Below are 138,954 nucleotides of genomic sequence, written 5' to 3'. Positions count from 1 at the left end.
CGGGCCCCATGCTTGGTTGAATGCTTGCTGTCACCATCCTGAAATCCTTAATGATTTTGAACAGGGGATCTCACGCTGTCATTTTGCACTGGGCCCTGAAAATTCTGTCCTGATCCTAGACGGATATGTCTAGATGATGCTGTTCGGCCCTGGCTAATGTGGTGACCCAAGGGAGGGACAGGTTGAATAGATAAGACCTTGATTCTGCTCACCTTCTGGGGGCCACATGTCCTTGCACACTTAGGGGGCCCCTAGGAAATGTCGGAGGATCAAACCCCATCAGGGCTTTCTGCATAGCTCCTTGGTGCTGAACCCCCCTGTTGAAAGGAAACCCATCTTCCCTGGGCTTCCCAACCCAGAGCCCCATCCTTCGCCAAATGCTTCAACTCACCCCCGCTCCCAGTTTACTGATGGCTCCTCAAATGCCACCCTCCTTGGGTAGCTGTGAAATGTCTGCCAGTCTTTAACTGAGGTGGGGGGAAGGAACGCCTGATGCATTTAAAATGCCAAGGGGGCCTCAGCTATAATAAATAGATCAGGGCTCTTGGATCCTGATGCACACAAACCAACTGATAAAAAGACACTTTAGAATCAACTGGAGTATTTTGCATATGAACTAGGTGTTAGATAATACCCAGAAATCTGTGTTGATTGTGTTAGACGTGATAGTGGCATATTATGTAAGAAAACGTTCACATGTTTTAGAGCTGCATGGTGAAGTATGTAGGGGTAAAATGACATGATGTTTGAAATTTGTTTTAAAATACTTTAGCACAAAAAGGAAGGGAGGAAATGAAATAAGTATGACAAAATCTTGATAATGATTGATGCTGGGTGATGGGTATATAGTCGTTTACTCTACAATTCTACTTTTGTGTATGTTTGAAACTTCTCGTTAAAATCAAGGGGGGGTAGGAGGACGTCAGGAGAATGTGAAAAGTTCCCTAGAACGTTCCCGAAGATGTCCCTACTTCACCTCTTTAAGTACTTTCTCTCACAGCGGACTCAGGCTAACTCCCCAATTGTATGCAGACTCGTGTATGTGCATATGTGCATTTTCCCCGGGGAAAAACATCCACAGCTTTCATCGGAGACTTAGAGGGTCGTGACCCCTCCCACCAAAAGATGAAGGACCCGCTACCTTACGCATGGAACCCTGTTTGAAGTCCGGTTGCCCCCTCACCAGAAGCTGGTCACTGCGGAGTGTCCCACAGGCCGGTGTGGCTGTCCTGGGGTCCGCCCGCTGCCCCTCGGATCCTTTTTCTCCACCTGGGGTCGCGGGGCTGTCCACGCGGCCGCGGGGAGGACGAGGCGTGCGGGCCGCTAGGCCGCAGGTCTCGCCGGGGACTCGCGCACCTGGCGATGCCCCGACGCTCGCCCAGCCGCGCCCTCGGCACCCACCCCGCCGGTCCCGGCCCGTCCGCCTCCCGCTTGGGGCGGCAATTTGTCTCCTTTTGAACCCCCCGCCCCCGACGGGTTTCCCCCTTTGATTCGCGGCCCGGAGTCTCCCCCCGCTTTGAAATGCAAACCCGCCTCGGCGGGGGCCGCGGGCGGCCGGAGCTATAAAACGCCTGGGTGGGGCGGCCGGCGGCCGGGCCTGCGAGTTCAGGTGAGCTGCGGCTCGTCGGGGCGGCCGGCACGGCGGCTCCAGGGCCCAGCATGCGCGGGGCGCCCCGCGGCCACCATGTACGTGGGCTATGTGCTGGACAAGGATTCCCCCGTGTACCCCGGCCCCGCCCGGCCCGCGGGTCTCGGCCTGGGCCCGCAAGCCTACGGCCCCCCGCCCCCACCCCCTGGGCCCCCGCAGTACCCCGACTTCGCCGGCTACTCCCACGTGGAGCCGGCCCCCGCGCCCCCTGCGGCCTGGAGCGCGCCTTTCTCCGCGCCCAAGGACGACTGGGCCGCAGCCTACGGCCCGGGCCCCGCGGCCCCCGCCGCCAGCCCAGCCCCGCTGGCATTCGGGCCCCCCCCAGACTTTAGCCCGGTGCCCGCGCCCCCTGGGCCTGGCCCGGGCCTCCTGGCGCAGCCCCTCGGCGGCCCGGGCGCCCCGTCCTCGCCCGGAGCGCAAAGGCGGACGCCCTACGAGTGGATGCGGCGCAGCGTGGCGGCCGGAGGCGGCGGTGGCAGCGGTAAGGACCCCTCTCTCGCCCTGCGCCTCCGGACGGCTCCCCCGGGCACCGGCAGGTGCTAGCGCGAGGCCCCAGCCGCCCCCTGTCTGACCTCTGCCCTGGCCCTGCCTGGGTTCCGGGAGCGTGGCCTCCCTGGCCGCTGTCGCTCTGGGGGGCTGTTCTCTCAGCTTCCCGCTCCTGAATCCCAGCCCGCCGCAGCCTTAGTAACCACAACCCGTCTGTCCGTATAGACAGGGCAACTGACCCGGAGAAGTGAAGAAACGCACCTTGTTGTGCGGCAAGGCCCGAACTAGAACGCAGATCGCTGACTTTTATCCCAGGACTCTTGTAGCAACACTGGCCTGGTCGCCATCCGTTTCTTCCAGCCCTATCCCAGCCCCAAGCAGAGGCTGCAAACCCACCCCACCAGGGACAACGCGTGATCGTGTGAACATGGGCAGGTCACTTTCCTTTCCAGGTCTCAGTCTCCCCATCCGGACAGTGAAGAGGTTGGCGGGTCACATCCCGTGGACTGAAAAAGAGTCCTCTTTGGTTAGATGAGTGGGGGGGGGGGGGGGTTCCCTACCTTACGGTCCTAGGGCCCTTCCTGAACTCTTGACCCTGGGGGAGGGGAGAGCAGGAACAGTTGGGAAGGTGGCTGCTGTTTGGCTCCGGAGCCTGCGAACCTCCTGCCCCCAGGCAGGCCTCTCTGATCCACCCTCTTCAAAGGCAGGGGAGGGGGCAGGACAAAAGCCCAGCTTTAATGAGGGGCGGCCTGACCTCCTTTATAGGCCCCCCTTTGTCATGTAACAGGCTGCGCCCTGGCTCGCTAGTGACTCCTGTTGGCCGGAAAGTGAACAGGATACCCCGTGGTTCCGACTGTGTCGGGCCTGTCCTGACAAAGGCCACCTGGCCTTGGGGGCGGGAAGGTGGCCTGCCCACCCTTTGATGTCCGGCCCCTCCTCCCCTTCCCCCAGCTGGGAGCCAGCCTGAGACTTCCCCCACCTCCTCTCTCTCTTCACCCCCATGTCCCCACACATGCCCGGCTCACCCTGGGGACAGATGCTGGGGAGGGTTGATCAGTAGTTACAGGTCTGGCTGTAACCGGACCACCGTCTTGGGAGTGAGTCCCAGGAACACAGGACCTCCTCTCTGCCTCCAGAGGCCTCAGAGGACTGGGGTTTATGCCCGCGCTCTGCCACTTGTTTCTGTGACCTTAGCTAAATGATAACAGCTAACATTTATGGAACACTTACTAATGGACCAGGCACTGACCTAAGGTCTTGCATGTATTAACTCATTTAATTCTCATAAGACTGGCGTAGGTACTATTATCACCCCCATGTTTAAGATGCAGAAACTATGGCATAGAGGTGAAATACTTGCGCAAGACCACATAACCAGTAAAAGGTGTGGCGGGAACTGGAGCCCTGGGACATTGACCCCCAAGCCTGTGCGCTAACCCTCTACAGCTTCCCTGAAATCAGGCGTCTTTTCCGGGTCTCAGTTTTACCATCTGTGACGTGAGAGGGAAGGGTCTTGTGCCTTTTGTTTGAGTTACAAAAGGACCCCTTTGAAAAATCTGGTGGAAAGAACAAATCTTCTCCCTAGAAAAAAGTGGTGCCTATGTGGCAGACGTTTTCAGGTTTCTAGAGGCCCCCAGAAGCTTCATCCATAAACCCTGCCTGAGATGGTATGAGAGGAGATGTCTGGGGCCTGTGGCTCTGTGTCTGTTCCCTGGAGAAGGAAGTCGGCTTTTCCTGCTCCTCTGTTCCACGTGTTGTTGCTTCCAGCTTGTTGGGGATTTTGGAGATGGAGGGGGAGATTCCCCAGGGGTGGGGAGTGGCAGAGAGGCCATCACTGTGTGAGGGGGAGAGTGTGGTCCAGGGGGGTCAGAGGACTGGTGGGAGTGCTGGAGGAGCTTCCAGGCTGTGTGATGTCGGGCAAATGCCTCTCCTCTCTGGGCACAGGAGCTGCGAGCCCAGCTCAGCCTCTAGTCTAAAGAATCATTCGGAAACTATTGTCCTCAGGCAGATAGGGGGACTAGGAGTAACTGCCCAAAGGCAAAAAACCTTTCCCCCTTTACTCCCAGAAAGTAAAAGGAAGGGCCAAGGTGGGTCTGCAGGCTCTGGAGGAGAGTGACTGCCCCAGGAGGCAGGTTAGACCATTCTGCCAGGATGCAGGAGCCTTGGCCTTCTTGGAGCCAGAAGCTGCTGCCTGTCTGCCTTGGGGACCTCTGACTCTGACCAGTGCTTCTGGGATGGTACAGACCCTCCCTGAGAGGCCAAGCCCCTCCCCACTTTAGCCCCAGTTTCTCCTTCTGGGCAATGAAGATCCAGGGTCTGCAGGGGTGTTTTCGTGTAATGCTGTTGCCTGGGATGGCAGAGGGAAGGTCGGTGCATGCCATCCATGCCCCAGAAATGTCACTGGCCACCAGGTCTTATGGTACCCTTCTTGGCCAGCCCCTTCGTCCTCCCTCTGAGCCTCTAGCATTCTAGAACATCTGAACTGGACAGTTAGAGACCAGACATACGAGTAGGGAACTGAAGCCCAGAGCCTGTAAGAAATGTTCTAGTTTCACACAAGTGGAGGCTGGGCTGGGATGGATGCTGGATGAGTCAGTTAAAAATTTTGCCATGGTTTCCCACCATATTTAGGGCAAAATCTACATTCCTTCCTGAGGTTTGCAAGAGCATAGAGCATCAGCCCCTGGCCCTTGCCTACCTCCCTGACCTCACCCCAGACTACTCCCCTTGGCCACCAAGCTCTAGCCACTCCAGCCTTCGTTTAGTTTCTCAGACGTGTCATGTCCTACTGCAGGTCTGTGTGTATGCTGTTCTCTCTTCCCAGAAACCTCTTTCCCCTGACTCTTTGCAAGCCTAACTTCTTCTCACCCTTCAGGTCTCAGCTTAAGGGTCACCTCCTGAGAGAAGTCCTCCATGATTTCCCAAGGAAGGCTCCTCTTATACCCACTGATAATCGTTGCCGTGTTTCTTTCAAAACCCTAACCTTGGTTTCAATTTACTCACTTATTTGTGTGTTTGTATGTTGTCTATTCCACCGCCCACCCACCAAAGCAAACTTACACCCGTGAGGTCCAGAGTCATGTCTATTTGACCCGCCACTAAATTCCAGGCACCCAGCCCAGTGCATGGCGTTTAGTAGGTACTCAGTACCTTTGAGGAATGAATGAACAGGGCAAGCGTGAGGAGTAGTAAGACCCCTCTGGGAGAAGAGGGGAGAGACGAGATCTCACCTTTGACATAGGTTCCTGAGGTCCCAATCCTGGAGTTGGAACCCACGACTGTCCAGTAGAGCAGTTCATGCCGATGGTGGAAGCCTGGTTGCCCCTGTCTCCCCACTGGGAGTGTCCTCCATCCTCCCCTGGGGGACGGTGTAGCTGAGGCTGGGACGAAGACACCAGCCTTTTCCTAAGGAGGGGGCAGTGAAAATGGGGAAGATGAGAGAGAGGCTGTTATGTTGTCCATAAACAAAATATTAACCAGTTCTGAGTGATTACCGTTGCTGGCCTGATGCCATGATAGGAACTGACTACGAGGGGTTCTATTTTTTTGTCTTCCCACTTTGCCTCTATAAATATCGGCATTTTCATTGGAAGAGTTATAAATGATCCTTCTGTGGAAGGCTCAGCCTCCAATTCCTCGTGAATAAACAGTCCTTCAGAGGGTAATGGCCCACACGAGTAGAGAGATGTTCACTCAGATGCTGAGGCTCCTGCAGCAGGATTTAGATCTTGGTCCAACCACTTCAGCTTTCAGATGGAGAAACTGAGGCCCATGGAGGGGATGAACCCTCCTCTCCCCACCACATTTCAGACTCTGTCCCTTGGCCCAGTGCCACAGCCGCCAACCTGGCCCCTCAACTCCAGCCTCTCTCTGATGCCCCAGCTGTCATCTAAACCATTACCAAATGTACCTTCTCAAGGCATATCCCCTGCTCAAGAGCCTTCCATGGCTCCCCACTGCCATGGAATTGCTGTTTCATTTCATGCCGTTTCGTTGCTATAAAATCCGGCCCTGTTTCTGTGGCCTTCAGAGAAGCCCTCCTGAAAACTGGCCTCAACCCACTTTTGTAGCCACTCTCCCACTAGTTTGCCTGGATACAGAGATGCTGACCGGGGACAGTGAAGAGCAGGGTTTGACAGCCTCAGGCCTGGGGTTGAATTTCTGTTAGAAGCTGCATTAGCATCAGGCAAGTTTACCTCAGCGTCTTCCACTGAGCGTTAGGATAGTAATAGGATTGTCCTTTGAATCAGGAACGCCTATAAAACACAGCCCTGAGCCTAGCACAGAGTAGGTGCACACAGTAGGTGCTCAGTGCACGGGTGCCTGTGACCATCTCTGCCAGTCCTTAGCAGGTGCGTGGAAGCACACACCCACACTCCCTGCCTCTCCAGTCTGGGCCCCTCAGCCTGAACTACCCGCCCTTCCTTCTCATATATCTTCACCAGTTCAGATGCTGCTCCTTTCCAAGGCCACCTCCTCTAGGAAGCCCTCTTCGGTTCCCTTCCCTCCGAGCACTGTATCAGGCCCTTGTTTTAACAACATTTACCATTGACTGTCTTATTTATCCTTGCCGTCTACCATGTTATCCCCTCAAAGACCAGTCCTAATCAGTCCCATTCTTCTCAGGCCTGGCTCATAGTAGGAGCTCACAATAAAGCTGCTAACTGTGGCATTGGCTAAGTCCTTACCCTGTGCCAGGCACTGTGCCAAGAGCTTTGCATGGGTGAGCTCACCTCAGCCTCAGAACTACTCTAAGAGGTGTGAGGATCTATTATTAGCCTCATTTCACAGATAAAATTCATGAGGCTCCGAGAGGGTCAGGTGGCTTGCCCAAGCTCACACAGCTGGGATGCAGCAGCACAGGGTTCAAGTACAAACTCTGCAGCCTAAGAGCATTTATCAAATAAAACAACACCCTGGGCATGGGAGACCCCCTCCCCCTGTGCGTCCCAGTCCAGGTGAGGAAAAAGGAGGCCAGTCCGGGAAGAGCTCTAAGAGGCTGGAGGCGGGATGGGCACAGCAGGGGCTGGGCTGTTTAAAACTGGTTCTCCATGCAGAAGCTCCGTTTGACACCTCGTCTCTCAGATGTAGCTGGGAAGGGGAATGACCCAGTTAGAAGGTGGCAGAAGGCTTTTTTTGGTTGGGTGTTCTTTTCCCCCGCTTTGCCGGATGCTGCTGTTGTGAGCTTGGGGAATCGTGAAGGTCGAAAACAGCTTTGTTAGTGGCAGGCTCTGGCTTGTCAGTAGGAAGATATCTTGATGGGCTGGCCCCTCCGGCTTCTGTCCTGGAGCTCCTGGGATCTGGAAACAACATTTTTGTCTGGAGTCAGGTCCATCATCGTGTTAACTGGTGTTAACTCAAGCCACACTCACCCTTCAAGCTTGTAGGAGGCGCATAGATCCCTCTGCAGCAACAGAGAGATGGAGCGGGCGTTAGTAAGAGCCAAGATTGATGCTCCAGGCTCAGCACCCTCCAGTGATTTCCTGTTGCTCTTGAAATCAAATCCGAACCCCTCACCCAGGGCTCAGAGCTCTGCTAGTCTCTCCAGCCTCGTCGTGTGCCTTTCTTGTTCATTCATTCAGGCAGCAGGCACACAGTTATAGTCTCTAAGTGTCTCTTCTAGGTGCTGGGGATTCCGGCCAGAACAAGGCAGACAGGGTACCCTCAAGGAGCTGGGTCTGTCTGCCCCTTACTCTGCTACTCTCTGCCTTAGGGCCTTTGCACATGCTCTTCTCCCTTCCTGGAATATTCTTCCTCATTGGTGACAAGGAAACCTCCTTCTCAACTTTCAGGTCTTGGTTTAAATGTCACCTCTTCCAGGAGACCTCCCCAAGCCAAATAAAGCGGGTCCCTCTACCCCATCCCTGACACTTAATCTAGCGCTCAGCTCTGTGCTTGCTTTCCTTCATAGTAATCCCAGTTTGCAATTATTTCATTCGTTTGTTTAGAGTCTGCCCCCCACCCCATGAAGAGGGGAATGAACTGTTTAACTGAGCGTCTAGCACAGTAACAACAATGTGAACTGGCATCTACTGGTTGCTCAGCGTGTGCTCGGCAGATTTCAGATGCAGGTATTTCTGCACATTTCTGTGTTAGACTAGTGCCTTTGACTCAGGCTGTGGGAGCGGTGGAGCTGGACGGAAGGATGTCCTTTGGAGGCTGAGCCGAGCAGCTGATGGATTGGATGTGGGGAGCGGGGCAAGTACACATCGGCTTTTATCTGAGTGGCTGGAGGATGGGGGCCATTTCTGAGATGAGGAAGACCAGGAGGCACACCTTCAACAAGGATTCATCAAGAACTCTCTGTGTGTCAGGTGCTGTTACAGGACTGGGTGAGCAAGATGGCATGGTCCCTACCATCGCGGGGCATACCGGGAACGAGGCTCTGTGTGTGTGTGTGTTGGGGGGGGGGTTTGCCAAGGTCCCACAGTGAGCTAGAAATGGGCTGGAGTCCAGAGCCTCTCCCTGAGCCTCCACCCGGAATGTGAGACTTTGGGACCCACGCCTGCAGACGGTCAGGCAGGGACTTCACTTCCAGACTAGAGGAGGCTGGCCAGGGTAGGGCAGAGGCCTGGGAACTCCACCAGGAAACAGCTCAGCAAGGCCTCGAGCCCAGGAGAAGACTTGAAGGGACGCAGTTGCTGTTTGCAGGTCTTAGGAGGGCTGATCTGGACCCCATTATTTTTGGTGCCCCTGTGGAAAAACCTAGGGAGAATATAAATGGGTGGTGGATACAAGAACAGGCCACTTTGCAGACAGTACAAGCACAGTCTGGTAGGTATGCTCTGCAGGGGTGGGCATCTGGTCCTTGAGGGGAGTTTGGTCCAGCAGGGTTGTCCAGTAGAAGTTTCTGTGATGTTGGAAATGCTCTCTGTCTGGCTGTCCAGTGTGTTAGCCACTACTGCGTGTGTCCATCAAGCACCTGAAATATGGCTAGTGTGACTAAAGAACCGAGTTTTTAAATCTACTTAATTAATTTAAATTTAAATAGCCACGTGTGGCCAGTAGCTATGCTATGGGACAGCACAGGAAAATCCCTCTCAAGAGTTCCTAGAATGATAATCCTTTTCGGATGGGCTCCATATTCCCTATCGATGAATCTCTCCTGTCTCTTTTGTCTTGGCTGTCATCTTCATCTTTACCTTCTTCTCTAGCATCATCATCATCATCGCAGCTAGCTTTGATTAATAATTACCTTGTTAGATAGATGAGCACATCTGATCTGCACAGCTGCCGTATATAAAGGAGGCGTTCACGTCCTCATTTTACGGATGAGTCTACTGGCATTCGAAGAGCTTCAGTGACTTGCTCGGGTTCACACGGCTGGCACATGGCCAGGCTGGGTTAGAGCCATGGGGTCTGTCTGACACTGAAGTTTCTTTCCTCTTCACTGCCTCCCGTGACCAAGTCAGTTGTGGACCTTCAGGAAGGGGGCAGGGCAGGAGGTGATGCAAAGGAGGCCTGGGGGGGAGGAGAGTGCAGTGATGACTGAAGGCTGAGACTTGGAGGGAGGTGACGGTGGGCAAGAGAAGCTTGCCTAAGGTTGCAGGGCTCCTGCCTGTGGCTGCCCAGGCTGTCCTCCCCAGACCCCCACCCCAGGTCAGCTTCACCCCTGCTCCAGGGCTTGAGTGAGGACCCGTGACAGAGCAGCCTGGGACTGGCAAATCACCCAGCACAGGGATCCAATCGTGGTCCAACAGAAAGCCTCATGGCCCAGGAGGGACATCCACCTGTCATCCAACTGGCGAGGTCAGGGCTGCCGCAGCAGAGGTCCCACCTCCCAGAGGCACAGATGGGGAAACAGGCCCAAACTGAACATCACATGTCCATCTGGTGGCCTGGCCACGTCTCCTCACACCCGGGCCAGTGTGTTCTTTGCCTTGCGGCTCCCCGTCAGGTGGCATTCCTCCCTCTCCCACGGGATCCCTCCAACATCTGCTTCTGCAGATAACTCCATTCTCCTTGACATCTCCATAGCCCTTTGCCCTTTACAAACTGCTTTCACCTCCAAAGCCCAAAGAAGCTCAGTCACTTCAAGTCCTTCAGCTAAAGATGGTCAGACCTGGGCCCGGGTCCTTAAGGGGCTCAGAGCTGCACAGAACTTCAGACTCTACGGGGCCCTTGGAGCTGACGCCCTAACCCTTTCTAATACACAAGAGAAACTGAGATCCAGAGAGGACAAGGGACTTATTCAAGACTGCACAGTTGGCACAGAGCTGCGACCAGGACTTACTGACTCTAGCTGATGGTTCAGAATCTCCCAGTGGGCTTGTGAAAGATGGCTTGAAGGTCAGGATGCAGGAAATCTACGCTAGAGCTTGGGAATATGTATTTTTAACAAGCTTCGGTGCACGCACGTGTGCATACGTGTGTGCACACGCACATATGTGTGTGTATATTGGGGAGGGGATTTTAATGCACAGCCAGTTGGGGCTGGACCACACAGGGAGGGGTCATGGAGAGTTCGGGGCTGGATTTGTGTTCCAGGCACTGAGGGCCAGAGCTGGCCATGTCATCCCCCAGGGCCACAAACCCAGCAGGAAGAGGGCAAAGGAAGTGCTGACCCAGAGGCCGCTTGATTTTCCCGGAGCCACCCACCCCACCCTGGGGGCAGAGGCTGAACTCTGTCCTTGCCTGGCCCAGGCTGGATGGGGAGGCCCCACTGCAGGCCGCCATGGTTCCTGTTCCTTTCTTCCATCTGGACAGGGGACGCTCAGACAGAAATCGCTCTTAGAATTCTTTCAGCAACAATAACAAACACAATCAGAGAATCAACAAACACTGGGAGCGTCATGTCTCCACGTTGGAAGGGACCTTATAAATAAACAGTCTCGTCCAACACACCAGCAGTGCCCAGATCCACTTCCCAGCCTGCCTGCCATATGGCTATCCCCTCACGATTGGAAATGAATAAGATCTACCCTTCCCCACACACCTACTACGTGCTACGTACTGTGGTAGGCCATCCCTCTCAAGGGCTCCCCTGTATACCCAAGGTTTGGAGATAATCATGGGAGACCTCACACTGTGCGATAGGTTCTAGTGCTGTTACTGAGGCTGGACGGTCCTGGGTTTGAATCCCACCTGCCGAATGTGTGCATCCCTCTGAGCCTCAGTTTTCCCCTCTGTAAAATAGGGAAAACAGGTTGCACAACTTCATAGGTTGTTGAGAGATGCATGCAAAGTGCCTGACACATGGACAGGTTGGCCATTGTTAGAATAATAATTATCTCCCTTTTATAGAGACAGAGAATGAGGCTCAGAGAGGTGAGGTGACTGTCCTACATCACCCAGCCAGTGAGAATACGCATGACACAGCCCCGGAGGTCTGCTGGCCCAAACCACCATATGTCAGGGGCACCTGGAAAGCTATTCGAGTATCAAATCCCTGAGCCCCATTTCAGCCCCACTGAATCCAGATTTCTGGGCTAGAGTCTGTGCTTTTATAAAGCTCCCCAGGCAGCTCTGAGGCTGTTGGCCGGGCGTTTGGAACCATTGGCCTGTAGTTTCCCAGGGCCTCCACTGAGCCCACTTTCAGGGATGGGGAATTTGCTACCTCCATGGCAGCCTCGTGCACATGGATGAGCTGGTCCTCACGTCCCAAAGCCAGAGCAGAGGGAAAGCCTCTCATCTGGATGAGTTATCCAAGGCTGTCCCCTGCCGTGCTCACCCCTGAAGAGCCTGGGGACTCCCCACCCTCTCGCACTGGCGTCTGGCCCAGAGGGTTATTCATTAGGTGGCTGGGAGCGGCCGGACCCCATCAGACACCTGTTGCAGGAGCCCGGACTTCCCCCTTCGCCCCAGCGTCCCGGGGGCCTGTAAATCATTCACCCCGGGCCCTCCCCGCCCCACCGCTCTCACACACGCCCTGCCCCCTCCCTCCTGGGCTCCCGTTGGCACAGGTGCTCACAGGAGGGGGAAGGGAGGGCAGTCGGGGCGTCGGGAGTTCTGGCCCAGAGCTGGGACGGGAGCCCAGGGCTCCCGACTGTCATTAAAAATACACATTCACATCTGCACGTGGTAAAAATTTAAACTTCCTGGAGACTCCTACCCGCTGCCCCTCAGCCTCCAGTTCCCTGTCCAGAGGCAGCCCCTGTTATCGGCTCCTTGTATATTCTTTCAGAAAGAACTCTATGGTGCACAAACATGTATGAGTGTGAGTGTGTTTATATCCGCCCCCCCGTTTATATACAAAAATAGCAACATACATTCTATTCACAGCAGTCTATGTCTTGCTTGTTTTTTTACTTAACAATGTATCTTAAAAATTGCTCCGTATTGGTGCATGTGAAGCTTTACAGTTTCTTTTTCTTTTTTTTTGAGGAAGATTAGCCCTGAGCTAACTACTGCCAGTCCTCCTCTTTTTTGCTGGGGAAGCCTGGCCCTGAGCTAACATCCGTGCCCATCTTCCTCTGCTTTATATGTGGAACACCTACCACAGCATGGCTTGCCAAGCGCTGCCATGTCTGCACCTGGGATTCGAACCGGTGAACCCCGGGCCGCCAAGAAGCAAACTTGACCACTGCGCCACCGGGCCAGCCCCTATGGCTTCTTTTTAATGACGGTGTAATGCTTCCTACATGGATTACCATCTCTTATTTAACCAGGTCCCCACCTGTAGGCATGTACCTTGTTTTCAGTCTTGTGTTGTGTGAAACAGCTACAGCTTTGGCATTTATCTCTGAGATCAGTTCCTGGAAGTGGGATTAACTGGTCCAAGGGGATGTGCATGTGAAGTGCGTCTAGATGTCACCAAGTTTGGCTGCAAGGAGGATGTGCCAGTTATCACTCCCCGGACAGCAGATGGGATTCCCTGGTTCCTGGACCGCACGGCGTGATCTCACACGCCTTGTTCCTCGGCAGAGACATTTTCTTAGCAGTGAAATTGTGTGCTTTGAGTAGCTCCACAGATAGAAGTTGGCCTGTGGGTTCCACCCACCCGGAGAGGGGGTGACAGGGCCTGTGGGCTGGGTCTTCATTACAGCCTTGCTAATATGCAGCCACAGCGCTATCTCCCATCTAGTCTCTCCCTCCGCCTCCCACCCCCCAGCCCCTGGGAACAGCCAGGCTGCAGGTGGAGACACCCGAGGCCAGGTTCACACCACTACTAAGCAGGATGGCCCTCAGCAAGGGCCCTTCCTGAGCCTCCACTTCCCCATTATGAAACGGGCCTGATGGATCCCCGCCTGCTCACCAGAAAGGATGGGAGTGAGACCCGGCTGCCTGAGGGGAAGGGGGTCTTCCAATCACTGCTTGTAATATCGTAGACTGAGGCGGAGGCAGGCAGCGAGCCTCAGGCCCTGACCTCAGGCTATGAGTCTTCTGGGCATTTTCTTTCTTTCTTTCTTTTTTTTAAAGTTGGCCCTGAGCTAACATCTGTTGCCAGTCTTCCTCTTTTTTTTTTCTCTCCAAAGCCCCCAAGTTCATAGTTGTATATTTTAGTTGTCAGTGCCTCTGGTTGTGGCATGTGGGATGCTGCCTCAGCATGGCCTGACGAGCGGTGCCATGTCTGCACCCAGGATCCAAACCAGCACAACCCTGTGCTGATGAAGCAGAGTGCACGAACTTAACCACTCAGCCACCGGGCCGGGCCCTTCTGGGCATTTTCAAGGGCCCCGAGCCTACGGAGCTCTCAGGGGTCTGCCCTCACCATGGTCTGGCCCCTCCCTTCCCAGAAGTACAAGTAGATGGGTGGTCTCCTGTTTGCGCTTCTGCTGCCAACACTTAGGGGGCTCCATGGTGGGCTCCATGGACCCCAAACCTGACGGGGTGAGGAGCTGTGCACGAGAGCAGGGAGCGAGAGCTCTAGAGCAGGTGACAGGGCCTTGGGCAAGTCCATCTTGCCTGGTGCTTCAGTAACCCTGACAATACAGGGAGTCTGGACCAGAAAGACTCGCAAGGCCTCTCTTGTCTGGACCTCCAGCAGCTGTGTAACCACTCTGAACCTCAGTCTCTTCATCTATAAAATGGGAAGAGACTAAACTTCCTTGACTCCTTCTGGCTTAAGCCCAGCAAACCCAGTAGGGCTGTGGATTCAGAGCTCTGCTGGCTCTGGTAGTGTTTTTGAATTTTCTAGGCCAAGGAGGGACGCCATCTGGAGCCAAGGCCTCAGCAACCACTCCCTTGTCCCTTTCCTGGGCCAGGCCTGGCTGAGGACTGAGGTTGTCCCGTGCTGCGTGGGGCAGCAGGCTGAGGTCAGCGGCTGTGGAAGCGTCCAGTGCGGTTCTGCCGCTCTGGCAGGAAACCCGAGGAAAGGAGCCCAGGAACGTCTGTTGTCTCCTGTTCTCCACACAGCCATTTGGCTCCTGGGGAGCCGGGTGGCTGTCCTGCCAAGCTGCGTGGGCTTGGTGGAGGGAGCGGGGCTGGAACAGGATAGGGGGGTGGGTAGCGCAGGGCCCGAGCTGCAGCCCAGGGAGGTGAAGGCCAGCGATCGAGGGGGACACTCGGGTGAAGTGGGAGGGGCCGATGGTCACTCGGAGACCCGCCGTGCCCCCATGGGATGCGTGTGTGGGTCCCAAAGTGCTTGCGTGTGCCTCCTATTTATAGCTTCGTGCTCAGCTTCTTACGAAAGGAAACTGCTGTTTAGTCAGGCCCCCACACTAGCCCAGGCCAAGCATGACTCTTAATACTCTCTCCAGACAGCCCTGTGATCCTGGTCCCCAAAAGAGCGCTGACATTAACCCCAGAAGATCCTCTCGTCCAGTTCCTGGCCCCAGGCTGAGCCCTGTGCAGAAGCCAAGCCCCTGCCTTCTCTCTCCTGGGTTACTGCAGGTCTCTGCGCTTCCCCCGTCCTCCCGCCAATCTGTTCTCCATGCAGCAGCCAGAGTAATATTAAAACCTACGTCAGACCTCCTGTCTCCTCTGCTCAGGCTCCCATCCCGGACTGTGAACCCACAGTCCTTTCCATGGCTTGTAAGGCCCTGTACAACCTGCCCCCTCCCCTGGCTCACTGGGCCCTAGCTGTCCCAGCCTCCTCACTGCTCCTCACCCACATCAGACCTCAGGCATGCTCCTGCCTCAGGGCCTTTGCACATGCTGTTCCTCTTCTCTGGAGCCCCCTCCCCAGATATCTGCATGGCTCTCCCCTCACCTCCTTTAGATCTTTGTTTAAATTCCCCTTCTCAGTAAGGCCTTCATAGACCACTCTATTTAAAATCGCAGCCCCTCTCCTCCCTAAATTCCCCATCCTCCTTCCCTGCCTTCTTTTCTCTGAAATACTTATCATCAATTAACATATCAAATACTTTCCATATTTACTTTATTTTCGCCTATCTCCCTCCACTAGAACCCAAGCCTCACGAGGACACGGAGTTTTTGTTTGGCTCACTGCTGTGCCCTAGCGCTTGGCTCACGGCAGGGGCAGAGGAAACATCTGTGGCCCAGCCCAGTCGCTGCGGCTCTGTGCCTCGGTTCAGGCGAGAGTGTGGGCGACTCCGGGCAGCCCAGCCCCAGCCCCTGGCGCAGCCCCAGCTCAGGGCTTGGTGTCCAGGGCCAGGGCCTTGTGCGTACTGGCAGGTTCTAGGGGGCCGCCCGTGGTCTTGGTGCTTTTTGTCTGACTTTGGGGCCGGCAGCTGCCAGACATTCGACAAGAATTGAGGAGCATACCCCCCAGGACAGATCCGGCAAGCTCCCTGCGTCCGCCTCTGCCTGTGGTGGCTCTTCCTGCTCTCTTCTCATGCCTCATGCCTCTCAAGCTACCCTTGCCCGCCAGGTTCCCTCCCTCTCTCTGCTGTTCATCCCTGTGGTCTGAGGATCCCTGAATTAGAACCATCTGGGAGCTAGCTGAAAATGCAGATTCTAGGGGCCGGCCCATGGCCAAGTGGTTAAAGTTATGCATGGTCCGCTTTGGCAGCCCGGGTTCGTAGGTTCGACTCTTGGGCCTGGTCCTATCGAGAGCCATGCTGTGGCAGTGACCCATATACAAATTAGAGGAATATGGTCACAGATGTTTGCTCAGGGCTAATCTTCCTCAAGCAAAAAAAGAGGAGGCTTGCCAAGGGATGTTTGCTCAGGGCAAATCTTCCTCACCAAAAAAAAAAAAAAAAAAAGCAGATTCCACCCCCACGCTTTCTGATTCACACTGTCAGGGATGCCCTAGAAGCTGTGTTTTTCACAAGCTCCCCAAGTGTCTGTTGTGCAGCCACGTCCTGGAGCTGCTGGGTTAGAGTTGCTGGAGCTGGCGATCAGAGTAGGTCAGAACTTCTGGATTGAAACTCCCAACTCCATCAGCAGTTTGCTGTGTAACCCTGAGCAAGTTGCTTCCCCTCTCTGAGCCCCAGCACCTCCCCAAATGAGCATGAGAGCATTATTTGCCTCCTAAGCTGGGAGTCTCCGAGCCTGAGCCTGGGGGAATGATTGTCACCCTGGGGCTGGAGTGTACGTCCCTCCCAACTCAGGGTCCTCCTTCAGGGGCCTGGATTGCTCTTCCTCCCCGGGGCCCCTCCTGGGCCTTTTGCAAGGTCCCCGTCCCCATTCATCTCCCCTCTTGGCCCCTCTACTTCTCAGGTAAGACCCGGACCAAGGACAAGTACCGCGTGGTCTACACTGACCACCAGCGCCTGGAGCTGGAGAAGGAGTTTCACTACAGCCGCTACATCACCATCCGGCGGAAATCAGAGCTGGCGGCCAATCTGGGGCTCACTGAACGGCAGGTGTGTGGGCCCCTGACCTCAGCCACAGGAGCAGTGCTGGGATCCTGGCCTCTAGGCTGCCAGGCAGATTACAGAGCTCAGTTGAGGGAGTAGAACAGAGAGGTTGAGTCTCCTGGCCTTGGTCACACAGCACAGCAGAAACTGAGCTGCTGCCAAATCTCCCCCCACAACAAAACCCATTATCCCTGACCCTCACTGGGGGATAGGGAGATTTGATTGGCTATGGGCTACAGTAGGGCACGGTCAGTGCTGTGAGAGGTCTGAGTGCTATTTAATCCAGAGAAGGGAGCAATCTCCAGAGGAGGGAGAATAGGGAAGGCTTCCTGGAGGAAGGGTGTTAGAGCCTGGCCTCGGAAGATGGAGAAGAAGGTTGTAGAGAAAATTGTCGTGAGGGTAGGGGCGCAAGTTCCAGAGCAGGGGAATGTATCCAGGGCCCGTGACTGGTCTCGGTGGCCGGAGCAGGAGGGAGGCCACAAACGCCATATCGAGAAACGGGCTCCACTGTCCTCCCTCCCTTCATCTCGCTCTGTGTCATGTGGTCTCCTCATCTCCGTTCTCCGATCCCACAGGTGAAGATCTGGTTCCAAAACCGGCGGGCAAAGGAGCGCAAAGTGAACAAGAAGAAGCAGCAGCAGGAGCAGCAGCCCCCACCGCCCCCACCGCCAGCCCCCGAAGTCACCCCTGCCCCAGCTGGGCCGCCCCTGGGGACCCTGTGCCCCAGCTCTGCCGGCCTCCTGGGCGCCTCCTCCCCGATGCCCGTGAAGGAGGAGTACCTGCCGTAGCCCCAGCCTACCCCTGGGCAGGGACTCAGGTGCTGGGAATGTGGCTCCTGTGGGGGCCCAGGAGGCCTGCGCTGATTCCCGGCCCTGCCACTGACCTTCTGGGTCACCTCGGCCCAGTCACGCACCCAGCCCCTGCATCCCCGTGGCCCATCTAAGCAGCGAGCCTGTTGGATAAGGACCTTTGCCAGCTCCTGTGTTCTGGGCCTCAGGGGGATGAGGGAGCCCAGAGGGGAGGTTGCAGTCCTCAGAGGGCTGGGTGAGGGGGCCCCACCTCCTCCTCTGTGGGTTCAAGGGTGGGAGCCCACTGTAGGGACCAGACTGACCCTGGAGAAAGGAGACGGAGCTGAGCGAAGATGGAATGCCTGCAGACCGTGACCTGAGGGGGAGGAAAGCGGTCAGCTTCCACCTGCCTCTTCCTGAAGGCTCGCCTCTCGCTGCCCCATCACAGCACGCCCTGGACCCTCTCCAGGCTGGACGCAGAGCACAAAGCCCACCCGATGGGCCTGAGGGAGGGGCTCTGACGACTGGCCCCTCTGGGCTGCAGCCATCTCCCCTCACTGTCTTCTCAGCGGGGCTTCCAGATTGGGGGGAGGTCCCGGGAGGGGGAGCGAGGGGTGGCGTCCACCCTGCTGAATTTCTGCCACCCCAGCAGGTGTCCCTCAGGGCCCGGGGAGCCCCGGAGGACTTTCTCAGGACCAAGCAGAGCTCACAGCGGGCCAGTGTTGTACATAAAGTGGGATCTGTTGGATGCAGCTTTGAGAATAAATTTTTTTTCTCTTTTTAAAAATGTATAAAAATGATTGTATGTAGCATTAGTGAAAAACGTTGAAGCATAAATCAGCTCACCTGTCCCTCGCTCATGGTCCCATCCATCTCTGTAGGCCTGCAACGAGGTCACCTTTAAAATGCATTTGAAAGATCAAAACAGGACATCGTTAGAGTGAGTCTATGAGGCTGCAAAATCGCAAATCCATTTTGTAAGCAGAATCATCAGACTCAATATATCAGGCTTTTGAATTTTTTGAACACTTTCAGCTCAAGTTTTTCTTTTTTTTCCATTTTATTTACTTACTTATTTATTTCTTTATTTATTTATTGAGGAAGACTGGCCCTGAGCTAACATCTGTGCCCGTCTTCCTCTACTTTATATGTGGGACGCCTGCCTCAGCATGGCTTGCCAAGCGGTGCCATGTCCGCACCCGGGATCCAAACCGGTGAACCCCGGGCCGCCAAAGCAGAACGCACGCACTTAAGCGCTGCGCCACCGGGCTGACCCCTCAAGTTTTTCTTTTAACAGGTGACATTCGTTGGGCACCCCCATGCGCTAGGCATGGCCGGGCCTAGGGAATGCACAGTCCTTGTCCCCCAAAAGTTCTCAGTCTGAGCTGTGCTCTGGGCATCGGGGAAAGACAGCATCCCAGGAGTCCAGAGCGGGCTCCCAGCTGATCTCGGAGGGTCCCGAAGGCTTCCTGGAGGAGGTGATGTTTGAACTGAGGCCTAAAGAACTAGTAGGTGCTGTCATGCCAATAAGGGAGGAATGGTAAAAAAGAAGATGAACAATAGGAACTTAAAGTAGGATTTTTTTAAACTCCTGAGAAAAGTTGCTGTTCTCAACTGCCTTCCAGAGGTGGGCAGGCATCTGCTACCTGGGGCCTTCTCTCCCTAGAGGACTCCGGTGCCAGCTGCCTGCCCCTCTGTTTACTGTTCTGGGAGGTGGCCCAGCCATAAAAAGTGTGCACAGCCCGCCTGTCTGCCCTTTGCTCCTGGGGCACATGACAGCAATGCCCGAGGTGGATCCGGTCCCCACACAAGCCCCTGAGGGCACCTCTCTCTCTCCTCCTACTGGTGGCCTGGGAGGCACCCTGGCTTCACCGAGGACACTGGACATCTAAGGCATGGGAACCAGATGGTACCAGGGGAAAGGACTAAGCTTCCAGGAGCAGAGGAAGTGGGTTGGTGGAAGGGTGGCCAGCAGAGAGTGAATATTCTGATCTTCAAAGACATTTGCTGTGTGACCCTGGGGTAACTGCATCCCCTCTCTGAGCCTCGTTTTCCCATCTGTAAAACTGGGCAGTTCATTTACCAAAAAGAAACTGCTCTGGGCAAGTAAGTTTGGGAAATCCTGCAGACTCCCCTTCAGGGAGTCACAGTGGTGCGTTAGCACATCAAAGCCTCTGACAAGTGTCACAGCAAAGAAACCCCTTGAGTTTCCTTTAATCCAGCATTCCCCATGCTTTGCTACCCAGGCGCCCCCTGCCAGCACTTACCAGCGCCCCACTGAACACCGCACAGTCTGGAGTGTGGGGATGCTGTGGGCTGGAGGGCCACGCTTCAGCTGTGACACAAGTTCGGCAGCAGATCTTGTTGTCAGATGCCCTGAGCTCCAGCCTGACGACTTCCAAGCTGTGAGACTTCGGGCAAGTTACTTAGCTTCTCTGAGCCTCTCCTCCTCATTTGTCAAGTGGAAATAAAGTACTCTAACCTATCTTAGAATTGCGTTTAGCAGAGGGCCTGGCACATGGTAAGTACTGTGTTTCAGTCACCTGCTCATGGAGCTCTTGCATCCTAGTGTGAGGTGCTGGCAGACCTGACTGATGTTTTAACCACCCCACCCCCAATCCTGAGGACAGACGGAGACTGGGAGGATCTGAGGCAGGACAAGCCTGTCCCCAGCCACAGGAAGACCTCTGCCTGGCAGGAGGTCAGTGGCCAGGCCTGGCGGGCTGGGTGAGCTGCAGCTGCTGTCCACACGGGCGGTCAGGGGGTTGGGTGGGGCCCACAGGTTGCGTTGGCGATCACCTGTCAGTTGGCGTTTGAGCTCCATGAAATAGGAACTTTTTATCTAAGACAACTTCCAAACAGTGCCACGGGCTGCCTTGTGAAGGAGTGAGTTCCCTGTCACCCGGAGAGTTCCACCAGAGACTGGGGTGTTGTAATGGCTCAGGAAAGGGATCCCTGCACCCTCCCCAATGCTAGGAGGTGTTCCAGCTTTCCCACTGGGAATGGCGATGCTGCTTCTGCTTTGCATCCAGCAATTTTATGTTCCTCCTCTGCGTGGTGGCAGGCCCTGCGCTGATGCTGGAGACCGGGGCTCCAGACAAAAGTCAGACTGGACTGGCCCGGCCCCCAAAGGCCCATGGCCTGGTCATGGCCTCTAGCCAATCAGAAACATGCACATCAGCATTATGTTTGGCGTACAATTTCCCCAATAAACCCCTAACGCCGTGTTGAGAGCCTGTCTTGTGGAGGCACCGGTCCCATCATGACTGCTGAGAGATTGGGCGGGCCAAGCAGAGAGCACACAGCTCAGCTCCGGGGAAGGGCTCAGGCGCAGGGCTGGCAGTGGAGTGTTCTCATGGAGGAGGTCTCCAGCAGCCCGGGGTGTGTGTGTGTGTGTGTGTGTAATAGGTTATGCTGCGGGGACCGGAGGATTGTGGCGCTCCGGAAACCAGCCTGGCTCTGCGGGGATGAGATGCCCAGCCAGTGGGAGGCAGAAGCAGGCAGCACAGCAGGCGAGGAGAGGGTGGCCTGCAGGGCAGTCCTGCCCCAGCACGGCTGCTCTGGAATCACTGTCTCTGAATCACACCAGATGGACTAGTGGTCTGGACCCTCATTTTTCACAGTCGCCACTCGCCGGTGAAACAAAACACATGTTCTGCAGCGATCAAGTCTGAACGTTCAAGCGAATTAAAAATGTTTATTTATATGCATTTAAAAATATCTCCATATAACAAAAGGAAGTACATTTTCATCTAACACTTTCCTTAAATCAGCACACATCTCACGTCTGGTTTGATGTGAGACCTGGAGAAACAGACAGAGAGAGAGGCTGAGAGAGGAGGGGAAGGTGGAAAGGGAGACAGATTGACTGACATGGATGCCTAAGTAGTTATCTTGCTAAGTTGTACCCAACTTCCTCTGGGAGGGCGTTAGGGGACAGTGGTGGCAGCAATTGTCAAAGATGTTTGATAGCTGAACTCATGGCCAGTTGTATAATCATAAAACTAGGGCTTCAGTGGGTAGATCGACTAATGTGGACAATGTCTTCTAGAAGAGGTTGGGGTTTGGTTTGGTCTATGAAGTACAGACTATTCCGACAAGGGCCGTGGTGATGGGAGAGGGTGGCAGACAGCTGTGATCTGGAGGGCAGGGCCCGGGTGGGGTCAGACTCCTGGATTCCGGGACTGACCCTACCTCGGCTGCACAGGGTGATTTTGCAAGACCTGCCTCTCCTGAGCCTCAGTTTCCCCATCTGGAAGGCGTGGGCCTAGAACCCATTTGTACTGACAGCCCCAGTGACTGCCGCTGCTGTTCAGTGGTCATGCCCTGAGGCGTTTGCTTGAGGAAAGATAAAGTCTCAGCCCTGTTCCCTCCCCTACCCCAGGGCTGGCTCCCCCCAGGGCTGGATCTGGGGGAGCAGGTGCTGCTGGGAAGGGGCCATCAAGAGGCCAGTCTTCCAGGGCTCCTGGGCCAATGCCCACCCCGACTCCCCGTTCCTGTGGTTCTCTGTGCCTTCCATAGTGTCTGCGAACCCATGTGCCAACAGGAAGGGGTGGCTCAGCAAAGCTGTGCTGCCTGTCCTGTAAGAGATGTGGTGGCAGGCCCTGGGGCCGGGGACGGGGTCCTACCTGGGCCTCCTTGGGTTCAGGATCCGCTGGCTGTTGCCCTCCTGGCTTTGTCTGCAGAGTCCAGAGATTCAGTGCTCTGTGTGACCTTGGGCACGCAGCTTCACTCCTCTTAGACAGTGTCCTCAGGTGCAAAATGGGGACGCACAAACCTGTCTTCCCAGACTGTTGGGAAGAATTAAAAATTAGATATTGGATATGAGCTCATCTAATGCCCACAGTTGAGCTCAATGAACGCTCCTTCCTTCCACATTCATGGCCAAGGAGCTCCTTCCTCCTGGCTCTGGAGAGCCCCTGGCACGCCCTGTGAGGCCAGGCTTAAAGCAAGGAGCAGCTGGGTGGGCCCTGGAAGGAAGTGGTGGGTGGGACGCAGCCAGGCCCTTCATCCCAGCCTGTGCTTTGACTTAAACTCTTCCCACCTTCTTCCAGGCTCCTGGGGTGTGAGAGGCAGCACATTATCCACATCATCCTCGCTTTCCCCAAAGGCCTCCCCATGTTGGCTGATGGTCGGGCAGTCCTGTGATTTAGTGTCTGAACTGGGGCACTGTTGAGCGTGAAAGGGGCACGGTTTGTAATGTATATGTCGTGTCCACTAGCACGCACGCACGCACTGGCGCCCTCCCACAAACCAATGCCTATGATCACTCCGGCTAACTTCCCATCCTAGCCACGGGCTCACTGGATCCCAGCCACACTCTGAGAGGTCAGCTAAGAAGGTGCTGGCCGATGGCCCATTTTACAGATGTGAGACTGTCACATTCCTAAGGTCACACTGCTGGCAGACAGGAACCCAGGTGCTCATGATCTGAGTCACAAACCATCATAGCAACACAGTGGCCTTTGCCCTGCCACTTCTCCTCTCCCAAACCTCCCTGTTGGGCTTTCATCCCTAGGAAAGGAGGAGTGTTCAGGACCACCGCTAGCTCAGAAGGTCCCCAAGGCCTGACTTTGTCACTGGTGTCACTCACTAGCTCTGTGACCTTGGGTGAGCAACTTAACCTCTCTGTGCTTCAGTTTCCTTGTCTGTAAAATAGGGATATTACCATTTGCCTTTCCAGGTCACTGTGTTGAGAAAATAAGACCTCGACTGGGACCTGGCACCCTTTAGGTGCTCAATAAATATTGGTGGATTGGATAATTGGACAAACATCTGACTAACGGCTGTTGTTCTTTTGTTGCCAGGAGTGGGCAATCCACGATCAGTCAACAAATGCTAACTGAGCCCCTACCACGTGCCAGGCCCTGTGCTAAATGTTTTCTAAGCACACTCTCCCGAATTCCTCACAACCTGATAAAGAAAGCAAGATTCTTATGCCCATTTTCCAGATGAAGAAGCGGCAGCGCAGGGAGCTTAAGTGATGGGGGCAAGGTCACACAGCAAAGAAGAGGAGGAGCGGCTGATGCCCGTGCGCATGGCCTGCCTCCCTCACTGCCCAGCTGGAGACCGGGAGGCCCAGAGAGGGCAGGTTATTTGCCCAAGGTCACGCAGAAGACGGTGGCCGAGGCCTCCACACCTCCGAGAGTTTCCGTCGCGGATCCCCCCCCTACCCCACCCTTTCACGCGCTCGGGCCCCTCCAATCCGCAGCTCTGCGTGCGGGGGCGCGCGCATCCCCCCGCCGTCCATCCGTCAGACCGTCTGTCTGGGTGTCTACGCGGGCGCAGCCGTGTACTGGTCCCCAGCCTCGGGCGCTGCGCAGCGAGAGGCAGGGCGTTCGCAGCGGCCGGCCCTCGCCCCACGCCCGCAGCCGGCAGACGGCAGCGCCTGCGTCCGCGCCCCCCCAGCCGGTGCGCGGGAGCCGCCGGGGCAAAGGCGCGGCGGCCGGCCGGCGGCGCATCTCTTACTCGCTCGCTCGCTCGCGCTCTGCGCTCAGGGGAAGCCAAGCCCAGAAGCCCCAGTAACCCGCCCTCCAAGATGAAGAAGCTCCAGGGAGCTCACCTCCGCAAGGTAGGGCGCGAGGGCGGGGGCGCACCTGAGGGAGGGGTGCGGAGGCCCGCCCCCATCGAGGCCCCGGGAGGGTGGAGAGGGCACCTGGACCCGACTCAGGGCTCTTGGGGAGGCCAGGCTGAGCTGGACTGCGGGGAGAGCCGAGGTCACGGTCTGGCGATGAGAGGGGGAAGGTGTTCCTCCAACTGCTTGGGGGTCTGGATGTAGTGTGATGGGGGCCCGGGTTCACTGGGCCAGGTCCTGCGAACAGGTGTCTGCAGCCCCAGGAGGCGCGGGGTAGGGGTGGCTGGGGTCAGGCCCCCGCCCATTTCCCCCAGGAGCTGACTGGGGGCTGGGGACTAGAACAGCTGAGCGCCAGCCTTGAGCTTTCGGGGGTGAGGGATGGGGGCGTCGACCTGGCCCTCATCCATGCGCTCTACACTGAAGCAGACTCCGAGAGCTAGCAGGGGGACCTCCTCTTTCCTGCCGCGCTCCTGCCCTGCTGGGCCCACCACCTGCTTCCCCATCCTTCTACCGGCAGCTTTAGCTTCCCTGCTAGGACCCCAGGGTGCCCCTCAGCAGGGCTGAAGGGAAGCAAAGGCACAAGGGAGGAAATGGGAAAGGGATCTGGGAGTGGAGTGGAAGCTGGCATGAGAGAGGGGGCCCAAATCTATACGTTCCTGGGGCCCTGGGCCCAGACCTCTGCCCCTCCCCACCTTGTCATGTGGGGTTGGACCTCCCAGCCAAGGTGCCTGTGTGCATGGGGAGGGAGAGTATTGGAGGAAGTTTTCTGGCTTTTGGCTTAAAAGTACCAGGACTAGCCAAGGAGTCAGAACTCCTGGACCCTATTTCTGCAGATGCCACTTCCCCTGTGACTTTGGGCAAGTCCGTTCTCTAACCTGGACCATCACTGGTCCATCCCCACTGTCCAGGCACCAAAAGCAGGCCCACAGTCCTGGGGTAGGGGATGCTGTGAACTCACAGGGGCTGGTAGATGTGAGAGAACTGCTCACAGGGCTGCTGTTATTGACCACTTCCCTCCCCCAACCCCCCCACCCCACACACACACACTCATTCAAGCTCTCTGCCCTTGGGCAGCTGGGCATGGAACCACTGTGATACGTGGGTTCTTTTGATTTGCTGACATGAGTGACTTCTTTGGGCCATTTGTGGGTCTCTTGGGTCTTCTTGATTCCTCCCCCTGTTCTTTTGCACCCTCTTACTCTCTCCCCTTTCCTCTCCCTCCCCACAAGAGTCCCCGCCCCTCACTGTCACAAGGCCACACATCATGGTAGTAGCCACATTGTGTGAAGCTTTGTCTCATGTAATCTTCCAACAGTTCTGGGGGCTAGGTCTTGTTAGCCCCACTTTATAGACCAGGAATACGAGGCACAGAGGGGTGCAGTTACTGCTTTCCTGAAGGTGGGCTGAGTAACCTAGGACCAACAGGGCGAGGGTGGGGCCGCCTGGCCTCAGGGTCCCCCTCCCTTGGTCTCAGGGAGAAGGGGGCAGGGAGTGAGGAAATGCCAGGTGTCAGCAAAGAAGCACCGTTGTTCAGAGAAGAGCGCTGGGCTGTGAGTCAGGGGGCTGGGTCCTGGTCTTGCTCTGTCCTTAACTTGCTGTTTGACCTTGGGCTCATCCCTTCTCCCTGAATCCCAATTTCCTCAGCTGCACAATGACGAGGTTGGACTCCAGATTCCTATTGTCTCTCATCCTGAGGAAGGTGTGAGAGCCTTGGCTTGGGCAGTCCGACCTCTCCCAGCCCCTGCCGCTGCTGGTGACCTACATCTGCTGGTTCCTAAAAGAGGGCATGCAGGTCTGGCAAAGCCATTCATTCAGCTTCCAAGCCTGCCCCATTGATTTGGCTGCTTTCCTCTCTCTTCCAACCAGTTCCATCCTCTCTGTGCCAGCCTCCTGGGATTCACCCCATGGTGGGAGTGGGGGCTCCAGGTGGGCTTCGGATTGGCTCAGCTCTGGAGGACCCCATCCCCTGCCCGTGGAGCAGAAGCGGGCTTTCCTCTGATTGGGGGAGGGGGGGACGGAAGAGCTGGCAGCATCCTGCTCTTGGAACTCTTATCACCATGGAAACAGAGAGCCAGGACCGCTCTGTGAACATAGAAAGGGCAGCAGCTTCTCAGGAGGCATCAGAGGAGCCTCATTACCAGGCCCTCCTGCCAGCTGGGGCATAGGGTGACAGGCCCTCCTCGCCACCCAATACCAGGGGCCAGTGTCCACTGGCTGCTATCATGTCCCTTTTGGAGCTCACCTGGGAGAGCGCGGTTCCAGAGGGCTGGTGCTCACCAGCTAGAGAGGAAGCCTTGGGGAAAAGGGCATCAGAGGGAAGGGTGGGTGTCAGAGAGGTCTGGGGGCTCTGCTCCCTGCACCCCAGCTTGTCTGAGACCGCAGCTCAGGAACCGCCAGGCACGTGTTTGTTTCCACCCTTGGAGCCAGGTTATTGAAAAGCAGCTTGTTTTTGCTCTTCATCTTTGTCACCATCACCCATAATCATGCCATGCTGTCCCCGTCACCACGGCCCCTCTGGCCCATAGCCAGCGTCTGGCGGGGTCACACCCATGGTTGCTGCTACCGTTGAAAGTCAACCCAGCGCTGTTACCCATTTCTGCCACCTGCACCTATTGCCCCCATCCTGGCCCTGCAGCCGGACACCTCCAGTCCTGTGACACTCGTACTTCACCCCAGCAGTGCTCATATGACAAATCCCCAGCAAAGCCTCCTCTGTCACCACCTGATTTGTGTGAAGACACCTACCCGGGCTGGTGCCAGGAAGGGCAATTTTAGGGGAGAAACCCAAATCTGGTCAGTTGCTACTTACTGAGTCCCTGTGCGTGGGTCTTCTCTGGTCCTCAAGCACTGCAAGTGTCTCCAGGGAAGGCTCTTTGGGGAAGCTGGCCTCAGAGCATCAGAGCCAGAAGACTATTAGATAGAGATCCTCTAGACTTGCATTTCCCCTAGTATATCCCAGCATGCTAGCTCCTTGAAACCCTTTTCTTAAATAGAACTGGAGAATACCATCTGTTCTAGTCGCTATTTGGAGAGTCACGGTGCATATTGGTCCATTAAAGGATCTGACAAGTCCTGCAGCAAAGGAGCCTGTTTTACCTTGTGTTAACCCAGCTTTCCCCAAACTTCTTTGATTCAAGAATCCTTTGTTCCACCGAACACCTATGAACATCCCAAGGGATGTGTTTTTGGAAACACTGATCTATCCAATCCCCTTGGTGTCCAGATGGGGAAACTGAGGCTCAGAAGACTCTTTCCTAAAGTTGCACAGTGAATTGGCCCAGACCTGGGACTAGAATTATGGTCTCCTGACTCCCAGTCACTGCATTCCCACCACCGTTTCTCAGCAGGACCCTTTCTCCTCTCTGAAAACCACGGACGTTTTTTGATAATTGGCCTTCTTTGCAGTTCCATTCTTCCCTACTGTAGGGTGTGACTTTCAGAGGCAAGCAGGAAAGATGTGGCTGCCCCCTTCTCCTGACCCATTCCTGGGGTCACTTCTGGGAACTACTCTCTGAATTTTCTTTTTTGAGGAAGATTAGCTCTGAGCTAACATCTGTCTCCAATCCTCCTCTTTTTTGCTGAGGAAGACTGGTGCTGAGTTAACATCTGTGCCCATCTTCCTCTACTTTATATATGGGACGCCTGCCACAGCATGGCTTGACAAGTCGTGCGTAGGTCCACAGCTGGGATCTGAACCTGCTTTGGGCCGCCAAAGCAGAACGTGCAAACTTAACTACTGCACCATCGGGCCAGGCCCTACTCTCTGAATTTTAGGTAGTCATCCTCTTCCAGGCCCTAAACCCAGGTAGCTCACAGACATGCTAACTCACATCCCTCGGGACCAGATTCCAAGCACCTGGAGGAGGGCCTCCATCTCTCAGCCCCAGCTTGAAGGGACAATGCCCAGTAGACTTCCCCACACTCCTGGAATTACGGGCTTGTGGGGGTTGCTGCGAGATGGACCCTCAGGGAGAGCTGCCCTCAGTTCCCTGTGCATGCATCTCTCCTCCGGTGACAGGAAGATTACGTTCTGAGACAAGTCAGGGCTTAAGCGACTTCTTCTTGTCCTCCTGTAACCGCTTTTCCTGAACACCCTCCAGTCTGGCCACCTGCCCTTTGGACGTGCTCCAAACTGTCTGTGTCTTTCTTAAAATACGATGTCCTGGATGGAGTAGCCAAACTGCAGCCCTGGTGGTTGAAGACGTGCACTTCAGCATCAGGAATCTCTGGGCTCGAGACCTGGTTCTCCCTCTAGCCAGTGCTGTAAAAACCTTGGGTATGCCATGATGCCTCTTGGAGCCTCAGTTTCCCCCATAATTACGATGGAGCTTGGACGAATGCTTAGCTCACAGGGTTGTTTTGAGAATGAAATCAGGTAATGTGAGTGAAATGTTCAGTGCCGTGAGCACACAGAAGGCTCAGCGCATGGTCACTGTTACTAAGATCATCATTGTTGTCATCATCACTGAAATAGGGCCCTCCTTTGATTCAACCTCTGCGTTAGCCAAGATCAAGGTGGCTTACTTAATGCCTGAGCCACCCTGCAGATCTCATAAGTTTCTAGTCACCTAAGACCCGGAGGAGCTCCTGCGTATGACCACGGATGCCCAGAAGCGCGCGGTTGAGTATCTGAAGCAGTAGAGTGTCTTTGCATGGAGTCCTATCAAGTCCGTATTCTTGTGTCAGGGTCAGAGTTTCAACCTGGCCTCACTTTTTTCTCTCACCCCTTGGTTCTCTCTTACTGGTAGCCTGTCACCCCAGACCTGCTGATGACCCCCAGTGACCAGGGAGATGTGGACCTGGACGTGGACTTTGCTGCAGACCGGGGGAACTGGACAGGCAAGCTGGACTTCCTGCTGTCCTGCATTGGCTACTGTGTGGGCCTGGGCAACGTCTGGCGCTTCCCCTATCGAGCTTACACCAACGGAGGAGGTATGGGCCTGAGGTGCTGCTTGAGGGGCATCCAGGGGGATGGGCCAAGAGCGATGGGCCAAGGCTCAGGTTGGAGTGAGGTTTTAAGTGGCCTCGGCCGCTGTCTCCTGTGTGACCTTGGGCAGAATTCATTGAAAGTGGTTTGTAGTGACTTGGGGCTGGAAGGAGGGAGCTCACCTTGCCCCTTTTGTCCCTTTTCATCACCCAGGCCCCTCCCCACTCTCTCTCATCCCCAGCATGGGTACCCACTTGCTTCTCTCTCTAAGCTTTGGCACCTCCTGGGCCCTGAGTGATGGGCAGAGGGGGCTGCCTCTGCTTCGTGATAAAGGGCTGTATCTGCCTGTCAGTGACCAATCACTGTGCTCTTAATAGTTCCCCCTTTGCCCCCCACCTCACCCCTTCCTCCAGAACCTCACTCCATCACTCATTCCTGCTCTTGAATCTCCAAGCCATCCTCCTCCCCTGGTTCCTTCCATTCAGACTGCAAACAAAAGTCTCTCCCATCTTAAACAAATTCTCTGTTGTCCCTGCTTCTCCATCAAGTGACTGTTCTAAGCCTCATTATCTATAGTGGGGTGGAGCACTCACCATCTGCCAGGCCCCAGGCTTGGTGCTCCCCATGCCTGTCTCATTTAGCCCTGAAGACGACCTTCCTGGGTGGGCACCGAGGTCCTGACGGGGCAGCCAGGGCTTGGAGAGGCCAGCTTCCCTGCCCAAGCTCACGTGATGGCCAAGCCAGCCTTCCACCCAGGACTATCTTTCTCCAGAGCCGACGCGTTCCCACCAGCAAGCACTGTATATCTCCTCCCATCTCTGCCGAACTCGTTAGAGAAGCGCCTATCGACAGAAGACAGAAAGCCAAACAAAACTAGATGAAGCCAGGACAAGATGGATTGATAGGACTGGGAAGTGTGGGACTGGAGCTGGCCTCTGAACCTCCAGGAACTCCATCTCCCTCGTCCCCGACTCTTTTTCCCTTTGTATGCTGACCTCACTTTCTCCTGGGACAGGCTTCCTCCTGGCAGTAGGGGTGGGGTGTGGCCAGAGACAGCTCGGGATGACCTCATCCTCAGAGCTGCCCTCTCTGAATGCATCTGTACGGAATTGCAGGGAAGGTCTATCATGGGCCTGCTTGAGATACCTGCCCACGCCGGGGCGGGTGTGGGCCAGGGGCGGGCCGGGGGCTGGCAGCCCTTGCAGAGCCATATGGCGGTGGGCTGTTCTCTAAAGGATCTGGCTGCCTTTATGAGAAGAAAAGGGGACGAGATGTTGGACACACGAGACCGCGGGTGGCAGCCACCAGCATCTGAGGCGACGGGGGAGGGAGAGAGGCAGGAGGATGGAAGCCGGGTGCTGAAGGGTGTTGATTTTCCTACTGGGGAGTTTGCACTTTCTTCAGCAGGAATTCACTCATTCATTGACTCATTTATTCATTCGCTTGCTCACTGTCTGCTCTGAGCCCTGCCCTGGTCTGGGCACTGGGGCCTCAGAGGTGAGTTAATCCCCCTCACCCCGCCCCTTGGTCCTCAGTGGTCTCCTGGTGTAAAAGCAGACAGTCCCACTCCACCACGTGAGAAGTGCTCCGTGGGGTCACAGGTCGTGTCGGGGAGGGGCGGGGCTGGAGCTGGGCTCCAGGGGGAGCTGACCCAGCCGGACCCCCCCACCCTCCCTCCTGCCCACAGGCGCCTTCCTCGTGCCCTATTTCCTCATGCTAGCCATCTGCGGCATCCCCCTCTTCTTCCTCGAGCTCTCTCTCGGCCAGTTCTCCAGCCTGGGGCCCCTGGCCGTCTGGAAGATCAGCCCCCTCTTCAAAGGTGAGGCCTCCGTGGTCCCCGGGGTGGCCTGGGCTTGGGGAAGGCAGGGAGGCTGCCCCCCATCCCCTGACCTCCCTGCGCCCACGCCCAGGTGCCGGCGCGGCCATGCTGCTCATCGTGGGCCTGGTGGCCATCTACTACAACATGATCATCGCCTACGTCCTCTTCTACCTCTTCGCCTCCCTCACCAGCACCCTGCCCTGGGAGCACTGTGGCAACTGGTGGAACACGGACCTCTGCCTCGAGCACAGAGGCTCCAAGAACGGCAACGGGGCCCTGCCCCTCAACCTCACCAGCACCGTCAGCCCCAGCGAGGAGTACTGGAGGTCAGGTGGCTGTCTGAGCCGGCAGCCATCTGGGAGGGCCCCCATTGCCACTGCAGGGGGCCCGGGGGCAGGGGTGTGCCGGCGTCCCCAAGGGGCTCAGCGTGCACCTCGAAGGCCGAGTTCAGGTGCTAGCGTTAGGTGGACTCTGGGTTCTGATCCCAGCTCTTCACCTGAGCAGCTGGGTGATGTTGAAAAATTTATGTGGCTTCTGATGCTTTCTCTTTGAAGGGGCTATGATAAGAGTATTTCAGAGGGCTGCTGTGAGGGTTAAAGGAGAGAAGACGTATAAATTGTGCCAAACAGCCTGGTGGGTAGTACGTGCTCCATAAATGCTAACTGATAATAGTGATGCTGGTGATGATGGTAAGAGTAACCTTTTAGAGCCTCAGCTTCCTCCTCTGTACTAGGGGGTGGTACCAGTCCCTGCTTCCTAGGATGTTATCCAGTCAGTCACTCCCTCCTTCTTTCAGTAGGTATTTATTGAGCCCCTCCTGCGTCAGTAGGTGAAGTGCTGAGTGTGGGCCAGCACCATCCATAGGAGGGACTGTCTCAGATTCGTCTAATGGGAGAGAGAAGACTAGAGTAGAGTAAGGGGCTGTTGTGGGAATTAGACCAGGTAATGCACGTAAAACCTTTATCACAGCGCCAGGCATTGAGCGCCCCAGGATTGGTGGGTGTCAGGATAGCGCCGCTCATCAGCCTGTCCCGAAGCCCTACTTTATAGCTGAGAAAACAAGGCGCAGAGGCTTGCTCCATAGTTGGTGGCAGAGGCAGTACTGGAACCAAGGACTCCTGATTCCTGGTCCTCTTCTGGAACATTCCAGAGTAGCCTGGTCCCTAGGTAGGGACCACTGGTTGACAAGAGGACACAGACCAGATATCCCCATCCCTTCACCTTCAAAGGGCTGCTCTTAGGAATTGTTCCCCAGATGGATCCCCTGTCTTGAAATGTTTTGGTCTCCAACCTGCATTTATTACCTGGTTCATTCATTTGTCTATTTAAAGTCCATCCGTGTGTCTGCACCTGCTGAGAAGTATGTCAGACCAGTGGGAAAGGGCGGGCTTGGGCCTGCAGCTTGAAGCTGAAGAACGTGAGGTGGTCACTGGCAGCTTCCAGGGGTGTCCGTGGAAACACCATGCCGCCTCATGGGTTGGGGTGCAGGCGGGAAGCACGCAGCCCTCTCTGAGGGCTTCACTGAAGGGAGTTTGGTGAAGGGACTTTACAGAGGTCGGGGAATCCACAAGGAAAGGGGAGGCACCAGGGACTAGCAAGAGGGACAGCCGTACCATCCCTGAGCCAAGGAGGCGAGAGGGACCGGTGTTACTGGAACCAGGGCGATTTGTGGCCTGGATGGAGGGGCTGCATAACGAGAGCTGTGCGGCAGAAGGCAGTCATAGCCAGACCCTCTGATGGCATGTGTGATTCACGTGTGCACGCATGCATGCATGTGTACACGTGTGTGTGCAAGCACCCCAACCCCTCACTCCTCCCACCCTCCAGTCTCCTGCCGTTGCCTCCCACTAGCCAAACCCAAATGGAAACGAGGAGGAAGGCAGCTTGGGTGGTGGGGTCTGGAGAGGACAGCCTCCTGGGTGCAGAGCTGGTCAGAGAAGGATGGGGAGGAATCAGATGGAGAATAGCCAGGATCGCCTAGTAGACTGGCCGCAGCTTCACTCCATGTCTGTGGAGTGTGGCAGGGTGACTCAGACCTTCACCTCCCACAGCCGCTACGTTCTCCACATCCAAGGGAGCCGGGGCATCGGCAGCCCCGGGGGGATCCGCTGGAACCTCTGCCTCTGCCTGCTGCTCGCCTGGGTCATCGTGTTTCTCTGTATCCTCAAGGGTGTGAAGTCCTCCGGCAAGGTGAACCCTGGGAGGCCCTGGAGGCCTGAGGGGCTGGGTAGGGTGAAGGCTTCCCGGAGGAGGCAGGGCATGAACTAAGCTTGAGAGGATAAATAGACTTCAACTGGGAAGATAGGAAGGGAGAGGGCATGGAGGCATTTGAAGAAAGAGGTAGAGGTAAAGATGGACAGCAGCTCGGCTGGTTCACTAGACTAGAAACTTGCCGAGGGCAGGACCTATCTGTTATTCAAGTTTGTATCCTCACCTAGTGCTTGGCACTTTGAAGAGCTCAGCAAACGTTTGTTGAATACTTGGAGGGTGGGTATATGAGTCAGGGCTCCTTGAGATGCAAGTGCCACACTCAATTGGAAAGTCCAAAGGGTGTGCTTCAGGCACGGCTGGATCTAGGGTTTCGATAGATGTTATAGGAATGTAGTTCTCCCCATCTCTCGGCAATGCTTTCCTCCAGACTGGCTTCCTTCTCAAGCTTCATTCTCCAGGAGCTTGCCACCAGCAGCTCCAGGCTTACATCTTACCCACTTAGTGAAGGGTTCTCCCAGTTTTCAAAAATCCTAGAGTTGAGTCTTACCAGATAAGCTGGATCCTGTTTCCATCCCTGAACCAGTCACTGTGGCCAGGAGGGCCAGAGTGCTCTGCTTGGCTGGGCCTGGGTCACTTGCCCACCCCTGGAGCTGAGAATGGAATCAGCCCCAGCTAGGGAAAGTCAGGGGACTGTTATCTGAAGAAGGCCGGCGAGATGCTGAGAAGACAAAACCACAGATGCCCACTTTAGGTTAGGAAGGGCGAGGAGGGTCGTAAAGCTGTTTCAGAAGGGCTTGGAAACCTTCTGCATGGTTTACTCAACCACTTATAGATTAGAACTTGTGCCTCTGCAAAGTGCTGAGAAGTGTTGTCCACGAGGAACAGAATCATTCAAAGAAAGGCTAGAAAGACAGGGTAGAAACCATGCAGCAGGAGAGGAGAGTCGTCGGCGTGGAGCTCGAGAGCTGGAGGGGTTTGCTGAGGGACTGGCTAGAGGTTTGGGCACGGTGGAGACGGGGCAGAGGGGATTTTTGGAGTGTGCACTGTCTGGTGACCGTGCAGGGTGGGTGTGCAGGGCTGGGGGAGTGGACATGGCGGGGAGGAGAGTGTTATAACCTCCAGGCAAGGGGCGGTGGTGGCCCGGACCCAGGCACGGCAGAGCTGGAGAGAGTGGCTGGATGTGGGACGGCCATGGGGAGCAGTGGCAGGACTTTGCTGATGGGATCCGTGTGTGGAGGGAGGGAGCGAGGGAAAGAGAAGCATCAGGGATGACAGCTGTTCCCAACCGGGGCTGTCCATAGGGTGGGGAGGCGAGTTAGTAAGATGGGGACTTCTGGCGGAGGGGCAGGGTGGAAGGAGGGCCATGCGTGCCTTTCATCTCCACTTGTCATCGCCCAGGTGGTGTATTTCACGGCCACGTTCCCCTACCTCATCCTGCTCATGCTGCTGGTCCGCGGAGTCACCTTGCCGGGGGCCTGGAAGGGCGTCCAGTTCTATCTCACCCCCCAGTTCCACCACCTGTTGTCTTCTAAGGTGAGGCCCTTGGGGCTGGGATGTGGAGGGAGGGGTCTGGCCTGAGCCGGGGAGTTGAAAGAGGGCCCCTTGGGGAAAAAGGGAGGCCAGGACTGGGACTCTCATGTGGTGAGCCCCCAGTATCAGGTACTGTGTTCGGCACTGTGTGTCCTTTTCATTTGTTTTTCTTCACAACCCTATGAAGTAGACGTTATTCTCCCACTTTACGGATGAAAAAACTGAGGCCCAAATGAGGTGGTGATCAGCTGAAGGTCACACGGCTAGGGAGTGGCAGAGCTGGGATTCCAACCCAGATCTGTCTGACTCTAAACCCCAGGCAGAGCATTAGTAATAATAACAGTAACAACCACGGTACCAACAGCCAACATGCCTTGCTTACTGACGGATGACTGTGCCTGACCTGCCCTAGCACTTCATGTATATGTAGTCACTTAATCCTTACACCACCCCGCGAGGGAGGCATTATTCTTATCCCCTCGTCACAGGTGAGGGACCGAGGCTCAGAGAGGTGATGTGGCTTGCCCAGGCTACACAGCTAGAAAGCAGTGGAGCTGGGATCCAAATCCGGGTCTCCCCGGCTCCAGGGAGCGAGTAAAGGGGTTACAGGGGCTTATCGCCAGGCTGAGCCTCCTAAAAATTTACGCGAGGCACTACTTCCTTCAGAACTGGACCAGTCTTAGAGATCATCTTCTAGATCCTGGTTGGGGAAACTGAGGCCCAGAAAGGGGAAGGGACTTGCCCGAGTTCCAGTGTAAGTGTTGCAGCCAAGTTTGCTCCTGGCCCACGTCACCTGTGAGCCAGACGCTTCACCAAGCCACCCCTGGAGCTGCCGCCCGCCTCTCGCCCCCCCTCCTTCCTCCTCTTTCCTTGGCCCTCCGGACACCATCGTGGGCAGCCCCTTCTCTTTGCGCTCCATCTTCCTCCTTCCCTGCCACAGGTGTGGATCGAAGCTGCTCTTCAGATCTTCTACTCCCTGGGTGTGGGCTTCGGGGGTCTCCTCACCTTTGCCTCCTACAACACGTTTCACCAGAACATCTATAGGTCAGTGTCCTGCAGCCTCCCACACCCTGGGGGCTGGAGTTGGGGGGGAGGGTGGCTGGCCGAGGAGGGCCTCGTGGGGTGAGGGTGGAGCCAGCTCATCCAGCCTGTGCCTGGACGTCTCCCGGTAGAGACACCTTCATCGTCACTCTGGGCAACGCCGTCACCAGCATCCTGGCTGGCTTCGCCATCTTCTCCGTGCTGGGCTACATGTCTCAAGAGCTGGGTGTGCCTGTGGACCAAGTAGCCAAAGCAGGTGGGCAGGCTGCCCGGCGCTGAGGGGTGAGGGTGTGTGTCGGGCACAGCTGGGCCCGGGCAAGTGAGCACATGTGTGGACCAGCAAGGTTGTGGATGTGTATGTCAAGTGTGTGTGTGTACACGTGAGTGCATGAACACACAAATTAACATGTCTTAGCTGGTCTCTGGGTGTCCCTGTGCAAAGGGGGATGGGTGTGCAAATTAGTGTGTGTTAACCTGTGTTTAGAGAGAGACAGATTTCTGTCTGAGATTGTCTTATGTTTTATCACATCTTAGTAACTCTCCTTACTTGTCCAGATGAGTCATGTCCTGTGTCGTGATGTCTGTGTTCAGGTGAATGGAGGGTACAAACGGTCTTGTGCATCAGTGTCTTGTGCTAATGGATGTGTCTAAGTATGTGCCTTAGTGGGATTGTTTGTGCAAAAGGTTGTGTACATAAGGGTATTGGAAGGAGGTGTTATGTTTGGGTCTTGTGTTTATTCGTGTGCTCATTAATCCATCTGTTTTATCAGCCTGTGCTCACTGAGTGCTGACAGTGTGCGGCCTGTGCCCTAGGCGTGAGAAAGTGTTGGAAGTGTGCAGTTAATGTACGCCTCTGGGTTTGCCGAGTGGGTATAAGCGCCCGTGTGTGTCAGAGTCTGTATGTGGGGCCCACCGCATGCCCCAGGCTGCTGACCCCGTGTGCCCTGGGCCCAGGCCCCGGCCTGGCCTTTGTTGTCTACCCACAGGCCATGACCATGCTGCCTCTGTCGCCCTTCTGGTCCTTCCTTTTCTTCTTCATGCTGCTGACTCTCGGCCTGGACAGCCAGGTGAGCCTGGTCCGTGCCAGCGGGTATGTGGTGTGTGTGTATGCATGTGCGTGTGAGATATGTGACTTTGTAGCTGTGTGTGTCTATGTATGTGATGTGTGTATTTCTGTGTGATATGTGAGTGTATCTGTGTGTGCCTGTGTGAGTGTGTATCTGCGTGTGTGTGATGTGTGTGTATGTGTATCTCTGTGAGTGTGTGTATCTGTGTGTATGTGTGTCGTGGGGGTAGAATGCTGACGCCCCCCTTCCTCCCCCCAAGTTTGCCTTTCTGGAGACCATTGTGACAGCTGTGACGGACGAGTTCCCATACTACCTGCGGCCCAAGAAGGCCGTGTTCTCGGGGCTCATCTGCGTGGCCATGTACCTGATGGGGCTGGTCCTCACCACCGACGTGAGTGGCTTTGCAGGGTGGGTGGCTGGTGGCGAGGCTGGGGAGGCACCTGCAGCAGTGTCTGTGGCCAGGCTGAGCACTCCCTGAGCCACCTGCTTCTTCCTCTTTGGGAGGAACCTAGCCCGCCCAGTGCCCTCTCCCCCAACAGGCAGCTTTGCCTATGACCCCGAGTCCTGGCTTTGGAGTCTGAAAGACCTGGGTTTCCTGCAGTTGCTTTATGACACCAGGACAAGTGGCTTCCCCTCCCTGAGCCTGCTTTCCCATCAATAAAATGGGGGTCTTCATCTAGGGCTGTTGTGAGCCTACGATAAGATGATGTATATAAAGGGCTTGGCAGGGAGACAGCAGTCACACTGTCATCGTCCTGTCCTCCCCACTGGCCTGGCTGCTTCCTGCTCGCTGCCTGCCTGGAGAGGGGCTGTAGCAGGGAGCGAGGCCGGGGTGAGGGGCTCCCAGAGCTGTGACTTGTATTGCAGGGGGGCATGTACTGGCTGGTCCTTCTGGATGACTACAGCGCCAGCTTCGGGCTAATGGTGGTGGTGATCACCACGTGCCTCGCCGTCACCCGGGTGTATGGTGAGAGGGGGCTTGGGAGGTGGGGTCGAGGCTCCCCACAGTGGGAGGGTGGGAGTCTACCCTGGAGCCCCCTGCAGCTGGGTCCCTGGTCCCGAGGCTGGGGTTTGCGGTGGGGGCAGCTGGGGTGGAGGAGGGGCCGCTGGCACTGTGGGCCTGCAGGTGGGCCATCCTCCTCCCGCCCCTCCCCTGTGCAGGCATCCAGAGGTTCTGCCGGGACATCCACATGATGCTGGGCTTCAAACCGGGTCTCTACTTCAGGGCCTGCTGGCTGTTCCTGTCCCCAGCCACGCTCCTGGTAACCCTGATGGGAGGCAGGGCTGCTGGATGGGGCCCGGGACTGAGGGCAGGGCCCCTCTGGGTGTCCAGTCTGGTAGGGCTGCCCTGGTCCAGGGTAGACCTCTGTCAGGGCTGAGGGGTGGGCCGGGCGTGAGGATTCTGGTCTACCCCCATCCCCCTGGATGCCCCCACTTTTGTAGCTGTGCTGGGCCTAGTCCTAGAATTGGTCGACACAATGAGGGGGACTATCTCAGGCTTCTGGGCCTTAGGGCTGGGGCCTTGAGGTTGGAGCAGCTCAGGGATAGGCCATCTCAGGAATTAGGGTGCTTCAGAGCTGGGCTGTCTCAGGACTTGCCAAGGCTCCAGAGACGGACCATCTCAGGTTCTCGTACAGATTAGGACTGGGCTGTCTCAGACACTGAGTGGCTCTGGGTTGGGCTGTCTCAGGCCTTGAGGTAGTTCAGACCTGGGCTACCCCAAGCCCTGGGACCTGGCTGAGGCCCACTGTGATGCTTGGATCCCCCGCCCGCAGGCCCTGCTGGTGTATAGCATCGTCAAGTACCAGCCATCGGAGTATGGCAGCTACCGCTTCCCAGCCTGGGCGGAGCTGCTCGGCATCCTGATGGGCCTGCTGTCCTGCCTCATGATCCCCGCCGGCATGCTGGTGGCCGTGCTGCGAGAGGAGGGCTCACTCTGGGAGGTAAGTCCGCCCCACCCTGCCTGCCCCCCACCCTCCCGCCCTGTGGCCCTGCCCTGGGCCCACCTGCTGGCAAAGAAACCTTCTGCACCCTCACCTTCTCCAGGGCTGTGCAGATCTCTGTTAGCCCCAAGAGCAGTTTTTCTAACCAGTAGCCTGAGCTGGGAAGCAGGCTTGGGGGCTGAGGCCTGCCCTGTGGCCCCTCACACCACATAAGGCCTCTGCGGGGGGCACAGTCCAAAGATCACCAGTGTCGGCCAGTGCTCACATGTCTCGAGGGGAGGACAAGGGACTTACCAAGGTCCCACAGTGAGTCAGGCAAGGTCAGGACTTGAATGCAGGTCACCAGCCCAGAGCTTCCCTATGGAACTCAGGGTCCGAAGGCAACACGGAGGGACCCCAGAGAGTGGGCTTGTCACCCTCCTCCTGTGGCCCACAGGTGACCTGGGAATGGGATGATGGTGTGAGCCCTGGCCCTGGCCAGGGCTGTGTGGAGAGACCCAGAAAGCATAGAGCTGTTTGGCACGGGAATCTACAGGCCTTGGAAGATATGAGTAGTGACCCCTTGTGGGCCAGTGGACATGCTGTGTGACCACTCTGAGGTCCTGCCCCTCTCTGAGCCTCAGGGCGCCCTCTGTACACTGAGCCATCCACTTTTGAGTCCGTGGGTGTGGAGTCCTCTGGTGGCAAGGGGCTGTCATAGTGAGCGGAGCTCAGTAAGTCTGTTAGGGCCTGAGAAAGCCTGGGGATCCACCCCTGACACACCCCCAAACCCCCACACCCCCACACCCATCAGAGGTGTGCTGGAACCAGCTAGTACTGCTTCGTGACAGCCGATTGTTCAATACTCAGGAATGTTGTGAGCCAGCTGTTAAACCATCGATAGCTTGAAATGGACATTGGTAGGGATTTTTTTTTTCAATTATTTGCTTTTATTTTTTTTCTGCTTTTTCTCCCCAACCCCCCCACCCCCCCCAGTACATAGTTGTATATTTTAGTTGTGGGTCCTTCTAGTTGTGGCATGTGGAATGCCACCTCAACGTGGCCTGACGAGTGGTACCATGTCTGCGCTCAGGATCTGAAACAGCGAAACCCTGGGCTGCCGCAGCGGAGTGCACGAACTTAACCACTCGGCCACGGGGCCGGCCCCATGGTGGGGATATCTATACCACTGAAGTGGCTACAGATGCGCCCTCCACCCCCATCCCCAGCCTGCTCACCAGCACACTACTGCCCCCACTTCCCATACAGTCCCTCAGCTGTCCCTCACCCTGCCTCCCTGTCTCCACCTGGAGAGAGGCTCAGAGCCCTTCCCTGGCAGAAGTGGGTTGTGGCCACACCGCCCAGACCACGGGGGAGTCCTAGAGTCCAGTCACTGCTCTGCCTCCAACTGCTGTGTGACCGGGGCAAACCCTTTGCCTTCTCTGAACCTCAGGAGCCCCACCTGTGCTACAAAAGGAAACTTGTCTCCTTGCTTGAAAGCCAGGGTGTCTGCAAAGTGTAGGAGGTGGGGGGTTGCTCAGGGTCGGGGGTTACAGCCCCCCAGAAGCTCATGGTCCCCAAGCCTTGCTCTGCCTCCCTGCTGCCCTGCTGCTGCAACTGCCCCCAGCTGGGTGGAGGGGACACGTGGGGGGACACTCCAAGGAGTCACTGCCGAGTTCAGGAGTGCCACCTTCAGAGACCAGGGCTTCCAGCACTGATGCACTAGGATTGGAATCCTGAGTCTGCCATTTACCAGCTGCGTGACCCTGAGCAAGTTAATGCACCTCTCTGAACCTTGCTTTGTCTGTCCTTAAAATGAGGACAGTGATACCTACCCATAGGGTTGCTGTGACTGTCCGCACAGTTGGTACTATGAGAGGCAGAGAAGCAGAGTATTTTAAAAGTTTAGGATGGAGTCAGACGGCCTGGGTTCAAACCCCACTTCCCACCTGTGTGACCTTGGCCAACTTAACTAACCACACTGAACTTTACTTTCAGAGAAGATCTGTAGGGGTGGAGGCTAGAAACAATAAGGTCCCCTTGCAGGGCTACTGTGAGGATTAAATCAGCCGCACTTAGCACAGAGCTGGCAGGCGGCGAGTGCTCCATTCCAGGCCAGCAGTTCTCTCAGGGGTGCTTCTGCCCTCCGAGGACATCTGGCCATGCCTGGAGACAGCTGTGATTGCCCTGGGAGGACAGGGTGCAGGGGGCGTGCTCCTGGCATCCAGTGGGTAGAGGGTGGGATGCTGCTAAGCCCCCTTCGGGGTGCAGAACAGCTCCCACACCCGGAATTCTCCAGACCACAGTGTCAACGTGCTCGGGCTGAGAAGCCTGGTCCAGGCACCAGTGTTCAGCCGGAGACAAATCTAAGTCCTTGCTCTCAGGGAGCTTGTGTTCTAATGTGGGAGACAGACAATAAACAAATAAACATAGACAGCGGTACTTGGTGTACGTAACAAGAACAAAATCAAAACCAGAATCAGATAACAGCATAGAGCACGATGGAGGATGGTGTTTCAGCCAGCGTGGCCGGGGAAGGCCTCTCTGATGAGGTGACAGAAGCCTGACCAAAGGGACGAGGTGATCCATTTAGATAGCTAAGGGGAGAGCATTCTGGGCAGGAGGAGAATCAGTGCAAAGGCCCTGAGGCAGGGGGGTTGACATGTTTGAGAACAGCAGGGCTGGATCCGAGTGTTTGGAAGAGAGTGGCAGGAACTGAGGTCAGAAAGGTAAACCAGAGGCCAGGCCATGGAGGCCGTTGTGAGCACTGGGATTTCTCTCCACTGAGATGATAAGTGTTGGCAGGTTTCTGAACAGTGAGGTAACTGCTCTTACTACAGTTCAGTAAGCGTCACTGTGGGGCCCAGCCCGGTGGTGCAGTGGTTAAGTTCGCACATTCCACTTCTTGGCGGCCCGGGGTTCGCCGGTTCGGATCCCGGGTGCAGACATGGCACTGTTTGGTACACCATGCTGTGGTAGGCATCCGACATATAAAGTAGAGGAAGATGGGCACGGATGTTAGCTCAGGGCCGGGCTTCCTCAGGGAAAAAAAAGAGGAGGACTGGCAGTAGTTAGCTCAGGGCTAATCTTCCTCAAAAAAAAAAAAAAAAGCATCACTGTGCTTTGAGCACGGAGCCGTGCTAGGCCCTGGGCTAAGGGCCTCCAGTGGGCCCCACCTCATGCTTGTTGTCTTGCCTCTTTGAAGGGTCAGGGGCTTTTCTCCCTGGTGGGGGCAGGCAGAGGGCTTGGGGAATGAGGTCTGAGGAAGAAGGAACCCAGGATGTACAGGCTTAGTCATCATCTTAGTCAGCTCCCACCTTCCATGGAAGCTGGTGCCCCGAGAGGGGAGGATCAAGGCTGCCACTGAGTCAGAACGAGGCAGTGTCAGGCACTTGGAAGGTCAGCGACAATCCCCGCCTCAATTCTCCCGTCATGGCTCTTCCCAGAAACTCCCAGCTCCTTAGGCCTCAGCATTTAGGGGGAGGGACCCAGAATGGGCCCCTGGACTGGCCTGCTGAGTAATCAGAACAGCAGCCACCGTTCACGGGCCCTCCCCTGTTCCAGGCGCCCTGCTAGGTGCTTCATCTCAGGGCGCTCACATCCCAGGAGGCCTCATGATCCCCAGGTTACAGGGGAGGAAGCAGGCCACAGAGAGCTGATTCCATGCCACCTTCCAAGCGGCAGAGCAGGGTTCTCATCCGGGCATGTGACCGACTCCCTCTGGGGAGTTAGTGCCCCCGTCCCGGGGTTGTTGCGTGGGTCAATCCAGGTGATGTGGTGAGGTCTTTGCCGGGTGCCTGCCTCTGGCAATCTCCATGAGCGCCAGCTGTTTACCGCTGTCCTTGCTCTGCCGCAGCGGCTCCAGCAGGCCAGCCGGCCGGCCATGGACTGGGGCCCGTCGCTGGAGGAGAATCGGACGGGCATGTATGTGGCCACACTGGCCGGGAGCCAGTCGCCCAAGCCGCTGATGGTGCACATGCGCAAGTACGGGGGCATCACCAGCTTCGAGAACACCGCCATGGAGGTGGACCGGGAGATCGCCGAGGAGGAGGAGTCTATGATGTGAAGGAGGAAGCAGGCGGACGGCTGGGAGCCCTGCCTGGGCCGCCGTGGGCAGCCCGCCCTCTGGGGGTCTGAGAGGCCCGAGGTTGCTGGAGGTTGCCATGGTGATGCTGGTCCCCCGTACAAGTCCCTCCTTGTGGCCTCTGCCTCTCTGGAAACCTCTGTCTACCCCCTACACACACACACACACACACACACCACGACCCATTTGAAGCTGAGAATGATTCTGCTCAGCCCTCACTTTGCAGATGGACAAACTGAAGCCAGGGAGGAGGGACTTACCCAAGGTCACTTGGCAGAGGGGACTGGACCCCAGGCCTCCTGACCAGCCAGCTCCCTTTCTCATGTGGCAGCTAGCACCACCCTCTCAATTCTGTTCAGGGCCCAGAGCCCTCCCTTTCCCCAGGGAGCCTGAGCCACACAAGTCAGCCGGAATCTTAAGCTGGGCGGCGGGAGACTCGGCACCCTGAGGCCCGTGTGGCCCTGGGCGTCAAGAGTTAGCAGGTCAGGTGGGAGTGAGATCCCTGTGGCTTCATGTGCACAGGCCGTGTTCTCTGAAGGAGGTGGGACCTGAGGGCCTGGAGGATGGGCAAGTTTGGAGAAAGAGAAGAAGAGGTCAGAGTGGGGAGGAGCTGGCCCAGCCAAGGTGCGAAGGCCAGAAGGGAGGCCCCTCCTCCTCCCGTGGGGCGAGGAGGAGGCCGGGGGCAGAGACCAAGGGCTCAGGAACAGGGAGGGTGGTGGGAGAAGCAGGTGTTAGCAGGTGACAACAGGGTTCAGGTGGGAATGGAGAATGCTGGGGAGCGGGGAGCCAGGGATGTGGGGTGGGCAGGGGTTTGCATGATCTGGTCGATAGAACATTCTTCTGGGTGCAGGCTGGATTGGAGGGAACAGGGTGGAGGTGGGTGGCTTGTGGAGGATGGTCAAGAGGGTCTGGTGGCCTGAGCTAGGGTTTTGGGGGTGAGGAGAGAAAGGAAGACCCCATACTTCCAAGAATGCCCCACAACTTTCCTTGCTGGGCCCCGTACCCTCCAGCATAGGGAGCCCTGGGCCTGATTAGGACAGAGGGGAGGGAGGCCTGAGCTGTACGCGCTGCAGAGGTGGGAACGAGGGGTCATAGTCAGGACCCAGGGCCTGTCTCTTCCCTTCTCCCTTGTCCTGGCCGCCCTCACTGTCTCCTCCAGCTCCAGGAGTTGCTGGGAGATTGGCCGTGGCTGTGGAAGACCAGGGCAACTAAGAGACACATATCTGTCTGGTCCTGATGCTGCCCACTCTGCCCAGACATGAGGGTGAAGGCAGAGACAGTGGGCAGCCGACACCCCAGGCCTGTGGCTAGAGGCCTTGGCACCTTCAATCCCCAGGCACAAGAGGGGCCCTGGGGTCCCTCCTTCCCTGAGAGATGAGGGCAGGGTGTGAAAATGCCCGAGCAGGTCTCCTGCACACGGCGTTCTCCAATGGGGCAGGGCACCCCTGTGCAACTGTGACAGCCTCTGTGCCCTGTCTCTCTCCTGGTGTCTCCCCAAGCCATCCGTGTTCTATTGGTTTATTGTTAATAAACGCCAATGAGGTCATCTTCCTTACGCTGTCTCCTTACTGCTGAGAGCTGTGAGGTGGGCAGCACGGGGCTTTCCGGCTCCCCCTGGACAGACGAGGAAACTGAGGTTCAGCTGCCTCCTTTCCTGGCCCCCGTGGCTTCTGACACTTGCTCTGCCATTTCTCTGTGGCCAGTGGTGGGTGGGTAGGGCTGAGGAAGGGTGATGAAGATGAGGAAGGCCCTTAAAAACCACTTAGTCCCCCATTAGACACCTGGACAAACCAAGGCCTTTGAAGGGGAAGAAACTTGCTCCAGTTTGCCCAGCTGAGGCAGGCAGAGCCAGGACAAAGCGCGGCCACCAGCGTTCTCCGTTCTCGGCCCGCTGCCGACCCGCTGCCGCCTGCTTTCCCTCTCCAGCGGTTCCCCAGCCTCACCTGCAGGAGAAGCCGGAGCTGGAAGACCAGGGCTGGGAGGAGCCAAGGGTTTCCCAGGCTGGAAGAACTTCCTGGTTCTGCCCACCCCCTCCTGGCAGGGCCTTGCCATATAAAAGAGCCCCAGGGCCTTTCAAATGCGAGGCCAGGTGTTTGCAAAGGCTTTGACTGGGGGTGGAGAGGAAGGGCCACTGCATATTTCGGATATTAATAAATTTCCCCTAACAAAGGGCCGGGCCCCCTCCCGCCCCTCTTTGTTTGGGGCTCTAGGTGGGGGAAGAGAAATGGGTTTGCTAATTTGCAGAGGATGCAAGAATGGCCTTCACAATTCAGGGTGCTTCTTCCCACACCCCGGGGGCAGGCTCCAGCCTTGCTAACAGAGCCTCTGGCGCCAGCCCTTGCAGAGTGGCCCTGTCCCCGGGCCTCTGTCCGGGAGGAGGCGCTGCCCGCTCTCCCCGCTGCTCTGGGACAGACCCCAGGCCCGGGCTATGGACTTGAGAGTACTCCTCACCCAGCCTCTTGGCTGCAGCCTGGCCTCCTGGGAGTCACATGTGGAATTTAGGTTTCTCCCTAGATTCCGAGACTGTGACTGGAGGATTCTGGGAGTCTATGGACCCCACCAGCCTCACCTCCCCTGCCTTGCTTCCTCCTTCCTTCCCTTCCCCTGCGGCTGGGCCTGTGGTTTCTGCACTAGCCCTCCGTAGCCCGGTCCTCCACGCTGTCCTGCTTTTCCCGTTCCCACTGCTCCCAGACGCGCTCTCCTGCCACACCACCCTCTCCTCCCTCTGCTGCCCGCGCCATCTCCCAGCTCCTCCCATCCTGATCCTTCTACTGACTTCAGGACTCCCTGGCTCAGAACAACCCCAGCCGGGCCCCTACTGCAGTAGGAACTGACCGGGGACCAGGGACCCCGATGACAGCAGAACAGGCACCTGAGGAGAAGCATGTGCCCTGCCTGGAGTGGGACCCCAGCCTGGAATCCTAGACTGTCCTAGCAGATGCCAAACCCAAGAGCCTCCAAGGCCAGGCAGGGGACCCAGTGACAGAGCTGTAGGAATGAGCGGGAGAATACATGGCAGCTGCCTCTTGGTCAGTGTTGGAGGGACAAGACAGAAGGGAGGCTGCGACGAAGCAGAAAGAAAGCAGGCCTGTCTTCAGAGGGAGACTACCCCTAGAAGTGTGGGCCCGGGTAGCCAGGTAGCCTAGCTTTGTAAGAGAAGTTAGAAATCCGGATTTTTATGAGAAGTTTCCCATTTTTAAATATGAGCAATTGATTCAAAAAGACATAAAACAGCATGGCTCACTTAGGGCCTCCCATGGGCCTCTCCATGCAGGGTCATAGCTGCGGACTTGGGGGGCTGCAGCCAGAGGGGCAGGGCTTGCCCCAGGCCCACGTGAGCGTGCGCTAGAGCTGAGGCCAGGCCCAGGGCTCCCCAGCCCCACTCAGTGCTCTGCTCCCTGCCTCAGCTGATCTTGTGTCCATGACCCCTGACTCCAGAGGCTGGTGGGGGGCCCTGGGGGACAGCATATATGCCTGGCTGGGGTGTGATGGAGGGTGCCCTGGGGCCCTTCATTCCTGTTCTGGCACTCAGTGTTCTCTTGAGCAGTGCTGTGAAGCCCTGAGATGGGGCACTGGACCATCTGCAGTCACTTCCAGCCTGGGATCTGTGAGAGCAAACCTGGGGGGCGGGGGGAGCGGGAGTGGGGGTGAGGGCGGATAGGGAGTTGGGGAGGAGGAGCAGAAGGGGGAGGGGCTCCTCATACACTGTTGGGGCCAGCCGCCAGGTCAAGTGAGGGTCAACAGACAACCCCAGGGGCCACACCGGTTCCCCTGATGTTGGTCCTCAGTAGGCCCTACCTCCTGTGTTCCCCTGCACTGCCACAGCTGAGTTCATCCCTGCGTGGTACCCTGAGCAGGCCCAGGCAACCTGATCCTGCATCTTCCCCATCCGCCCATGGGAATCCTGTCTGTCCTTTAAGTTCTGTCCTCCACAAGCCTTGCCCCCTGCCCACCAGGTGCGGACTCCCAGAGTCTTCAGGGAGCCTGGTTCAGCCCCACGTCTGGCGAGCCCCGACAGCCCAGCACAGCCTGCACGGGGCGCTCACGGTCTTCTGAGACAATCCATTTCATTTCTGTGCTGTTGAGTTGCTTCTATCATGCTCCCTGGACACCAGAGCACTTGGGGCGGCAAGGCAGCAGGCATAATGAGGGAGGCGGGGCATGCTCAGCCACGCAGACCCCGGTTCACTCCCAGCTCTGCCCCTCCCTGGCTATGGGGCCGTGACGACCCACAGTGTCAGTTCACAGCTTTATACGATGCAGCATCAAACTGAAAGCTGTTTGTCTGCGGCTCTGGGGACAGACATGGAAGAGTTAAGACAGTCGCGGCCCCTCCGAATTCCATGTGACCCTGGGTTGCTGAGTCTCTGGGGTCTGTGGTGGACCCTCTCCTCCAGACTCATTTTTTGCTGGTGGCTCATGGAAAGTTTGGCTCCTTGAGCACTAGGCCACTCCCTCTGGGGCCTGAGGCATCGCTGACGCTGGTCCTGCCCTGGAAGGGCGTCCAGGGCCGCCTGCCCGCCCCGCAGATCCTTGGCCCACACCCCCCGGCTCCGTCTCAGCCTGACTTCCTGCTGCCTGACCTTCTCCCTCAGGACAGAGCAGCAGCCTGCCCCGCTGCAAGCTTCCCTCAATCCCCCCTCCCCCCGCCACACGGAGGCCCCCTCCCAGCACCCTCATCCAGGATCACTTTTTGTTTTGGGGAAAGAAAGCCTTTTCCTGCTAAAGTCCACAGCATCTGTGAGCCGCGTCCTTTCGAGAATTGTAGCTGGTAGGAGCCAAGGCAGACTTGGACCTCCACTGGTCAGAGCCCAGTCCCGGCCCCACCCTTCACTGGTTGTGCAACCCGGCTGAATCTCCTACTTCAGCTCTCTGAACCCCAGTGTCCTCAGATGTAAAATGGGGAGAACAGTTTTCCCCTGGAAGGGGATTAAATGAGATAATATAGATGCTCCATGCACATTTAAAAAAAAATGACCCGAGTGCTTAGTGCAAAACGTAGCAGGTAGAAACTCTGGAGGTGGGATGGTTCTCATGAGCCTGCTGTCCCTTGTACAGATAAAGAAACTGAGGCCCAGCTCCTGCCTCCAACCAGCCCAGGGAGAAGGAGGGTGGGGTCAGTGTGCTTGGAGCCAAAGACCAGCTAAGACGGAGGCCCAGGGCTTGCTGGCACCTTCCTGTTCCATGGCAAGGTGCCGTGGAGGCTGGGGCCTCAGTGTCCCCGTCTGTAAAATGAATAGGTTGGACAGGAACAGTGCACCCCACAGAGGTGCTTCAGGGGAGAGCTGTGGGCAGAGGGGGGCTCTGTGCCCCCACCAGCCCAGTTCAACCATTTGCTAGGGACCATGCCGAGGAGAGCTACAGGGGGGAGCAGCATCTCCTTTGGAGCTGGATTCAGGGATTGGCCCCTCTTGCAGGATGGAGACAATGATTAGGAGCCTTGCTTTGACCTTGACTCTGCTGCCTCAGGGTCAGGGTCTCAGAGAGCTTCGGGGCTTGGGGTGGCAGGAGTCAGAGGCAGGGGAGGGGCCGATGGTAAATATTGATCTAGCTGAGTCAGGGGAGCGGGATGGGGAAGCGGGAAGCCTGGGGTGGGGCTTGCCAATAACTGGATCTTCCAGCTCCCAGTGTGACTGTGAGAACTGGAGAAGGGGGTGCAGGATTCCCAGACTGGGTGCTTACTAAAACTACAGCTGCCTGGAGCCCTGCCCAGGAGGCCTAACATATCCTGTCCTCTGCGGGTGGGGCTTGAAACATCTGTATTTTTAGCAGACTCCCTGGGTGATTCTGCAGCAGCCAGCCCTGTTCTCATATTTGGGGACCACAGGTTCAACCCCATCGCTGTAATAGGAAACTGAGGTCCATAGAGGGAAAGCAACTCATCCAAGGTCACACTGAGAGGCAGTGATGATAACCCCTACCTTTTTCTCGGGAGAAGGGATAGTTCACTGCTAGCTAGCTCCATCCACCCCCAGGTGTGGCCTGGCGCCCAGGAAGGGATGGCAGAGCCAGGCTTCCCAGAGGGAAGTGGCTTCTGAGACCTTGGCAGGCCCAGGTGGAGAAGGAAGGGTGGGGCTCACCTCGGGAGGAAGGACAGGAAAGGGGGCCATTCCCACAGGACTGGATCTGCCCTGCCTTGCCCTGTGCAAATACTCCTAGCACCTGCTGGAGGATGTTTCCTAAAAGATTTACTACAACCCTAGTCTGGGGAAGGCCATTCCATTGCTGGGGGCCCGCCCATGTCCTGGAAGGCACACCCACAGCATGGTAGATTCGAGGCACAGTCGGCCCTCTGACACTTCTGGTCCCCCACAGCCCCCTCCCTAGACCCTTCTCCCCAACCCCTACCTGACCCACTGTTCTAGGCCCCCAGCCTCTGCTCATGCCTGCACTCTTTCCCCGCATCTCAGCCTGTGAGCACCTGCTGGGGCCTCCGCAGAGGCCCCAGCCACTGCCACGCTCCTGCTCGTTCTCTGGCTCCCACCAGTCTGTACCTCCAGGTCCAGCCCCCGTCCCAGACTGTCCTGAGTTCCAGTTCTCTGCATGCCTCTCACTCTCTGGGGTGGCATAGGGCATTCCTGGGGACGGGAGACAAGTCTGGCTCATCTCTGGACCCTCCTCAGAGCCCAGCCTGCCGCAGCTCGCCCCAGCCGATGTTCAGAGCGGCTAAAATTCTGAATCTCACCTCCCTCCCGCCCGCCCCAGGCCATCTTGGGCAGGTTCCTTCACTCTTCCGCACTGCAGTCTCCTTGTTCGGGGAAGGAAGGGAGGAGCAGTGCCCAGTAGACAGGGGAACTGAGGATCAGAGAGCATGTGTAAGGGAGGTCGGAGTGCCTGGCACTTGGTGTCTAGTGTTAGCCGTGGTTATTGCAGAGGGGGTGGAATGCTCAAGCCCCTGCAGCGTCCACTCCTCCTGCGTTCCAGCAGCACATTGGCCGGGGTCTACTCTCTGCAAGAATGGTGATTCTTGCTGTGTGCACGGTGAGCGTAGCGAGACGCTGGTCCCCCTTCCAGGAGGGCACAGTTTTGCAGACGCTTGCTTGGGTGACTTCAACCCAGAGAGCTATGGCGAGGTGGGTGGAGGGGGTTGTAGAGACTCCTAGAGGACCCACCCCAGTGTGTGCTGGGAGAGAGGGGAGGCTTCTCGAAGGAGGAGATACCGGAGCTGCGTCTTGAAGGGTGAGAAGGCATTGCTATGTGCTGAGCAAGAGAATGAGGGGGAGCCAGCCCTCTGCCGCAGGTTTTGGGTTAAATGGGCAGTTAGGAGGTGGAGACTGCAGGTGTAGACAACTGGGGCAGTAGCTGGAAGGGACAGAGGGTCAAAGAAAGGGGGTGTTCCTGAGAATCCCAGTCACTCTTTGCTGGCTGTCAGAGATGGGGAGACACAGACCAGGGCACATGAGGCCCCGGAAGGAGCAGAGCTCTGCAGTCCTGGCTCGGGCTTGCAAGAAGCCTCTTTGCCTCTGAGTCTCATCGCCTTCATCTTCAAAATAGGGCTGCTGTAACTGGGACAAGTGGTGTTGTGAAAGCACTTGGCGAACTATAAAGGGTCCTGCTCTTGGGACATAATAGTGTTTTGGGTGGAGTTGGTATTTTCCGAGAGTTAAAGGATACCGCTTGAGGTCAACAGGGAGCTGCCGGAGCCTAGTTGCTGCTCACGGCCCAGGACCTCCTGTAACCTGCTCCTGTGCTGCCACCTGCTGGCGAGTGTCTGAAATGGCAACCCAAACCCGCAAATCCTCCAACTCCTCAGGTGGGAGATCCCAGGGCGCCGCGTGAATGCGGAGCTGGGAGAAGTCGTGGTGCTCACGTCGGCAGGCTCCAGGGCAAGAGCGCAAATGGAAGTCCCCAGGTCCCTCTGCAACCCACCTCCTGGCTCTTTTCAGCCTTGGCCTCTGCTCTCACCGTGATGGTCCTCATGTGTGTGCAAGGGGTGCATCCCTCCTGGTCACCATGCACACCAACAGCGAGCATAGACTCAGGGAGTGGCTGGTGCAGGAATTCTGGAGTCCTGGACGCCCTGAGCATGGTCTAGAGGAGACTGTGGGCCCCAGAAGGCACAGCCCCTTGGCCTTGTGGAATCCAGGCTGCTTACGTGGGGGCGTGGCTTAGAGTTACCGACTTGTCTGGTTTGCCCAGGCCTGTCCTGGGTCTAGCAATGAAAGACCTATGCTGGCAGACAGTTGGGCACTGTGTTGTGGCCCAAGGAAGACCAAAGCCTCTACCTCACCACCCTGGCTCAGCCTGAGCAGCTTGGGCTCAGAGAACCAAACTGGCCTCTAATGCCCTGGAGGCCTCCCTTGGGCCAGTGGAGCCTCTCCTGCCATCCCTCTGTATAGCCCCAAGGCCACCGCCCCAGGCACTAGGTCCACAGATAGTCTGGGGGTGAAGAGACCCTGCCTCCCCTTGCCCCGTTCTCCAAACCAGATTCCTGGGGCTCTGAGGCCTGGGGGCTCGTCTGTGAGGTTGGGTGTAGAGAAGAGAATGGGTGGGGAGGGACTTCTTCTGGAACAGCCTCCTCATTATACAAGGAAACCTGGAGAAGAGCTTTGCCCCAGGCCCCTGACCGAGACTTTGCTGTTGGCTATTTGTGGCAACCCATGTCCACCCCTCGCTCTTGTTAAGGGCACCCATATGCCTGAGAGGAAGCCAGCCCCATCCCTGGCTCCACAGCTGGGGCACATGGTCCAGGCCTAATCCCACAGTGACTGGCTCAGCCTTGAGCATGTGACCAACTTGGTCCAATCCGAGTGAAGACCTGGGCTTTTCTGTTGCACTGTGGGGAGCTCTGGAACAGGAAAGAAACCAGCCTAACCTCCCAGCGTGCGCACTTGACCGAGACAGGCACACAGCGAGTGCACAGAAGTTTGTAGCTATTTATTGCACTGAAAACACCAAGAATAAAACAGACACCCCTTCTTCCCTCCCTCCCCGCCCCATAGCAGAAAATTTGAGCAGTGGTCATTCAAGTTCACAGCCATATGTTAAAAAAAAAAAAAAAAAAAAAGAACTGAAACAAACCCCCAAACAGTTAGTAACAAAGAAACCAGCACGGGGAGTCTGGCAAACACATCCCCCCAAAGGGTCTCCCCTTGACGGAAGACAGGAGGCCGTGGGTGAGGACTAGTGCCACGGTGGGCACAACTCCGGGAGCAGACTTTCCTGTAAACGCATTTGCATGCTGGAGCTGAGGTCTTGTCTTAGGTGGGGATTTTTTGCATCTACGGGATGTTTTGGAGGAGCACAGAGTCTGGCTGTCTGGTGGGGCGGGCTCTGGGTGGTGGTTTCTGCCAGTCTCCCCGGCCTGCTGTCTCAGAATCACGCCGGTGCCCTGGGGTCCACACCAGCTGGCTGCCCACCCACAAGCGTGGCCTTCACAGTGGGGCCATCTCAGCTTGGGGTAGGGACCTACCTCCCCTTCTCTGGCACTTAGAGAGGGACACAGTGGACGGGAGGTGTGTCAGCCCATGAAAAGCAGGACCTTGGTGTCCCTCACCTCAGTTTCCTCTGGCGGAGAAACCAAGGGCCAGAGTGGGGAAGAGACTTCCCCGAGGTCACACAGCAAGTCTGGTTAGAGCTGGGAATGCAATCCTAATAACCCCCAAACCAGGCTCTTTCCCCTGCAGCCCACTGCTGATAAGCAGTTGACAGGCACCAAAGAGAGGAATAAGGGGCAGGCGGGGCCGGGGTGGGGGTGGGGACTGGCCAGGCCCAGAATGGAACAGGAGTCCAGCCGGTGACTAACTCTGTCAGTTCTCACAGGTGCATATGGCTTCACCTCAACATCCTGCTTGATTCCCCATCGGTCCTGCAACATAGGCTGGGCAGGAAAGTTTAACCCCTTTAACTGATGGGGAAACTGAGGCTAAAGATGGGACGGACTTTGCCTTGGTATTTGCAGCATCCCCTGGTGAAGGACACACTTTCACCTTTGGCTCAGGGGTGGTTAGGGGACCTGGCAGCTCACAAGGGAGGCAGGTGGTTTTGCTGCTGGGATGCTGGGATCACTGGGCCTTACTGGGAAGCCCTCTGGGCCTGGGCCAGACCAAGTGTCCCCGCCCAGGGCCTCGGCAGCAGGGTCTCTGCCAAGGATAGAGGCCAGTGATCGACCAGTTTGGAGACCAGGAGGCCTGGGCAGCCTCGTTCCTGGCCTGCAGCCCCCGCCCGGCCTGCCTCACCTGTTCCGGGGGCAGCAGCAGCTGAGAAAAGGGCCCAGCAGACAGCTCATGATCAGGGAAAACTCAGAAAGTCCTGGATCAAACATCCCCATCAGCCCTGCTCCACCCAACACCCAGGACTCGCAGAGGTTCGGGGGAACCAGAGGCTCCTCCAAATCCCTGGGGATGTGGCTTTTCCTCCCCTAAAATCCTCCAGAGGGGACAGTATCTCATGCTGGCAAAACACGGCCACACAGAGGCCAAAAGCACAGAGAGGCAGCAACATAATTCCGAGTCGGACACTGAGAATACAACCTCTATTGGTTTTTTTTTTGTCCAAAACATGTAGATTGGTTTTGCTGAGTGTTTTTTCTTCTTTTCTTTTTTTTTTTTCAACATACTTACTGCATATAAAGTCATGCAAAGAAAACAGTGCAGACAGTAGGTCCTGGTGGATGTGCTGAGGCATTCCACATCTGAGTCAATCCCAGGAGAAGAGGGACAGAGAAAGGAAAAGAAAGAGAGAGAGAGATGCGAACCCAGGATGCAGGACGAGGTGTGGAGAGCAGGAATTCCAGTGCTCTGCTTGGACCAGCAGATGCCGAGGGGCGAGGCAATGAAGACAAACGCTGTGAACCCCCCAGAGATGGGTGGGGGACACTGCGGTGGCACACAGATGGGGTCAGATGAAATCCTGGGAAGCATGGTCGTAAGGACCCCAGTTTGGGAGGCAAGCAAAGAGAAGTCCACATATTTCCATCCCAACAACCTCCCCACTCTCTCTGCCCTGATTTGCTGTTTCTTATCAGCACTAACATCTGATGCGTCTACAGTCCTGAAAGGATCCTTGGGACCAAAATGTCAGAGAGGCCCTTCCCCCGGGGCTGAGTCCACCTCGGCCCCAGATAACCACAGGTGACAAAGTCCATCTCAGAGATGACATGAAAAAAAGAAGAAAAAAAAAAGACCTAGAACAGAAAAAAACTACCCTTCATCCCTCTTCCCACCTCTCTTCCCAGTCCAACCCAATCCTCCTCACAATAATTGGAGAGGTGGAGTTATTACAGAAATATCCATTAATGCGAAATCCATTTACGAAACACACAGAAGTTTGGCTATAAAAAGGCATGCGGTCCAAGTAGAAGTGATACCTAAATGTTGCTTTCTTTTGCCCCCAAAAAGCAATCAGATTCTCTCCCTTAGATCTGACGAAGCTGGAATTCTCCGGGCCTGATGGAAGGGCGGAATGGGCGGTTAATGTTGGAGGTAAACATCAGCAGAAGGCAGAAGGAAGGAAGTGGGGGCACCCTGAGAGGACCCCGCTCCCCACGCCGAGGGAGAAGGGGGAGTCAGGGACCAGGAGGGCAGGACGGGCCCGGGAGAAGAGTCAGGGAGGCAGTTCGAGGCAGGGGGCTCCTCGCATCTGCTCCTCTCTCACCCTCTCCTGCAGGGGAGGCTGGCTCAGGGGATTGGGGATCCACTTGCCCTTCCCCAGGGGGCCCCCGAAGAGGAGCGAGAGGGACAGGCGATGCCACATTCCTCCTGACTCTGCCCCTCCTTCTCCCCAGCCCCTGGGTGAACGCACTGCTGGGCATTCTGGCTTACGGCCAAGGCAGGACCAGGCCAATGATAGCCGGGTGGGGGTGTCCTCGGGGCCAGCACCCAGGGCACCCAGGCCTGAGGAAGCCCCGCCCTGGCAGGGGACAGAGAGCCAGAGTGGCACGTGGGGGCAGGGAGAGGCGGCCGTTTGCTCTGAAGTCGTGATGGCTTTTGCCAACAGACAGGTTTTCTCGACGTAGGTATGAAAGAAGGTGACAATGACGGGGTGACGTGATGGGGGGAATTCCAGCAAAATCCAAGTGAGAGAACCAGCAGCCACATTCCATGGATGAAGAGTGGATCTCTCTAGCCTGCTCCTTCAACTGTAAGACACAGTACATGCAGTGGGTAACACGGGTGCTTCCGAGGGTGCCATAGTGCCCCCCGCCCCCGCCCCACAATCACCTGCCCCACCTCCTTAGCCGGATTCAAGCTGCCTCCTGCGGGTCCTGCCCAGCTATTCCCCTGCGACCTGCAGGCCAGGTCCCCTCCCTACGGTCCTGCCCCCAACCCCACTCCCTTCCAGCATCCAGGTTCCCAAACATGCACCCTCTCCAGACCGACACCACGCCATTCCTTTAGATTGTCCTGAACAGAGGACGGCAGGAAGGAGGGGCGCTTACTGGGGCAAGACGGAGGGTGCCCCAGATCTGTGGAAGTGGACGATCTGCCATTTGCCGTCCCTGCGGTGCCAGACGCGGGTCTCCTCTGACTGGGCCGTGCGGGGGATGCCGCCCGCGTCCAGGTACTGCGTGATGCGGATGTAGGCGATGCAGGCTGACTCGTCGCCCATCAGGTGGATGTGGGGATTCAGGATGGTGGTGTGCACAGGCTTGCTGTTCCGGGACCACACTGGAGGTGGGGACGGGAGGGAGCAGAGGAGATGCACCTGGGGGACTTCCTGCCTCACTTCCTTTACTTCCCCAACTCCCAGCGACCCTCTCGGAAGAGGCATCTCTGCCTGCCTCATTTCCAGAGGAGGGGTCTCTGTGACAGGGCTCAGCTACCTGGGAGTCAAGGCAGAATTTCCAGATGACTAGATGGTATCACAGCTTGGACACAATGGATTTTAGGCATGCCTAATTCTTCAAATGCAGAGGAATGGAATTTGAGAATCATAGTATCTCAGACACAGAAATATAGGGCTAAGATGATTATAGAATCAAATGAGCTTAGACCAGAGTCTCAAACTCAGATCCCTACAGAGGCCAGACAAGTACATAAACGAGGAGGCTGAGCTGGGTATAGATGCTAAATGACCCTTGCTTCTGGGTCAGGGAGACAATAGGGAGTGGTGGAGACTGTGGTAATAGCATACCTTGTCCCATCTACAGAGGGCTCCCTAAACACAGCTTTCCTGGTGGTTGCTGTATGAGTAAGTGGGACTCGTTGCCACACCTTCTGATTTTTCAAGAGAATCTAGAAATCTGCATTTTTATGTGAAAATGCCTCATTTTTAATTATTGGCATCTAATTCAAATGTAAAACATCATGCAGGCCGCATGAAACATGTGAAGTCCAGATATGGCCTCATATTTGCCACTTGTACTCTTAACACATAGAATTACAGAAACTGGGGGAATCTTAAAATTGTTGAATCTTAGAACCTTGGAATTGTAAGGATGGTATTGAGGTCATGGAATATTCCAGAGTTAGGGTGAAATGCATAGTCTTGTAATCATGACAGAACTGACAGAAGTACCTGAAACCAGCTCTCCCTATGTGAAATGTGAGCCACCATTATTATTAATATTATTATCATTAATTATTTTGGTTCTAGGAACTCTCATTTTTTCAGCAAGATAGAAAACAAAAGCACAGAAAGACAATGACCCAGGGAGGGGCTGGACAGGGGTCACTAGGATCTTGGGCTTCAGAGGAATCCTCACGGCTCCCCTTAGAGTAGACCAAATGCAGGTCTGAATCCCGTAGCGAGCTGACTTAAAATACAGACTGCCCATCCCCACCCTTGGAGAGGCCAGTTCAGGAATTTGTAATATTAATAAGCCCCCTTTCCCCACCCTGCCCTCTGATTCTGATGCCCAGCCAGGTTTGTGAGCCACGGATTTCCTGAAAAATGTAAAATGCCTTTTTTTCAGGACTGCAGAAAGCATCCAGTAGTACCCATGCCTTAATATAATCACATTAGACCCAGGCTTTGGGTAAAGGGCCAAAATCTCTGAGTCTGATTTATGTAGACTAAGACTTCTACACTCTGGGCTCTCAGACAGAGAGAATGTAGACCTTTTTGTGTCATAGGCTTGGGAGTGACCTCAGGGGTCAGAGATCATCCAATGGCCCTCCTACAAAATGCAAGGAGGCCACCGCGAGCATCCTCAGCAGCATCCAGAGTCTGAGGCACTCAAGACCGTCTAGTTCAATGCATCCATTTAGCAGATCTGGAAACTGAGGCCCAGAGAAGCAATCTGACTTGTCCCAAGCTGAGCTAGTTTCTGAAAGAAACACAGTAGAACCCAAATGAAGTCAGTCTCCAGGGGGGACTGAATTAGGACAATCTAGAACAATCCTGGAAGGGACAAACAGAGCTTGGCATTGTTAGGGCCCTGGGCCTTGCTGCTGTTGGGGAGGGCTGGAGTCCTGAGGGGCATTTGTAAAGAAATGACCACCCTAATGTGGGGTCTCTTGAGTGGACTCTATGTTTCCAACATCCACCCTCGTGGATTGCTTGGGAGAAATGGCCGGGTCCTCCAGCAGGAGAAAGCAGGCAGGAGGGTGGGACTTGGCCAGACTAGGCAGTTACCCTGGGTCTTGTTCTCGTGGGTCCTTTGATGTGACCAGATGTTCAAGCTCAGAGTCCAGGGGGCCGGTGTCATGATGGGGCCACTGCCTGGACGCAGGCCAAGGGCTGGCTTGGCTTTTCTCTCTGTCTCCCTTTTGCCATCCCCGAGCCTTTAGAGCCAGCCCTCCTGGTCTCTGCTCTGCTCTGTGGGGACTGAGGGGTCCACTCTGGGGAACCAGTGCCCCCAGAGGACAGACCAGTTTAGAGGGGGCCGCAGCGATCAGCCAGGGAGCTCCAGGGGGATGGGGACCCTTGGGTCCATCCATCTCTCTTCACATGAGAATTCAACCTCCATTGCTAGCCATGGAGAATCAGAGTTTGATTTGTCAATGGAAAAAGCAACTTCCTTCTTCACAGCTTTTTGGGCTGCTCTTGAGCCCCTGTGCTCTCTAAGATTCGGTCAGATTGGGTGCAGGCAGGAGAGGAGTACCCAGCTGGGGGCCACGAATGTGCAGATGGGGAACGGCACAGGGAAGGGAAGGGGCGCTGGAGTGAGTCAGGACCAGGCTCTGCCACCGACTTCCTGGGTTCCTTTGAACAAGTCACTTCCCCTCTCTGGGCCTCAGTTTCCCCTTCTGTGTAATGAAGACTTTGACTAGATCCCACTTCAGTCACTTAAAAACCGCCTTTATTTTTACCATCTACAAGTGCCACCTGTACCTACTTCATTAAAATATTCCCTTAAATTGATGCAGTTTATTAATTTATCCAAATTTATTTTAAAAGAAAACTTTCTAGCACCATGATTAATGAACAACCAGTGTCACAGAATACAGTTTTAATAATGAGTCCAGTGAAACTGAAATAAAGCTACGTAATCCTAGCTCCATGCTCTTGTCTGCGAGGGGTCTGAGCCTGAGACTGCCCATTCTCTGACCAAGAGGGGACTTCGAAAGTGCTCAAGAGGTGTTAAGGACAGGCTAGCACCCAACTGAGCCTTCCCTTTGACGGAGCCAGACCTAGTGAAAGAGAATTCAGAAAGGGACCAACTTGCTCCCTGTGTGAACCAACGCTGTTTCAAGTGGTGCCCACAAGCACCAGAAATCATCTTGTGCAGCCTCAGTGGCACATGCCTTCCCTTTGGGGGACCCTGGACATGCCACCCCTCGGGGCCTTCCTCCGGGTCCTGAGCTGCATGATTCTAACCCGTGTGTGCTTTGGTTGGTCCCTGTTTGACCCCCGGCCAAGATGAGACACAGACACAGGCCGAAAGCACCCCAGGTCAGGCCCAGCCTCGGCCCCCTGACAGCCCCTGCTTGCAAAGCTGCCAGGGTCTCTCCTGCAGAGGAGAGACCCAAAGGACAGACACACAGACAGGACCTAGACAAACAGACAGGGGCACAGCAGTGTGAGCTCGGGTCCTCTCCTCTTCCCCAGACTGCCCGCCCGCAGGGGGCACTTGCATAACGACTCACGAGCCAGCTTGTGACCAGCTGGGCAACTGGGGTGGCCCCAGGCATTAAGATGACTGTGACTTGGGTGTGTGGCCCCGTAGGAAGGCCCTCTTATTTGTAAAATGGTAATAAAGGCCCTCCCACGGTCATGGGCAGGAGAGGGCTGGGAGGACTTGTCACATTCATCCCAGGTCCCCATGCCCAGTGACAGGAGACAGCTGGCAGTCGGAGGGGCCAGGGTTAGGAGAGGGAACTAAGATGGTACCCACCCCTGTCCACATGGGATCTTCCTCTTCTCTGGCTCCTGAGCCACCCCGGGGGCCCTGCCCGTCACCCTGCTGTGCCATCTGGCAGGACATGGAACCAGAGCAGACAACAGGCACCCCAGAGAGAAGGGATTGCTCACGGTTTTCAAAATAGAATCGATGGAAGTCCAGGCCCTCGACCAGGTTCCCCAGAGCCTCGGGTTCAAAGGCCGTCATCCCAGGGTCACACATCTTCCTAGGGGGAGGAAGTCAGAGGAAAGAGGGGCTGGGGTGGCCTCTCGGGACTACTCTCTAATTCCGGGGGCCTGGGCCCCGGGAGGGGGAGCCTGTGAAATCGGAGCAATTGCACCCACCTCACGGGATCAGTGAGGTTGGCGGATGGGAAGGGCTTGCAGCTGAACAGTATGGGGCATTGCTGATGGGTTGGTGCCACTGAGAACTGGGAAACCTGAGTGGGAGTCTGACTCTGCCACCTACTGGTTATGAGACCGCAGCAAGGGGCTTAACCTCCCTAAGCAAGAGCACCATGAACAGTGGTGCAGAGCTGTGCACTGCGCTAAGGCGCCAGAGGGAATAATCCAGCCTGGACGCTACTCTCCAAATCACACCCCCTGCCCAGCACAGCAGATCCAGAGGGGCTTTTCCTAATTTGTCTTCTTGTGGGGGTGACTTCTGCTTGCCAAGCAGCTATGTCCCTGGAGGGGAGCATTTTGCTACTTTAAACAAAGGTGCCCTATGGTCAGCAGCAACCCTCACGGTGAGCCTCAGTTTCTTCTTCTGTAAGACGAAATTCCTTGAAGTAATGCCTGGGAGGAAGGGACACAGAGCGTGTCGAGGAGGCCCTCAGCTGTATCTTTTCAGCTCCGTGCTCCCTTCCAGGTCTCAGTCTTCTGAGACCCTGACAGCCAGGTGGGAGAAGGAAAAAATTGTCGCCCCCATCCCCAGGTCTCTGGGATCTTCTGTGGCACAGCATGGACCCCTGTGGACAATGACAATGAAGCCAGGGACAGGAGATGCCCCAGGACAAGCAAAGATCCCAACCTGAGGAAGAACTGGAGACACCGGGCATCAGGCCCAGCATCATCCAAGCCGGATACCATGGGATGTGCTGGGCGCTCCACCCCTGCTCTGCCCTGACTTCCTGTCTGTGTGACCCCAGACGACTCACTTCTCCATTCAGGACCTCAGATTCTCCAGATGGACTAGGCAGAGTCTGGGGGGCTGTGCTCAGACCATACAGGATGCTCAGGACCCTTCTAGCCCCAGAATCCCTCAAGGCTGGGGGTCTGAGCTCTGAGTGTCCAGGAGAGGGAGCACCCCCACTGGAGAAGCCCCTCTCCAGGAGGTCTCTGGGTGTCCCTGCCTACGAAGGGACTCAGAAACCATCTGTTCCAACGCCATTGTACATGTGGGGAAACCGAGGCTCAGTGAGACAAAGGGGCTTATCCAGGGGAGGGTCAGACTCAGGGCACCACGGGCCCCAGAGGTCATGGCAAGGAGTCAGAACATATAGCAGGCTGCAGATGCTAGAGGAGGTAACATCCCAGAGGTGGGAGGGGGTCCCCAGGAAGGGCACTGTGGGGTGTGGAGTCCACAGGAGCCACCTCCCTTTCTCTCCCTCCCTGTGTCCTTCCAAAGCCAGTCTCGGGCTCTCCCATGGCTGACGTGACTCCTTCTAGGACCAGCTGCAAGACCTGTTCAATAGCGCATTCCCATGCTTTTATGCAACACCCAGGTGCACATATGCACACACACCTGGGCACACCCCTTGTGCACACAGTCACAAATGTGCACGCGTGGACAAGTGTATGCACACATGCATATGCATGCAGCCTCGGTCTCACACTTGCACCTCCCAAGGTCCTTGTTCCTCCAGAGACACCAGTAGATTGCTGGAGCATTGCCACCCCTGCAGAAACCCTCCCACAAGTAGAATGCACCTGGCCTGCCAAGTCCTAGGAGACACCCTGCAGCTCCTGGGCACAGCGGAAACCGGGAACAGGCTGCCCAAGGGGCAAACTCCGGCCAGGTTGTTCCCACCTCACCTAAACCCAACAGGCAAGGCTCATTCAGCCTTAGTCGGCAGCTTTTGTCCACCAAAAGGCATTGTGGGGTCTCGAGGCCCAGCCTTGTCAGCCCTGGCCAAGACGTTGAGGCCTCAGCCCAGAATTGGCACTCTCCCTGGGGCCAACTGAGGGTGGGCTGAGGGCCTGCTTCCCGGCCAGACCGCGAAGGGATGGGTGGCCACCAGGGGGCGCTCCAGCTCAGCCTGCGCACACCCAGTCGCCCCCAACGGCTGGTCCAGGGATGTGGGGACGGCTCACACCGCTGTTTCATTTTATGTTCTTTTGTGCAGCTGCCTTATTCCCCAGAGGAGTCGAATTTCCGCCTTGAGGTTCTTTTGTTCAACCCCGCTCACTGGAGGTACACACCCTAAGGATTCCTGTCCCCCACCACCCGTCGGAGGTCAGAGGTCCAAGGGAGGTCCAGCGTGAGGACCCAGGCCCACACGGCAGGGCTGAGGGCCTGCTTCCCTCCCTTCTTCCCAGCTCATCTCCTAGGAGCCCCATCCTGTGGTGGAGCCCACCCCCTCTTTCTGGGGGAAGCATAGGAGTTTGTTGCCGTTCCTCCTGGGGAACAGCACGTGAGGAGGATGGAGCAGGACCGAGATAGACAGAGGTGCTGTCAACAGAGAGCTTAATCAAAGCAGAGTCCGGATGCAGAGCAGAAGCACGAGTGCAGTCTGATTCACAGCACATGCAGAGCGAGTGAATGAGGGTCAGAGACGTGGACTGCCGAGGTTAGCCTTCAGCCCCACTGGACAACCACCTAGGCGGGACATGCAGAAGGGGCCCGGCGACTCACGTGTAGGACTCAAAATCTCCATTGCTTATGGCTTCAATCAGCTGCTCTGTCACTTTTATAATTTCCTGTTTCCGCACTGTAGGCAGGAGGGGACACAGAGAAATAACAGGAATAGTAACAGTGATGGAGAACCAGCTACCGTTTCCTGAGTCCTCATCACGTGCCGGACCCTGTGCGGGACCCGAGGGCCTCATCTGTATCGTCTCATTTGTCCTCACATTGTCCCCGGGAGGTGGTATCTTTACTCCCATTTCAGAAGAAGAAACTGAGGCCCAGAGGGATGGGAAAGGTGTGTGAACTCCCTTAACTACAAGGGGCAGAGCTAGTGTCTCAGTCGGCAGCCTTTCCTCCAAAAAACATGCCTAGTGGATACTCTGACTCTAGGCCTGATTTGAACCCAAGTCTTGATTCCAAAATATGCTTCCCTATCACCTTGCTTTGCCACCCGAACCAAAATAGGATCAACTGTGGCGGTTGTCACTAGCAGCCATGAGCCAGGGGCTCCCCCGTGGCCCAAACTGGGGCCACCAAGGAAGGTCTTAGGGCTCACTCATCCCTTAGGTCTGGGTGAGCTTTCTGCTCCATTTGGGTATGTGTAGAAATCAGGCACTGAGCTGTTCCAGAACTTTCTAGGGGCAATGAATCCTAGTTATGGAGGCTCGTCCTCCCCTGTCCGCCACTGAAACACCATGAACAGCCGGTCTTTCCCGTAGAGAGTGAGATATCAGTTTTCTTATTAGACGCGTGATGTCCTGAGCCCCAGTTTTCCTCTCTGTAATGATGACATTATCACCTCTCATTCATTCAGTGCTGAACATGTCATGGAAAGAACCCAGACTTCGGTACCAGACAGACATCACCTAAATTCCAGCCCAGGTCCTTCCAAGCTGTGCAGCCATGGACCACAAGGTGTTTCCTGGGCTGTCAGATGGAGATCTCTCAGGGCACGAGATGCTGTGCACAAAGCCCTTGGACCAAAGCCTGGCACATGGTGGGTACACATTGTAAGTGCCATCTCCTGCATCCTCCCACACAGTTGCCCCCTGCGCTCCGGACAGACACCCTGGGAGGTAAGCAGGGCCAGTTTCCCCCGTCTGACACATCCTAAATGATAAAGGAATTTGAGTCTGAGTCAGACCCTCTTCCCCTCCACCCCCAGGCTCAAGCTTAGCTTCAAACCTGGTTGGCTCATTGGCTAGGGAGCAGCCTCAGATGATGTCAATGGACACGTTGCCCATTTCCTAGTCTAGGGTGGGGGAGACAGACCACGCCTGGCTGAGGCCCTATCCTGGCCCCTTTACTCACCACTCCCTGTGCCACCCCACCCGGTCTCATGCCAGGGTGCTGACTGCAGGCCCAGAGGACACAGAATCACAGAACATCCAGGATGGAAGAACCCTTGGAGACCGGGACTCAGCCTCCTTATCAAATTACTGGGGAAACTGAGGCCCAGTAGGGGGTTGTGACTCGCCCGAGGACACAGAACATATGGGGTACAGAGTTTGGCTCCCAGCCCAGGGCCTTTTCCACAGGATCCCTGCAACCAACATGCTCCCAGACGTGCTGGGCCCGTGTGCTTGTCTCTTCCCCAGCTCAGAGATGAGCTCCCTGTTGGCAGGGCCGTGGCTGACCTTGGCTGGCTGGACCCCTGGAGCCCAGAACAGGCCTGGCACCCAGGCACTCAGGACTGAATGAGTGAGTGGGCCGGGCCTTGTGCTGTGTGTGTAACCTGCAGAATCTTGGAGCCTCACAGCACAACAGCAGGTGATCATCACTTTCGCGTCAGAGATGAGCAAACGGAAGGTGAAGGGTTGAATAGTCTGCCCTGGCCGAGAAACCGCCCCAACCAGTGTTTGCAGCCCCGAAGCCCACCACTCTCCCCCACCACACACCGTGCAGGGTGGGACCCATGCCCCGTACAGCTCTTGGCACATGGTGGGTGCTCAGCAGACATGGCAATTATCCTCTACAATGTCAGTCACCACATTGAACGACCAATTCTTTCTCTCCTGGCTCCACTAAGAATCACCAGGGCTGGGAATGAGCCCATCCTAGACCACGAGCTCTGCCGGGCCACTCAGGGGTTGTCACCCCTCTCTCTCTGGGGTCTTGCCTAGGACTGGGGCAGAGGCAGCATGAACGAATGAATGATTATATGGCACCAACCAGGGACTGGAGCTCTGTCTTTGCCCTGTTCCTTGGAATTGCCCAAGTGGCCTGGTGGCCTCTGTCTCTAAGAAAAAAAGAAAATAAGAGAACCCAGCATCCTGCTCAACTCTGCCCTCTGGAAGCTGGAGACCGAGGATGGGAGGAACCCACCCCTGCCAGGGGACACCTCATTCCAGTGCTCCCACCTGGGATCAGCATGACGGCCCAGAGCGAGTCCACCTGCTCATGGCGGGCCTTGGGACCTGTGCTACCTCCCTGGCCTTCTCTGCATGGCCTTTAAGAACCCTTCCAGCTTGAAATTCCAGGAGTCTGTCTCCTGTGGGCTGCTTCTCACTGCATCTCAGAGAGGCTAGCAAAGCGACAAGGGCCTAGATTCTCTAGCCAGGCTGCCTGAGATTGGCTCCTGGCTCTGCTATTTAATAACTGTGTGACCTTGGGCAAGGTACTGCCCCATGACTCGGTTTCCCCATATGTATAATGGAGCTACTAATAGTATTTACCTCATAGGGTGGTTCTGAGGATTAAGTGAGTTAAGAATATATCAATAGAAATAGCTAAGACATATATGGTCCTCAGTAAGAACCAGCCCGTTCCAAGCTCTTTATAGCAACTCGTTTATGTAAATAATGATGCATTATGTAAAGCATTTAGAGCAGTTCCGAGTGCTCCCTAAATAAGGGCTGTGATTATTATCATCGGCAAATCTCTGAACGGGAAGTTCCTCCTGAGAACAGCCTCTGACCTCCAGCTCAGGCAGGGATGCTCCCAGCAGCTGAAGATGTGACTGTTCGGTCCGGGTTGGAACTTTGGGGCCTGCAGCCTGCTGGGCAACCGACTGCACGGTCGGACAGCTCTCACCATTTGCCCCTGCCTCCTTTCAAGTTGAAATCTGTCTGCCTGAACGCTCCTAGTTATGATTCTGGTTCCCTTTCTGCCATCTGGGCCCAGCAATGAGAGCTCTGCTCTGCAAATGTCTTTGACGGCTCCCATTTTACATTAATAGTGCATACAAATTTTGCATTCTATTCCAAATGTTTCCCTGTCTGCATGCCCCCCCACCCCTCACTCTTCTCTTCTCAGGCTGAAGGCCTCCAGGGTGTGGTTTGCAGGATCTGACTCAAGCTGACCATCACTCTCCAAGGGTCCTTGAGCTGCCTGGATGCCTCCCAGAGTGTGAGCACACAATCCCACACACCTCCATTAACGCAGCCTGAGACACTGCCTAACTTGTCTGTGCCACTCAGGACACTGAGTTTGCCAACAGTCAAAGCCTAGTGGGCAGGACTCTCCCCAGCTACATTCGCTGGGATGGAAGATCTGAGAGTTGGTGCTCCTTCAGTCTGAGAAATTCACTCTGGTTCTGGGCCCCTCGCAGGCCCACAGCAGCCCCATTGCTGTGCGAGGGGTTCATCCAGTGGCTGCTCAGTAGCAACCTCTGGCATTTCCCATCTGCCAGGTGCTCACCCAGACAATCTAGGGGTGCTCCTCTACAGATGGGAAAGCTGAGGCCCCAGAGAGGTTCAGGTACTCTCTCAAGGTCACACAGCAGGACAAGGCTGACGTGGGGGCAGCATTCCTGACTGATATTTCCAGAATGCCTCTGCCGAGATTCTGAGGCAGCTCCTTGGGCTGGAGAGGAAATTAATTTTTCATGTAGCTGACCGGGAGGAGGCAGGGGGGCGGGGAGGAAGCCTGGCAGAGTCCAGTGAAGCTTGGAGGGCGAGAGCCCTGTGCATTAAGCCCGGGGTGCTCTGAAATATTAATGACCCTTTCTTTGCTCAGGGGAAAATGTTCCCAGGAGGATGACATGTCTAATTAACTTTAACGTTAGGTCAGAATCCACCCCACCAGCTGCTATTCTCACTTAGTAAGAAGACTTAACAAATTAACACCAGAAAATGGTTCTCTGGAAACTTTGTCTGAGCCCTGGAGAAGCTGGGGGAGGCACGGGGCTCTTCTCTCCTGCCGCATATGGGAGAAGCTCCTGGCTGAGTCAGCACATCTTCCATCAGACATGACCTTTTACATGGGGGGAAACTGAGGCAGGGAACACGGTCCCCGTTCTGCCGTTAATAAAGCGGATGTGCCCTTTCTCCTCTCTGGGCCTCAGATTTTCCTCTGTAAAAGGAGCATAGGTGAACTAAAATCCAAAACTTCACAAGTTTTCCCATCCCTCGAGATCTCTCTAGAGGGTAAAGATTGTAAATGTGGGGCCCAGAGCCATCACCCAGGTGGAAAATGTCTTTGACGGCTCCCATTTTACATTAATAGTGCATACAAATTTTGCATTCTATTCCAAATATTTCCCTGTCTGCTTAACATATAAATATTTGCCTTAAAATAATCTTTGAGTAAAATTGATGCTCCAAGAAAATGTCATGTGGCTTCCTGTCATTCAACCCCAAGCTCCAATTTAAAAAGAAGAAAATAAGATTTATTAAAGAGTTACCATGTGCAAACACTGTGTAAGCACTTAACACGCAGCTTCTCATTTCATCTACACAGCAATCGTCTGAAGTCGGTACTGTTATCATTGCCTCTTTATTGTTAAGGAAGCTGAGGCTGAGAGAGGTTGAGTAAGTTGTCCAAGGTCACCCAGCAAAATGGCTTCTAGTGAAGAAGCACAGAGCCAGCTCACCTCCACGGTCCCTGTCTGCTCTGAGACCAGGAGTATGAGGCCACAACAAGTCTCCTCAAATCCCAGTCTTACCATTGGGACAGCGAGCCTCTGATATGGGGACTATCTTAGAAATGCCAGGTCTCAGTTCACCACAGACCCATGGAATCGAAATCCACAGAGCCAGGGCCAGGAATGTGGTTAGAAAATCATACTTGAGGGACTTAGAATGTTGACCTGATGCTAACAGGGAATTCTTCTTCAAGACAATGTATTTTAAAGCTTGTCACTCGTGCCATCGCAGAAGAGAGACAAGGCCCTAGTGCCAGGCTATGGTGATAGTGACCACCAACCCCCCCCAAGCCGGGAAGGACCAGAGAGAGACACACACAGGGTGGGGCCCATCGTCCAGGGCATCCTGGCAGAGTCAGGAGGCAGCCAGGGTGCTCAGTGTGTCAAAACGGCCTTAGAGCCTGGATGGCAATCTCGTGGAAATATTTACTACATAATAAAATGCTCTTTTCCCATCTTTGTATTCTTTTAGAGGCAAATTACCCAAGCTTCTGAGAAATATCTAAACTGGTACAGCTGAGCTCTCTCCAGGTCGACAGGGTCTTTGTAGGCTCCCAGGCGTCTCGGACACACGCCTGAGTGTGGGAACCCCTGCGCTCTCCGGTCTCCCTGTCCTGGGTGCAGGCAGAACAGCAGAACGTCGCCAACTCATCCAAGGACTTAGTGTCCCCTCAGCAGACGTCAGCGCTGCGTCCTGCCTCCTCCAAGCTCCACACATGTTTTCCACTCACCGAGGCCTCCGGGGTGGTGGTTCCGGGCCAGGCCCTGGAGCCACGCTGCCTTGGTTCAAATTCTAACTACGCTTACAGGTTATGCGACCTGGGGCCAGTTTGCGCTTCTGTTTCCTAGGCTGGAGAATGGGGTTAACCTCTGCACCCACCTCAGAGGGTTGTTGTGAAGCTCAGGGGAATATAAAGCCCTTGGAACAGTCTAGCACATAGCAAGCATTCCATAAAAGGCAGCTGGGATTCCTATTACTGTCCTTGTTATTTCCTCTGTTCCTGTCTGATCACAGTTACCTGGGGGTTTGCCCCCTCGTCCACCCGAGAGTTTTTGAGGACTGCTTGCCACTGCCTACTGTGGCCCCTGCATTTTGGGGTGCTCTTAGGCCGCGTTCCCCATACTCTAGTCAATTGAACTTCCTGAATTTTTGCTTTCTCTTCCTTTACCATTACTACTTCCTGTTTCAAAAATCAACTCACTTAAAAAAATTCAAAAACACTTCAAAAGGAAAATCTATACCACTAACTGTACAGATATGACTTGAGTATGTTAAATCAATTTTTTCTGATATGTATTGAAGTAAATACATAACCTCTAAAATACAAAACGTACACCTGTATACCTCTAGGGGGCTGAGTACCCCACCCGAGAAACAGCGCCCGCAGCGCACCCAGTCTGTAAGAAGCCACAGCGAGGCTCTGTGTAGAAGAGTGGGACAGAAGGTTGGCACCAGGGCCCTTCTAGGCTGGGAGCTGTCAGTGAACGGGGCCTGCCAGGAGGCCCAGGGGGCCCAGACACTGAAGGCAAGGCGCCCCCTACCTTTGGTGTCTTCATCTTCAATGGTGGTGTTGGTGCTCTCTGAAGATTCCTGCCAAAGAGAACAGGGGAGGCGGTGAGGCCTGCCAGGCGGGCGAGACAAGGCGCGGCCAGCCGGGGGCTGCCCCAGTGGCCCGATGCTGTGGCTCGGTTTCTGTCAGCCTCACCGGCTCTGCCATCCAGATGCTGCACTGAAAACCCTGTCAGACTTCCAAGCCTAAGGAAGGGAAGGGCCCAGCTAAGCAGGTGGCTGATGGCGGGGCTGTGGAGGAAGGGGTGGATGCGAGGAGAACCCTGGCCTTTCTGGAGGGGCTGGGAGGGGCTCCTGGGCCCTGACTGCTCGAGGGAGCGAAGAGGGGGTGCGGGGGAGCAGAGAGGCCTACGGCGGCCACAGAATGGGGAAGGAATACACACACTGGCAGGAGAGGAAGAGAGAGAGAGAGGGAGGGCCAGTGTGAGAGAGGGTGGGCTTTTCAGGGGCAGAAAAACCACACAACTGAGGAGACAGCAGTGGAATCAGAAGAAGAGGGACGTGGGCCACCATGCCACCACTGGAACCCCTAGACAGAGGCAGGGGCTGCAGGCTCCTCTGCCACCGGCGGGCCCTGGGTAGCCTTGCAGAAGCTCAAGAGGGGCCTCCGCGGTGCCCACTGCTTTGGCCAAATCACGCCCCACCTCGCCGCAACTGGTACAAACCAAGCCCTGAGATGAGTTCCAGAGCAGAGGGTGGGGAGAAGCGAGAAGCCAAGGACTGGACGTGGGACGGGATTCAGATCGCCCTCCGCACTGGAGGGAGGTCTAAGGGCTACCGTCAGGCTGCTGGTCTGGGCCATGAAGTTGAGGTGTCAACAGAAACACGCAAACAACACACACACACAACACACACATTGTCACACGAGGCACACGTACCAAGCACGCCCTGAGCACCCTCTCCCCGCCCCGGGTTCCCAGTGCAGCCTGCAGGAGGGAGGCAGGAGCGAGGGTTCGAGGCCCAGCATTTACCGGCGTCTGGGAGACGGCAGACACTCACCATTAACTGAACGCTGGAACTGGACTTTCTTTTCTGGAAAAACAAGGAGAAGAGATGGGACAGGAAAAGACACAGCGTGAAAACGGCAGGGAGCAGAGGAACGAACAACAGGGGAGGTTTGGAAGGAGGATGGGCCTCAGGGTCATCCTCTGTGGTCCCTTGCCTGCATCGCTTCGGGGCAAGGAGTCAGGGCGACCAGCAACAGCTGGCCTGGCCGGGCCAGTCCTCTCTCAGCCTGAAGTCCTGGGGCCTCATGCACAGCTGCCTGGGTCTCGCCAATTCAACCACCAAGCTCCAGGCCAAGCCTCCCATGGACCAGGGCTCCCTCTACGCCAGGCTCTGATGGGGGGAGCAATCCCTGGGTCTTGGATGCCGGTTGCCTAAGGCCTCCAGAATCCAAAGCTCTTGAAGGATAAAAGGGCGCTAGGTCTAGAGATGAGGCCCAGTGTCTCCTCCTAGACTCGCCCTGCATCTCTGCTGCAAGGACCCCACTCCTGGTTTGGTTGGGTATCATAGTCACTTGGGAAATTTGTTAAAAATACAAGTAACCAGGCCCCCTCCAAGCAGTTTGGTAACTGGGTCTGGGGCGGGCCCTGGGCATCTCCATTCTAAACAATCTCCTAGGTGATTCCACAGCAGGCCTGGGGGTGGGAACCAGTCCTCTAAGTGGCCTTTGAAATCCTGCTTGTGTTCACAGCTTCAGTGACTGGTCTGTTTAGCTCCTTTATGCTGCTAGAGAAACTGAGGCACAGCCAGACAGACAGGTGAGCCCAGAATTTGAGCCTCAGGGCTCTGCCATTCAGCCTATTCTAGCTTTTGGGGGATTTGTAGCTTCCCCTGTATCACTGGCCGTGGAACCAGGAGAAGGAAAGAGAGGACAAACGTAGATCGTCTTCTCTTGGCTCTAAGCCAGGAGTCTTACAGACTCACATTCGTAGAAGGTTGCAGGTCAAGGCTGACACTTGCATTGCACAGATGAGAACCTGGGGCCCAGAGATGGGCAGTGACCCCCCCAAGGTCTCTCAGGTAGCCAATAGCTGAGCGGAGGCTGGAACCCCTAAGTACAGGCTCTCTCCGCTGTCCGGGTCTCCAGGCACCCGCAGCCTGACCGCTCCTCAAAGGCTCGTCCTTCCTGGACGCGCTCACGGCCCAGAGGCCAGGAGGCCTCTCTCCTCACTGCACTGTGGGGGGAGCACAGGAGGGACTTGAGATGCCCACAGGGTAGGCCTTTGCCAGGGGGAGGCACTGGATATCCTCTGAGGGTCCTTGGGTCTAATTCTGGGCATTCTGACTCCAGGATCCAGGAGCCTCTGAATGTCAGGGGCCTAAGATCCTGTGCCCTCCATCCAGAGCCTCCACAGACATGGCAGAGTGGCTCACTGGGCATGTCCAGTGTAAATGCCCACAGCCCCTGCGTCTGCCCCAGCTGGGTCAAACAGTGTGACTTCCACAGCCAGCAGCCTGCAGTCAGCCCCTCCTTCCCTCTCCTCCTCTCTTCCCCTCTCCTCCTAGTGTCAGCCTCACTCCTGGCTGGAGCTGGGCCAGGCACAGTATGTGTGGGAGGGGACAGACCCACACAGCTCGGCTGTCAGCAGAAACCTGAGGAGCAGTGTGGGTCCAGGAGGTTCCAGGTGGGACACGAGGAGGGAACACAGAGCAGAGACTGCATCAGATTCGGACGTACAGTGACAGGATGGGACATAGGAGAGAGAGGTCACGACGGCACGGATGGGACACCAACAGGGAGCAGTGAGTGAGGTTGAGGGGTGGGAGCGATCGGCCCCTCCTCAGAGAAGTTGGGGCCTAGGGGTGGCTGGGAGGGGTTCTTGGTAATAGAAGCACTTCTTGGTAATGGAAGCTTCTTGGTAATAGAAGGACTCAGTTTCCCTGAATCACGAATGATGTTGATGCTGATGATGACCCTGCTCTGACCGTAATTCACAAGGGCTCTCAGGAAGGGCAGAGTCGCATCTCTTAGAACCACGTGTAGAAGCACGGTTCTAAGGTTAGAGGATGGTGGAAATGGAGTGTGGTCAAAATCAGCCTTGAAAAGCCCTTAAAAGCCCATAAAGTACAGTATCGTGTCACAGCTCTAACTGCGGCCGGCCAGTTTTTCCTCCAGCCTTGGAACCAATCACTGCTTCTTCAGCGAAGCCCCAAAGCAAATTGGTGGTTTGTCTCTCAGGACCAGGTTGTAGGAAGAACACGAATTTCCCTGCTTTGACTGGAAGTGTGTTGGTTAAAGGAACACGTGATGCGCCTCCCTCAGGCCCCCTCTGGTGTGAGCCTCTCACCAGCCCCACAAACAACCATCATTGTCCCCTAGCACAGATGACAGAAATGGTGACCTAGGTCCCCAAGGGAGGGAACCGTGGGGCCCGGATGCAAACCCACGGCTTCGTGACTTGAGGTCCAGTTTACTCCTAGTAAAAACATCACAGGCCCCCCAGAGCAACATGGTGCAGGCTGGGTTCCACAGATCCTGGGCACGGCCCCCTGGGTTACTCTTGTCCTCCAGCCACACTTCCTGCTTCTTCACCCCAAGGAAATGAAGGAGGCTGAGCCCCAGAGAGTCAGTCTGGCCAGGAATAGCCTTTGAGCTTCTCTTCATCCACACCCAGGCCACCCTGGGACATCACTCAGGGTCTGTCCTGTGCTGCAGGAAGCAGCCACACTTTCTTCAGCTGCGCCCATGGGAAAGCCCTGCAGAGACCAGCCAGAGCCCACCGTGCCATGAGATGTCCTTGCCCTCGGACAGCCTCTACCTCCTGGCCTGACCCGGAGAGGAGCCAGACTAGAGCTTCGTCCCAAGACCCGGCCTGAGGGAGGCCCTGACCTCACACCCCGTGGCTCTTCGCCTTTACCAGGACCACACCCGAGAGTCAAGCAGACTGGGGCAGCCCTCCCTCCGCCCCCTCCTCCTCCGGTGACCTGGGCCACAGCCCACCAGCGCTTGTGCCTCTGCCCTATCCCCCAAATATGATTTTCCCCAGGAACCCCGCACCCCCAGTGTCTACACCCTAGGGCCAGAGAAGGGCCCAGGTGCCCCAAAACAGGCCGCCCCACACTGCATATCCCCCCATTACCCTTTCAAACTGGGGAAGAGGAGGTTTGACTTATGGGCACCCCAAAACAGCAGGTGAGCCAAAACTCAATTCTAGATTCCATGACAGGATTTGGGATGGGCACGTGTTAACTTTATAAATCGGGTTGGCTTTAAACCTGTGGTTTCCAAATATCTTCCTGCTCAAACTTTGTTTTCAAGAGACATCTCACCCAAAAGTCCAGTATATGAAACAGAAAAGATAATAAGACTGACGAGCACCTCCTGAGCATGGCCCGCACGCCAGCACAGCGCTATGCACTCAGCACACTTGGTCTCAGGTCACGCTCACAAACAGCCCTGGAAGAGGGGAACCTCTTTTGCTCCCATTGCTTGAATGAGGAAGCACAGGCTCAGGGCAGTCACATAGCCAGCCGAGGTCTCCAGCTGCTCAGCCCGCCCCAGCTCGCGGAACCACTGCCACGGCGGTTACATCAAGCTGCCCTGGTGGAAGTGGGCACAAGAAGCCCACAGCCTCCTCTGCTCATACTCCCCCTTTCTAATTGCACCCTATCTGCCACCACGGGTGCCTCCCCAGAACCTTTGGGGTCCAAGGAGTTCAGTTTGAAAACCGCTGACTTGGGCTGATAACCGAATAATTCTCTATTGCTCACGGACCCAAGATGAGGAGAGAAATGATTAGAGAGGGTTTGTTGCTTTTTTTTTTTTTTGCTTGTCTGTTTTTAAAGCTGAAATCTTAGAAATCATGGAGTCCACACCCCTCCCGCCTCACCCATTGTACCTATGGGGAAACTCAAGCCCCCAGAGGGCTAAGAACAGAGAGGAGGCCCAACTCCTGGCCTCGGATAGCCAGCCCAGATTCCCACCCACGCAGACCCTGGCAGACCAAAGCCAGCGGCCTGAGACTGTAAATGCCACTACAAACGAAGCCATGAAGCCACCAGCCCACCTAGCTGGCTGTGTTTGGACAGCGTCCCACACCTTCCAGTGTGCTGGGCACAGCCCAGCCCTGGGGCCCTGAAAAAGGCAGGGTCTCAAGAGAGGAGAACCCACAAGGCGAGCCAGTGGCAGGGGAGAAGGGAGCTGCAGAGAGCAGGGGACCAGGCCCCAGAGAGCAGAGGGAGAAGAGAGAGGAGGGAAGGAGGGGTCAGGGGGGTGTGGAGGGAAGTAGCTCGGGCATCAGAGGTGGGGTCAGAGGGCAGGCCTGGGGAGGAGGGGATTCTTGGCACTGAACCAGCAGGCCTCGGTTTGGGGGCGGGGTACCTCTGGATCCCAAAGCCGAGAGGAATGGCTGTCCATCCTCCGCAGACTTTGTGGGTTGGACTGGGGTGCACATTGGGTCAGGGGTCCACTCCAGCCAGGCCACACTCGGGAAGGAGGAGGTCACCCCTCACGATTATGTCTGTCCCTTCCTTGCATCCTCTCGCTCACAAGTCCTCCAGTCCCGGAGAACCACAGAAACCGCCTTCGGACCTGCCCCTTTCTTTGTGCCCACCCCAACCCCAGGCCACCTGCCTCTCCCACCCTCTTTCAAGCCTCCCCCTCCCCAACCTGCCCCCACCAATCCTGGTGAGTGGGTGGGCACCGAAGCCAGGTCTCTCTGTCTGGGGATCGCCCGGCTGCACGGGTGACCACATCTGCCCAGATCACCACCAGCAAGGCCTGCATCGTGCCCCAGCCCTGAAAGCCGGGCCCTGCTGGCGGAAACACAGCCAGAGGCAGGCCCTGCTGGGCTCCCAGGGGGCTTACCTTCACACCATCGTTCTTCTTGTTTCCTCCACTCTTCCCTCCTGCGGAGGAGAGAAAGTAGAGGGTTACCAATACCAGGCAGGGCACCAGGGCCCACAGGGCGAGGAAGAGCAGCATCCACGGGCAGCCGAAGGGCACGGAGCCGGCTCAGCGATCGGGGGAGCCCTCCTCCTCCTGCTCCTCCTTCCTCCACAGCAAGCCGGTGCCCACTAGGTGGGCCTGGGCTCCCCCAGTTCTCAGCAATCTCAAATGTGACCCTCTGGCCCCATGGGTTGAGGGAGGTGCCCAACGCGTCCCAGAACCATGGGGTTGCTGTTTCAGCCTGGGGATTCCCTCTGGAACCCAGTCACCACCCGTGCTGGTGGTAGCCAACCCAGAGGCCCAGCTGCCTGGCCCGGGGCTGGACGCTCCCTCCCCACCCCAGCCCATTCTAATTTTAGCCCCACGCTGCTGCAGAGGTCATGTGTCAGCCCTGCCTACTCACTCTGGACAGCTGCGAGCTGCGTTTTGCCGGTGACAAGAAGCAGATGCCCCCCTCTGGGGCCCATCTTTGCCAGAACACCCATCCCCTGCAGAGGCCTCCCCACCCTCAAACTCTGGAGCCCCATGCTGGGGCTGGCTGTGTCCCTGGTGGCCAGGAAAAGCAGAGCAACAGCTCTCAGAGAGACCCCACTTCTGTCATTCCCCTTTCCCTCCCTCCTCACCTCCTGGCCAGAGCCCTTAGAGAGGGCATCAGCCAGGAAATGGCATGAATACCCAGCCCTGCCCAGCCTGGCATCCAGCGGCTCCAGACCTCAAGCAAATGCCTTAAGTTAAATGAGACAGAGTCTCTATAAAGTGCTTAGCACCACACTTGCCCTCTACGACGTAGATGCTCAGGAAATGGTGGCCACTGTAAGTCCTTCTCCTGGTGGCCTGGAGAGGGTGAGTGTGGAGGAGGGGCAGTACAGGACATCGATGCCCCAGAGGCTCAGAGGGATGGGGCTTGTGGCTGCTTCAGCTTCCCGGTCACGCTCACATTTCCACCTATGACCCCATCCAGGCTTTCGTCCAAAGTTTTCTTCTTGCAAAGTGAGCGTGGGGGGGTGGGTACCTCTGGATCCCAAAGCCCAGAGGAATGGCTGTCCATTCGCCAAGGGCTTTGTGGCTGGACTAGGGTGCACAGCAGGACAGGGGCATGCTTGCCCCTCGTGCCTCGAAGGGGCCCCTCTCAGCGCCAGCCCCCTACAGCAGGACTGTGGGTCTCTTGAGGCCACATATTCTGATTTTCAGGAGAAGACAGAAATCTTGGCTTGTCTATGAAATCTCCTGGTTTTTAAGTGCTGGAAAGTCTTTCCAGAAATATTTTTTAAAATACCACTGGCTCCGCAAGTACATCGGGAGACGGGAACTGACCCCTGCGCACCATTTTATGAGCTCTGGGCTAGAGTTCTCTAGGGGTGCTTCAGTTGTTAAAAAAAGACTCTGACTGTCTGGGTGGCTCATCTTTCAGTTTGAAGAACTGCGGGATCCTTGTCTGGGGAGAGAGTGCGAAGGCAGTTCAAGGCCGTGGAGAATGCCCAAATCTGAAGTTCTAGGGTTTTCCCACCTCTGGGTCTCATTAGTCCAGCTGGTTAAACGGGCTGGTGGACCCTCTGAGAGAAGCCAGGACTGTAGCTCCCCAGAGCCGACCCCTAGCTGTGGGGCCGGCCACGTGTCCACAGCAGCCCTCTCTGGCTGGCCCCAGCCCCGGTCAGGAGGCCCCTCAGGTGAGTTTTGCTGTATCTGCTGGGCTGCCTGTCAGCCACCCTGGGCGGCCCAGAGCCGAGCCTCTAGTGGGGCTGACCCCAGCATGCTCCATCCTGCCAAGGGGAGCTTCTCCCTGAGCTCTGACACCAATCCCTTCCCATCCTCTCTTCAGGACTACATGCTGCAAGTCGCCGGGCCCTCCTTGCCTTGACCAGCCTGGCTTTGGCCGAGGCCAACGGCTCCTGCCCTGGCCTCCCCGGTGACCCAGCTGGTTAAGGGCGCTTGCTCTGGGGTTGCTCAAACCCAGCTGAGAGCACAGGCTCCGCCGCCCTCCGGCAGTGCGGCCTGGGGCCAGTCAGTCCCTGCCCTGAGCTTCCGTTCCCTCATCCAGAAAATGGGCATGGCCAGAGCCCCCACCGCCTTGTCACGAAGGCCACCTGAGCAAAAGCACGGGAACCACTCAGCACAGGGCTCCAGTAACGGTGGGAAATGGGCCTATTGCTACTCCCTGGGCCTGGCTCAGTCCCTCCGGACCTGTACCCCAGCATTCGGGAGGCCTTCCCCTCCAGCCGGCCCAGCCGGAGAACCCCAGCAGGGCTGTGAAGTGGGGGAGACAGACCAAACCTCTAACCCTTCCTGGTGGGCCCTTGGCTTGCTGATCTTTCACCTTTCGCCACTTCTGGGTGCAGGTTTGTGTCAGGAGAGATAAGCCCTCAGTGACGGGATCTTCTGCGGCCCCCATTCTCCCCAGGCTCCTGGTCTGAGGGTACCCAGATATCTGACACAGCAATGTCCCCACCTCCTGCAGGATGCTTTTGGGACTTTGAGATCCCACCACCTACCAGAGAAGTTCCTGGTGGCCAGCATAGTGGTGAGGATGGCCCCCTGCAACAGAGAAGCGGAGGGAGGGTGGGGGAGAGGAGGCCGGAGGTGACCGGGGAGAGGAGAGACAGAGAAATGGGAGGGGAGTGGGCAAGGAGAGGCAGGGGCTCCAGTCAGACACAAAGCCAAGGCCTTCTGTGCCCGCTCCTCCATTTGTCCCTCAACCCACAGCCCAGGGACCACCCCTGCCTCCCTGGAGAAGTGGGGGTGAGATAGGTCTTAGCTGGCACAGCTCCGGGGACAGGGCCATCCTATGAACAGATATTAATAGGTTCCACTGGTCTGGCCAGAGCTGGTGGAAGGGCTTGGGGACACCTGTCAGCGGGGGCTCCTAAAGGCCAAGGAAGTTTCCTGCCTGGGCAAGGACAGTAGACCCTGCGCCCCCGCGGCCCCTCCCCCTCTCTGCCCTCTGCCCCAGGCCCCCAGCTCCAACACTAGTTCATCCCTCCGTGGTTCCTGGGCTCAGGATCCTGGAGGATTAACATGGAAAAACTCTCTTCTGTCAACAAGGGGCTAGGGGACATGCCCTTCTGGTGCTGAGGCTGTCTAATTTGGATGCTCTCTGAATCTGACGGTCCATTATTTTTTAGAATCCCTGATTCCAACATTTTGAGACTTCCTCCATGACAGCTCCCACTGAGGGGTAGAGTTGGGACTCAGTTCTCTTGGCAACAGGCTGGCCACCGTCCCCTTGGCCCATGTCTCCATCCTGAGCCACCACGCCAGGCCCAGGAGCAGTGGATGAGGAGTTACTGAACGAGCCAGGGCCTCAGCATCCGTCACTCAGCATGCTGATGGCTTCTCTGTTCTGACCGGCTGGAGCTGCTTGGCTGCTCTTTCTACCTGCTCACGGGGTCCCTGGCAAGGCCTAGGTCAGGAGCTGTTAGGGCCCCGAGAACACATAGGACCTGCTGAGAGGCCAGCAGCTCAGGGCCCACCTGGGTCCCACTGTGGCTTCCTCAGGGCCGTGACCCCATCCGGGTCTCTTGGTCATTCCTCTCCAGGGCTCAGCAGCTGGGGCCTCCACCCCACCATGGTGTCCTGCCCAGTCACACATCACCCCCTGAACCCTCTGCCCAGCCACGCCAAAACACTTGCAGTCCCCTGCAGGGTCAGGCTCACGCTTGCAGACTTCTGCACAGGCTTTTCTCCATCTGGAACATCTGCCCGCTGACCCTACACTGCAAATACCTGCTTCTCCTTCAGGGTTTCGGCTTAAATGCCATTTGCCCACGAAGGCTTCCGAGATCCCTCCCTGGTCCTTCCAGACCTGGTTCACAGCCCTGCCATGTGCTCCCACAGCCTCCAGGCGTGCGGTCACAAACACTCACCACTGCCCCGTAATGTCCTGGTTATTGTCTGTCCTCTCCACTGCTCGCTGCCCAGCCCAGACAGTAGGGGGGCAACAAACGCTTGTTGACTCAGTGAAGGAAAGAGCTAGTAAGCAGGGCTCTTGGCCGCTGTGGAGACGCAGGCCAAGCTACTCCCGCGTCCCGGGGGCGTGGAGGGCGAGGACCTGTTACCTTCAGTTTTCTCCTGGCGTTGAACTTCTTCAGGCAGTCCACGGTCTCCTGTCTGTGCATGCAGGAGGCCACGGTGGACCGGTGCTGGAGGAAGAGGGGGAGCGGCCAGTGAGCCGACGGCAGGCCTACCCAAGGACCCCTCACAGGGCGTCTCGTGAATGTGATTGGCATCTTGGGGGGAACAATTCCCCCTCATTGTTCCAGGGGATGTCGTCAACATTGCAGGTGATCAGCATTCCTGGCACCAGACATTCAATGCCAGTAGCACCCCTAGTCATGATGCCGACCCAGAACACCTCCCATTTCCACTGTCCCCTCAGAGCAACAGCAGGGTCAATATATCTCGGATTAAGCCCCCTTGGCCCCACGGGGGTCAGGAACAGGATTCCGTGCCGGCCTTAACCCTTAGGTCTGGAGGGCTCTGGGAAGGGCCTGGCTGAGGCCAGCTCACCGAGATCCATGGGTGCTTGAGCGCCTCGGCGGCCGTGATACGTTTGGACGGGTTGATAGTCAGCATCTTATTGATCAGATCCTTGGCTTCTGGAGTGACGGTATCCCATTCTGGTGATGGGAACTGGAAGGGGCAGAGGGGCCAGGTTTGCCCAGCCTACGCCAGGCCACCCCTGCGATCCCCCAGCCCCTGACTGGCAGGGGAGCAGGCAGGGGTCCTACTGCCCATCCACTCGGGCATCCACAACCAGGAGGAGTTGGGGCAGGTCCCCTGATCCCAGGACAAACCAGAACACCAGCTGGAGGGAAAGGAGGCCTCCCTCTGCTATTCTGAAGCTGTGCCCTATCTGGAGGGCAGAGGGGCCAGTAGGTACAGCCCAGACTTCAGAATCAGAAGGCTGAGTTCGAGTCCTGGCTCTGCCTCCTGAGCCATGTGACCTTGGGCAAGCCACGTGACCCCTCGAGCTGTCCCTAGCGAAGAAGATTAAATGCGATATTAACCACGTGGCACACAGCTTGACAGTGTATAGAAAAGCAGTATAGCTTGGCAGTTAGAAGCAGGGACAGTGGAATCAGACTGCCTGGGTTCAAATCCTAGCTCCACCATTTCTCAGCTGTGTGATCCTGGCAGTCATGCAACCTCTCTGTGCCTCAGCTTCCCCGTCTGTAAATCAGGGATAACAACAGTACCTGCGTCATAGATTGGTGTGAGGATTAACTGTAATAATACATAGAAAGCATTTAGAAGAGTGCTATATAAGTGTCAGCTATTATTACTACTTGTAGATATTAAATATATCTGTGTAAATATAGAAGGGAAGAAAGAGAGAGAGAGAACCTGGCTCCTGGAGCCTGTGCCCCCAGCTCTCCCCCACTTTGGTGCCACTTCTGCCCTCTGGGGCCCCACGGGCTCAATCCCATCACTAAGAGGCCCCACCCGTTAGGCATGGCCAGCTCCTCGCCTGGCCCCAGTCAGTCCTCAAGCTCCCCCGTCAATCACCCCACAACTAGAGAGTGGCAGGGAGGCCTAAGTGGGCTGGGGGGGCAGGCGGGAAGCATCACCGGGTCTCTGACCTCACTGGGCATTGGCTTTCATGGGAAGGGGCCTGGGGATGACAGGGAGGCTGGAGACAGGAGAGACACTCACATCATAGGCTCCGGCTTTGATCTGTTGGTACAGACGGTGCTGGTCTTCATCCCAGAACGGGGGGTACCCAACCAGCAAGATGTACAGGATGACCCCTGGGGAGAGGACCAGGACATCCTTTAGCCTGCTGCGAGGAGGAGCAATGGGCGGGAGTGATGGGAAAGGAGAGAGAGGACACCAGAGCTGCAGGCGGCCGGGGGGATGAAGGGGCCTTGGGATGGACTCACCACAGGCCCACAGATCCACTGGCTTCCCGTAAGGGTCCTTCCGCAGCACTTCTGGGGAGAGGTATCCAGGTGTCCCTGCGAACCCTGCTCCCCAGACACACAGACAGGAAGACACACACACAGAGGGTGGTAAGTAACCTGGAGCAAGAACCTGCTGGAAGAGGGATATGGGTTGCCCTGGAGATGGGGAAACGCCCCGTCGCCCAGAGCGGGCCTGGTAAGCCAGTAACAGCGCTAGACCAGGGTGGACAAGCACCTAGTACACCTGTCACCACCCCCACTCCAGAACCATCAGCAGAAGCCACTGATCAGTCCCAGAGCTCTTCCCACCGAGTCCCAGCTCAGCATCACAAACTCTTAGCACAACCCTCCCAGCAGCCACTACCAAGCAATTGCTGGTGGACTCGATGAAACGTCCTCGCCGTGTCATTCCAGGCTGAGCTGAACCCTTGCCCACTCCACGCTCCTTGTAGGAGCTGGTCCTGGGGTGGCAGCTCTGTCCCTGACTCTGGCTTCGCCCTAAGTCCCTTGGGGAGGCCTCTTTTCCTTCTACGCCTCAGTTTCCTCATCTATCAAGGGTAGGGATTCCTATCTTACATACCTCCCAGTGTTGTTGTGAGAATCAACTGAAACAACAGATACTCAAAGTGCTTGAACAGGTAATCGTAAGAATAGTTCCTATGTACAGAGTGTGAGTGCTAAGCAGGGCTGCGCACTTTCTATGCCCGACCTCATTTAATCCTCACGCAGCCCTGAAGAGCATTCTTTCATTGTCTCCTTTTTTCCGAGGTGGAAATGAAGGCTCAGAGAGGCGAAATGCCTTTCCCAAAGTCACACAGCTCGTAAGCAGCAGAGTCGGGATGTGAACCCAGAGCTCTGGTTCTTAACCACTGATCAGTAGTGTCCACTAGAGTGTCCCCACGTGGTGGAAAGGAGTCAATGATGCCAAAATCTCAGCGCACACTGGGTCATCTGAGCTTCGGTCCTGGCTCTTCCCCTTTTAATCTCCCCAGATCTTTTCCAAGTTTTTTGGCCTCTGTTCCTCGTCTGTAAAATCAGGGTAATAATCTCCTTTGCCCAGGCTGTTAGGGGAACCCAAGGGAGCCCCTGGCCCACAGCGAGGGCATGTGTGCCTGTGAAGAAGCTGTGGGCTGTTTGAATGATAACCATGTCCCTGTGCCTGGCCCCTGGGAGATAGGATGGGCAATACCCACGGACCCAGAGGCTGGGTGGGGTGGGACTTCTGTTCCCTGAGCCCTGGCTGGTGCGACAGCTGTCTCCAGCCAGCCCCACCTTGGGCAGAGGGTTCCTAGAGACTGACATTTCCACACCAGACCGGCCCCCCATCCCCTGCCACCGGTGCCCCACTCACCGAACCACGCCTGCTGCTCCCCCTCCACCTCAATGGCCAGGCCAAAGTCCGCCAGCTTCACTGCGGCGCCCTTGAGCTTGGAGGCCAGCAACAGATTCTCCGGCTTCCCGGGACCAGAGAGAAGAGGGAAGAGGGGCGGGAGAGGGCCAGAGGACAGTGAGCAGGTTCAGAACCTCACGTCCAGCGGCTGGGGCTTCCAGGAGGAACAGCCACACCATCCAGAGGTGCCCTCCCCCACCTGCAGTCCCAACCACAGGACCCTGAGCCTCAGGCCCCAGAGAGGGGACCACCCCACTGCAAGTCCTCCGCCTTCTGCAACAGGAAGACCTTTCCTCCACCAGCCATCCCCTCCTTCCCTTCCCCTCAGGTCTGGGCTAGGGTTGAGGTGAGGGCGGGGGTGCGGGGACAGCCACCAACACAATAAGGAAAGAGAAACAACATTTACTGTGGACCTACTATGTGCCAGCCACTTGGCTAAGAGGTTTGCATACATCATCTCATCAGCCCTTTGGGGCAGGCACTATTATCCCCATTCTCCACAGTGGCCTTCTTACAGCCCCTGAAACAGTCATCCTTGTTCCCACCTCAGGGCCTTTGCACTTCCCATTCCCCCTGCCTGACTTGCTCTCCCTCTGAACTTCACAGGGCTGGCCCCTTCTCTTCATCTGGCTCTCACCTTCATGTCACCGCCTCCAAGAAGCCCTCTATGACTACTCTTTCTAAAGGAGGGGCCCCCAGGTATCCTCTGTCTTAGCTCTTTGTTACCTTCATAGATCTCATCACAATTTGTGATGTTTTTCCCCACTTGTCTGTGTGCTTGGTCATTATCTGTCACCTCTGCAAAATGTGAGTTTCTTATCTGTCCTGTCCACCACTGTATCACCAGCACCTAACACAGTGGGCAGCACATAGCAAGCACTTAATAGGTATTTGCTATATCTGTAAAGATGAGGAAACTGAGGCTCAGAGAGGTTAAGTGATTCGACCAAGATCACACAGCTGATAAGTGATAGAGCCAGAATCGAGGCAAAGTCTGGCTCCAGAACAGTGGTCTCAAGCACTCTAAGCTGAGAGATGGGGGGGCCTCGTACATGCCACGTGACCTCTGGTGCATCAAGGCTGCTGTCTTCTGCTGGGTCCAGAGGAGAGGAAATCCCCCTCCTTGAGTGTAGACTCTCCAGCTAGATAGCACAAGCTACTTCTGTGCTGTGGAACTTGAGCAAATTATTTCCCTTCCCTGAGCTTTAGTTTCCTCTCAGAAAAATGGGGATAATGCCTACCTCATGGGGTGTCATCCGGGTTAACTGGGATAATCCACGTAAAGCACTTTGTGGTGGCCTACGGCAAGCGCTTGAGACGCGTCCGTACTCATATTTTCTGCTCAGTGGCGGGGCTCCCAGTCTCTGAAGACAGCTGGTTTCCTCTGACCCCCTCCCCCACCGGGACTTTCAAGGGGTCCCGCACCTGACCTTTCACTGCCCAAAGTTAGGCAGGACGCAGACAAATATAGCTCTGTCTGCCCCTCGTCAAGGCCTCTTTTGTCCTCTGGGGACTGTGTTCCCAGCGTGTCCCGGGTCTCGGTCGCCGTCCTGCCCTGATTTGATGAATGTGCCACTAATGAATCTATCTGAAGTGGCCTGAATTGGTGCTGCCTCTCCTCCTTCCCCCTCCCGTGCAGCGGCCGCAGCTATAATGGGACAGGCCCTCAGGGAGAGCCGCCCTGCTGTCTGGCCAGAGACACTCTTCCAGCACACGCTCGCCTGGGGGTCTGGACTGACCCACTGGGGGCTCACCTGGGCTCAAGTGAGGAGCCACAGATGGCTGTGACAGTCAGAGGTGGGGAGGGGTTCTGGTCAGCGCATTGCACCCCAGAAAGGGACCTGGAAAATGAGGATGCCCAGGGGGGTGCCCAGGGTGAGGAGGGCCTGGACATGCCGTCCTGGGTGGGGATGGAGAACAGCCTGCAGAAGACTCAGGGGCTACGACAAGAGGCCCCAGGGCTGCTCTGAGGTGGATACTTGATCTGCGCGGCCCCAAAGGGTAGAACTGGGGTTCACAGGCAAAATCCCACAGCAGGACAGATGGAAGAAGCATTTCCCAGTGGTGCAAGGGGCCACCTCATCAGAAGTGAGTTCACAGTCACCGAAGGCCAAAAAGAAGAGGTTTGATGGACACCCAATAGGGTCACCTAGAAGGGGCTACTGTAGAAGCAGGAGCTGGACTGAGTGGCTTTTTAGCCCTAGGACACCCAGGGCATGGGATGTGGGGTCAGAAGTTCATGGCTCCAGTCTGAGCTCAAGCACGGCTGAACTGCATACTCTCAGGCAAATCCCTTGGACTCTTTAGGCCTTAGTTTCCTGCTCTGCAAAGTGGGGACGATGTTATGAGCTACCAGCGGCTGATGCCACGAGGCCCAGCAGAGGAGAGCCGAGAAGTCTGTGCTGACTGGGCAAAGCCATGCGTCTGGTGCCAGCCCCAGCCTGCCCATCTCCTTAGTCCTGACCATCTCCTTCTCCAGGGAGAGGAGGAAGGACGCCAAGGGCCTCAAGCCCTGTCTTTCCTCTCCTCCACCTGCCAGAGACCTGGAAACAAGAGTAACATCGCATCTGTGTACCAGGCACTGGTGTCTCCTCTGACATCCTCACCAACCCTGTGCCGACGTTGCTATGGCAACCCTCACTGTAAAGAAGCTGAGGCCGTGCAGCTAGAAAGCGGCCTAGCAGGGATCTGGACCATACCATAGCCAATCCTGGCAGTCTAACTGCGTCTCACCTGGCCAGGCACAAAGCATGTGCGGCTGGGAGTCGGGAGACCTGCGTCATGAGCCCAGATGCTCGACCTCCCTGAGCCCAGTTTCCGCATTGGAACAGTGGGGGAAATATTCCCCATCTAGCCCAACTCAGGGAAATTGAAGGGATTCTGGGAATACCGCTGGCTCTGCAGGCGGAGGGAAGGGCAGGGGCAGAGGGGCCAGCTCCCTGGTGAGCCGCACCCTCAGGCGAGTTGCTTACCTTCAGGTCCCGGTGCACCACCCCCATCTGGTGGCAATGCAACACAGCCTCCAGGATCTGCTGGATACAGTGACTGGGGAGAAAAAGGAAGGGGTCATGGTGTGAGGGGGGGTCCCCCCCCCCGGGAAGCCAGGCGAGATGCCCTGTCCTGGGACGCCACTGCCAGGTCACACCCGGCACTCACCTGGCATCCGCCTCGCTGTAATACTCCCGGGCCACGATGTCCTCAAACAGCTCCCCGCCAGTGACCCTGGGGAGACAGGCATGGAGTCACCCTCTCACAGAGGCCCCAGGCAGCTAAGGGCGAGGCCCAGGGACCTCAGAACCTCAGCCCCCAAACGAGGGACCCCAGGGGTCATGGGGGTGCCCCCTGCTACAACCCCTTCCTGGCTTCCAGCCCACCCTTCACTGACTTTCGTCCCCTCCATCCCGGCCCTTGTCCCCACCAGGCCCAGGCTGAAGTTGGGACTGGAGGTGGGATACCAGGAACCCATCACTAGGATTCAGTAGGCTCCTGGAGCCCAAGGGCTGGGCTGTTCTGTTTTTCAGCGGACTTTATCTTTAGAGTAGCTTTAGGGTCACAGCGAAATTGAGCAGAAGGTACAGAGACTTCCCATAGATCCCCTCGCTCTCCCATTATCAACATCCTAAGAGCCCAGAGGAGACCAGTGTCCTTGCTGAGCTTCTCTGCCCACTGAGGCCTATCATTCCATTATTGTTCCTCATTCAATCGACCGGCTTTAAAAAACTTTAAAACTCTTCCAAAAGGAAACTTTATACCCCTGCTAGAAATGGAACACGAGCATCACTGGCCACAAATAGAAACAAAACTAAATATATGACGGCGAAAGTTAAAAGTGTGTGTTGGTGTTTCAGGAAAACAGATGTGTGCTGCTCGGGTGGCAGGCTGACTGTGATTTGGGAAACTGTATCAAAAGAGGGGATTCAGCCCAGCCTGGGGGCAGCTGGGACCCCTCAGGCCAAGAGATCCAGAGAGGGCACCTGTGCTCAGGCTGCCCAGATACCCACAGGAAATCCCGGGGCAGGGTGGGGCGGCGGTGGGTGCCAAACTCACAGGTCGAAGATCAGGTAATGGTGGCCCTCCTCAGAGATGCTGTCGTGGAGCCGGACTGTGGGAAGGACCAGGCAGCCAGTTATGCCGGGCACACTGCTCCCCACCCGCACCCACCCTCCCAGCCCTCAGACAGCCAACACTGCAATTTCTCAGACAGTCACTGAGCACAAGCTAGGTACCAGGTGCTTTGACAAACGCAGGTGAACAGGGCTCACTGACCTTAAGCATCGCCAAAAGAGGCCTGGGCTTAAATACTACGGACCCCTGTTTTGGTCAAAGTTTGGCTCTCTCTCCTTTCCAACTCTCAGTTTCCTTGCTAGGCAGTCACGGAACGAGCCTGTGGCTCAAATCTCTGCCACTCGTTAGCTGTGTGACTTTGGGCAAGCTGCTACGCCTTTCTGAGCCTCTCTTTCCTTGCTTGCACAATGAGACTAAGACTCCTGGACTTGATGGCTTATTGTGAGAATTCCATGAGGCACACAGTGGGTGCTCACTCGATGCTGGCCCTGAGCTAACATCCCTGCTCTGCTTCTAGGTCTGAGGAGATAATAGAGCCCGTGAAGGCGGCAGTGACAGCGGTCCCTGAGTTCTGACGTGCTGAGAAACTGTCCTCTCTTCATACCTCATTTACCAAGAACAGAGGCAAGGCTCCCAGGAGCCCAGAGCTCCCCAAATCGCCCCTGAGCTGCTGAAAGGAAGGGCCTGAGGCCTGGGGCTGACTCTGGGGGCCCGCACGCTGCCAGCCAAGGGCAAGTTCTCCGAGGACAGGCTCACGTCCTCCTCTGCGCCACAAACTAAAAATGTCCACAGAGCGGGTGCTGGCCCAGAGAATTGTGACACATCGCACAATGGAAAATTACACAGCTGTTAAAATAATGCCGCCATTATGTATCCTCTGGTTTGCAACCCTCTCTCAATTACGTTGTTTGCTGAAGAAGCAAGTGCAAAACAGTGTACATGGTGCTTTTGAAAAAGGATGTATTTAAGCCTGTATGTGTCCTAAGTCTTTCTGGAAGGATACAGAGATGTGGGCATTGGGGGTGCCTTAGGGGAGGGGAATTGAGGGAGCAGCGGTCACGAATCTGTAAGACTTAGTTTTCACTGTCAACTCTAGTGACACCTGAATTTTTGCCATTTACATGTATTTCTGACTCAGCACTGAGTCCCTTAAATCACTTATGGCTCTCAAGTCTGCGCACAAAGTTTGGAGAAGTAGGCATCGAATAGAATACCCCAGAATCGGTGCCTACTGGGGAGGGGAGATGGGGACCAGAGATGGAGGAGGAAAGGCACACAAATTTAAATAAAAATTTTTCAAAATTCTTAAATGATTGATACTTATAAATAATGAGTGACAGATCTTTTAAATATATTTTAAAGTAAAACTGAAAAGCAGGTCACCTAAGAGTATATATAATATAATCCTGCTTTAACTTTTTACCATCATTTTCTTATAAAAAATTTCAAAGATAATCAAGTGAACACTCATGCATGCACCACCTGGATTCTATCATTAATGTTTCCTTATACTTGCTTTATTACATTTCTATCCATTCTTCCATCCATTAATCTATTTTAATTTTTTAATGCATTTCAAAGCAAACGCAGGCCTAATTTTTTTAATGTATATGTGTATGGAGCTGGGCATCCTGTGTTTTTTTGTGTGTAGAATCTGGCAGCTTTCCACTGGTGCCCTGCCCAGCCCCCCTTTAGTAAGATGGTGCAGCCATCGTATGGCTGCTGGGAGGTTGGCTGCTAACAGCTCACAGTTGCCCCCCTTTTCTGGAGAGTTGCCCACTGCTGATGGAGCCACCTTGCCTATGAGATTACCTGCAGGCTTCAGCCAATAACTGAATGTATGGGAGGCAGGGTTGGTGCAAACGTCCAGTCTCTTTGCCTTAAGGAGGAACAAATCCAAGACAGGATTTATGCTCCAGAGGCGCCCCCCCTGCACCCTCCACCTGGGATCCGATCAAAGTTAGACTTGACTTGATGCCACATCCCTGCTCAGGTCCTTCCCCTTCTCCATACTGATTCACCCCATCACTTACAGGTCTCCGCTGGGAGCATACCCTCAATAAACCACAAGGACCTGAACCCCTGCCTCAAGCTCTGCTTCTAGGAAACCTGGCCTGAGATAACATGGACAGGTGTACTTGAGTAGGTACACACATCAAATATCATGTGACAGCTTATATCATACAGTCTTAGCTCTAGATGCTGAGGTTATGGGAGATACTTTAAAAATTATTTGTCTTCTCATTTATCTACAATAAGCTTGCATGATTAGTGTATCAAGATCAAGTTTTGAAAAAGGGCGTTTCTGCTCCGTGCCTTCCTCCAAGTGTACTCTTGGGGAGTGGCCTCCTTCCTGGCTATTCTTCTCTAGGTGAGTTTTTAACTCCCCTTTCCTGAGCGTGAGAAGCTCTAAGAAGCTAAGCGGTGGCCAGAAGCATCACAGGAAGGGCTTTTAGGACCAGTCAACAGCCATTCAGGAGGAGCTCCAAGCAGGCTGGGGACCCTTAGAGAAGGTCCTAGGGCTCGGGGAAATGGAAGGAATTGGCGTGTGTGTGGGGGGTGGGGGGGTGGGGGGGTGTCTCAGAGCTGACGCTAGCTCAGATGGTGCCTTTGTGCTGACTGTAAAAGGCTGCCCCTCTGAGCAGCCAGGCGAGGGGGACACGGGCTGGACCAGCCCCCTCCCACGGGAGGTACTGGAGTCGGCTTCTGCCCCTGAGAAGTGGCTGAATCACAGCCCGGAGCCCAAGAGGAAAGGCAGGATTCAAGGGCCACAGCTACCCACTGGTCCCACCTCCCCAGGGAGAGACTGGTGAGTCTGTGCTCATGGAGTGATGCTGTGACTTTTTGACTTTTTAAAATATTGTCATAGAACAAACAAGTCTGTAACCTAGTCTTCATTCATGCAGCTGAACGCATGAATTTCTGACATTCCTGTCATATTCCTAATGGTTATTTTTTTCTTGGAAGCTGAAGGGTAGTACTTGTTCCCCTCTGCATGTGTGCCCCTGACAACACACTCCTGACGTCCACTTGGGAAGCTAAACAGAATGACTGAGAACGTGGGCTCTGGAGTTGGGCTTGCTGGCTTCACCTCCCAGCTCCACTTCTTACAAGCTGTGTAACTTTGGGCAAACTATTTACCCTCTCTGAGCCTCCATTCCCAGCAGCAGTGCTAATACTACTGGACTGCTGTGGGGGATTAATGAGACGATGCTCGTAAAGCACTCAACACAGTGCCTGGCATTAGGAAGAACTCAATAAATGAAGACATTGTCATCATCATGGACCAGCCTCACTTCCCTTCTCCACCCCAAATCATATGCTAAACTCTCAGGTTGTCTGCTGCATACATCCTGGGGTGGCCTTCAGGGGTCGCCCCATAAGCAGGTGGTAATGGTACAGAGAGCAGGGTACTGTCCTCCCCCAAGCAGGATCTTGGAGGTAAGCGCTCTGCACATGGCACAGTTGGACCCACCTGTGCTGAGCCAGGGACCTCCCTGACCTGGTCCCCTTGGGGCTGGGCAGCAGCCACACATAGGCAGCAGCCAGGAAGTAACCTTGGCTGGATTCACCAAGCAGGCTGAATAGGACTCAGTCTAGTTTCTCCAGGCACAGACTCGCCTCTCAGCTTCTGCATCCACATCTGTACCTGTCTGTACATCTTTGGGCCGATTACAATCTACTTTGAAGTGAGAAGCTTGAAGGATTAGGAAGGGGCAGGCTCCCACGACACTTCCATCCTTGACAACAGCGCCAGGTTCTTCTGAGGGTCTGCCTGTTCTGGATCTCAGCTCTGCTCTCCGCTTCCTTGGGTATCAGCCACCCACGCCCCAGCCCCCATCCGTCACCCTCATTTCGTCCGTACATCCTCAGGGCCCTGGCACATGGTGGGGCTTCAGATGCACTTGACATCAGGTAAATGGAGGAATGAAGGCATAAATGATTCAACGTTGATGATGATGACGAAGATGACAGCTGTCATTTCTGAGGTTCTACCACGGGTCAGGCTTGTGCTAAGCGCTTTACTTGGAATATCTTAATTAACCCTTCCAACAGTTCTAGAAGGTGGGTGCCATGATCATCCCCATTTTACAGAGGGGGCTACCAAGGCTCAGAGAGGTCCATAGCCAGCCCAAGCGCAAACACCTAGTCTACGGCAGAGCTGGGATTTCAACCCAGATGTGTCTGACTGCAAACTCCATTCTCTGAGCCACGATGTTCTATATAGCGCCCCAAACTGCTGGCCAAAACTCTCGATGGCTCAGAGGAATGAGAATTGTATGGAGTTTCAGAAAGGATGTTATTCAGAAAGGATTGTACGGAGTTTCAGAAAGTCTTCAGGCAAGGTTGTTCTGTGGGAAGATGTAGACTGGGGAAAAGGAGGGCAGCTTAACGACAATAAAGCACTTCCCTCGGGACTGTCACTGTGCTATGCTTTATTTATTCATTACAGTCCTATTATGAGGTAGGTATCATTTCCATTTTCCAGAGGAGAAATCTGAGCTTCAGCCTGGTTAAGTGACATGTCCAGGGCCACATAGCAATTAAGCAGCAAACCCAGGATTTGAGCTGCAGCCTATTAGCTCCAGAGCCTGTAACTTACTGCTCCCCATTATAGCTAGGAATGGGAGGGAGAAGCGGGCACAGAGGGGAGGAGGCAGCCTTGACCTGAGACAGCTGCAATTGTGTAGCAACACACACACGCACACACTCCCTGTCTCCTTCCTCCAGAGCTGACAGCCTTTCTAAGAACCATGGGGCTCTACAGTCACCGATCACTCACAGTCTTCTCCATCGTACAGCTGGGGAGTTGGAGGCCTGGAGGGGGCAGGAACAGCCCAAGGCCACACAGTCGAGGACCAGGGTCCAGTCAGGGTTGTTCCCCACCAGCCCCCTTGCTGTCCCTTCTCTGATTCTGGCCCTGGAGCCTTGGGCTGCTGTTTGTGCAGCTCTGTTCCCTTCCCAGGCACAGGGAAGGGGAGGTGCCTTCTGGGTATAAATAGCAGATGGAGATGCTTCTCTCTAGCAGGAGAGTTAACCCTTGGGGCCCTGGGCACAGAGAGATGCTTCTCTCCCCAGGGAGAAGGCGCAGTGGCGGTCAGAGTTGGAATATTCCTTCGAGACCACCTAGACCTTGCTCCTCAAAGTGTGGTCTGTGAAGCAGCAGCCTTGGCATCGCCTCAGAGCATATTAGATATGCAAAGTCTCAGGCCCCACCCAGACCCACTGAGCCAGAATCTACCTGTTAGCAAGATGCCCAGGTAGTCCAGACAACCCTCTCCTTATGAAGATGGGGGAAAGTGGCTCAGAGAGGGTAGCGCTCCTACCCAAGGTCACACAGCCATTTCCCGACAGAACTATATCTAGAATCTGTGCTTCCTCCTCCCATGACTCAGAACCCTGACAGGCAGGGACACAACCTGCCATTTGTGCAGGGGTGGGGAAGGGGAGGTCAGGCAGTGGCATATTATTTCATGCCCATCCCCACCTGCTCTGGGCCCAGCCTCTCCATGCAGTCTGTGCTCATTCTACTCCTGGGGCAGACGTCACTTCCCAGCTTGAGGGTCACTGTTCTAGGCAGGTGGGCAGGGCCACGGTGCCAGGCTGACTCAGCATAGGGGTGGGTTTGGGGAGTGGACTGCGCCGGTCAAGGCCAAGCTTGGCCTATTTTCGTCTCTCTCAGAGCTTTGGAGTTTTCCTGAAACAGCTTTTCTGAAGGAGGCTGCTGGCAGCGTGGGCTGGGAGGAAGGGCCCCTTCCTCACCTTCCCCCCAACCAAGCTGGTCTCTGAGGAATGTGGAAACCACTAAAGACACCCCCTTTCCCAGTTCTATTTCCACCATCCCTGGAGAAGAGAGCAGTTGCACCACCCCCCCAACACCCACCATGCAGGGAGGGGGAGCCGGCCTGGCCCCACCCCGCACCCTCACTCGTCCCCCGCGGCTCACCAATGTTGGGGTGCTTCAGCAGGCGGCAGATGCGGGCTTCGCGCTCCAGCTTCTGATGGTCTGAAACACAGATGCCCAGGTGAGTCCCAGGTGAGGCAGAAACCTGCACCCACTCCGTCGCTCCCTCCTCACAGCCCTCAGGATCTCACCTCCCGGGGCAGCCCCTGCATCCTGGAAAAGCTTGCCTTTCGGGCAGGGCCTCCTGGTCTTCCAGGAAGGCAGCGGGATGCAGCTGCAGAGGGAGAGGCCTGGGTGCAGTATTCAGAAGTCCCCTCCCCTCTCTGGGCCTCGGTTTCCAGGGCTCTCAGACAAGGAGCATCCATGAGCCCCTTCCTGTAATAAGCCCCAGGGGCCATGCAGCCTGGAGCTGCCCCCAGGCTGGCCTTTGCTGCCCTTCCTACAGCCCTGCCCTCACGCGGCACTCCAGCCACACTAACTACTGAATTTCTCTTCTCCTGGCACATCCTGCTCAGCCCTTCCACTTCAGGCCTTCGCACACATGGTTCTCTCAGCTTGGAACACTCCCCTTCAACCTCCCATCCATCTCCTGGCCATCATTCACTCCTACCCATCCTTAGATGTTGCCCTCTCCTGGCAGCCTGCCCTGACTGCCAGCCTGGTAGGGGCCCCTCCTCTGCCATCTCAGGGCCCCTGGTCAGCACGTTGCGCACTGCCTCATGGGTATCTCTAGCCTTGAGGGCAAGGACTCAGTCTCTGTTGCACCCTGCCATCTACCCAAATGCCTGGCACAGAGTGGGTGCTCAAGAAATAACTGAATGAAAGAACAAATGATCGAATGAACGAATCTGTCTAAGGGAGTGGAATTCCCTGCAGAAGAAGAGCTGCATTAATTCACAGAGCCACCTCCCTTGCAGAGGACTCTGGGACGAGGACACAGAGAGCCCCAAAGAATCTGCAGGGTAGAACTCGTATGTGGCAGCCTCGGGGCTTCCCCGGAGCTCTCATCCCTGCTTTCCAGGACTTTCGTCCAAATCGGCTGGATCCCCCACCCACTTGGGAGAGAAGCCTTGCTCAGGACCTGCCACCTGTGGCCTCTGCATCTGAGGCAGCTGGGAGCAACCATAGCTGTGACCCCATTCAGTCTTCCAGCAACCCTGGGCTATGGCCACCACTGTCCCTATTTTATGCATTTCTTAATTCCCTTTTTGGTGCTTTTCTCACAATTCGGTGCTTAATGCCTAATTTTAAAAACAAAACAGTAAAAAAAAAAAAAAAAGCAGCCAGTATGAAACGTAGAATATTCACTATGTTTCAGGTGGTGTGCAGAGCGCTTTCATACATGTCAAGGCCTCATGACAAGCCTTTGAGGGAGGTGCTATCACTGTTCTGGCTTTACAGAGGAGGAGACAGAGTTTCAGAGAGGTTAAGCAGCTGGCCCAAAGTCGTGCCAGTGGTGGGCAGTGGAGCCCCGCTTTGTCCCCAGGCGGCCAGACTCCGGGGGTTACAGTGTTCTCCACGCCCTGAGTCACCACCACCACCTCCACCTGCCCCCAATTCCTGAGTGGGAAAATCAAGGCCCACAGGAGAGAACTCACTAGAACCCCGGTCTCTGAATGGCCCCTCCAGAGCAGGCAGGCACCAGGGAGGGCGAGGAGGATGTAGAAAGTCCCAGCCCCTGTCCCCAGGCAGCCAGCTCTCCTTCCCCCGGCCCCCTCCATGACAGCTATGCTGGTCATCCTCAACGGCTGCGCAAGCCAAGATCGATACTGAAATGTGGCTTTTCCATCAGCAAAGCAATTAAGGCCAATCCTGTTTCCGTGGGGTGTACGCTCAACTCCCCAGCTGAAGGCAGCTGCAGGTTAGGGGAAGGGAGCCCGGCTCAGGGTTGGGGGGCATCCTCCTGGGTCTCCCTCCCTCCCTGCCTCCTTCTATATCCTCCAGGGTAGGGGAAGGCTGACTCCCAGGCAAAGGAGGGGGAACCCCCCCAAGGGCTGGCGGAGGCCCTCAGTGGGCTGAGGAAGGCGGGACCCTCCCCAGGCTCCATGCCCTGTCCCCAACCCCACCCATCCCCAGCAGAGCCAGAAATCAGGCAGGTCAATGTGGGGCCTGTCAGAGGGGGCTGGGAGCCTTCTGGCCCAGGCTACACATTCATGCAGAGGGACCTAACCTAGAATTCTGGTGTTTTCCCCACGTGAGGTCACCTAGGAGCAGAGTTGCATGGACAGCATTGAAAGAAGGAAGCACTGGTCACCCAAGTTCGGATCTACACCTGGTTGCCAGACCTCATTGCTGGAAAGGTGAGGAATTAATCGTTTCTGTAAATCTCGCAATCGTCTTGTGTGAAGGACAATACATGGCATTGCAAATTTCAGTGCTAAAAGCGTTCAGTGTAAACATAGACGTTTTATACGATAATTTTTGTAACTCTGTTTGAAATGTTTCCATTTTCTAATATACAGGGAACCTCAAGAAATGTGGGGACCACATTGCTCTTGACTTCTGAGGCCTTGCTCCGTTATGTAGATGGGGAAACAGGCCCAGGGAGAAGGGAGCAGTCCCTTTATCAAAATTGCTCATCAGGTGGTCAAGTCTTCCTAGAACTCAGGGCCCTGAGGAACCACCCCGGATGCTCCCCCTGACCCCTGCCCTGACCAACAATGCTCGGCAGCCAAGGACCTCTTATTAAAATATAATTTAGCTCTGCCCGCTCCCTGGCTTCCAACTCTCCCACAGCTTCCCAACGTACTAAGATACAATCCAAACTCCTTGCCACGGGGAGCAAGACCCTGCTGGGTCCTGCTTCTTCTTGGCCTTGAAGCTCCAGCAGCATTGGCCCCCTTTCTGGCCTCAGGTGCATCAAGCCCCTTCTCACCTCAGGGCCTTTGCACTTGCTGCACCCTCTGCCTCAAACACACTTCTCCGGGGTCTTCTCATGGCTGCCTCCTTCTCCTCAAGCAGATGCCAGCACAATGTCACCTCCTCAGAGAGCTTCCCTGGCTGCCTTTACTGAGGGTCCCTCTTGCCCCATCACTTCCCCATTACCTTGTCTTATTTTCTTTATAACAGTCATTGCTACCTGAACTTACCCAGCTTATTTGTGTGTTTACTGTTCTTTTCAATTTCCCTCCCTAGAAAAGAGGTGCAGTGAGAGCAAGACCTTGTCTGTTGGTCACTTACATGTTCCTTGGGCCTAGAGTCACTCGAGCAGCTTCCCTAAGTTCCCGTAGCTAAGAAGTGACAGAGCTGGGATTTCAACCCATGTTCATAATTACTACACTATGTGCCTCCCTTCTGATAATTAGTTGATTGATAAATCAATCCTTCCATCTCAGTAGAGTCCCACAACAGTAAGAGGTCGGAGGGAAGCTAGTCTTCAGCCTTCTTCCCCGGGTACCTGGAAGACTGCCCCAGTGCCCGCTGTGATATCCTGTCAACCTTTTCCAGTCCTGGGGGCAGGCTCCAGGGTCTTGGGATTAAGGGAGCCAGCCCTGCCCAGAGCTCAGCAGACCGGGGGTGAGGTTCCTGGGGCCAGACAGTGCCAGCATGGTGCAGAGGGACAGAGCAGAGCACGGGAGAGTGAAACCAGGCAGCCTGGGGGGCTCTGCTTGCAGAGAGGGTGGGCTCCAGCAGGCAGGCGGGCAGCGGGATGCTGGCTGGAGACACTGGAACCAGGGGAGAAAAGAGATCTCTGTCCTGGAACAGGAAATGCCCCCTCCCTCTACAGGGCCTCGATCAGGCTCCTGGGAGGTGGAGAAATAATCTCGAGGACCAAGAGTGCCGGGCGGGGTGGGGAGGAAGATGAGAAAGATGGGGAAGAGGTGCCTCATTGCCTCCTCACAGGCTCCCTCATGTGGACCAGAAGCTCGGGGCAGCCTGAATGAGCCCACACCATGGGGACTGGTCGCCAGAGAGCGGAGGAAGTGACCCCCTGGCGCTGGGGTGGACAGTAGGGCCTGTGGAGGGGGGCCGTAAATGAGCCAAGCCCCTCTGGCTGCACCAGCCTCATCCACACGCCCAGTGCCCAGCATGCCCTACAATGCTAATGAATTCTCTCTCTCTTTTTTTTTTTTTTTGAGGAAGATTGGCCCTGAGCTAACATCCACGCCCATCTTCCTCTACTTTATACATGGGACGCCTGCCACAGCATGGCATGATAAGCGTAGGTCCACACCTGGGATCCGAACCAGCGAACCCCGGGCTGCCAAAGCGGAGCGTGGGAACTTAACCCCTGTACCACTGGGCCGGCCCGTAATGGATTCTTTCTGTGGGCTCTGGGAGGCTAGGCTGGGAAGCAAGCAGAGCCAGTGGGGACTTAGCATTGAGCCGTACTGCCATGCTCCCTGCTGACAGGAGTGTTTAAATGCAGGAGCTTGGGCCTCACCTGCTGAATCCCACCCTCAGGGGTGGCACTGAGCTGCATTTTTCTAAGGGTCCCTAGAGGATTTGGCAGGAATTGGGATGGGCGAAATGTTTACATTTCATTTCATGTCTTTATGGCTTTTTAGAACTGCTTATTCTATAAGCATATTATTGAAAAGACTAGTTTAACAATACATACAAAAAATATCTGCTGGGTTTGGGAACCACTCGACAGAAGAGGCTGGCCTGGGTGGGGAAGGGGAAGTCACAGCTCCCTGGGGGGCTGGACGGACACCCCGGGTGGGCACGGCCCCCCCGCCGGGAACTGCTGAAGTCACGAGGAGTGCCAGCAGGAGAAGTTTAGAGCGTGTTGCCAAATATTCAGCCTCACACCACTCCCCACCCCAGGCGCCATGAGTGGCAAAGAAACCCTAAACGAAGCTGTGCTCCTCCTCCCCCACTGCGGGGAGAGCGTGGGCGGTTGGCGGGCTTCTTTGAGAAGGTTCCCCTGAGGACCTCCTGGCCACCCTGCATACTCGCCTTGGCCTGGGCCACCTTCCTCCCAGGAGGTCAAAGGCTCAACAAATCGCCAAAGAGAGTGGGCTTGGCAGTTAATGCCTGGCACAGCCCAGAGTCTACACTGCCCAGGAATGCTTACTCATCTTCCAGAAAAGAGGCAACACCCCTTCCATTCTCTCCCATCCACATCTGTCTCTTTCTGTCAGTGTGTGTGTGTGTGTGTGTGTGCACGCGCGTGTGTGTAGATGTGGCTCTGAGAGTGTGGTGAACCAGCTCAAGATTTCCGGCATCCAGGGAGGACCTGATTCCTGACCCTCTCTCGTTTGGGGGCTATCCCACCTATCACCCCAAGTCGTAGTTCTAGTCCTGCCCCCACTGTATCTCAGGGATTGGGATATCTTCCTTGATCACTAGAGACATAAAGCACAGAGAGGGCACCAAACTGCCACTAGCCACACAGCTATGGCAAGGCCAGTCTGGCATCTGGACATGAGGCAGCAATCCTACCTGCCCTGGCTCCCCACCCCTGGCTCTGGCTCTGGACCTTCCACAGGCTTTGCCTGTCCACCCCAGCTTTCATGTTGACTGTGTGCCATCACGGGCTCTGGGCCTTCAGGAAAGCCCCCCATCCCCGGCCTCTCTCCCTGCGGGACACTGGCCTGACTACAGGGAGTCCAGTAACTAGGAGAAAGTGCTAGGCTTCAAGCCACACTGAGCCAGAGAGATGAAAGGCAGTAACATGCGGTCCAACAAGGGACCCATGGGGAGGCCTGTGGGGGACAGCAAGAACATCCTGTACCAGCCTCGGTGAACCCCATACCTGCCAGGCCCCGGCCCAGACACAGCTGAGGCTTCTGCCAGGTCAACACCTGTGCACCATACCAGCCCCTCACACCACATCTCCCAGGCTGCACAAGCCATGGGCTGCACAACCCGCACGGACACCTGCCTCACCCAGTGGAATTCCCTCCACCCCAGGGGGTCCCCAACACAGCTTAGACATGGTTCAGAGCGGCGATTGAATCTTTGAAGATAATTCTCCCCAACACTCTTGCCATGGTCACCACCATTACTGCCCTAACCACAGGCTAAGGGCAAGAAGCAAGCTCCTGGGCAGGCTTCCCAAGTTTTAATGTCCACATGAAACACCCGGGCGTCTTGTTAAAATACAGATTCTGATTCCTTAAGTCTGGAATCAAGAATTTGCATTTCTAACAACCTTCTGGTGATGCTGATGCTGTTGGTCTAGGACCACTTTCAAATTAGAATTAACCTGGGATCTTTTCTAAAACCCAAGTCATGCCCCAGACAAACTAAATCATAACTTCTGGGGTCGGGACCCAGGCGTCAGGAGTGTTTGAAACTCTCCAGGGGATTCCAGTGTGAGGACAGGTTTGGGAGGCACTGTCCTGGAGTGGTTGAAGCAGAGTGCCCTGGAGCTCACTGGGCACTGGCCGAGCCCCGCGGATGTTGGGCGCTGTCCTAGGTGCTGGGCACACGCAGGGCATGGGACCCATCCCCACCCTCTTGGAGCTTTTAGTGAAGAGAGAAAATGGATGATAAACAAGGAGTCTAGTCAGTAAATGGGATAAGTCTAGGTTGGGGAAAAGCCACAAAGAAAGTAAACAGTAATGAGAGAGATAAAATCTGGGAGACTGCCTCAAATTTGGGGGTCAGGGAAGCCCCTCAAAGGATGTGACATTGACCAAGGGGACAGACCCAGGCCTTGGTTCTAACCCAAGGGGTAGAGGGTGGAGTGAAGGCAGGGAGAGCCCCAGAGGGTGGGCCAAGCGTGGATCCACCACCTACCTCTGGCTGAAAGCTTCTTGGTGTTGATGATCTTGGCAGCATACTCCTGGCCAGCCAGCACCTTCACACACCTGCGCACCACTGAGAAGGCTCCCCTAGGAGGACAGAGAAGGCAAAGGAGGTGAGGAGGGGCCAAGGGCTGCATCCCCAGGAGACGCTGGCGTCCATGCAGCTGCACCATGCTAGCTGGGAGCCCTCCTCCAGGGCTGCTTGAGCTCATAGGGGCTGCTGTGACCCGAGCCAGAGAAGAGCAGGGCCCAAGACCCAGAGGACCACAGGTACTGGATTATTAGGAGCTTGGCCACACAAGAGATGAGATTTCCAGAGTTGTAATAAGTTAGCTCACCAAATTGAAAAACATTAGAATCATGTAGTGTTAGAATTGCAGAATTGAGGTCCCTGAAAGTTTTTAGTTGTTTATTCTTTGAGTAGATAACACATTGACATGGTTCAAAGTTCAAAAGATACAAAAGTGTGGATAGCAAAAAGACCCCCCTCCCATCCCTGTACCCCTATCTCCGAGGTCCCCTCCCTAAAGACAGCCAGTGTCACCAGAGCATCTTTCCACAGGCAGTATCCCCACACAAATGGTGCTGGACTTTGTGAGCTGTTCTGCATCCTCCTTTTTTTGGCAAATATTTTGGAGATCCTCTTTCCATGTTATAACACAAAGAGCTGCTCATTTTATGGCATTTGATCATACAGCTGTGGTCCGATAACTTACCTAGCCAGTCCCCTATCAGTGGGCAATCAGGTTAGTTCCAATCTACAGCAATTACAAACAGTGCTGCACGGACTAACCATCTACGTGTGCATGAGAATTACGTTTCCCATGCGTGCAAGTGTCTGTGGATAAACGCCTAGAGCTGGTGTATTTGGTCATAGGGTGGATGTTGTTTGCTAATTTTGATAGATGATAAGGGATTTTCCATCTTAGAGATGGTACCAACTTACTTTCCCAACAGCATGCGAGGGGACCATTTCCTCTGCCATTGTCAACACGATGTGTTACCAAACTTTCTTATCTTTGCTACTGAGATAGGTGGAACATGGCAACTCGGGATAGATTTGAGTTGTGTTTCTCACACTGAGAGGGAGACTGAGCATCTTTTCACATGTTTTAAGAGGTTCCTGGGACTTTACCCTCAAAGTATTCATGATTGGAAGAGAAGTGGGAGTGAGGGCTGTGAGTATCACTGTTTGCAAGGGACATTGATTGTTGCCATGTGGAATGTGGCCCATTTCCCGGATTATTTGATTTTTCAAGAAAAGCCGAATATCTGGATATTTATGCGAAATTTCCCAACTTTTAAATACTGGCACTTATTCCAAAAAAAGTAAACAGAGTATCGGGCCCAACAAAACTATTTTGAGAACCAGATGTGGTATCTGGGTGCCATGTTGTACCTTCTACCACAAAGGTCATCTGGTCCAACCCCTTCCTATCACAGAGGAGGCCCCTAAGGGGCTGGATGCTGACCACGGTCACTACCAGTACTGCCCTAACCATAGGCTAATGGCAAGAAGCAAGTCTGCGGGGTAGGCTTCCCTAATTTTGAGATCCATGCGAATCACTCTGGTGTCTTGTTAAGACGCAGATTCTGATTCCTTAAGGCTAGAGTGGGGCTCCAGACTTGGAGCGTTGGCGTAGCTCAGTGTAGACTGCTCAAGGTCACGTGGCTAGTTCCAGGCATTGCTGAGGCTAGAACTCAAATATTTCACTCCCAGATTTCTGGCTTCTCCCCGACCAAGTGAATCTGCCACCTCCTGGCCTGCACGTCCGGGTTCCTGACGTGGCCTCACCCCATCACACCCTCCAAACTCTGATGTCCCCTCCTAAGTGCATGGGCAGGTCCAGGCCACAAAGATGAGGCTGATGGGAGCAGGGAAGGACCTGGCAGGCAGTGAGGAAGCCTGCAGACGGGCACAGCTGCCCGCAATGCACATGCCCCTGGACATTGTCACGGGCTCCGTGTCTGGGCAATATGAAGAGAGGGGTAGGGAACTGTGTGGAAGGATGAGGAAGAAGGATCTGGGAGGGGGGCTAGAGACCAGGAAATATGACCTCTTAGGAAAGCCAGAGAAGGCCAGAATTCATGACAAATGGATGGTCTCGCAAAGCAACGGACCCTCCCTGGGCTGTGCAGCCCCTGCCTGTCCTTCCCTGGAGGAAAGCAGCGGGAGCCTGGCCACCTTCCCTAAGGAGCCTTGCCGCCAGGGGGTCCTTTGTTTGTGCCCCCAGAGCACCCTGCAGTCCCTCCCCATCGAGCCCAGGCTGTAGTTGCTTGGCCGTTTGTCTTGCCCACCCAGCAATGAGTTCCTGAGGGCCAGGACTTTATTTCTGTCCCCACACCCCCATGCCAGGTACCCAATGCCTGCTCCCCTGCGGGCCTCCATAGATGTCACCTGCAGGAACAGGAGGTGATGCCAGCAACAGTGAGAGGGACTGGAATGAGACAGGGGAGAGGATGTTCAGGGAGGGGTGTTAGGAACAGGAAGAGGCATCTGAGGAAGGGGGCGTGATGGTCTCTTGAAGCACTCCCACCCTACCCTGGCAGGGGATGGACCCCAAGACCTTCATGTCCCTGCCCTGAGGGAGGCCTCGATCCTCAAAGGCCCCAGGGGAGAGAATGTTTGAAGTGGCCGCTTCTGGGAAAGGTTCCAACAACTCCCGGGGAGAGGAGGGGCACGCAGGTCCTGAATGCAGGGGCTGCGTCTTGTCTCACTTACCAGCAGCTAGCCCCTGCTTGGTCCTGAGCTGGAGCTCAATTAATCAGAGGTGGATGGCGGGAGGGAGGGATGCAATTTCTCCACTAGAGAAACAAAATTCCATTCTGGGTAAAGACCTTAAATCAATGGTCATCAAATTGGCTGCCTTAGAATCCTCAAGATCCTTGGGGATCATTTAAAAATACATATTCCAAGGCCCCGCCCGACCTACCAAGCCAGAACCTCTGGGTATGGGCCAAGGAAATCCGTATTTTCATTTAACACACGGTCCCAGCCTGCTCAGCACTGCCCTGCCCGTGTTCCAGGGAAGTCCTGTAGAGTCCGGCCTCCTGGAAGTCAGCACTGATGAGGCCGTCCCACGGGGCTCTGTGCATCAGGCTCCACAGGCCCCGTGAGCCCGGGCTCTGCCCAGGACCCGAGGACCTAAGAGCCACGCCTGTAAACAAGAGAAGGCACACTCGCTGAACTTCCTCCTCAGAACAAAGCGCCAAGCTTTTGTGTAAATACCAGGGTCTAAGTAGGGGGCCAGGATGTGGGGGGTGCAGCCGTAGGGGTCCTGTGCTCCCCAAGGACATCCTGTGCCTCTGAGTGTGGGTATGTGCATTTTTTTCTGGGGCAAGGATGCATAGCTTTTAGCAGATGCTCAGAGAGAGGAGTTTGTACAAACCAGTTTAGAGCTGCTGATCCAGAGGCCACCAGCCTCTCACATACCCAGAAGACGTCCTCCCTTTAAAAGCACATTCCCCATTAAGCTTCTTCTTGACCCTCATTGCAACTCTGTGAAGTGGGCATTATGAGCCCCCACTGAACAGACCAGGAAACTGAGGCCTCAAGTGAGCAGGCATATTCCTGGTGAGGCCGTGAAGAAATCCAGGTCACCTGCACTTGTTCTTCTGACTCCTTCAAAGGCAGGAGAGTGTGACCCTCAAGAGCAGGGGCTCTGGGCTCACAAAGCCCTGTGGTCCGATCATGACTCGCCCCCAACTCACTGTGTGATATTGAACTTGGCACTTCACCTCTCTGTTTCCTCCTATAAAATGGCGGCAATAATAACATCTACCTTCTGGGTGTTGGGGAGATTCAGCGAGCTGACACGTGCAAACACTGGGCACAGTGCCAGGCACATAGAGCATCAAATGGGGCGAGGGCAGGGCCGGGGCCAGGGAACCCCTCTTTCCACCTATGCAGCCTCAGGTCTCCATCCACACGCAGGAGGGCTCACCCCTGCCTGCCATGGTGCTGGGATCAGGGAGATGAGGGGCAGAGGAGACGCTGCAGCAAAAATAAGAGTAGGGGCAGCGAGCCTGCAGCCCTAACTTCCTCTTTTTATCCTTTGTTTAAAAAAGCATATTTCTGCACTCTCTTCCTGCATGAGCGAGTGGCCACAGCCCAGAGCCTTGGCAAACAGAAGAGCCAGCCCACTCCTCCCACGGCCCGGAGCAGAGCAGGTGGCCGGCAGGTGGGTGGGCAGGAACTTGGAACAGGACAGGGTGGGAGAGGGGAGGAGGCCAAGGTGGGGAGGGTAGGTGGGAGGGTGTGACCAGGGGTCCCAAGGGGAAGGGAGGAGGCCTGCATGTGAGGGCCCTGTGTGACGGGGGATGTCCCCAGGCGGGTCCTGAGGGTGCCTGTGAAAGTGTTCCTGGGTGCAAAGGGGTCGAGGGGGCACGTCTGCCCAGAAGTGTGTGTCGGCAGCCCCGTCACTGTCCTAGTGTACGTGATGCCATGAGGCTCTGGCTGCCACAAAGCATACTATGTCACCCTGGATGCAGAGTGTGCTCATGTGAGTGAGAAGGTCACAGAAGGCGGGCAGGGAGGAGCGTGTGTGAGACAGACAGACACTGAAGGGACGGACTCTCAGCCCTCAGCCCTGCTGGAAGTTCTTGAGCAGGGGTCTGCCCCAACGTGGGCAGTTTCTTTATCCGCAACAGGGAGGTTGGGGCAGGGATGAGGATAAATAGCACAAAGGCCCTCCCACCTTTAATATTCTACACCGGCGCTGTCCAACAGAACTTTCCGTGATGGTGGAAATATTCTGTGTTGTCCAATGTGGCAGCCACTAGCCCCAGATGGCTAAGGAACGCTTGAAACGTGGCTGGTGTGACTGAAGAACGGGATTTCTTATTTCCTTTCATTTAAATAGCTATCTGTGGCTAGTGATCACCATATGGGACAGTGAAGTTTCACGTGAATAAGAACAGCAGCTCCTGAACCAGACCAACCAGAGTTCAAACCGTGGTGCAGTCCCTTACTAGCAGGTTAACCTCAGGCAGCCTGTTTCTTCACCTGTAAAAGGCAGATGAGAACAGTACCCACCCTGTGCACTTGTTTCAAGCCTTCAGTGTTAGATTCAAGTTAATGAGGTATGCAAAGGGTTTAGCACAGTCCCTGGAGTATAGTAAATGCTCAAGAAACAACGCCTTTTATAGGCATCATCATCTATAAACTGATGAGAACAGCTGGCATCATCAGAAACAAAATGGACCTTGTCTGGCAAGCCTGGGGAGGAAGCAAGCCAGGAGAGGTGTGGGGCCCGTGGCGAGGAGGGCAGGGGGCTGCTCCTCAGGGCAGAGCAGCTGCCCTGGGTGTGTGCAGGCATGAGCGTGAGTCCACGGCGAGGCTGTGCCCAGCGTCCCAACAGACAGATGGAGAGGGCACTGTGAGAGCGGGTCAGCGTGGCCGAGAATGTGAGAACGTGCTAATGGGCCGTGAAAAGCAAGATCCATGATGGGAAATTGCTTCCTGGCTGCCTGGCAGGCGAGGTGTCCTGGGAGTTGCTGGCTGCCAGCCCACAGGGGGCTTACCACCCTCTCTGGCCTGAGACACCCCAAAATGCTGCCATGGCAGCCAGGTGCAGCACTGAGAGTGTCACATGGGGATTGAAAAACCTGGGGACTCACCCAGCTTGGCTGCCCACTTGCTTATCCCTCTGGGCCTCAGTTTCCCCATTTGAAAGATGGAGATGAGGAGCCCCAGCCCCACTTCCTCCTGGGATGGGGAGGGGTTCCTGCTACCCTAAACTGGTTACTGCCAACTTCCTCTAGAGGAAACCTCCACCTTCACCCGGAGCCGCCCAGAGCCCAGGCAGGCCTGTGGGTCTCAGCAGACAGACACACTGTTTACGGGGCCTTCCGGAGACAGCACAGTCGCTGAACCCTCCCTCCACCTAGACACCTTGGTGGTCTCATTGTCGGGGGGCCTGATAATCTTTAGGGTCTTCCCTTCATTGGGTGTTTCCTCAAACACACCCAGGTCTCCCTCGTTCTGGAAAAATAAACAACCATCCTGCCCAAAACATTTTTAAAAATTAAAAACCAAGAACCTTTCTCTCGACCCAGCAGCCTGGGCCACTTCCTTCCTCCCTCCTTTGCTGCCAAACTTCCAGAACAAGTGTCCGACATCCACCGCCTCCTCTTCCCACCTCCCACACTCCTTGAACCCACCACAATCTGGCTCCCACCCCCGGGCTCCCTAGAAGAAAAGCTGTGCCAGGCCTGCCCACCCAATGCTCCCCAGTCCCTGCAGCCCTCATTGGGCCTGATCGCCTGCCCAGCCCCACACCAGGTGGCACTTGGCCCCACTGACACCCAGATGGAGGCCCATCCTCCCTTCGTTTCTGGGTGGGTGCACTCTCCCTGGTGTTCCCCTCGCGCTGACACTGCTTTCACTTCCTTATCTTCCCCCCAACAACTAGCAGCTCCCTGCTCTCTCTCCACCCATTCTCTTACCACTTTCCCGTACATCCTCCCTACCGGGCCATTAGCTGGAATCTCTGGGGAAGTCCTGAGTGTTCACCAACACACCTAAAATTTTAATAAAATTACTCTGTGTCTGTGCATTGCTCTGGGCAGAGGAGAAATATTTCTCATCAGCTTCACAAAGGATTCTGTGACAACGAATGGTGAAAGCCACTGACCGTCACCCAAGATTGAAATCTGCTTCTACATAGACCGTCTTCTCTTCAGGATTCTAGTCCCAAATTTTCAGCTATTCACCATCTTGCACAGATGCTATGTGACAGGCACCCTATAATCAAAGTCCAGGGTCCCCTCTAAAGTCACCCCACTCTCCATTAAGATCGCGAAGCATTCTCTCTCTCTGAGATGAGCTGGGGTGATTCAGAAAGTTCTGGCTCAAATGCAGAGCTGTTATCTGTGAGAGGATTAGCATCCAGCACCTCTTGGTGGTCAGTAGCTCACAGCCCAGCTTAGCTGATCAGATCATCAGCACAGAGCAAGGCCTGGGGGCGTAGATGGAACCCAGAGGAGGTGGGGTTAGGATGTCTGGGGGATGGGACAGAGCTGGGGTCGGCCACTGGAGTAGCTCCACCAGAGGGGCCAGCTACATGTGGGGCATGTGTGTTTGCATCGGAAGCTGGAACACGCAGTGAGATCTTACATTGAGGCCTACCCTCTCCCCATTCCACAGATGAAGAAACTGAGGCCAAGACCCTGAACCCAGGACTCCTGACTCATTGTCCATTGCTCTTTCCAATACCCCACACTCTCGGATCAGAGGGGCCCTAACTTGAGGTCCACAGATGGGCTTCAGTGCAGAGGGATCTTTGGGAAATAACACACAACATTCTGTGCATTGGAGTGAGGATGCATTTTTGTGGGGAGAGTGGCTGTGGCTCATATGAGATTCTCTGAGGGCCTCTAGATTCGCAAAACAGTTAAAAATCTGAGGTCAGATTTGTTCAGAAACAAAAGGAATATCCCGTTTCCACAACACCCACTTCTATGTACTTCAAGCAGCTCTCTTTCCCTTTTGGGGCCTCAGTTTACCCATCTCTGAAATCACCTGTTGATCAGTCTCTTTTAAGCCCTCTCTTTCTCTTTATTTATTTCTTTGTAAGCAGCAGTGCCTTTTCTTAAGAACAGACAAACAAAACACAGCTGTGCAGGTCCCCAAACGGCAAAGGGATCAGAGAAGATAGGGGCTGGGGACTCAGGACCTCCTTTGCTTGGCTTCCTCTCTCTTTTCCCCGGCTCACCACAGCAGCTCTGCCCAGAACTTCACAAACGACAGCATTTTACAGCCAGAAAATCCTAGGACCTCTTACTGAAGCCACACATCTCGCCTCCTCCCACCCCCAGCTGCAGCTGCCCAGGCCCAGACTCCAAAAGATGCTGCAGGGACACGGCATCTTCGAGCCGTCCTGCACCCCACAGGCCTGCATTACGCCAACCCAGCAGAAGTCTCACGGGGGACACAGAAGGCCTGGGAACCAGAAGATTCTGTTTGCTTCAGGGAACATTGAACCAACAGAAGTTCCAACATGTTCCTTGTTTTGGCTGTGCATGGGTTTTCTTGCACGGTTTTGGTTTGCATGGGTTACAAAAAGGAAAATAGAAAAATATTCACAGAGCTCAGAGGCAGGACCAGAGCAGGCAAAGCAGAGGAAATGCCAAGTGGCTGCTTTGTCCCCAGCCTCAGATGGCCGCCTGGCCTGCCTTTGTCCACATGCACACTCTAAAGGGTTTGAGAGGTTCGGAGAGGGGCTCGAAGGGGTAAGAGAGCCAAGCACTGGACTAGAAAGAGGCTGGAGTGCCCAATTCGCATGTGTCACTGGCTGTGTGATCTTAGGTAAGACACTGGCCCTCTCTGGGCCTTAGTTCTCCATCCATAAGACAAGGGAGAATAAGCGGAATATCACTCTGATACTCTAGTGAGACTGAAGATATTCTGGCCCCTAAACCATCTTCCACTTCATGCTTGCAGCAAAGCATCTCACTGGGCGAAGACAGGGATGTGGGGCAGGAGGGAGATGGAGGCACAGGGGTGAGACGAGGGCTGGAAATGAATGCACGTTTCTCTGCTACCAGGGCGCTCACTGTCTCCTGAGGCCGCGTCCACCTGGAGGAGCAGTTCTGACCGCTAGAAAGGTCTTCTGATGTTGAGCTGGAATCTACCTCCCTGTCACTCTGCAGACCTGGCCCTGCTCTGCCCTCCAGGGCCACGCAGGGCTGTGCGCTCTCTGCTCTGGGGCACCAGGACATCCCTGTGGAGATGAGAGGGGAGGGCACGCCCCCGAGGGTCTCTTCTTCCTGCTGAAGTCCCCCAGCTCTTCGGCCCTCTCTCACTTGGTATGGCTTCCAGAACTTCACCACCCTGCCTGGCCCCCCTTCTCTAGACAATCTACAGGTTTTTAATAATCCTTCAAGGTCCCAGGCATCTAAAAACTGGGGGCAGGCTGAGCAGGCCTAAGAAAAGTGGGACCCCCCTCAATCCCCCCAGGGCTGACATGCTCCACCAAAATACACACCTCAGAGCCTCTGCCTGTGCTGTTCCCCCTTTGAGGAACACTCTTCCACCCTCTTCCCTCTGATTAACTCTTATTTGGCCTCCAGCTTCCCAATGTCACCTCCTCAGGGGAGCCTTCCCTGATCCCTCCCTCACCCCAACTAATTGAGGTCTCTTTGCAGCTCATAGCTCCTTGTTTGTGTTCGTGGCCCCTAAAGTTGCATTTAAATAATTTCTGAAGTGATTTAATTAATGTCCGCTTCCCAGTAGACCGTGAGCCCCAAGAGGGTGGAGACTGCATAAGTCTTGCATGTGGCACCTGCTGGGCTCAGCCCAGGGCCAGGAACAGAGTACATGCTCAGGAAATACTTGTTGAGTGGATGCAAGGGTCACAGACAAGTTCCTCCTTTTACATGGCCCCAAGACACCAAGGCCTGCACTCTTCTCCAGCACAGAAAATCCCACTGGCCTTATAGCCCCACCTGATGCCTGAGTGGGCAGCCATGCCCCACGAGGACCTCGAGTGCCTGGGCTTGGCCTCAGCAGGTTGTGACATGCTCTGGGGGCTGCGCCAGGCTGGCCTGGGGTGCAGGCTTCCTGCTGTGCCAGGGAGAAGCTCAGAAGAGAATGCGACACGGGCAACATGCATGCAGGAGAGGGTGGCCTATGGCAAAGGACCTGCACGAAGAGAGGGAAGGGGAGCGAGGGAAACAGAGCCAGAGACCAGGGAGAAATAGAGAAAGGAAGAGAGGGAAGGCCGAGACAGAGAGAGATGGAGACAGAGACAGACAGACAGCAGAGCCCAGAGGCCCAGCCAGCACCATCTTGCTCTCGCTGCACTGGGAGGTAGACTTGTGCTCAATGCTCTGTTGGAGCCAGTGTGTGTGTACATCCATATGCACCTGTGTGTGTGCAGTAGCGACAGAACGCAGGCGTCGCATCCCGAGGCTCTGCCCTCACTCCACAGAGAGGCCGGGGCCCCAGACTGCAGGGGTGCCGGCAGCAGTGTCACTGTATGTTTGTGTAGGGAAGCAGGCAGGCGGGAGGAAGGCTCGGCACAGTGTCAGTGTGGCTCAGCCTGTGTGGGGGCGGCTGCGTGGGGGCGGAGGACTGCGGCATGCACCAGAACATGTGCTTGCCTGCGGCTCTGATGGCTTAGAGGGGGAGGGAGGAAAGGCTGTCCCCTCCCCTGTCCGTGCCACCCCTCCTTGAGGACCTGCACCCCAACTTCCCATCCTTGCCCTCTGGCCCCTGCACACCATGTGGTCCCCTACCCTGGCTTTGCCATGGCCTCTCCCTGTGGCCTTGGCCAAACCATTTCTCCCTGGCTGGTGGCTCACTGTCTATGCTATGAGTAGACAGGGTCGACGGTCCTTCCAGTCCTGATGTTGTGAGAGTCTGAAATTTCCCATGTGTGCCTTCCACAGAGGGAGGCTAAAGAGGGAAGCAACTCTAATGGGTCATTCGAGCCCCTGCAGAGGTATTCTGATCCCCATTTTACAGATGCAAAGTTGAGGTATACAAGAGACAATAGATTCACCCAGGGTGGCCCAGAAAATTAGAGGCAGAATCATGATTGGAAAGTAAACGACAGCTCAGAGTTCCCTCGTCCACAAGGCCACTGCCCCTCTTCCCTAGCAGGGTCCCCTAGACACAGCACCAGGCGTGGTCCCCCTCCTCCAACTTCCACCCATATGCAGGGTGCTGGAGACCACACAGGTGCAAAGGCTGTCACCAGCCCCCTGAGCCAGTCATTCCACCTCCTCAAGCCTCAGTCTGCTCATCTGTAAGATGGAGGAATAAGCCCTCTGCCTCCCTCAGAGATGAGTTAATGGATGGAGAAGCGCCTGCTGGCCCCAAAGTGCTGTGAATGTGAGAGGTTATGAGAAGCAAAGTAAAAGCACAGCCGTCGGCTCTGGGTGGTGCATCAATGTCCAACATCTCTCTCTCCAGTCTTACACCACTGATCCCCCTAACAGCTCTGCCAGGGAAGGGCGGGATTGCTAAACACATTTTGCAGATGTTAGAGCTTGCATCCAAGAAGGAACCTAAGCACCGGGGACCCTGGACCCCCCTACTGCAGGGAGCTACCTCTGGGCCCCAGTGTCCCCCACTAATCAGTCCAGCTCAAGCCCAGGCCATGATACAAATACATGGAGGTAAGAGAGGGTGGGGGGCTCCTGGGCCAGCTCTTTCCCCTGTCTCTGCCAACCTTGCTGGCCCCTGGAACCCTCCCCTAGCCCCAACACTGCCCTAGAGTCAATTTCAGATGCCTGTTTCTAGAGAGAAAGAGTGGGTTGCACTCTCTCCAGTCTCTCTCGCTCCCTCCCTCTTCCTCTCTCCAGTAAAACTCCTTTTCTGCACAGCCCAGTGATTACACAGGCTTCAGGGCAACCCTCTGCCTCTCTAACCTTTCCTGGGAGCAGGACTCAAAGCTCTGAGAGTGTCCAAGGCTGGAGGAGGTGTCCTCCTTCTCCACCTCGTGGAACCTGACCCCTTCCCCTGACCCTGGTCTGCCAGGAGCTCTGGCCCCACTGCCCAGGCCCACCCTGACCCTGGGGCTGGCGTTGCTGCATCCCACCTCCGAACAAGCTGCTCTGCCTCTGAGGTCTGGGCTTTCATTTCTCCCGTCCCCCGGTCCCCTGGGAGGAAGGAGGATTCGGGTCAAGAGAGGAGGGAGTGAGCTAGTCTCTGGGTCCCCAGAGGCAGCCCCACCTCAACCCTCTAGGGGACCTGGAATCAAGTTCCTGGCTTATCTGGAGCATATGCTGCAGTGGCTCCTTTGTCCAGCAGCATCAAGAGGCCCCCAAAGCCCTGGCCATCCAGCCGGCTGCCCACTAGGCGGGAGAGGGGCGGCACCTCTTGCATCCCTAGCTAGCTCTACCCCAGGCTCCTCGAAGGCCTGCAGTCACGAGCCAGGCTCACTGGGCAGGTCGCCCAGGGCCTGCAGGAGGTCCAAAGGCTCCTATGTCCCCTTGCAGGGCCAACTCAGCTGCTTCTGCCAGTGATCTGAAGGGAGCTCAGCTTCTCGGTGGTGACTGTGGCGTCCTAGCCAGCAGGCATGGCGGGTCACCAATGGAAGGATGGGCCCTCAGGCATCTTGGTTGACTCTCCTGACAGAAGAGGAGCTGTTGAATCCCTGACAGCCCAGGAGGGGCAAGGCTTGGTCAGCTCCTTCCTGCAGCCAGGCAAACTCCAGGCAAAAGGTAAATCTGTGGCAGCACCCAGCCCCAGCTCCAGTCTGCCCAGCCTTTGGGGGCAACAATGATCCCGCAGCCATCTCTTGTTGAAGACCCACTGTGTGCCAAGCTTGTCACCATGTGTTCACGCATACCATCTCATTTCACCCTCACAGGCCTTTTTATCTCCAGATTATAGGTGGCGGAAGAGGCGCCATAGCTGCCCAGTATCACAAAGCTATGGGTGATGAGGTCCAGAACCTGCGCCCTCTGCTGGGTGCTGCCCCTACCTGTTCCACTGGGCGCTTGGACTGTAGCTGCCATGCTGTGCTCCCCGTCCTCAGTGGTACCCTGGCCACTCAGAGGTGTGGAGCCTCATCCCCTTTTTTCCAGTCCAAGCATCCTTAACCTAAGGCCCATCCATAGCCTTCCCATGCCCTGCAAGCTCCTGACGTTACAGGCAACATTTCGTAGGTTTGTGCATTTCTCTGGGCAATGCAGACTTAGCCTTTCATCAGATTCCTGGAGGAATATGTGACCTAAAAAAGGTTAAGAGCACCAGTGGTTCTGGAGGGAAGAGGGCCAGAACTGATTAGACAAGGACTGGCCATGCCTGCCACCCCTGGTGTTCCTGCCGTGGCCACAACAGGGCTCCCTATCCCCTGAATTCTGCCCCTGCCCCGGTCCCTCCAGGCGCCCTGGCAGGCACTGTGACTGAGACGGCTCATGAAGGCTTTCTCTGCCAAGTCGCCCCCACAGCACCCGTCCTCATGATATCCATCTCTTCTTGGGGCAAAATATCACTTTTATTTTCACTTTGAGGGCCTGAGTCACATCTCAACTCCTCGGCACACACTCTGTGATGCAGTCTTCCCAGAACCCAGCCTGGGTCACATCCCGAAAGGCAGCTCCCAGCTAATCAGGGCATCCTTGGATTCCAGGGGGCACTGGAAACCAGCTGAGACGGGGGCTCTGCACAAGTTTAGCAGACAGCCCATCCTCCAGAGCAGCCCTAAACATTTTGTTCCTGCTACCCCCCCTGCCCCCAGCACAAAAACACACTCAGAAAGACAGGAAGTCTGCAGACAAGAGTGACCACATGTCTGCACATGGATGTGTGTCTGTACAAGGGAGCTGGCATGTGCCTGTAGGTGTCAGGATAGCCTGGTGTGTAAGCGTGTGTGCGTGTATGTGTGTGTGCAGGCAGCCTACTTGTACACGGCCACAGGCCCACCTCCCACGCATAGGCAGACACCAGCATGAGCTCCACATGCCTACAACACCCACACTCCCACCCGAGCCTGTGGGCCCAGGCCCCACATGCACACACGTAAACCTTCCTGTGTGCACGCCCCCTAGTCCTCACAAGGATGTGCACATCCAGACCTCACAGGGACACCACTGTGCCGAAGTCCCACGCACATATATTTGCATCCTTACACAGACATATATTTGCACACGCCCAGACCTCACACACATTTGCCTGCTGATGTGCACACAGCTCTGAACTGCCACACATGTGCACACACAGTGATGCATGTTCACACCTTCACTCCCATGCAAATCAGCCAACAGCACCCCTTATGCCACTCACACACAGGCACCCTTGCAGGGCACACTTGCATTTTCAGGACTGACACATGAAACACACGCCAGCATCTCCTCCTGGCGCACACACATGAACACTCGCATACCCTTTCAGTGCACACAGTGTACCCGAGTCAGTCCTTATACAACAATACACATTAAAATGCACACTTGTGTGTGCACAGCCAGACCTCACACCAGCACGTCCCTGCTTACAGGGCCCGTCTCCCCCGCACTCCTGCTGCTACAGCAGGGACCACCCAGGGCATTGGAGCTGCTCTGCCCACAGGGCAAACTCTGCCCCAAACTGCACCCTACCCTGGACCCATCCCAGATCCTCCGCCAACCTAGCTGGGGACATCCAGGAACGCTTCCCTGACACGCCACAGCCTACTGGGCTACCCCAAGGGGCTCCCCTCTACCCCCATCCTCCCACTCTTCTCTCCACACTAGTCATCGGAGGTAGAAAATGAGCTCTGGGGCTGGACAACTTGGCCCAGGGACCAGAGCTGGGGCACCCTCACACCACTAGCCTCTGCAACAGCAGTGTCCCCTCCAACTAGCCCGATTGCCCCTCCCCTCCTCCAAACGCCCAGGAAGCCTCCTCGGTTGGTCGCTCAGTTATTAACCCCTGCTGTACTGATGCCCTCACTTCCAGAGGAGCTGGGAGGAGGAAGGAGGGGAGGGATGTGTTTACAGGGAGAAGTCTGCCACTCTGCACAGCGACTGCAGGTGTCTGGAGTCAGGAAGGACTACCTGGGAGGTAGGGAACTCTCTGTCATCAGAGATATCCAAGTTGAGGCCAGATGGCCACCTCAAGAGAAACTCGACAGGGGAGTCCAGCCTTCGACTCAGTTGATTGGGAAGATCCCTTTTTAACCCTGAGTTTCTAAGAATCTGTGTGTGCCCAGGTGATGTGCATTTGTGTGTGTGCGCGCGCGCACTGACATGCACTGTCAACACTTCACCCCTAGACACACATGCCTGGCTGGCCTTGGCACATTGGTGCACCCGCAAACATGCCCATGCCCGGCTCTGGGCACCCTGCACATGCAAGTGCCCCCAAGCACACGCAGCCTTCCTCCCTGTGTGTGCACAGGAAGCACGGCAGGTGCACACCCTCCGCCCATGACGCTGACCCCCTGCACCCTCCAGGACTCTCTGAGGTGCAACTCACTTTCCCAGTTCCTCAAAGAGCTGGTACTCTTCCGTGAAGCGTGTGCAGGTGATGGTGGCCATCCTGGCGCTGGGAGGGCAGGCGAGGCTCGGGGCTGGAGGACCAGGACTGGGGCGCTGCTGCTCTGCTCCCGGAACTAGGGGCCACTCGCCTACCCCTGCTGCCGAGTGCGAACTGAGAACCGGCTTGACTGACGAGCCCAGGGCTTCTGAGCAGGGCACTGTGGCTGCTCACAGCCTCGCGAGCCTTCGTCAGCATCCAGGTCCCCATGGCAACCACCTCCGAAACGCCCTGTTCCCGTTGCCCCGGTAACTGCCTCCCCAACACCTGCCTGCCTTCCACTGTGAAACCTGCTCCGGGACGCCCTGGCCCTACTGCACACAATACTGCAGGCCTCTGTGGGTCCGGGGGTGGGTGGCCCCAGCTCCCCGGAGGTGATGACCCAAGGGCGGGGCTGGAGGAGGCGAAGAGAACAAACTTAGTCCACAAGTGATCTTCTCTCTTCCCACCTCCCCCATCTCCAACTGTGGGGCCCTTGTAGCAGACAGGATGGGATTAAGTGGGGCAAAAAGGCAGTTGCCATGGTAACAGTCAGTGGGTGCCACATTCCAGGATGGTCCCCAGGAAAGACAGGATGCAGTTACCCTGGCAACTTCATCTCCTCTGGGGAGACAGGTATTGCCCCGTTGCCCTGGCAACAGCTGGGTTCTAAGGTTTACAGCTATCGGTTGATAGCTAATTCATGGAGATCCCTCTCTCTGAGTAGATCACTGTACCTGTCTCTCTGCTCCCCTCTATATATTTTTTTCTTTTGCCTCTGCCTCTGTCTGTCTTATTTTGCTCTTGCCCTCTCTGCTTTTTGCCACCTTGTCCATCACACTGGCACTCCAGCTTGGGCGAGAAGTGCAGAGAAGACACCAGGATTCTGGAGGGAACAGCCCTGGCTGCCTGCTCACCCCTACCCCTCATGGCCATGACAGTTGGTCTGCTCCTGAAGCCTCTTTGCAACCTCTCCCCCACCCCAGGCCTCCAGAGGGACCATGGAAATCTGGTCTCCTGGGGCTCATGTCCCAGTTTCTGCTTGTGCTTCGAGTCAAAGTGAAAGAGGCGGAGGAGGCTGTGGGGAGGGAAGTGTGGCCTGGCATGAAGGGGAGTGGCCATGGACCTGCCCTGAAATCCTCATTCCAAAATTTTGTGGACACTTTTCCTGCCAACTTCAACTCTTCAGGGCAGCAGCCATATCTACAGCCCCAAGATCTCACCCCAAGGCTGGGGGGTTAAGATGGAAAAGGACTGGAGTTTAAGGATCTGAGTTCGATTCCAGCTCTGACATTTATTAGCTGTGTGACCCTAGGAAAGTCACTGTCCTTCTCTGAGCCTCCAGCTCCTTTTCTACCAAACAGAACAAAGCTACCACTGCAGAGGAAGGCTGCGAAGATGGAGTGGGCTAAGGGCTGTGGAGGCCTTTGGGAAGTATGTAAACACGAGGCCTCTTTTTCATTTCTAGAAGATAAAAAGGAAGGTGTAAAGCAGGACCATGACCACCCCTATCACTCCAGCTTGGACTTAGAATCTCAGACCCTTCACATCCACCCATCCGCTCAAGCTCGTCTCACAGCCCACCAGGCTGAGGCCTCACGCCAGCAGTAGCCCACAACAGGCACAGATCAGATCAAAGGATCTAGGATGCAAACCCTCGGGATTCTAGCCCACCCCTTCTGAACCTCCCAATTGCCTTACTGGTCGCCTCATTTCTGGATACCTTGTCTGCTTGTTGGTAATTCCCAACCCCAGCAGGTCCCTGCCTTACTACCCCAGGTTCAGGACCGGTGTGACATCTGGGTCCCCCTTGCAACTCTGCCCCTCTGCCTGGGAGTCGGGGGTGGGAAAGGATGACGGGTTGGATCTCCGATGCAGCCACTTCTTCCCAGGAGAGAAATGGGAGGGAGGCAGAGGGAAAGGGGGGGAGGCGAGCAAGGGAGGGGGTAATGGCTTAGCCACTAATTGCACCATTACCACCTTCAGAAAAAGGAAAAACCACTCAGTTTTGTTTCTGTGCACAATATGCTTCCCGCTTCTGCCGCCAACGTTGCAATTCAGAGGCAGAGAAGAGAGGCCCGTCCTCGGGGGCTGCACAGCTAGTGGGCAGCCGGCAGGGCAAAGAACACCGCTAGAGGCTAGAAGCGTATGCTGGGAAGTGGAGGAAGGGCTGCCCCGCCACCTCCCTGCTCCAGACCCTCTAGCCTGTCCCCAGGAGGGGACGGCTTCCACATGTGAGAGCTTAGTGACCATTGAGGCCACCTCAGTCTCTGCCCCGGGGGAGAGAAGAGGCAGTGTTGCGCAGTGGTTAGAGTGCCCCCACGACCTACAGGCTGTGTGATTTTGGATGAGTATCCTAACATCTCTGTGCCTCGGTTTCTTCATCTGCAAAATAGACTTAATAGTATTCCCTACCTCCAGGGCTGTCCCAAGGATTAAATGAAATGAGCACAGTAGCTGACACACTGTAAATGCTCAATTATTATTATTAAGGGACTCAAAGTCCTTCCTCCTCCCCATCACTCTCTGAATTTTGGAAGCACACACCACCATCTTCAGGTTTCAGCACTCTGGGGTGCCATTCTCGGAGTCCCCACTGGAGTTGAGCTTGTGGTTTGAACATCACCTTGCCCAGGCCTGGTTTGCAGCAATGCCTGTGGAACAAAGGACTGGGGCTAGAGGGGGAGGGGTCACAAGGCGTCCAGCTCATCAGGTGCCAAGATAACTCTGCTTTAGAAATCAACAAGTAAAATAAAGGGCAAATGTGCCTGGAGGCTGTATTAATGGGAATCTAATGTTCTCTGCAAAGGAGGTGGTAGTCCTGCTTGGCTTGGAGCTGGCTGACCACCTCATTGATGACATGGAGCACGTTCAGAAGAGCGTAGAGTGCATGGGGGGAGGTCCGGCCACCAGGTCACAGGAAGAGCCAGCGGTGACTCAGAGGAGGACTTGAAGGGACGGAGGTGTAGATGGCCAGCTCTCTCCCTGTCTCTGATGGGGACCACAGAGGTGGCCTATGTGGCTTCAGGGGGCAAAGCCAACCCAGCCCCATCCATCCGTCACCCCATCTGTCTCTTCTCTGACATCCTTCTATCTTTTCAGCTCTCCTTTCTCCTCTTTCTTTTCACTTTCTCATTTTTCCATTTTCTTCCTTCCCTCCCTTCGGGGGGATGGGCAGGGCCCAGGCTGCAGGATCCTGCTGATGGAGAGATGGCCGGAGAGCAGGGAGAGGGAGGAAGGGGTGGGAGAAGAGGAAAAGGTCTCCTTGGCAACTCTAACCTGTGCGCACACATACACACACACACACACACACACACACACATCTCCGAACATTTGAGAGCCCAGCGCAGGGGTGTGGGCACTGCCTCGGACAGGCCCCCCATCCTGAGCATAAGTGCCACCCTGAGTAAGAGGCACGACCACTAATTCACTGCCTCCCCTGTGTCCTCGAGGCTGAGGCTGGCAGCTGTGCCCGGTGGTGGGGGGCAGCGAGGAGCCAGCCCTGCCTCCGTGGTGCTGAGAGAATGAGCCGATGATTGCATCAGGGGGACTGTTCCTGCCAGACTCCTCGCTCCCTAGGGCCATGGCAGGCATGCGAGCCAGCACGTGTGCCCCCATCTGCAACACGCATGTGGTATTCAAGAGTAGGCCCGCATGCCATGGGCTGGTGGCCAGGGGTGGGAGCCCTGGAGGTGGCTGAGCATGGCTTTGACACGCTGGGATGAGGAGCACGACCGTGAACACACGCTGTACCCCTGTAGATGGGGAGGGACAGACGGGACCAGGGCCAAGTTCCTGGGCCATGGCAGGGGATGGGTGGGTGATTGGAGCCCCAGGAGCATTGTGACAGCCGACTTCAATCCCCCCTTCCACAGCCCACACACGTGCTCACGTGCCCGTGCCTGAGGGCCTCAGGGTCCTGCAGGTCGCAGGCAGGTGCCACAGAAAACGTGCCATCTAAAGGGTCCCCACAGGCCTGTCCCACTAAGGGCAGTGAGCGTGGGGAGCAGAATCGGTGGAAAGTGGGCCAAGAGAGAACTGATCCTGCGGAGGGGCTAGGTGGAGGGTGACTCGGTTAACTGACAGCAGTAAGTCATGCCAGGCTTGCAACCAGAAGGGAGAGAAGTCAGGGGTCAGGAAGCACTCACACGGGAGGCACTCCTTGCAGGGGAGAGGGAAGCAGAGAGCCAAGGGACAGAGGACAATGGCTCCCAGGCCAGCGTCTGCACAGCACGACCTGTAGTGAGAGGACCCCAGTTCAAGTCCTGCCATTGGCTGTGAGTGCTTATGGCAGGTCTTCTCCCCATTGGGTCCTCCACTTCCTCCTGAGAAATATGGGGACAAGATGTTCCTTCACTGACTCCAAGGACACGAGAAATAGTTATTTCCACTTTAGAGCCAGGCCCTGTGCTAAGCGCTATTTATACCTCACGACAAATGTGCGTGGACAGGGACACCCGGTGCCTGTTTTGCAGAGACGTGATGTGACTTACCCATCCAGGGTCTGTTGGACTTCAAGGGAGCCCATGCCCCTTACAGACGGGGTACTGAGGCCCAGAGAGAGGAAGCTGCCCTCCCGCAGCCGCACAAGTCAGGGGCAGAGTCAGGATGATGGTCTGGAACTCCTGACTCCCAGAACAGTGCTCTTTCCCTTACCCGGCGCTGCCCTCCCTCGTTCTGGCACTGCAAGGCCACTTGCCTAAGTCCCAAGGTAGCCAGTAGGCACCAACTGAGAGGAGGAAAGGGTGCCGAGGCCCAGGGTGGGGCTCGAGCCCTGCCCCTCCAGCCAGGTCTGGGGCACTCTCCTGGCTCCTGGGGGACTGCTCCTCCCTGCCCAGGACTCCACAGGCAGGCTCTAACCCATCTGGCTGCCAGATCTGCTGCCATCTGGTCCAGCCAATGGTGAAAGAGGGGGCCTGACTGGCATCTCTGGGCTCTACTCCCCAAAATCTAAGACCCATGTTCGCCCTCCCTCTCACCCTTCCCCACCACAGGTGGTCAAAGCATCTGCCTGGCACTGCTAGTCATGGGTCAGACACAAAGTCCAGACCCAGGTGCCCTGGCTGCGGGGGATGCAGGGGCCACAGGAGGTAGGTGGGAGCCATGCCAATGGCTGCACACAGCAGAAGCCACAGCAAGCAGGATGAGCCCCTCATCACAATGCCCTGAGTCCTGCTCACTCCTCATCCAGAGACACTCCACCCGTCTCAGGCCTGGGCCAGCTGCCAGTACCCTGGTTAGGCAGGCTTGGGGACTGCTAGGCTGTGGACCAGGTCGCATGCTGGAGCTTGAGTGGGGCTCCTGGGCTATTTTCTGGGTTCTGGGTTAGGTAGCACCCTGAGCCAGGTGAGCTCTAGGCCAGGTCTGAGATTAAACCGAACCTTCTTCTCAGGGCATCAGGAGAAGGAGCTAGCCCCCACTGGACCCTCTAGGTTTGGGGCAGGGTTGGCCACAAAGGGTGGGCCTTGGTGCCTAGAGGAGAACAGAGAGGGCTTTTTATGATCCTGTACTTGTGGCCCCAAAGGGCAGGGGTCCAGGAAGAGAAGCAGGGCTGGAGCTGGAGGCTGGGCCATCTTGGGCAGAGCCAACTCAGCAGGCAGGAGAGAGGCCTCTACTCAACTGGTACAAGCCTAGAGCTGTACGGGAGCTCTGGCTCCAAGCCACTCTGGAGGGACCCAGCCCACCCAGCTGGGACAAGCACCTGGCAGACCTGGAGTATCCTGGATAATGGGCAGACCACAACCCATCCCTGGGGTACGCGAGGCCTGAGACGCTGTCCCAATGGATGACTTCCTTGGTCTCCCTCCTGAGCAGGCAGAAGGGCTAGAGGGTGGCTGGAGTCCAGAGCCCTCAGCCAGTCCTGGCCCCTGCCCCACCATCCTAGAGTAAGAGGAAGGTTCCAGCTGGGGGAAGCCATAAGAGATAAGAGAGCAGTGCTGGGAGGAAGGGCCCTAAGACACGGATGGTCACCTCCGTCCTGTGCCCCAGGTCAGACCCTCACTCCTGGGCTGAGCCACCTCTGCAGTGGGGATGCGGTTCTGTAGCCAGTACTTGAACCCCCCTCCACTGCACCGCACCCAGCCCACCCCACCCCACCCCACCCCACCCCCGTCCCGCTCATCCACAAGCTGACGAGTCCTAACAGGCCTCCTTTGCCAGCGACAAAAATAACTATTTTCAAAATTCACAGCAGGGCTTTCGCCTACACACGCTGCGCCGGCTGGAACCTGAAGGGAGATATGCAGAACGCAGTGTGCGGATGGAGGCACGCTATGCAGCAGGCAAGCTTGAAACCCCCACGCCCTTCCTCCCCACCACTCAGCCCATGCCCTGCAACACACGCACGCAGCAGTGCCCCGAATGCCCGAGTCGGGAGGGCTCTTAGATCATCCAGTGCACACAGGGGAACACTGAGGCCCAGAGTCTGGGATTTGCCTGAGGCCACACGGTGGATCTGCAGCAGGACTGGACCAGAACCCACAGGTTCTGCCTCCTGGCCAGGCTGCCCACCTCCTCTCCCATTCACTCAGCTGATGATCAGCTCATGTCTGCCCCCAGGACGCACACGCACACACCCACATGTGCTCATGGACAGCACTGCAGCCCTCCCTTCGGTCAGTGCATTTTAATCAAGTTCAAGCGCTCCTCCACAACCGTTATCTCGGCTAGTCCTCCACAGCCCTGTGAGGTAGGCAGAGCCAGGGCTAGCATCCCCCTTTGCAGATGGAGAAGTCGAAGCCCAGAGGGGAAGGACTGGGTCCAAGGTCAAAGCACAACCCAGGTGTCCTGACTGTTGGTTCAGAGGTTCTTTTCACAGCTGTTTCCACCACCCTTGATCCTGCAGCAGCTAACAGCCAGGCCATTTCCTCTCGGTGCTGGGGCAGGAAGGAGAGCTCTGCCCCAATGCCCCCACCACCAGTCCGGCCCCAGGATTGGCCCAGGCCATGTGAGGACCCAGGAAGGTCACCTCCTGACCCCTGCACCTCCACCCTCAGCACTTAGGGGATCCCTTCAGAGAGCAGCCAGATCACCAGGCCTCGGCCAGGGTCCAGGCTGGAGCTGCTTCTGTGTGGCCCCTCATCCAAGCAGTACCACAGAGGTCCAGGGTTCAAGGGCAAGGCCTTAAATGATCTGGGAGCTGGCAAGGTCAGCCGGGAACTCCATCACTGCCCTAGGCACCAGGTCCACACCACAGAGCCACAAACTCATTGGAGCTCATTTTACAGATGAGGAAACTGAGGCCCAGAGAGCTCATGCAAGTTACCCGAGGTCACAGAGCAAGTCAATGGAGAGGCAGGACCGGGACCCAAGCATCTCAGTCTAGTTTACTCCCAGCAACCCCCAAGCCAAGCTCCCCTTGCCTCAAATGAGGGGCTCCACGCCCTCCATTTCCCTGCAGATCTGGACTTGACCTCAGGCTCCTGCCTGGGAAGGAGCAGGGCCAGGCTAGAGGGAGGAAACACATCTAAGGGTCAGAGATCCTCACCTCCCCCCATCAGATCCGGTGGGACATCAGCCTGCTGTTGAGTTTACGGAAAAATGATCGCAGCTTGCAAATCTTGCATTTTTTCTTGCGGCGCCCCCGGGAGAAGCTGCGAGCCCTGCCCTCCTCTTCTTCCTCTTCCTCTTCTTCCTCATCACTGGCCCAGGGCCCCCAAGCACCTCCGTTAAAGTCGGGATGGGCCCGAGGATTCTCAGCTGGGTAGCGCACAGGGATGGCTGTGCGGTTATAGTCCACCAGGCGGGCCAGCAGGGCACGGACCACGTCGGGCCGCTGGCCAGCCAGGTCCTCCCGTTCATAGGGGTCAGCACTGATGTTAAAGAGCCACACGGCCTGGCGGGCACTGGCCATCCGCTCCAGGTTCCACCAGCTTCCAGGGAAGGCCGCCAGCGTCTGCGGTGGGATCCAATCGCCATAGCCGGGGTCTCCGGTCAGCAGCTTCCACTCGCCCACGCGGATGGCAGCCTGCACAGCGGTGTTCCAGATGCCGAAGCCACCCTCCAGGGAGCCATGGCGGGCATGGTTATAGAGCGGGTCAATGTTGTGCAGGATCTCAGTGCGTGGTGAGGCCCGGCCCTCACTAATGGCTGGCCACACGTCATAGCCATCTAGCCCATCGGTGGCCGAGGCAGTGCCACCTGCCAGACCTACCAGGGTCGGGTACCAGTCCGTGATGTGCACCAGCGCCCGACTTGTCCGTCGCTTCCGCTTGAGCAGGGGGCTATGGACGAAGCCCAGGCCCCGCACACCACCTTCCCAATAAGTGCCCTTGCGTCCTCGAAGTGGCCAGTTGCTGCCCCCGGAGAAGGTCTGGCCGCCGTTGTCACTGGAAAAGATGATGACACTGTTGTTGTAGAAACCATAGCGCTTGAGGGCCCAGGTGATGTTGCGCACAGCCTCATCCATGCAGGTCACCATGGCTGCGTACTTCCGGCGGGCCACGTTGCCCATGGTGCGGTAGCGGTACAGGTACTCACGAGGGGACTGCAGGGGTGTGTGGACCGCCTGGAAGGCCACGTAGAGGAAGAGGGGCTGCCGGGGGCTGTGGCTGGCCAGGATGTGGCTGACACGCTGGGCATAGAGCATAGTGGAGTACTGGCCGCTGAGCCCCCAGGCCACACTCTCACCCTCATGCAGGTCGAAGCCACACACCCCTGGGCCATCACAGTTGTCATAGGTGTAGTAGTCCACATTGCCCGTGAGCGAGCCCAGGAAGGTGTCAAAGCCCCGACGGGTGGGCAGGCACTCCTTCCGGTAGAAGCCCAGGTGCCACTTGCCCACCATGTGGGTGGAGTAACCTGCTTCCTGCAGTTTTTGGGGCAGTGTCACCTGGTCCAGGGGCAGGCAGTTGGGCTGCCGTGGGCGGATGATGGAGTGCTGGAGGCCTGTGTGGATCTGGTACCTGGTGGGAGGAGGGGAGGACATCTGAATTATCTCACTAAATCCTTACCTCCTCAAACCTAGGGGGTGCATACAATTATCATTCCCACTTTCCCAGTAAGGAAACTGAGGCTCAGTAAATTAAATCACTTGCCTAGGGAGTCATGCAATTAGTGACTAGAGTTGGGATTTGTATCCCAGGCAGTCGGGCTCCAGACTTCAAAGTCCCTCAGCTCTAAGCAACTAACTTGCTATGGTGCCTGGAGCAAGTCCTGCTCTTCCGGGCAAACTCCTACTCACTCTTCAAAGCCCAGCCCAAATGTTACCCCCACTGTAAAGTCTCTCATTACTCTCTCAAAGAGTGAGTCACTTTCGTTTCTGGGTACCACCAGCATTTAGGACACACCATCACTGTCCCACTTAGCCATGGGATTCGACTCAGTTGTACATGCTCTTGGGCCCATTGATATGTAATGGGACCGTCCCTTACTCAACCCTGTATTCCCAGCACTCAGGTGATGTTTAAAGGACACTCAATCCCTTATGGAATGAATGAATAAAGAATGACACTCCAAGGATTTTAGAGCTGGAGGAGACCCAAGTCAACACCTAGTTTATTCACCTCATCCTAAAAAGAAACTAGTGTCCAGAGAAGGGGAAGGGTCACTTGCCCAGGGTCACTCAGGGCTGAGGGGCAGGGCCAGGACTCGAACACGATTCCAAGCACAGACCCTTTTCTGGCAAACTAGGCTCCACTTCTCTTCCCAGGTCAGGCGGCGGGGCGAGGGGTTGTGGGCTCAGTTTGTGGGTGTGTAGCAGTGAGTTGGTTGGGATGGGAGATCGCTAAAAAGCTTCCAGTTCCCAAATTTTATGAGACTGATTCTCATGTGCCTGCCCATAAATTCATGTGGCCACTGGATCCGGGTCAGTCACACAGGCTAACGCCCGAGGCCGAAGCAAATGGTCAGCAGAGTCCTGCCTTCCTCACTTACCCACTCATATCCCCTTCCCCTCTGTGGTCAGGGCGCTCTGTGATCTGCTTATGGTGTCTTGCCTTTACTGGAGTCTCAAAAGCCCCAGAGTAAACAGGAAGTGTGGAACTTCACAAGTGTATTAGAGCCCCGCATCTTTACTCACACCCGCCCCGCCCCCCCCCCCACCCCGGGCTTTCAAGTGAAGCCAAGCCCTGAATACCTGACACCTTTAACCCAGGCATGGGGTTTTTCTGCTTTGGATTCCTTATCATAAATCTGTATGGTTGTTAGCTACCATTAGCTACTACTGCCATTTGTAATACAGTATGCCACATATTATTTCATTTACTCCTCATAAGAAATCTACGGGAAAGGCTATTATTATCCCCATTCTACAGATGATGAAACTGAGGCTCCCAAAAGGGCAGCAACTAGCCCAAGTTCAGACAGCTGGCAGAGCTGAGCTTTGAACCCTGGTCTACGCAACTCAGAATCTCCCTTTTGTGGCCTCTGCAGACCTCAGTCGAGCTAATGAAGGATTAGATTCAATACAAGAAGTACCCTAGGGCCCTGAGCTGCAGCAGAGCCTCTCTTCGTAGGGGCTGGGCGCCATGGAACGCTGGTTTGTAAAGTGGGTGGGCCAGCTAAGAGTCAGCGAAGCCTGTCTGCAAGTGAGTAACATGAGAAACTTTGGCCCTCTCCAGCTTCACCAAACACGGCTGGATGCATTAACAAACACTAATGAGAGCAGTCAGCATCAGTCAGATGCAGCCAGCTGCAGGGGGCGGAGGGCAGACGCTGCCCAGCCACGCTCAGCTAACTCTGCGGATCAGGGGGCTGGAAGGCTGCCCTGCTGGCTGCTCATTGCCCTGCTTAAACCAAAAGTCACCTCTCGGGAGAGAAATGCTAACTCGTGCACAACCCTCAGGAATGCAGATTCCTCCTCCCTCTTCTGGAGGTTAGTCAACCCCGGTCTGTACCACACTACCACTGCCCCCCGCCCACAACACATATCGGGCCCCTCTTCTTCTCTCTCCTGTTCTCTCTCTGTTCCTGGATCTAAACACTGAGCACGAGATTGGAGGAAGAAAAGGCACCTATTTGACTCCCAGCTCCAGGACCCCTGCCAAGCACCGGCCTCCCAGCTCCCTCTCCTACAGACCCTGAATTGGGTCCAGGATGATTTGGACCCTTCCTGACTCCATGCCTCAGTTTCTCTGATACAGGAAACAGGGAGACTAAGGCTCTGGTTCCTGAGATCACGCTAGGAGCTTTTGGGTGGAACCTGGGAGAAAGCATGCCTTGGACCCCATCCAAGAAGGATTAGCTTCAGTCTTGCCAAAGGATTTTCTCCTAAGTGGCCAGAGTTTGCCTTCCACACCCCCACCTCCTGTTTCCTTGCCCTTTTAATCCTGTAATCCTGCCGCCTTGCCTGTGGACAACTTACGGAGAAAGAAGCATGTCTCCCTCGGGCTGCCAGCCAACTTGGCAGGAGTTTGGAAGATGAAAAAACAGAGGCTTGGAGAAATGAAGTAACTAGCCTCAGTCTACACAGGTCACAGCATCCTGTGTGCGCCTTTCTCCTCCACCAATTCCTTGGATCTTCCCAATGTAGTCATCAAACAGTTTGGTGACCCTAATCCCTCCAATGACATAGAGGCTGCCATTTATTGACAGCCAAGCAGGTCACATGCAACTCATTTCACCCTCACCACTTCCGTTTCAAGATCAAAAACTGTTTTTCACCCCATTTTATGGACAAGAAAACTGAGGCTTAGAGAAGTTAAGTGATTTGCTCAGGGCCTCAGGGTGTGTAAGTAGGAGCAGCATTCACACCTAAGCGTCAGAGGCTGCGTGTTCCTCTAACAAAGGGGTGACCCCATGGTGTGCACTGTGAGTGTCCTAGAACATCAGAGGGAGAAGATCTCAAAGATGAGCCAAACGATTCAGTGTGCAGGTAGGGAAACTGAGGCCCAGAAAGGACAAAGGACTTACTAATCATCACACAGCCAATTGGTGACAGAATTGGCCCCGAGCCCTGGTTTACCAGGTCCCAATGGAGGATTGTAAGTGCAGGGGAAATCTCCCGACTGGGTTTATTGGGGGCTTGGACGGCCAGCTCCAGTGGCCTGGGCCATGCCTACCTGCCGGTAAGAAGTTGGCTCCGCGAAGGCGTGCAGATGGGCTGGATGTAATAATTCTCCAACTTGACACCCTCGGCCGCCAGCCGGTCCAGCGTAGGGGTCTCGATATCTGAGCCATGGTAGCCCACGTCGTGGTAGCCCTGGTCGTCGGTGAGGATAAAGATGATGTGGGGAGGCTGGGGTGGAGCGGCCGAGGGCTGCTCGCTCGCCTCCCCGGGCCCGTCAGCCAGCAGGCTCGGCTTGGCCCAGTCCCAGGACAGGTAGCCCAAGCTGAGCAGGCTGATGAGAGAGACGCCGGTGAGAGCGTGCATCGCCATGCCGGCCTGCGCGTCCCGGCGCGCAGAGCTCCCAGGCCCTCACCGCCTCGCGCGCCCAGGGCGCACGGCCCGCACGCACGCCGGCCGGCTGGCCCGGACTCTGCGAGAGGGCTCAGCGCCCCAGGGAATGGCCCAGAGGCTGGTCCGAGACTGGCGGCCCGACAGCGAGGCCGGTCCTGCGCGGCCGCAGCGGGGCGCTCTGGGGAGGTCAGGCCGGAGCCGAGGGGCCTCCCGCCGCCTGAGCGCCCGCCCTGCGCCGCCCTCGCTCCCTCTCCCCCAGCTTAGCCGGGCCAGCCTGAGACTCGGCGTGGCGGCTTCCAAAAACTGCTCTCCACCATCCTCTGACTCTCCTCTTCCTTCTAGTCCTCGATTTCTCCCGCCTCCTAATTTCTCTCGCCTCTGCTTTCCTTTTCTCCTCCCCTCGACCCTCCAGCCCCTGGCCCGGCCTCTCGCCCCACCCGGAGCCCTGAGAACAGTCGGGCTCCCCGCAGGAAAGTGGGCAGGACCCCAGTGGGGAAGGGGAGGGAGGCACGGGTTGGGCGGGCCTGGTGGGGGGACACCGCGGGAGAGAATGAGAAAAAGTTGTAACATCTGCCGGGGCTGAGCCCCAGGTGGAGGGGCGGGACGGCGAGCGGACTCCGCCCCCGGGCGGGAAGCCCGGCCGGGCCGGCCCGGCCCTCTGGCTCCAGCCTCCGCCCTGGCCCGGACGGGGGAAAGGAGGGAGCGGGGCTGCTTGGAATTCGATGGAACAGCTCGGGAATGGCCTGATCAGACATTCCTTTATCTTGGAGTCTTAGCATCTCTGAGTGCCAGACCTGGAAAGGACGTGCGTAATTTTCTGTTCCAACCAGGTCATTCTACAGTTGGAGAAACTGAGGCGGGAAACAGACGAGTTCCCGCCCTGAGATGGGCAGGAGCTGGTCTGAGTCACAGAGCAAGTTAGTGCCTTCTTCCCTGGGGCTCACTGTGGCTGTTTCGGTGGCAGCTCCCCTCTGTGGGCAGTGGAGAATGGGGACGACTTTGGCCAGCACCGGGGCTGGAAATCAGGAAACTTAGTTAGGTTCTGGCCTTGCCAGCTTCCCTCTCCCAACCCCTCCCCCTCCTCATTCTGCAATTCACAGCTAGAATCTTAGAATGCCAGCGCTGGAATGCAGACGACAGACACTGTGGTATACATCTTGTATCCACAGGGTCCAGCAGCTCTGTCAGTATCTGTTGAACGAATGAATGGATGAACCCAGACCATCTCCCACCCAAGGAAATCTCCACAGCAGAGAACTTGGGGGACTCCCAGGCCAGGGAAGTATCATAAATGAGCAAAGCCAGGGGACAGCTGTATTGCCAGAAGAAGGAGGGCTGCAGGGAGCTGAGCGAAAGACCACAGGCTTGTGTCCAGCTGACCACTGTCGTGCAAGAATGTGGATGTTGTTTCCTGATATTCTGACTTTCCAAGAACACCCAAATCCAGATTATTATGAGAAATATTTCCATTATTATGTGCTAGCAACTATTTAAAAAAAAAAGCTTAAGTACTGTGGGGGCCAAATCAAATCTATCTGAAGAATATTTTAGGCCATTGGGTGCCTGTTTGCAATTTCTGCTCTGCATCGTTTTTCAAATTTTTACTAGCCTACATTTTTAGATGGGAAAACTGAGTTCAACAAAACCAGTTAGGCTCCTTTCCTACCAGGCCTTCCAATGTTTAGTATGCTGATCTCCAGGAGGGAGGTTGGTAAACCTGTATTTCCCAATTTTATGTGCCCAAGGACCTTCTTTTTCTCAGAGCTTCTCAAAGAGCTGATGTTTTGTGAACTTTGGGAAACAAAGGCTGCCCAGGTGAGTCTTCTGTGCTAGCATCCTTCCCCTGCCAGTGTTCTGTCCTGATCCCTTCCCTCTTCCTTAAAACCACTGTGTGCTGGGAAAGAAACCAGACCTCCAAAATAGCAGCCCGAGTGAATCTGCATTTTGAAATGAGGACTGCGTGGGGCCGCCGCTCCTGTTTGCTCAAAGCCCCATATTTAGGGTGACCAGATTTATCAGAAGGGAAAACTGAGCCTGTTGTTCTAGCAAAAGAAATGTTGAGGACAGACAGGAAAAATACAGCCTCCCGAGAGGAATGCTGCTAAAACGGTGTTTCCAGAGGCTTTGGCCTGAGGCTGTCCTGGGGGGCAGAGTGGGGCAAGTCACAGGAGGTCAGATGGACTGGGAGTTTGCAATCTTTGCGCTGTCCCAGATCTCGGTCAGGAGGAACTGGAGAAAGGGAAAGGAGGTTGGAGATGGGGATTCAGCCTGGAAGGAAAAAGGTCCTGGGAGGCAAGCTCCCGGGCTGCACATCTCTGTGGGGCTGTCACAGGGACAAGACAAGCAGAATTTCTGAGCGTTCGACACTACGCACTCTGACGTCAGACTGCTTGAGTTCACATCCAGCCATTTGTTTGGGGTCAGGCCTTGGGCAAACTATTTTGCCTCTCTCACCCTTAATGTCTTCATCTGTGAAATGGGATAATAACATAAATGAGATGCAGTACAGTCTCAGGAACGTGCCCAGCACGTATTCAGCACTCAGGGAATGTGAACGGTGATGATGATTATTCTCTGTGGTTCTGAGAGAAAAGACTAAGTCCTGTGGGTGAAAGCTACTGGAAGACAGATTTCAGGCCACTTGAAGGGATTAGCTGTGTGGGAAATCTGGCAGCTTACTTAATAAAAGGATGGCAGTGACATGTGAATCACCATGTGGAGAGGAGTGGGTGGACCTCTTGGGTCCAACTCTTATTCCCCAATATTCACATTTCTTTTAAGAGTCCCTCAGTAATCACCAAAACCCACAGTGGCCTCAGAGGGCACCATTCCTCCTCTCATGTTCTAGGGAAATAAACACTGATCCTCCGCTCTTCCTTTAATGCCATTACTGGGCCAGGCTGGAACATTTAAGCCAGACATTTCCAAAGGCTCAGGGATGTCAAGGGGGAAATAAACACAAAATGTGAATCCAGGTCATATTGCTTTCAAGATGTGGCTCATTCATCCTCCCTTTGTGTTCTCTGCAGGATGCCCGCCTGCCTTCTTTCCTGGGACAATGTCCATCAGCCCTACCCCTACCCAGGTAGACTCTCAAGAACTCCAAGACGTCTCAAGTTCAGGCCCAAGAAGTCAGACTCAGAGAAACAGAAGTTCCCTCTCCAGCTAAGCTGGCCTTTGCAGTGTCTGTCTCAGGACCTACCTCTTTCTGAGATGATTGACAGCAGGAATATCCATCCCATACAGGGAAGGTCTGCGTACGGGCCCCCCCCCCCAACCCCGTTCACATAGGTGCATGCTTACCCCATAATGCCCAAAGGACAGCTTCTTTAAAACACTACAGGAAACCTAACACCTGCACACAGAATGCACATCAGATGTGTATCAGGTGCAGATCAGGGGTGTAGGGTTTTTACTTCCTGTCGAGATTTCCATTGATGAAATCAGACTTCAAAAAGCACTGAGCTCCTCATTACTGGAACTATGCAAGAAGATAATAAAGTGCCCATCGTCCAGGAGGGAATAGGAGAGATTCTTTTTTTTTCCTCCCAAAGTCCCAGTACACAGTTGTATATCCTAGTTGTAAGTCATTCTAATTCTTCTATGTGGGATGCCGCCACAGCGTGGCCTGATGGGTAATGTGTAGGTTTGCACCCAGGATCTAAACTGCCAAACTCCAGGCCGCCTAACGGAGCACACAAACTTAGCCACTCAGCCACAGGGTCGGCCCCCTATGGGAGATATTCTTGAACTAAAATGGGGAGAAAAGCTAAAGGACTTTGAAAGTTCTTCCAAATTGAAAATGTTATGATTCTAATTATATATCCCCAGAAAACTTTTTAGGATGTAGAGATAAAAAAGTAGAAAACTGGGTAAGTCTGTTTTGTGGCTTTGTCTTTCATTGCTATGTGTGGTGTGTGTGTGCATGTGTGTGTGCAGGTGTGTACATATGTTTGGCCATCTTTGAACTAAAATTATCTTAGTACAGATATTATTTCCTTCTGACTTAATTGACCTTGGCAAAGATGTGCAGATTATGCATGCTGTCATCCTCTAGAGGACGATTTTTCTAGGCTGGACCTAATCAAGGACATAAAAGAAAACATAGAAGGGCTCTGCACAGTCGAAATGTCGCAGAGTTCAATGCCTTAACTCGGAGGAGAGCTCCTCAGGCCTTCCTCACTCCAGACCTACCGACTCTGACTTCATACACAGTTCTTGCCAGGCTAAGGATTTGGTTTCCCAGCCCAAGAATATTGGAAGCAGCTCAGAGGGAACATGTAAGAAGGTGGTTTGAGGCAATTACCCATTTTATAGTAATACAGGTTCACAGTGAAAACATTAAGGAGAAATAAAAGAATAAACATAAAAATCAGACTGATGAATTTCAAAAGCCTGGAAGTTTGGGGACATTTGATGTAGGAGCAAAGAGCTATATCCACCTGAACAAACTTGAGGGCATCACCAAATCACAGCCCAGGAGAGGAGTGCATGATGAGTCGCCTTCCTGAGTTTCAATTCTGTTCAAGATCCTCTCTTTAAGAAAGCTGGGGAAGGCATCGGCTATTTTTTAAGGTTTTCATCCAAAGCGGTTACTACAGCAAGTTCGTGGTGTAAGCTTCAGCTGTAGAACATCCTCCCTGGCGATGCAGGCTCAAGAGGCAGTGGGTCCCATGGTGATGAGGCTGCTGCACTGCTGGGATGTGGAGGTCAGACTCAGCAACCTGTGAGCATGCAACTCAGAGGCAGACCCCACTCATCTGCCTCCTGCCTCCTCTTCACAGCCCACGGATGCCGGCATTAAGTTCCCTGTACTTCAAGCCCCATGTGCGTCTGTAGCTTGAAAGCGTAAGTGGCACTCGGGACAGAAGCACACTGAGTGGGAGCACAGAATTCCAGTTCTGGTGCCCTTTTCAACAGTTAGGCCATATTCTCCTAATGAGCAGCTTCTCTTTTGAAAAAAAGCCCTTTCAAGAGAAAATTCCACAGGTTCCCTTGGTCGCCTAGTCTGGTGGCCCCTGATTCTCCCTTTAACTCCCACGCTCTCAACTAGTGCATCATTAATTATAATTAATTAATGACTAATGGTGAGGACGGAGGTGTTTAAGAAAGCCATGCCGGCTGCGTTATGCAGAATGTGTTTCAAGGGTCTCGGTCCAGGGTCCATGTAAGAAGTCCAGGTGGAGACCCACCTGCCCAGATGAGCTGTTCTCCGCAGTGGGCAGGCTGAGGGGCATCTGGGGCCCAGTTCTTGCTGGATATTATTTGGGCAAAATGGTTCTGGGAAGAAAAGAGTTTTCTTCCTTGATGCTGGGGCACCCTCTTTAGCATTTCCGGAGAGATGCACATCCCTCCTGCCGACCCTTGCTTCCCGCCCTCTTGGTGGTCTTGCTGAGCACCCTTGTCTTAGTGTTGGGATCCCCACGTCAGACATCTGAGCCAGGAGTGGCAAGAGCCTGGGCACCCGCGGCCCCTGCCTTTAACCCTTCATGGGGCCCCAGCCCTGGGCATTTCAATGGCTCCTTTCTCTGGCGCTCAATGAAACATTCTTCCGAGTAGATTATTGAAAGCAGAGCTCTGGGTACACAATGGGCGCTCTGTGCTCTCGGCCGCTGCCCAATCTGTTTGCCCAGGCTGACTGCGGCCTCGCCTCTCCGCACACTCTCCACCCTCCATCCACCCGACCCCGGCCCCACCTCGAGGCCAGCTCAAAGGGAGGCCGTATGAAAGGACTTGTTCTCCGCCTTCTCAGAAGTTCCCGCCCTGGCCTCTGCCAGGCTCGGGGGGAATTAGACTAACGGGACCCAGGCCTGCCTCCAGCCCGTCCATCTGGGGCTCTGCCCACTTTGATGTCCAGAGGCTTCCGTCCTCACTGGTCAGCTGAAGTTTCTCTCTCTTATATACACACACGTGCAGACACACACACACACACACCAACACACACCCCAGACAGGACTTTCAAACAAAGAGGTGAAGTCTCAGAGAATCAGACAGAGCGTGGGGGGCACTGAGATCCAGATAAACAGAGGGGCTCCTAAAAGTGAGGATGGTGGGCTTCCCGCCAGCTCCCCCTGAGGACTCTAAGTTCCTTCCAGTTTCAGGGAAGGCAAGAGAGTGTCCTGGTTAAAGGCGAGACCCCTGGAGCCAGCCTGCCTGTCTTCCAGCTCGGCTCTGCCGTTTGCTAGCTGTGTGACTGAGCTATCTGAGTTAACCTCTCCGTGCCCAAGTTTTCTTATTTGTAAAACAGGAATAATAATAGTACCCAGCTCAGAAGGCTGTGTTGAGGGTTACAGCGACGGCGTGGGAAGCTCTCAGCACAGGGCCTGCTGCCTAATAAGCTCTCATGAAGTGAAAGCTATTGTTATTATTGCTACTACACTTACCGTCTATTGTCATTACACTTAGAGTCTATTCCTACGAGTGCATAGCCTTAGGGACAAAAAGCTGCATTCCCTTGGTCAAGTCATTCCTCTCCTCCAAAATTTTCAATGGCTACCAACTGCCTGCAGTAAAAACTTAGAGCTCCTTGGCTTGCCACTCAGGGACAGAACTTCTGCTTTCTCCTTCGTAATAGTCACTGGAAACATGGAGGGTAAATGGGTCCCATCTCTACTACGTATTATGATTGCCATTGCCATCATCTACTGTACTCGGAGAAACTGGCTTTTAGCACAAACCGTAAGGAAACCCTCCCTAGGGTAAAAAAAAAGGAACCCTGAACCAATACCAAATTGACATTTGGAAGTAATAATAACAATATAATAGCTTGCATTTATTAGACGTCTACTGTATGCCAGGTACCATGCACAACTTTTTATATCCATTATCTCACTTAATTCTCACGCAGTCCTGTGACGTGTGTAACATTATCATCATCATTTGCATCTCACAGATGGACAAACAGAGAAACAAAGGAAGGATGAGGAGTTTGCCCAAGGTCACAAAGCTAGGCAGTGTCAGAGCCGGGATTTGAACCTGGCTCTCGAATCTCATGCCTGCTATATTAAGTACCCCACCGTTTGTTCCCCTGTGAGAGACCCCTGCCTGTCGATGGGGCCTTCACTTGCAGATTCCCGTCTGCACTCAAGTGGTTACATGCCTGCTCTCCCACTGTCTTGCAATACCTGGTGGTCCCCTTGCCCAGTGACATCCTGGGTGGAGCTGCCTTCTGCACTGCTCTACCCGTCGGGCATCGATTGGGAAGTGAGCTACCTTATATGCCTACTCTCAAGCCTGTTCCCTGCCTTCAAATCCCCCTCCTTGAGGCCCCAGTGCATGCTCCAGTGGCTTCGGGATGTCCCAAAGCCCTTCCAGACAGAGGCTTTCCCTGGCTGTTTATCTTCTCAGACCCAGATGTCACCTGTCAGCTCTGCCTCCCTGTGAAACAAGAGTCAGTCTCCTGGGGCAGTAATCTTGCCGGGCTTTTCTTCTAGGGGACAGCACAACCCAGCCCCCACTGCCTCCTGGCCTTGGCTAGACAGCTCGAAGTCAGGGATGCTCACTAATCACAGGGATGAGGCTTGCCTGTGTTCCCATGGCAACTGCTGCGCTCCACTTAGTCAATCACTTTTTGAAGCTCCTGCTGGTGTGAAAGTTATTTTGCATAGAAGTGCTTAACTCTTATCCAGGAACTCTGCTCTGGATCTTTAGATCCTTCAGGTCCCTTATAAAGTTGATTTTCTCTTTCCTCCCTTTGTCGAGGTCCTTTCATCTTTAAAGCTCAGCTCAAACCCCACCTCTTCTAACAGACGTTTCCAGATCCCCTCTCCTCCTCTCCCCATGTGGAGTCAATCTCTTGTTCCCACACTCCCCTGGGGCGTATTTATGGCCCTGTTAGATCACAGTCGGCCTGTTTCACAGTTATTTATGTGTCTCCTTCCAAGCCCCTGGTGAGTGATCAGCCCATAGTAGGTGCAAAACAAACATTTGTTTGAATTTATTTGAATTTCCCTTTCAGGGTTTTAAAAAATTACTATTATTAACAGTACAGGCCATTACTAATAATCCCTTACGCCTGTAAAATTATTTACAGTTTATATATAGCTTCATGCTTGAGGGCACTGCTGTAAACCCCAGCTCCACCCTTGCTAGCTGTGTGACAGTGTACAAGGCTTGTAACTGGTCTCAACCTACTTCTCATCAGGAAAATGCATTGTTGTAAACATAAAAATAAATGTGTAAAGGGTTTACTTAGCACAGGGCCAGATGCCTGGTGATGCCTCCATAAATGTTAGCTATTATAACTCACAGTATCATTTGGACCTCACAAAAACTCTAGCATGTGAAGAAAGGCAGGGCTTTTGTCAGTGTCATCACTGTCATTAATGACACGTGAAGAGACTGACACTCAGAGAGGGGAAGGTTTGCCCCACTGTTCACACTTTAGCCGAATGCGGCAGTGGGCACCTATTGTCTGCCTTGGGGCCATCTGCCCTTTCCTGGTGACAGAACCTAGATTTTCCTTTACAAAACCTCTCCTGCCCACTGCTGGGTCACCTCCAGGGGCAGCCTTGGACGATCGGAGCATCAAATGTCCCTGGACACAGTGATTGATTCAAGGACGTTCAAGGGACCCAAGTCAGTCTAATGAGACTAAATTCTGAGACTTTTGTTTGAATTTTTGAGAACAAACTTGTCTCTTGTCTGTTTTCTTTCTATACGCCTGGACCTACCTGAGGCTAACTCCAACAGAGAGGAAAGCCAAGTGCAGAGGTGGAGACAGATCAATTCATGGTAATGTCAGTGGAGCCATAAATCCTGAAGCTGGAACTACCCTGCACTTCAGTGGTGTGAACCGATACAGTCTCTCCTTCTCATGCCAGTTTGCGTTGGTGTCTGTCACCTGCAACTGATTAAGTACCAACTATTGCAAGTATACTCCCCCTCCACACAGAAGTCAGGGATCTCTTTATTCCATCCATTCACTTAACAAACACTTATTGAGCACCTACTGTGTGCCATCCACTCAACTGGGCTGAGACTACAGGGGCGGACAAGACATGCTGCACAGCCCTCCTGGAGTTAGTTGGTAGTCCATTGTCATCCCACTTGACATGTGAAGAGAGTGAGGCTCAGAGAGGGGAACACCCAGAGGTATGTGTCCTTCAAACAATTTACAGCACCATAGTCCTGAACGAGGCTGGGCCGGAGCTGAGGCCGGCAGCTGAGACTGGTTTGTCCCTGGCAGGAAGGACTGGTTTAGGCATTTGTGAGCTTCTGCTCATCCCAGGCAAAAGCAGGAAGATTGTGAGCCAAGGCAGGAGATTGGACGTGGAGGCTGAGGTTCTAGTCCCCCAGGTCCAGGACTCCGGGCAGGGCAAGTTTCCTGGGAGAAGCGTGGCTCCAAGGTCTGACGTGGGGGATTTGACTCCCGTGCACTGGGCTCAAACTCCCATTGTTAAAGGCTCTCCAGCATCAGGATCATCCTGGGAGAATAACCCGGGGAGGAGGCTTCGTCTCCCAGGAGGTTTCACTACGCTCCTCCAAGAGGAAGGCCGTACTCTCCAGCCTAAGCTGAGGCTGGTTTTCCTCCTTCACCTGATGACTCATCCCGGGAGAGCCCAGCCTTCCTGGGCCAGGCCCCTCGGGGAGGCTGTGATGCCTAGAAGTCAGATTTGCACTCAGCTTGCTTTGTTCGCTCCTGCCTCATCTGTCCCCAGCACAGGGTCCGGCATGTGAAGATGGAGAAGTTTTTCTTGAATGAACGTTTGCGGGGTTTTTGAAGATGGGAGAGGTGTCCATTGTGAGGCAGATTGACCATGAAGCTAGTCCGGTTTAAGTTTCAGAACCCCTCCCTGGCACGGGGCCCTCGCTAAGTCCTGGGAGAGGCCCTAGCAGTGTGTTCACATGGTCATGTGCTTCTTACACAAGTCGTTCTAACTGCAATCGGTTGAGATCGCTGACTCTTTCCACTCTGACCTTCTTGCTGTCATATGGCTTTGGAATGGCTGTGGCATTTTTGGAGTCTTATTAAGGGGAAATTGAATTGGGGATACATCAGTTTGCATTTGGTGGCTGTCTAGGCTCCACATACAGGTAGGTCGTCTGTCTTGGTATAGAAAGGTCTCACAGGACCCTCTGTCTGCTGAGCTGACTCACCTGGCATAATGACACAAAAGTGCAGACTCAGAGCTTGCATGGTGACATGAACATGTCCTACAGTACCTGGCCACAGAAGTATGTGTGTGTTGGAAAGGAGAGACAGTTTGAAATCTAGGGAGTCAGAGGCTAAGTTGTGGAAAATTCTCCCAATTATCAGACCCGTACAATTGTAAGGAGAGGACTTGGTGCTCAGAGATGCTTAGACAAAATGGAAGTTATTTCCTGTCAGCAATAGTCTCTATAATACAATGGATACAATTATAAACGCACCATAACCTTCTTTTTTTTTTCCTTTTTGATGGGTATCGTGTTGCTAATGGGTGGAATCGTATCATTCCAAAAAGATATGTTGAAGCCCTAACCCCGAGTAGCTCAGACTGACAGCTTATTGCGGAACAGGGTCTTTACGGAAGTAACCACGTTAAAATGAGGTCATCTAATCCAATACGACTAGTGTCCTTATAAAAAGGGGAAGTTTGGACACAGAGACACGTATACGGGGGAAACCCCACGTAAAGATGAAGGCAGAGATTGGGGTGATGAATCACAAGCCAGGGAACACTAAAGGTTGTCAGCAAAGCACCAGAAGCTGGGGGAGGGGCCTGGAACAGATTCTCCCTCTCAGCCCCCAGAAGGAACCAACCCTGCCGACACCTCGATTTCAGACTTGTATCCTCTAGAAATGGGAGGCGATCCATCTCTACTGTTTAGGCCGCCCAGTTTGTGGTATTGGTTATGGCAGCCCTGGTAAACTCGTAGATACGTGAAAGAGAATTGATCAGAAGACCTGTGTGTGCAGGCCGCAAACTTGGAGCAATACTACAAACATCCGTGCATGAAGTCCCGTGTTTTGTGCATTCCAACTATCAGAAATTTTAAAAAAGTTCAATGAACTATTGAATTACCACCGCAAGAGGGAAAAGTGGATTATTTTTCTATTTTCTTTGTAGAAAATTATTACAAAATCATTTTCCTACCAAGAGTATACGTAAGATGACACCAGTGGCCTGCCCTCACCCTCCAAAGACTGCACTGCTCCTGCTATCCAGAACTTTCTCCCATTGTCCGCAACTAGGCCCTCCTTACCTCCACCCCCAGGGCTCTCATCCCACTGCCTATGTGTGCTCCCCAGATCCTACTTAGAACAACTGGCCTGGCTCTGCTCCTGTGGGCCCAGATGCCAGATTTGAGATCCTAGAGAATTAAGAGGTCAGAGTGGTCTGGACCTTATCTCCAAAACCACCCTCCCCATCAGTTTCCATTCGTTTCCTCCACCAAGGAAACAAAATTGGAGGGGCTGGCCCTGTGGCTGAGTGGTTAAGTTTACAACCTCTGCTTTGGCAGCCCAGGGTTTCCTCGGTTTGGATCCTGGGCGCGGACATGGCACTGCCTGTCAGGCCATGCTGAGGCGGCGTCCCACATGCCACAACTAGAAGGACCCACAACTAAGAATATACAACTATGTACTGGGGGCTTTAGGGAGAAAAAGGAAAAATAAAATCTTTACAAAATTGGAGGTTTTTCCTCTCAGAACCTGAAGGAGCGTTGCTTCATGCTTGGCCACAGACGAGCCGTCTCAATCGCCCTGTGAAAGGCCATCTAAACATTGGCGATTCTGCTGGGTTTTTCTTTCCACCTTTTCCTCTCCTCCCCCGGTCTGGCCTCCAGCCTCCCTTCAGTTTCCCCTGCTCCACAGTGTCCTCAGGGGAACCCAAGCCCTCTTCTCCCCTGCAACCCACCTCCCGCCTACCCTTCCCACCAGCCTCCTCAGCTGACTCTCATCAGATGACCAGCCGGAGTCAAGTTTTTCTTTGGGTCTGTCTGAGGCTCTTGGCTAAGGACCTGGGGAGAAGCAGAAGGAAGTAAAGATGGTTCAGGTTGGGACGTGGTGGCTCACCTGTGGAGGGTTCTACCTGGAGCACTCTCAAACACAATTTGAGCCATCAAGATTCTGAATTCAGCGCTGAGAAGATGGTATCAGTCAGGACACTTGGGGTGACAGAAACCCAACTCACAGCTTAGGCAAGAAGGGGGAATTTTCTGACTTGTGTAACCGCAAGGAAGAAGATGGGACAGAGGCCGGCTCAGTGGTGTAGTGATTAAGTTGGGCGCACTCTGCTTCAGCAGCCCTGGTTTGTGGGTTGGGATCCCAGGCATAGACCTACACCACTCATCAGCCATGCTGTGGCAGTGACCCACATACAAAATAGAGGAAGACTGGCACAGATGTTAGCTCAGGGCTAACCTTCCTCACCAAAAGAAGAAGAAGATGGGATAGAGCAGAGTTTCAGTGATGACTTCAACTCTTTCCTTCTTTCACATTTTCCCCGATGAACTTGGGTATCATTTCCATTCTTCTAGACGAGTAGTGCCCATAGACTCAGAACCCAGTCTTTCTTGATCCAAGTTAAAAAGTCCCAGGGAACTCATAGACTGCTGATGGGGGTGTAAAATGATGTGGCCACTGCAGAAAACAAAACGTTAAACATAGAGTTGCCATATGACCCACAATTCCACTCCTCGCTGTATACCCAACAGAATTGAAAACAGAGGCTCAAACACACACTTGTACATGCATGTTCACAGCAGCACTCTTCACAATAGCCAAACGGGAGAAACAGCCCAAATGTCCTTCAACAGATAAATGGATAAATTTACCCATTTATCCGTACTACGTAAGTGTGTGTAGTAAATACTTACAATGGAATTTTGCTCCACTAAAGGAGGAATGGATACATGCCACAGTGTGGATGAACCTCAAAACTATTACGCTAAGTAAAAGAAGCCAGACACAAAAGTTTTCATCCTGTGTGATTCCATCTATGTGAAATATCTAGAATAAATAAATCCATAGAGACAGAATGCAGATTGGTGGTTGCCAGGGCAACTGGAAAGGGGAAATGGAGAGCAACTGCTTAATTGACGTGAGGTTTCCTTTGGAGGTGATGAAAAGGTTTTGGAATTAGATAGAGGTGGTGGTTGCACAGCATTGAATTGAATTGTTGGCTCATTTTAAAAAGGTTAATTTTAGATTGTGTGAATTTTACCCACCAAAATTTCAAAGTCCCAGAGAAGAGCTCTGATTGGCCTCACTTGGGTCAGGTGCCCACCTTGGCCAGTCAACAGGGACTAGGGAAGGATCTGCAAAGAGATGGCAGCTCCCACTGGAGTCCCGAGGCTCAGTCAAGGGAAATTACGTTTCCTGAAGAGGTGGGAGCCAGGGTGCTCTTCCGAGAAAAGGAAACTTTAGTTTAATAAGTAGAAGAACCACCAAACATCAGAGCTAAAAGAGAATTTAGAACCACATCATCAATCTGGAGGCCACTAGTTAAGTACGTATGTTTAGACTTAAATTAATTCAGTTTCTAAATAGAACTAGCTCCTTTCAAGAGCTAGTGACTACCATATTGGACAGCATAGATACAGAACTTTTCCATCATTGCAGAGATTGGAGAAATTGCTCTCTACTG

At 55.3% G+C, this 138,954-nt stretch overlaps 4 protein-coding genes and 1 long non-coding RNA gene across 6 annotated transcripts; 2 read left to right on the top strand and 3 right to left on the bottom strand.

Annotated features, from left to right (window-relative positions):
- The first annotated feature begins 1,572 nt into the window (after positions 1–1,572).
- CDX1 (caudal type homeobox 1) lies at positions 1,573–18,358 on the top strand. Its single transcript, XM_070570488.1, has 3 exons — positions 1,573–2,129; positions 16,640–16,785; positions 17,355–18,358. The coding sequence occupies exons 1-3, from the start codon at positions 1,685–1,687 to the stop codon at positions 17,565–17,567; spliced, it is 804 nt and encodes a 267-aa protein (XP_070426589.1). The 5' UTR covers positions 1,573–1,684; the 3' UTR covers positions 17,568–18,358.
- A 2,880-nt stretch (positions 18,359–21,238) lies between these two features.
- Positions 21,239–27,260, bottom strand: LOC103549122 (uncharacterized). The gene is made up of 3 exons (XR_011525495.1): positions 26,951–27,260; positions 22,196–22,357; positions 21,239–21,371 (listed from the first exon to the last, which is right to left on the bottom strand). It is a non-coding gene; the product is annotated as an uncharacterized lncRNA (long non-coding RNA).
- SLC6A7 (solute carrier family 6 member 7) lies at positions 23,775–44,293 on the top strand. The gene is made up of 14 exons (XM_070570486.1): positions 23,775–24,138; positions 28,890–29,073; positions 30,756–30,887; positions 30,979–31,213; positions 32,939–33,077; positions 34,497–34,631; positions 35,569–35,672; positions 35,801–35,925; positions 36,624–36,736; positions 36,996–37,127; positions 37,604–37,703; positions 37,898–37,998; positions 38,512–38,679; positions 42,515–44,293. Exons 1-14 carry the CDS (start codon positions 24,106–24,108, stop codon positions 42,722–42,724), a joined length of 1,911 nt encoding a protein of 636 aa, XP_070426587.1. The 5' UTR covers positions 23,775–24,105; the 3' UTR covers positions 42,725–44,293.
- A 7,305-nt stretch (positions 44,294–51,598) lies between these two features.
- On the bottom strand, positions 51,599–113,546 carry CAMK2A (calcium/calmodulin dependent protein kinase II alpha). 2 transcript variants are annotated; one of them, XM_008517250.2, is made up of 19 exons: positions 113,008–113,546; positions 98,092–98,186; positions 91,444–91,503; positions 85,479–85,533; positions 84,588–84,653; positions 84,404–84,476; positions 81,393–81,495; positions 80,021–80,104; positions 79,794–79,888; positions 78,648–78,770; positions 78,197–78,280; positions 76,634–76,676; positions 74,064–74,104; positions 69,251–69,283; positions 68,224–68,272; positions 61,824–61,899; positions 59,099–59,193; positions 55,122–55,350; positions 51,599–54,821 (listed from the first exon to the last, which is right to left on the bottom strand). In XM_008517250.2, exons 1-19 carry the CDS (start codon positions 113,067–113,069, stop codon positions 54,818–54,820), a joined length of 1,470 nt encoding a protein of 489 aa, XP_008515472.1. In that variant the 5' UTR covers positions 113,070–113,546; the 3' UTR covers positions 51,599–54,817. The 2 variants fall into 2 exon arrangements, with proteins under 2 accessions (XP_008515472.1, XP_008515474.1); XM_008517252.2 differs by lacking the exon at positions 69,251–69,283 and having other exon boundaries at positions 113,008–113,536.
- Positions 113,547–119,656: 6,110 nt separating this feature from the next.
- Positions 119,657–126,426, bottom strand: ARSI (arylsulfatase family member I). The gene is made up of 2 exons (XM_008517248.2): positions 125,046–126,426; positions 119,657–121,949 (listed from the first exon to the last, which is right to left on the bottom strand). The coding sequence occupies exons 1-2, from the start codon at positions 125,360–125,362 to the stop codon at positions 120,542–120,544; spliced, it is 1,725 nt and encodes a 574-aa protein (XP_008515470.1). The 5' UTR covers positions 125,363–126,426; the 3' UTR covers positions 119,657–120,541.
- Between the last annotated feature and the right edge of the window lie 12,528 nt (positions 126,427–138,954).

This window comes from Equus przewalskii, chromosome 13, assembly GCF_037783145.1.
Source record: "Equus przewalskii isolate Varuska chromosome 13, EquPr2, whole genome shotgun sequence".
Taxonomy (NCBI): Eukaryota; Metazoa; Chordata; class Mammalia; order Perissodactyla; family Equidae; genus Equus; species Equus przewalskii.
This window is presented reverse-complemented; position numbering and strand designations above follow the sequence as displayed.

What these genes read in the sequence shown, in the direction of transcription:
- ARSI (XM_008517248.2), bottom strand. Translation starts at nt 125,362, where the DNA reads ATGGCGATGCACGCTCTCACCGGCGTCTCTCTCATCAGCCTGCTCAGC. An exon ending in AGCCAACTTCTTACCGGCAG is followed by an intron (nt 121,950 to 125,045) that starts GTAGGCATGGCC and finishes TCCTCCCACCAG; the next exon opens with GTACCAGATCCACACAGGCC.
- SLC6A7 (XM_070570486.1), top strand. Translation starts at nt 24,106, where the DNA reads ATGAAGAAGCTCCAGGGAGCTCACCTCCGCAAG. An exon ending in AGCTTACACCAACGGAGGAG is followed by an intron (nt 29,074 to 30,755) that starts GTATGGGCCTGA and finishes TCCTGCCCACAG; the next exon opens with GCGCCTTCCTCGTGCCCTAT. An exon ending in GTGTGAAGTCCTCCGGCAAG is followed by an intron (nt 33,078 to 34,496) that starts GTGAACCCTGGG and finishes GTCATCGCCCAG; the next exon opens with GTGGTGTATTTCACGGCCAC.
- CDX1 (XM_070570488.1), top strand. Translation starts at nt 1,685, where the DNA reads ATGTACGTGGGCTATGTGCTGGACAAGGATTCCCCCGTGTACCCCGGC. An exon ending in CGGAGGCGGCGGTGGCAGCG is followed by an intron (nt 2,130 to 16,639) that starts GTAAGGACCCCT and finishes TCTACTTCTCAG; the next exon opens with GTAAGACCCGGACCAAGGAC. An exon ending in TGGGGCTCACTGAACGGCAG is followed by an intron (nt 16,786 to 17,354) that starts GTGTGTGGGCCC and finishes CCGATCCCACAG; the next exon opens with GTGAAGATCTGGTTCCAAAA.
- CAMK2A (XM_008517250.2), bottom strand. Translation starts at nt 113,069, where the DNA reads ATGGCCACCATCACCTGCACACGCTTCACGGAAGAGTACCAGCTCTTT. An exon ending in ACGCCAGGAGAAAACTGAAG is followed by an intron (nt 76,677 to 78,196) that starts GTAACAGGTCCT and finishes TCTCTGTTGCAG; the next exon opens with GGGGCCATCCTCACCACTAT. An exon ending in AGAAGAACGATGGTGTGAAG is followed by an intron (nt 69,284 to 74,063) that starts GTAAGCCCCCTG and finishes TTGTTTTTCCAG; the next exon opens with AAAAGAAAGTCCAGTTCCAG.